General features: G+C 56.1%; 1 protein-coding gene across 11 annotated transcripts; it reads left to right on the forward strand.

Annotated features, from left to right (window-relative positions):
• Positions 1–7,206: 7,206 nt before the first annotated feature.
• PTPRF (protein tyrosine phosphatase receptor type F) lies at positions 7,207–92,192 on the forward strand. Of its 11 annotated transcripts, XM_032877524.1 has the most exons (36): positions 7,207–7,291; positions 14,188–14,264; positions 21,239–21,374; positions 29,558–29,703; positions 29,871–30,012; positions 43,380–43,568; positions 49,428–49,445; positions 52,284–52,394; positions 61,649–61,918; positions 63,382–63,963; positions 64,200–64,336; positions 64,813–64,957; positions 68,369–68,674; positions 69,283–69,476; positions 72,315–72,341; positions 73,610–73,727; positions 73,807–74,385; positions 75,023–75,120; positions 75,303–75,556; positions 75,674–75,767; positions 76,356–76,571; positions 76,889–77,043; positions 79,728–79,843; positions 83,743–83,775; positions 84,535–84,632; positions 87,365–87,488; positions 87,646–87,821; positions 88,545–88,664; positions 88,946–89,100; positions 89,181–89,466; positions 89,560–89,738; positions 89,956–90,082; positions 90,293–90,418; positions 90,672–90,826; positions 90,921–91,056; positions 91,490–92,192. In XM_032877524.1, exons 3-36 carry the CDS (start codon positions 21,314–21,316, stop codon positions 91,556–91,558), a joined length of 5,742 nt encoding a protein of 1,913 aa, XP_032733415.1. In that variant the 5' UTR covers positions 7,207–7,291; positions 14,188–14,264; positions 21,239–21,313; the 3' UTR covers positions 91,559–92,192. The 11 variants fall into 11 exon arrangements, with proteins under 11 accessions (XP_032733415.1, XP_032733418.1, XP_032733425.1 ...); XM_032877527.1 differs by lacking the exon at positions 83,743–83,775; XM_032877534.1 differs by lacking the exon at positions 73,807–74,385.
• The last annotated feature ends 18,822 nt before the right edge of the window (positions 92,193–111,014 follow it).

Raw genomic sequence — 111,014 nt, forward strand, 5'->3', positions numbered from 1 at the left:
GGGGAGAGGGCAGATGTAGGGAGATGTGGGCTGTGCCGGTGGGAGATGGGGGCGTTCCAGTCTGGTGGATTTAATCCTCTCTGTAAAGGAGCAGCAAGGTCACCTCTGTCATTGAGGAGGAAATGGGCTGGTGGGAGACTTAAAGAGAAAGGGGAAGGTTGGAAATAGCCATTGCAGGGAGCGGGTGGAGACACATGTCGAGGGCCCATATGCTGTCAGGGGCTCTGATTTATGGGAACATCAAGCTGACCTGTGGAGTCACTTGGCTGCTTGAGCACACAAGATGGGAGATAGGAGGGGCGCCTGGCTGGCTCAGTTGGTAGAACATGCGACTCCTGATCTCGGAGGTGAAAGTTTGAGTAGAGATTACTTAAAAATAAAATCTTAAGGGACCCCCTGGCTGGCTCAGTTGGTAGAACATGCGACTCCTGATCTCGGAGGTGAAAGTTTGAGTAGAGATTACTTAAAAATAAAATCTTAAGGGACCCCCTGGGTGGCTCAGTCAGTTGAGCTTCTGCCTTCGGCTCAGGTCATGATCCCAGGGTTCCTGGGATGGAACCCCCCATTGCATGGAGCTCTCTGCTCAGCGGGGAGCCTGCTTCGCCCTCTGCCTGCCACTCCCCCTGCTTGTACTTACACTCTCTCACTCTGACAAATAAAGAAAATATTTTAAAATAAATAAATAAATAAAATATTAAAGAAAAGGCAGATAGGAGGGCTCATTGGGGCTGGAGGTGTACAAGACAGATATGATCAAAAGGCAGAGAGGCAAAGGGTTTGGGGTATTGGCAAGTGTTATCAAAATGCATGGTGTTGGCGGGCACCTGGGTAGCTCAGTTGATTAAGCGACTGCCTTCAGCTCAGGTCATGATCCTGGAGTCCCAGGATCGAGTCCCATATTGGGCTCCCTGCTCAGCAGGGAGTCTGCTTTTCCCTCTGACCTTCTCCCCTCTCATGCTCTCTCTCTCTCTCATTTTCTCTCTCACATAAATAAAGAAAATCTTAAAAAAAAAAAAAAAGTGGGGCGTTGGCATCTAAGTTGGCCCATAAGAAAAGGGAAACAAGGAGAAAGCTGATATGTTAGGAGAAGCCCAAGAGATGAACAGGGTGGGGTTCTGAGGAGAACCAATAGCTATCTTGAGGTCACATGGGCAAGGTGGGAGCAGTGAAGGTTGTGGTCAGAGATGCGGCCAGGGCCCAGGAGGGATGGGTGGCCTGGGGCGCCTAGCTGGTTCAGTCAGTGGAGCATGAGGCTCCTGATCTTGGGGTTGCGGGTTTGAGCCCCACAATGGGTGTAGAGATTACTTAAAAAAACAAACAAACAAACACCTTAAAAAAAAGCATGGGTGGCCTAAATGGTCTGTGGAAGATGGACATTGTGATGACGTCAAGGAGCTGGCCTATCTGAGCTTGGATGGAAGTGACCCAGACAGGTGGCAGGAAGCAGCAAAGGCCGCTGGGAAGTCCACTAAGCTGAAAACAGAGTTTGGCCATTGGGTTTTGCAAAATGGAGGTGAACGGTCATTATGTCAAGAGCAGTTGCCTTGGAGTGTTGGTGCAAGAGCGAGGTTCTCACATCCAGGGAAGCTGACTGTGAGCATGAGATGGGAGAGTGGAGAGTTCATGGGCTCTTGGGTTTGCTGCGTAGGAGAGCAGAAAAATGCTCAATATTTCCCACTCTGAGGGGAGTGTGGGGTCAAGGCAAGGAACTTCCCGTAGGATGGGAGAGATCTAAACATGCAATCTGGTGGGAATGATACAGTAAAAAAGATGGGGTGGGTGGTGGGGGAGGGGGAGAAGCAAAATCCCGAGGGAGGGGGAGCTGAAGCTTCCTGCACCCAGGTGGGGATCAGCCCCTGCTGTGGTGGTAACCAGGAGGGAGTGGGGAGGCGGGGGAACAGAGGGAGGATGGACTGTGGATTTGGTAGTGGTGGGGGGACAACGGAGTCCTCTGGTGGCTTCTGTTTCCTCGGAGAGGCTTAAGGCCAAGTCATATCCCCCCCCACACTCCAGTGTTCTGTTGAGAAATTAACCACTGGCTCATTTTCCCCCTTACAGTGACTCATCAGGTAGGAATGAGAGGCATTAACCGGGGCTTTTGTGTTTGAGTCCTGAGGCCCCACACCTGAGAAGGTAAACACATTGCTTTGCAGTTCTGGATTCCCAGCTCTTTCTGGTGGGCTAAGAGGTAGAACACCAAGTATCCCAGGTGTTCATTGGCCAAAATGGAAGAAGAGGGGCCCAGGGGTCAGGCATTTGCCATCCCCCTGGGATGCGGCCTCCAGGAAAGTAGCTGTGTAACACCAAAAATGCCAAGATCTCAAGGCTGCCACTTTGTGCGTCTAGGGGGAAAGGTCCCCTTGAAAGGGCCTGGAGGGAGGGAGAGGGGGGCCCCTTACCAAAGCCCATGCTGGACAAGGGAGGCCCTGCAGATGAGAGCACGCAGTGGAGGCCCTAAGGCTGGGACGGCTGATGGCTGCAACAGTGCAGTGGCCTGAAAAAGACTTCAGCCCTTCCTGGCAAAGCTGTGGAGCCCACGGGGCACCTGGGTGGCTCAGTCAGTTAAGCATCTGCCTTCAGCTCAGGTCATGATCCTGGGGTCCTGGGATGGAGTCCTGCCTCAGGTTCCTTGCTCGACGGAGAACCTGCTTCTCCCTCTGCCTGCCACTCTGCCTACTTGTGCTCCCTATCCCTCTGTCAAATAAAAAAGCTGTGGAGCACAGACTGACCATTTGGGGGTTAGGCAGCCCCTGGAGTTTTCAGACAATTGGAGGGAGATGGAGGAGTGTTGTGAGTGGTATGGAATTCTTGCAGATCTGCTGGGTAGGGACTCAAGCTGAGGTTAATCTGATTTAGACGGACTAAGAGATGTATTTACGACATGAGTTTGAGGAGTGCGTCCGGTGGGCCCAGGCCCTGGACAAAGGGTGAGCAGTGAGTGGGAGCTGACATCTGGCTCTCCCCTCACCCTGCACCCTGGGGCTGGAACACAGCAGACACAGAACTACCACGTGGTACTGCTCGGCCTTCACAGATGAGCACAAGGACGTCCCTCCCCGCCAGGCCTGGGAGCAGGGAGGCAGGTCAGTCCCACATGGACCCAGTGCTCAGAGTCTGGCAATCTGGACAGAGCCTTGGCTCCTCTCCTTCCGTAGCTGTCACGCACTCACAGGCCTGGCCACCCTGGGGCCTGGGACTCCCGTTTTTCCACCTTGGCCTGGCGTCCAGTCGCATGCGAGGCCCCAGGCAGGCTGCACACAGCTATCCTCGTGCCCTGGCTCAGCCCACACTTGACCGCAGGGGGTACTGAAAGATGGGTGAGCAGGAGACCAGAGCCCAGAGGGCTGTTTCCAAAACCACTGTGTCCTTGTGGAGGCTGAAGAAGAGCCTGGGTAGCACAGCAGAGAGTGGGGTCTGCTAGCTTCCACCACAGGCCTGCAAAGGCCCTTGCCCGCCCCATAAAGGCCCTTGCCCACCCCTCCTCCAAGTGATGTATTCATAGACCAGGCTGGGCTGGGTGGGAAGGAACTCAACAGCCGGAACTTCAGACCTCGTGAGGTCCGGGCTAGCTGGCATGTGGGTCAGCAGACATCACAAGCCTCTCTTGAACCTATGCTGGGCCTACTGAGGGCCCAGGTAGGGGCGAGCTCTGAGGCTTGATCAGGGAGCTTTTCCCTCCCTAGTCATTATGTCTGATGGATCCCTGAGCACAGAAGAGGAAAACTGACCTTTCCACTCCTTTAACAAATACCTATGGAACCTACTGTGAGTTAGGCCTTCATGTTGGCCACAGGGATATGGCAGTGGACAACACAGTCTCATCCCTCCCGCCCTCAAGGAACCCACACTTTGTGGGGTGTTGGTACCTAGCACTTAGCTTTTAGGCGGGGGAAGCCCTCAACCCAGCTGGGGATTAAGAATGGCCTCCTGGGGTGCCTGGGTGGTTCAGTGGGTTAAGCCTCTGCCTTTGGCTTAGGTCATGATCTCAGGGTCCTGGGATCGAGCCCCACATCGGGCTCTCTGCACAGTAGAGAGCCTGCTTCCCCCCACTCCCTCTGCCTGACTCTCTGCCTACTTGTGATCTCTCTCACTCTGTCAAATAAATAAATAAAATCTTAAAAAAAAAAAAGAATGTCTTCCTGGAGGAAGCAATGGCTATAAACAGGTTCCAAGTTACCCACTTATGGGCACCTAGGTAGCTCAGTCGGTTAAGCATCTGCCTTCGGCTGAGGTCATGATCCCAGGGTCCTGGGATGGAACCCTGGCCTGGCATTGGGCTCCTTGCTCAGCTGGGAATCTGCTTCTCCCTCTGGCTGCTGCCGCCCCACAACCTCCCCCACCGGGCTTGTGCTCTCTCTCTCTCTGTCATTAATAAATAAATAAATAAATAAAATCCAAGGTACCCCTTAAGGAAGAGCAAATCTTTTTTTTTTTTTTTTAACATTTTATTTATTTATTTACTTGTCACAGAGAGAGAGAAAGCACAAGCAGGCAGAGGGAGAAGTAGGCTCCCAACCAAGCAGGGAGCCTGATATGGGACTCTATCCCAGGACCCCAGGATCATGACCTGAGCCGAAGGCAGATGCCCAACCTACCGAGCCACCCAGGCATCCCAGGAAGAGCAGATCTAAAGGGGGGTTCCTTAATGACTGTGTGCAAGAGATTTTATGACCAACTGGTTTTGTATGGACTGAAACCCCCAAATCAGAAACTCTCTCCAACCCCCCCACCCCTTTCCTTGTCTTTCCCCCTACCTCCCACCCTTTATGTCCCTCTCAGAGGCCCGTGGTCTCTAGTCCCTTTTGATTTTTCAAGATTTGCAGGACTGATAACTGATTGGATGGGGGTGCAGGAGAAAAAGAGTCTGTGTTTCTGGCCCTGTGACAGGATGAATGAGGATGCCATGGCCTGAGATGGGGACTCCTGACGGCCAGCAGATCTGGGGTGGGAGAGATAGTGAATTCAGTTTACCCAATGAACATCTAGGAAGTGGTATGGAAAAGGTTCTTGGTTAGATGAGAACTGAAAAAGAAGAGAAGAAGAACTGGGCCAGAAGAGAGGCCCAGACTGGAGACAGATTGGAAGTCAACAGCATACAGTTGACGGTGGCCAGGATGGTCCAGGAGTAGGAGCGGAAGGGGAAAAGCCACGTCCTAGGATAGACCCTGGGAGGAGCAGGAGATGGTAAAAGAAATTGAGAAAGGGTAGCCAGTGTGGAAAGTATAGGCCATTGAAGCCAAAGGGAAGTCAGCAAAGAACAGGCGTAATTGGCTAAAAAGTACATGTTTTTAAATTTGGAAATCAAAACCAAGAAACTAAACGGGATCCAAACTCAGAAAACCAAGCAAAATGTCTAAAGATACATAAAACTTACAATTCCTCCCCCGCAGTACACCAAAATTACCAATGGGTAAAAAACCACTGACTGGGAATACTCATTTTTGATCTATTTGTCATGAGGATCTAATTGTTTGCCCAGAACCACCGGAGCCAGTCCATCCCCTTCTCACACACCAGGGGGCGCACATGCACTGCTTCTGAATCCAAGTGCTGGGCAAAAGCAGGCCGTGAATTAGGTGAGAACCAGAACTTGACCCCTCAGCCCAGATCCCTAACCACCACCTCCAGCCCTACCCTGCACATTAACCCCTGGATCCAGAAGCCTCAACAATCCCAAGCTTTATTTATTTCTCACCTGACCTCCAAATTCACAAAGGTATTAGGGAGACCCATACCCGATTAGAGACCCTAAAGGGGTCTACTGACTGAGGGCAGTAGGGGCAGGTTCCCATCTTTCCCAGGGAGGAGGTGGTTCTGTGGCTGATTCTTAAATGGTGGTGATATGGACTGGGAGAGTGAGCCTGGAGCAGATGAGGAGGGGTTTGTTTTCGTGCCAATGGGTGTGGCTTTTGGTTTGGAGCTCACCAAGTCTCCCTCTGAGTTCAGACTTGGAATAAATCTTCAGATAAGTTGTAGGTTTAGCCCAGAAATTAATAAGGACAGCATTTGAGTTTGTTAGGAGAAGTCATAAACTCGGTACCAAGGGTGTTTTTTTGTGTGTGTGTTTTGAAATCAGGTTTGGGGGACCAGTGAAAGACTTGATTCAGATTCACCGTTGGAACTGGTGTAAGTATTAGGGTATCGGCCCGCCTCTGGTTGGGGTTGATATCAGGTCAGATAAGTAGAGGGTGAGCATGGGGATGATTTGTGTGGAGTTTCCGCAAAGCCAGTCTCATTAATCTCACGTTCTAAGATTATTATTAAAGTTGGGGTAAGTTAGGGTCTTAAATTGCCCCAAGGATTTGTGGGGTTTAAGGTCAGTATCTGTGGTAAGGTCCTTTTCTGATGACCCAATTCAGTTGTGGAATCGGGAATCCCAAGGCAGAAAGTATTGGTGTTGACCTGGGACTCAGAGTTTTATGTAGGTATGTAAGTTTTGTGTAAGTCTTGGGGTTCAGAAGAGACTACTGGGGTTTTATGTAAGTCTTGGGTGCAGAAGAGAGTACTGGGGTCCATAGCAAGGTAGCTGTTGCACTTTAAGGTCCATGTAGGGATCTGGGGATCAGCATTAGTGCTGGGGTCCATTTAAAGGCCAGAGTTGGTGTTGGTGTCACAATCAAGTTTAGGTGGGTAGAGATGATAAAGGGGTTTAAGACTCAGAACTCGTATTTGGGGTCAATATGGGGTGCAAATTAAAATGACCACTTGTGCCACTGCGGGGGCAGATTTAGGAGTTTGGACTCCATATTGTGTTGGAGATCGGTCTAGGCTCACTATCAGGTGCAAATTTGTAGACGGAGGAAATGTGGTCCTAGAGTAGTTATGAGGTTCGGATTATGAGTGGGAGCCACTAATAGGAGCTGGACTTCTTGTGGGAGTTTGGATCTGTCCATGCTCGTTACTGGGGTTCTGGTCCAATATTGGAGCTCCAGTCGGTTTAGACTCAGGGCTGGGTTGTGGCCTCGCTGGGCCTACGCGGCTCCCCCGCTCGGCAAGTGAGAGTGCACGAGGGGAGGGGCGGCGCCGGGGACGCGCACGGCAGGGGCAGGGGCGCGGGCGCGGGCGCGAGCGGGGGCGCGCGGCTGGAGCTGGCGCGGGAGCGGCGGGAGCGGTGGCGGCGGCGGCAGAGGCGGCGGCTCCGGCTCTGGCTCCGGCTAGGGCTCCGGCTCCGGCTTGGGTGGCGGTGGCGGGAGTGGGACCCGGCGGCGGCGGCGGCGGCAGAAGAGCGGCGGGAGCAGCGGCCCCAGCGGCTTGGGGGGGGACATGCGGACCGACGGCCCCTGGATAGGCGGTGAGTGACCCCCGGGCCCCCCTCCAGTCCCCTCCGCGTCGGTTCCTTCCCGGCTCTGGCCGCCCCCTCCCCGCGTCCTCCGAGCCCGGCTAGAGGCGCCGCTAAGGCCGGGCCGCGCCCCCACCTGCCGCGCCCGCAGCCTCGGCTGGGCCCCCCCCCCCCCGCCTGGCGGCTCCCCCCCCCGCTTCCCCCCCGGCACACCCCCCCCCCCCCCCCGCCACCGCCGCCGGCTGGCTAGCTCCTCGCCGCCCCTCGCCGCCCCCCTTCTCCCCGCCCTCCGCGCCGCACCTGAGCCGCAGCCCGCGCCCCCCAGTGCAAAGTTTCCCTTTGCATTTGTGCTCGGCGTCCTCGGGCCCGCCTCGTCTCCCCCCTGCGGCGCGGCGGCGCTCCGGGGGCGGCCCTCCACCTCCCACCGCCACCCCAGCCCGGGGCGGGTCCAGGCCGCGCCCCCGCCCCCGCCGCACAGGCGCCCCCTCCCAGCCGGCGGGGGAGCCGCAGCAGACGCGCCCCCGTCTCGCTCGCGGCCCCGGCGCACGTGCGGGCCCGGGGTGCGCCGGGAGCGAGTTTGGAGCCCCCCACCTGCCTCGGTCGCCCGCGCGGTTAAGGGAGGGGCCCGGGCGGGCTGTGCCCACCCCCACCCCGGCGCGAAGACCTGAAGGCCCCAGAGCGACCTGTCCCGTGAGGACGTGTCCACTCGGACCCGCTCCGGAAAGTTCACTCAGTCGCCGCCCCGCGTCCCGTCCCGTCCCGTCCCGTCCCGTCTCGTCCCGGTGTGCCCCGGTCCTCATCGCTGTGCCCACGTTTCAGGCTCAGCTTCTGCTTTCCTCGGTGTCTCGGCCTCGGTGCCCTTCAGTGTCTCTGTATCTCTGTCTCCCTGTGTCACTGCCTCCCAGACTCACCCCCCGCAGCCCCAGGGTTTCTCCCGCTGTGTGTGGCTCCCTCCCCGCGTCTCTGTACTCCCGTCCCCATCTCTGAGCCTGTCTCTCTCTCTCGTCTCATACTGGCTTTTTGATGTCTCTGTCTCCCACTGACCAGGATCTCTGCCCGCGCTCTGCTAGGCCCCCTCCTCATTTCTCTGGAATGCCGCCTCTCTGGTTCTTCCACCCCGGGGTGGGGGAGGGGCTAGCCTTTCTCCCCATTTCAACAACCCCCCCCCAACCGCGCAGTGCAGGGCCCCCCAAGGTGGAGCAGATTGGGCGGTAGGAGCCCGGTACCTGAGCTGCGAACTGGAAGGCAGGGGATTCTCTGGATTCCCCTGAGGGCAGCCAGGCAGAGCCTGGGAGGCTGGACTGCTGGGTGTTGGTGATGAAGGCTCCACTTTGGTTCCTGAAGAGACAAGGGCAGGGATCCAGAGTGACCTGGTGCACAATCCGGCCAGAAAATCCAGGAAAGTGCACTGGGGTGGAAGGCCTAGGAAAGGATCCAGGAGGATCTTTCCGGGGGATCCTCAATGGTGAGGGATCCCCTGGGAAGGGATCTGCTGAGAGATCCTTTAGAAGGCATGAGAGATCTGATGGGATCCAGAGGAGGGTTCTGAGAGGAAATCTCAGAAAATTCTATGCTTGGCGCCTTATTAACTCTTGCTTCAGGGAGCAAGAAAATCCCTGTTTTTCACTGATTATATGAATGAGCCTAGGGCTTCAAGAAGGAGCAGGTGTAACTCCCTAAGCACACCCTCCAACATCCGCAGCCCCAGGCACAGGCCACACAGTCACACACACTCTCTCTCTCTCTCTCTCTCTCTCTCTCACACACACACACACATACACACCACCCCTTCATTCCCGCACTCAGCTTCCCTCCCCACCCCTTGCCTTCTTGCCCTCACTCTTGCACACTGGGGCCTGCCCAGCCGCTGCAGCTCAGGTATCTCGCATGCCCATGCTCCGCTCGGTGTGCTCGCTTGTGCCCTCACAGCACCCCTTCGCACAGCCCGGGGAAGGGTGTGTGCACACTCACAGTCTAGTCTAGCACACTCCCCTGCACATACTTTCTTGTTTCCCTCTTATGATCTGAAATGTGTCTGCAGATTTGTTTTTCTCTCCAGTTGTTCTTTCACTTTCCTGTTTCTTTTCTTTAACAAGGAAATAGTTTTAATATTATTGCTTCCTTCCTCCTTGTCCTTCCTCCTGCAGCTCCTGGCCTCCTCTGTTCTCCCTTGTTCACACTGTGAGCATGGAGGTGGTGTCTGGGGCATTGATTTGGGGGCTGTTGAAGCAGTTGGAGGGGAATGGCTACACTAAGAGTAGATGGGCTGGAAAGCTTTTCTGGGGAATTGGGTTAATATGCAGCAAAATGCTGGCCCTGGCAGTTTGTGATCTCTCCACTCTCTCCCATCGGCCCTGACTAATAGGAGTTCAGTGTGGGGGACCAGGCCTCTTTGATGGAGACTGTGACACATGTCCTAGCTTCTCCACTTTCCAGCTTGTTCCTCCCTGCACCTCAGTTTCACCCCCTGGGAAATGGGACAGCTAATCCGACCCTGACCGGGTCCCCAGGCCATTGTGAGAATCCAAGGGACTGTGTGGCAGTGCATAATCAGCAATGGCAGGCCCGCCTGGTGTGACTGACACTGTTGTGTGCTTGGGCCAAGCTTGCAGCTAGGGCCCTGCCCTTGAGAAGCTCATGGTCCCTGGGGGAACAGATTGCATCATGGGAATGCAGAGCAATTCACTAACCTCTTATTGATTGCCGACTGTGTGCCAGACACTGGGCTAGGCACTTTCAGCCAGGCTGCCCTGCTTCCTAGGGGACTAGCCGCTGTGTGGAAGAGGCAGCCCTCCCCGCAGGAACTGCCGAGGTTGAGCTCAGCATCAGCTCATCTGAAGCAGCTGCGGTCCCGAGCTGAAGTCACAAGGCTGGGGAGTTTAAGGGTCAAAGTCAGATGAGTTCCAGAAGAGACTGAGAAGGGGCTATCTGAAGTGGGTTTTGAGGAATGAACAGGAGTTTTCCAGCTGGACATAGAGCACTCCAGGCAGAGAATATAGTGTGAGTGAAGACTCAGAGGTCTTGAGGAATTCTAAGGTATAGCAGATCCCAGAGCGCCTTTAATGTCTTGTAAGTAGCTGTAACTTTATTCTGAGAACATAGAAGGGAGACGCCGAAAACGTGAAGCTTGGGCTGGGGCCATGGAATGTGCTAGGATCATACTGATGTTTCCAGAAGAGGATTCCGTGGCTATGGGAAGTGGATGGACCCAGAATGCCCGGTGAGGAGGGTGCGGGTGAGAAGTGATGGTGGCTTGGATAGGGCAGTAGCATGGAGCCATCAAGAAGGCACATTGATCAGGACAGAATGATCTATTGGACGTGGAGGTAGAAGAGAGGAAGGAAGAGGTAGGGGTCCAGGTTCCTAAGAGTGACTGGGTGGGGCCTTTATGCCCTGCAACATCACTGAGCTGGGGATGGGAAGGAGAGGTAGATTGGGGGGTGGGGGGAGATAATGAACTTGAGGTCATGGTTGGACACGATGTCTTTGACATCTTTGGGACGTTTGAGTTCCTTTGTGGGCAGGGGAGACATCCAGGAGGGGGCTGGGTATGAGGCTCTGGAGTTTGGGAGAGAAACCTGGGCAGAGGAAGGGCAGAGATGTCTCTCAGAGAGTGCTGGGCTGTGCTTGTCAGTGGCTAGTGCAGGTTCTGCTTCCAGACTGCTGAGGCACCCCTCCGCTGACTAGCAATGTGACCCCAAGCAAGTTGCTTAAGTCTCTGAGTCCATTTTCTCCTTTGTCAGGTGGGGTATGAGACAGTTCCGAGCTCAGTGGGGTTGTGGTGAGGATTAAGGTTGGGTATGCAGGAGGTGCTTAGAACAGGGCCCGGCCTCTAGCGAACACGATAACTCAATGGTATTAGCAGGCAGTCCTTCTGGTAACCATCAGCGAGGGTGGTGCAGACCCACTCTCCTCAGACTCATGGGGTGAGGGCTGGCAAGGGGGTGCCTTTAAATCAATACCATGTTAAGGTGAGGAGGGCACCTGCTCTCCTAAAGTATTTGCCATCCTGAAGTGAGGTTCGTGGGTTGGGGGAGCTCAACCAGGAGAGCGTCTGGCCCCCAGCCGCCTGCCTTCGTTGTTGTCCATGGGAGCGTGTGTATTGCTAGGGTTTGTTTGTCCTTCTGATGGGCTGGAGTGAGACTGGAGGCCTCAGTGTGCTCCATCCCCTCTTTCCCCCTCCCCGCCGAGGCGCTGGGTGTCTGATGAGGTTGTGCGTCTGAGGTCCGGATGCGCAGGTCTCTACGTGTCCCTCACCTCCAGATCTGAGAGCAGTGGTTTTTGCTGCTCAGCAGTGTTTTGGCTGCTGCTTCTGGGGACCGTCCCTGGCGTAGCCGCAGGATCTGCCTGGGCGCTGCTCAGGAGGGGCCACGGCATTTCTGGTCCTGCTGCCAGGCAGGCCTCCAGGTGTGGCACATGCCCGAGAGCCCTCCTGGGGGCCAGCTGTGGATGGGTGCCAAGGCCTCTTACCTGATCCTGATCATCGCCGCCCACCTCCGCACTTCCAAGGCCTTTCTGGGGGCCAACGAGGGATTCCAGACTTGGGTTCGGTACCAGTTAGGCTCTTTCTGAGTAGCTCTCCAGTTGGCCTTCTGGGTGTATCTGGTGGTCCTGATTGTTCTGGGTTCGTCCCAGGGTAAGTGTAGAGTGGTTCTGGGAGCTGCTGCAGGTGACTGTGAAGGGTGATTCTGATTGCCTGTCCAGGCTGTTTTGGGGCCCGTTTGATCCTGGACTGGTGTGGTACCAGGTACTGTTCTGGCTGTTCCAGGATCCTGCCCTTGTGCTGTTCTATGTACTTTAATGCAAAGTTTTATCTGTTCTCTGACCCACCCACCTCTGGGCCATTTTGAACATAACACCTCTCCCAGGTGTGACTCCTGGTCAGTTTAGGTCCATGCCCCTAGTGTCAACTGGCTTAGGGGACCCTCCCCATTCCCTGCCTCAGACTCTGTCCCTCTGCCCCTGGGTCCCTGAGCAATGGAGGAGCCAACAGCCCACATCTGGCAGCATGAGGCCCTGGCGGGCGTCCCCAGACAAACTGGCCTTTGAGTCTAAGACGTGGAAGCTGGTTTGTCTGGCCAGACCTGCCTAGCAGCCTATGCGCTGGGAGCAGCGGCCACAGGGAACGCTGTAGAAACTCAGTGGACCTGGGGAGGGAGGTGCACAGCCCTTCTGAGGGCCAGGGCTATTGGTTCGGGCAGGGGCAGGGGCCAGCAGCGGCCCAAGAGGGGGTGAGCTGCAGGGTCAGCCCTGGACGGTGGTGGGTTGGTGAGGCCTGTTGTGGTCCTTTATGATGGCCTTTCCATCCGTGAGGACATCCTCCGTAGTGGCAAAGGTGGTCAGTCTCAAGGGAGGACAGTTCCCAGGTGCGGGAGGCTGGCTAGGTGTTGGCGAGGGCATCCTCTGACCCCCATCCCTGAGTGTCTGTTTTAGGAGGAGGCGTGGGGCAATTGCTGTGTTCCAAGTGGGCCCCGTGGCGTCAAGTCACTGAGCGGTGGCGAGGTGGTGACAAGACTGTGTGGGCATGTCCGACCCCCCACCCCAACCTGGGCTGGCGCCCACACTTCCGGAGGGAAGAGCCGGGCTGTGTGGCTGTGTGTGTGCCAACGGAGGAGGCATCCAGGGGCACACCTTCATTTTAAAAAATTATAGAGAAGCAGAAAGTCAAAACTAAATATTGCTGCTGAAGCTTCTTTGAGGGCTGCGCGTATGCTGCTGTGGTTCTTCTGAGCTGGGGTATTCTCTGTGCGCTCATTCATGTGTTCATCTGCTCATTCGGCATATCCTGGGGGAGCACCTACTACGTGCCTGCTCTCTGCTGGGGGCTGGGGACACGGAACTGAGCCGGGCACATGCGCGGCTTATGGTCGTGACTGGGCCACCACTCAGCAATTGTATTAAAAAAAAAAAATTGCAGGGCGCCTGGGCGGCTCAGTCAGTTAAGCATCTGCCTAACAGGTCATGATCCTGAGGTCCTGGGATCAAAACCCCCGTCAGGCTCCCTGCTTGGCGGGGTGCCTGCTTCTCCCTCTCCCTCTGCTGCTGCCCCAACTTGTGTGCTCTCTGTTTTTCTTTCTGTCAAATAAATAAAAATATATTTTTTTAAGATTTTGTTTATTTGACAGAGAGAGAGAGAGATCACAAGTAAGCAGAGAGGCAGGCAGAGATGCAGGCTCCCTGCCGAGCAGAGAGCCTGATGAGGGACTGAGTCCCAGGACCCTGAGATCATGACCTGAGCCAAAGGCAGAGGCCCAACCCACTGAGCCACCTGGGCACCCTTAAAATCTTTTTTATAAGTTAAAAAAATATATTGGTGACATTTGTGGCCACTACTCCTAGGCAAAGTCCAAGCATGTAGTCTGGGACACCATGGAAGGTCTCCCTGAGAAAGTGCCATCGGCTCCGCAATCCAAGGGGTGCTTGGCAGAGGTGTCCGGGTAGCGTGTTTCGGGCACTGACAGGGCTGGAGACTGCACAAAATGGGGCACATTTGAGGATCAGAAGAGGAGGTTCTTGTGGTTGGCTGGCAGGCCAGAACTGGGGGTGGGGCGCAAGGGTGGAGGGGCCTCTGCTCCGCTGGGGGGGTCCCAGAGCGGTCTAACTGGCGGGGGTCGTGGGGGGGCTAGCTGCAGGGTTGGCGGGGGCTTAGTCTGCGTGTTGCTCGCAGCATACTTGGGTACCTGGAAGAAAGCCCAGCACATAGTAGATGCTCAGGAGTCCTGAAAAGAGTGAGTGAGCAAGTAGAGACGATGGGCATTTTTACTGAATGGGGAATGTCCTGCATGAATAGTTTCAAAACCTATTTTTTTTCCCCCATAAACAGCAGATTTTGAATGTCTTTCTGTGTCACTATCTACTCTGCTGTGCTGACATTCTTGGTGTTTTCTCATGCTTTCCTCTCTCTCCAGGAAGGAGCGGAGACCCCGGTGCCCTCCCCTCAGTACTGGTTGTCCAAGAGTGACTGACGTGAGCAAGCAGAGACCTGGTGAGTGTGCCCCAAAAGGTGGCAGGAGCCGGGCCGCAGAGGGGTCCTATGGCCAGGCTGAGTGGCTGGGACTGTGATGCAGGCTGGCGGGGAGCCGTGGAAGAGTTGCCACTGGGCACATGACACAGTCCGGGGTGCACACGGCTGAGGGATGCTGAAGGACCAGGGAGGTGGTGATGGAGGTGGAGAGAAGGGACATGAGTGCCATATAGGGACATGGAGGAGATGGGACACGGCGAAGGGCTGAATGTGGCACATGAGCGGGGAGGGGAGGTGTGAAGGGTGATGCCTGGGTTTCTGGACAGAATGCTTGATGGAGGTGGGTGGGGAGTGATATCCAGCTCGTCAGCTGCTGTAGGTGTGAAATAGGCTTCTGGGTGATGTTCTGGGACTTACACTGGTATCTGTCTGCTTCTCCATTTGTTCCCGTCTCCTGGGGGCTGTGGTAGAGAGAGCAAGGCACTCCCGAGATCCGGGCACTTCCTTCCCTGTCTCTTCACTTCTCTCACTGCCTTTCTTCGGGAAGCACAGAGCAGGTGGGTTGGGGTTGGAGATAGAACGTGGTGAGCCTTGGGTGTCCAGCTAAATAAAGACTCTATTGACTTTTTCCTGTGGGTGGTACGGAGACATTGAAGGTCCGTGCGCGGAGAAGCATCAGCCGTGCGTCCGTCTCTCCGCTTGCCCACCCATTCAGTCCTGAAACACTGTCCATGCGTCTGCTAAGGAATCAAGCAGTAGAATGCACCGGAGGGCCATGATTGCCTTCATGTTCTTATAAGCTGGGGTGGGGGCGGGTGGCATTGTTTGTGGGCAGGGTGGATGGGAGCAAGCTGAGGCAGGAAGCACCCTGAAGAGGTCCACGCTCCTGGGGTCTCACTGGCATGGCATGTAGTGGTTGGAGAAGAGCAGTGCAGATTCTTTTTTTTTTTTTTTTTGCTTTAAAGATTTTATTTATTTATTTGACAGAAAGAGACACAGCATGAGAGGGAGCACAAGCAGGGGGAGTAGGAGAGGGAGAAGCAGGCTTCCCGCTGAGCAGGGAGCCCAATGTGGGGCACAATCCCAGGACCCTGGGATCATGACCTGAGCCGAAGGCAGGCACCTAACCAACTGAGCCACCCAGGTGCCCCAGGCAGTGCAAATTCTGACTTACTGCCCGGTTGGTTGTGTGGGGAGAGGAAGAAGGAGAATTTGAGGAGGACTGACTGGCTTGGGGGACCAGGTCCGTGGTAGTGCTTGTCACTAAGATGGGGACCAGGGGTTGGGGATGGTTCTGGGGAGGATGAGTTCTGGTTGGGCCATTTTCCCTAAGCTCCTGGAAGGCCCAGCCCTTGGCTGTCTTGTTCATCTCCCTGCCCCTTGGCTCAGCGCCCAGTAGGGCCCACTGAATAGTTCTGCACGGTCAGCTGATGAGAGGGGTCATAAGAGATGGGTTCGGCCTAAGCAGAGAAAGGGAATGAGCATGTATTGGGGATCTGTTAGGGGCCAGGTCCTATGCATGACTAAGTGGGCATTGGGATAAGGTGGAGGGTGCAGCAGGAAGGCTGTGTCACAGGTGGGAAAGGCTGGATGGGGAGGCATGTGTCCCTTCATCTGTCCATCCTCAGATGTTGGGTCTGACCTACCTGGGAGCCCATTTGCAGCAAAAAAGGTGCCTGAGAGCAGAGTTCTCTGTCTTGTAGGCAGGCCATTGCTGATGGCCTATGTGAAGGGGTGTGGAAGATGTCCTGTAAGTCCTGGCTTCCAGAGGCAAGGCTGACTTCGAGGGGGAGTGGGAGATGCTCTACAATCCTGAGGCCTGGGGACAACGGATAGAAGAGTTAAGCCAGGCTGGGATGTCTTTGGGTGGAGGGCCCAAGGTGCTCACTGGCTTCTGGACTAGGCCCTGGCCTACGTCAGCAAAGGATCTTGCTGTCTATAGCAGCGTTTTTCAACCTCAATAGTATCAACATTTTGGACCAGATAATCCTTTGTTGCAGGGGTCTGGCCTATTACCGTAGGATATCTAGCAGCATGCCTTGTTTCTTCCTGCTAGTTGCTGGTAGCACTTGCCCCTCACCTCCAGTCTCGGTGGTAAAATATGTCTCCACACGTTGCCCATTAGTCACACAGGAGTTGGGGGCAGCTACAGAATCACCCTGGATTAAGAACCCCCGTTCTGGGGTGCCTGGGTGGCTCAGTCGTTTAGCTGAGGTCATGATCTCAGGGTCCTGGGATCGAGCCCCACATCGGGCTCCTTGCTCAGCAGAGAGCCTGCTTCTCCCTCTCCCTGCCTCTTCCCCTGCTTGTGCTCTCTCTCTCTGTCAATAAATAAATAAAATCTTAAAAGGAAAAGAATCCCTGGTCAACACCACCACTTGCTGCCTTCACTAAACTGGGGAGGGTCACTCAGGGGCGATTCACAGGGATGCGGCATTCGAGCTGAGTTCTGAGGGGTAAGTGCACGGCTGGGGGCAGGAGAAGGGTGTTCCTCCCGGTAGGGGGATCAGCAGGTGCTGAGGCCTGGAGGTGCTGGGGAGCATTCACCACAGGGAGGTTCTGCTGCCGGAGGGAGGGCGCCGGAGGGCTGGTGGCTTAGTGGGGCTATAGCTGTAGGCAGGTGCCTCTGCTGGACCTCATGCCGCCTGGAGAGACTCTGGGTTGTGCTTCCTAAGTTCCCCCTCCATTCCCCGGGGAGCCCAAGGAGCCCAGGGCTGTAAGAGAGTAGGGGGCCCACTGTGGGAGAGTGGGCCGGCTGTTACAAGCTATGCTTACAGGCTCTGGCCACCTGGCCGGCTGAGGGAAGCTGCCTCCTGCTGCCTGCCGCCTTCCCCAGGGCTGGGGTCGAGGCTGAGGCTGATTTATTCCCGTCATAATTCCGCGGTCGGTTTGGTGAGAGTTGGAAACATGTTGGTTTTCCTTCCCAAGTGTAACAAGGCCTGTTTCCGCCTCCACGGCCGCTGCTGCAATGCCACGCGGTGAACTGTCCAGGACATGACAAAAGGGCTCGGTTAGCTGCCCGCGGCTTTGAACGTGAGCGGCTCCGGCTCTCCCTGCCCTCCCTGCCCTCGGGCTTCTCTTACCCAAGCATTGGTCTCTCCTCTTGGGGGCCCTGGGGACCCCTCCTCCTGTTGATGTCCATTTTGGGGCCCCAGCCTCCAGGGAGCCAGGGTCCTGCTCTGGGGGTAGGGAGCTGTAGGAACAGGTGGTATTTGGAGACTAATTAATATTTGTGAATAATAACACGTGCCCAAGGGAAACAAATCAATCTGTGTTTGCATATTCATGAAGAGGACTCAGAATGATCCCAGCTGTTCTCCAGCCAGGGATACCCCCCAACACCGCTGTCTCTGGCGTAACATGGTCTCTCAGGGCTGGGGGGACCCATTGAGGCTTGATAGGGGTGCTTAGGTCGGGCTGCCTGGAGGTGACATGGCCTCTGTGTTACATACATTTCCAGGACATTCTTATTTGAGTCTTGTGGCTTGGTGTGGTGCCTGCCCCTTCCTTTTTCCTCAGAGCAGTGATTCGCAGGCTCTTTGATTTTGCAAACCAGTACACTTTCCAGAAGTACTTGGGGCTCAGACACGGGAATGGCAATTTTTTATTTGGCCAGGTAAGGATGTTATAGAAAATACTGCTATCGGCTACCACCCTTATTGCACACCAGAAAGGACATTTTAACACCAAAACACAATTTGAGAATAAAGGACAGTTCTTTCCAAGAAAGGGCGTTTGCCAGCCTTACACTGACGTAGCAAAGGAAGGATGTATCCAAACCATTCTGAATGTAGAAAAATCACACCCAGCTATATTCCTATAATGTCATACGGTATGGAGTTGTTTACCTGCTCCAGTATGTCAGTTGGTAGGACCAATGGGCCACAGTGCATTTCAGAGACAAGCCTTCGTTAATGTCAAGAGCTCAGGCCTTGTTCTCGCCTCAGTTGTTAGAAACACAGACTCACCCAGCCATGCTGGGGGGAGTGGACACTTGGCTCTTAACACTGTCGCACTGGATTCAGAGGGTACTCGGCGACCCCATCAGGGTTAGCATCAGCTTCACCTCCCAGCTCCTTTCCCACCTTCTCCCCCCAGGTGACCTGGAGCACTCTGGGGTGGGGACAGGGCCAAGGTCTAAACTAAGGTGAGGCCCAGGCATCTAGGACTCGGAGGAGGGGGCCCCGGGGCTGGGGGCAGGTTGTGTTTCCAGAGTCGGAGGCAGGCAGCAGCTTGCTCTCGCTAGGAACTGGTGACCTGAGAACCCCTGGCTTAGACGGCAGTATGATTGCTGGAGCAGTCCCCTGAGAATGTGTCTTTGCCCGTGTGTTCCCAGTGTTTCCAGTCTCTGGGTAGCTGTGTCCCTGTGTCCACGGACCTCTGGGAGAAGCTCTTTGGAGAGGGAATATCTTTGTTTTCAACTTCTCTACCTTTGTCTGTCCTGCTTTGTGTATCTGGATAGCGTGATAATATCCCCAACTTAGATACACAGGGGGCCCTTGGAGTCCCCAGGTCAGTGTCACTTGTCTTTCTCACACTGGGGAGGGGCTTATCGGGGCCCCAATTCTCCTGACACCCACGGCCAGAATCATATCCTAGACTGCACCACAGGACCTCTGTTCTGGAGTTAGGCCCCCTCGACGGCTGTCCTGGGGACTCCCACCCCACGATGTCTGTGTCGGGGTTGGGGTATGTCCCATAATAATGTACTGGCAAGTTATGCCCCTGTAATGTCTGTCAGGTAGCTCCACCCCCAGGATGTCTGCACCTTCTGTCTACTCTTCTGTGATGTCTGGATTGGACGGCCGCACCTCCACGATGTGCCCACCCAAGAGTTTAGGGATCTGATTCCCATAGCCAGACAGGGATACGCCGCCATGAGACGCGTGCTGGGGCGTTCCATGTCCTGCTTGCCGGGCTGTGCGCTTGTGCCTCCATGATCTCCCTTCTTTGTACCTTTATCACCTTTAGTTCATACCAGGGAGATCTACCCCCATGCTGTGAGTTCCTCCCCATGCTGTGGGGTCTGCCCCGGGGAGGAGGCTCCAAGCCTCTCTGTGAATATGCTATCGTTGCACACCGTGATACTGGGACTAGCCCCCCTGCCCCGTCTTTGGTGCAACAACCCACCCCTGAGCTGTAAACCCACGGTGTCTGTACCAGGGGCGACAGGATGACTGTGTCAGGGGGCTGCAGCCTGGCCAGTTCACTGCCGGATGTCTGCCTTAGAACTTGAATTCTATGGTTGGTGCCATGGCTTCACCTCAGCGCCGTGGCACCCAAGCTCAGTGGGACCTCTGTCCCAGACCGGCTGAACCAGGCATCATGGTGGGGACCCCCTCTCTCCTGGTCTCAGCCACCAGAACTTTGTGATCCCTGAGGGGAACCCCAGGCATGGTGTAAATGGGGCCGGATGCCCACTGTGCCCCTTCGGCTCTCTTGCCTTTGCTTCTTAGTTGCTGTCTAAGGCTTGTAGCCAGCTCTTGGGACAAAGGACATCTCCCGCACTTTGCCCTCTGTGCTCAGCCCCCGCCCCACTTCTCAGCCCTGCCTGTTTTGTCTTAGCACCTCTGCTTACCTACCGCCCTCCAGTCTTCTGACCTCTGACTGTCCCCGTTGAGACAAGAGTTCGAGTTCCAGGCAGGAGCAGAGCCGTCTTCGAGCCCGGCCCCGGCACTTCCTTGCGAATCCTCCTACCACTGTGGGCCAGCTGGGACCTGAGTCTAACCTAGACTCTCCCCCCAGAGTCCCTGGGACCACTGCGGGGTGCCCGGGGGTGTTCGTCATCACCCCGGCCCCTCTGCATCCTGCTGTGCTTCCAGAGCATTAGCAAGGGGCTTCTTATGTGCCAGCCGCCTGCTCAGAGTGAAGTGTGAGCAGAGCTGGTGGGAGCTGTTGGGGATTCCCTGAAGCCCCCTGCAGGGACATCATCAGGGCCGTGGAGTAACAGCGGTGCAGTCGGTGCAGTCGGTGTGCTGAGGCTTCACACAGGTGCCTGGCAGACTGGGAGGGCACACCTGCCGGAGGAACCCTAGGAGCAAAGGCCTGGGAGACGTTCCACCAGTCCCAAACACAGCCTTCCCTGTGCACAGGTGCCTGGCTCAGGCTGGCAGGTGGTTCTGAGCAAGCAGCTCCCAGAAGCTGGATCCGCCCTGGGCCACTAGGGCAGGGGCAGAGGAGGTGCAGGTGGAATCTGAGGGTCCAGCACCCCTATCCCTGGCCACACCAGGGCCTCCCTGGGGTTTCCTCTTGGAGTGGGAAGATGCCATGGGAATTGGGTAGGACGAGGGTGGCCAGGCAGGGCAGCTACGACTTGTCAAGAGCATGTCCTGGCGAGCCTGGACGGGCTGGGCTGTGGCTTTGGTTTCAAGCCACTGATACCTGGATCCTGTCTGCTGCTAACAAGTCTGTGCTCTGGGGCCTGTCCTCAGCGTGCGGGGTCTGGCCCACTGCCTCCTCCCTCCCTGCGACGGCGAGAAGAGACAATGGATCCCCCTGGCTGGATGGGTCTGCTACCTTCTCACTGTCCCTATCTCTGTCTTATTTTGTTTGGTCTGTATGTCTCTGTGTCTTCTGACCCTGTTTCCCCATTCGAGTCTCCTAATGGAGGCAGGTTGGAAACTCACAGTCTGGGACAGAACAGCCCTGTCCATCCTCTGGTCTCAGTGGCCCCCTGCCCTTCTACTCAGGTTTAGAGAATGACCTGAAGGCCTCTTGTGCTGTCTCCCTATGGTGTGACTGTTGGGTTGTCCTTGGGGTCACTGAGGTGGGGGGATCCATGAGGAGCCTGGGTGGTCACAGGGCTCTGTGGGTCTGGGTGGTCATCGCACAGTCCAAGGTCGAGGAGGGGGCTGTGTCTGTGGAACCGGGCTTTGGATGGTCAGTGAGGATGAGCGGGGTCTGGGTGTTGAGTGGGGGCTAGGAGGTGGCACAGGTGGGCGGTAGGGACCTTGCTGGATACAGGCTAACTGGCTGTGCCCTTCTCTCCATCACAGGTTGATTGTTCTGGGCTGTGGCCGGCCCTGGTGCTGGGGCCCTGGACGGCCCCTGAGCCAGCTCCAGGGAAGACGATGATGCCCCTTGTGCCCGCGCTTGTGATGCTTGGTTTGGTGGCAGGTGCCCATGGTGACAGTAAGTCTGACCCATCAAGCTGCACATTCCTCCTAGCAGGATCCTAGGGTGGGGAATACGGGCAGCTAGGGCAGCTACTACAGGAAGCAGGATCCTTAGACAACCCCCTAGAACCCCTACTGTTAGAGAACCTCCCCCAAGAAGTACTCCAGCACCGTGCTTCCTAGGAATGGCCTGTGGAATGCCTGCATGTCCCTTAAGGCACTCTAGGGTGGGGCATGGCTAAGTGTGACCCCGTTTTATGGAACGGGGGTGAGACATGTCCAGGATTCATGTGGTCATCGGGTGACGTGCTTAGGCGTGTACTGTGTCTGCCACTGCAGATCTGTCCAGAAGACGCAGTGTGAGCTGTGTCAGAGTTGAGTGGGAATGGGAGGGGTGGCACACAAGCGATGTGCACAGGTGTGTGAATGGGACACCGGCGGAGTCTACAGGTCCACGGAGTGATCAGAAGCCAGAGCCCCCGTAGCCCTTTCCCTGGGCCGGACCCTGGGGTTCAGATGTGGGGACACTGAGCCCCTCCTTCCCCTTCCCCACTGCCTTCTAGGCCAAGGGGCAGGAGCCCCCTTCCCCCAGCCTCTCGGCGTAGGGAATGGGGGGAAGATTGCACCTGGTCAGTAGGAAGCTGGGCCGTGTGTGGTGTGTGTGTGTGTGTGTGTGTGTGTGTGTGTAAGTGAGATTGTCCCCTGCCCAAATCCAACTCCGAACTTTCATCCCTTTCCTGCTGCCCTTCCCCCTGCCTGGCACTATGAGACTGGCCGCAGCCCGCCCCGTCACCATGGTTACCACTGCTTGGTTACTGGTGGGAGGCGGAGCACAGGGCAGATTTAGCCAATCTGCACGCCGACTGGGAGGGGTGAGGTCGGAGCCAAGGTCCCTGGGGGAAGGGGCTGTTCCCAGCCTGTCCAGAGCCCAGAGGTGGCCAAGGGCCAACCTGGGGGTCAGCAGGCCATAGGGCTTCCCTCACCCCCCACTCCCAAGTATCTCGGCGCAGATCTCTCTCCTTGCCCCACCCAGGAGGTCTTTTCTTCTAACGGCTCATTAATTATTCAGGACCAGATCCTGGAGAGGGGTGGGACCAGGGCACCCCGCCCTTTGTCCTCTGAGGCTGGGCCCTGGTGGGGCTAGTAGGGCTTGGGAAGGGGAGCCTGTTCCCCCTGGGGGTTGGGGGAGGGGGTGGTGAAGGGCAGTGGGAGTTCTGAGGTGCAGGCCCACGTCGGGGTGGGGGAGATCTCCAGGCCTGGCTGGGGCTGCTAGGGAGAGCTTGTGCCCACATGGGCAGGTTGGGGTGGAAGTCACTGGGTGTGGCTCTGACGTTGGCTGGGAGGCAAAGGCTTGTCAACAATCAGGTGTGGTCAGTCGCCCTTGGACACTGAAGTACTGTCCTGCTCCCCGACCTCACCCTGGACAGTCTCGTGGCCTTTGGACAGGAGATCGAGGGCCAAGGGAGGAACGCCCAGCTGGCCTTGCAGACAGCACATCCTGGGAGACTAACTGCTTTCCCTTCTTGCTGCAGACCAAACGTGCCCTGGCGCGTCCCCTCATCCCCCCAGACCTGTTCCTCTTTCTGGGCTCACTCTCCTGGCCAAGGCATCACCACCCGCCCCACCGAGTCAGAACCCCGGGGCCTCCTCCCTATCTCATCCCCTATGTCCAATCCATCATCAGCTTCTGTTTCTCACTTCTGAACATCTTTGGAATGCATCCCCCTTCCCCTCCACTGCCTTCACCCAAGCCACCCTCTGCTCTTGTTTGGGTTTTTACACGAAGTTGCCTCCCCATGGCTTCCCTGCCTCAGTTCCCCCATAAGCCATTCTTCTTTCCAGAGTAAGTCTGGTTGAAAACGAAAGCCTATGTTGCCCCTCAGTTTAAAATCCCTCACTCTCCTTCCCTGTTGCCTCCAGTATCAAGCTTAGGGGTCTCAGTGCTTCTCAAGGCCCTGCATTTTCCAGCCTCTGCCAGCCTCATCCTTCACCCTGCGCCCCACCCCGCGCCCTGCCGTGCTGACGTCTCTGTTGCCCATGCACTCCCCAGGCTCCTGTTCCTCCTGATGCCTCTGCTGGGAATACTCTTCCCTGACCAGTTCCTGTACACTTCCTCCAGCAGTCTGGGTCATGGGCCACTTGGGGGGCAGAGTGGAACAATATTTGGAGCAGAGTCCCAGAACCTCCATGCTGGTCCCCTGAGACCGAGAACCCAAAGCCCAGGGTCTGGAAGGTAGGAACCAGCTGGAGATGCTGAAGTAGGGTGAGTGAGGCTCTGTTCCCAGGCAGAGAGCCATGTGAGAGTGGCCTGGGCTGGGAGCTATGGGGACCTGGCCCCTGTCTTACAGACCTCCCTATGCCATGTACGCTTTTGGAGCTGTACCCTTCCCACCGTGGTCAGGCTTAGGGGCTTGGGAGCTTTCTAGGCGGGGGTGACTGGGCAAACGTGGACGGAGCTGCCGCAAAACGTAGGGCAGGCACCCCCAGAGGATTGACGACCGGAGTAGTGAAGCGCGGAGCGGACAAATGTGTTTCTATAGGCCTCTTAACGAGACAAATGAATGGGAGCCCTGGCCTCTGAAGGGAGTGGAGGGAAGGGGGGTGGAGAAGCAGCTGCCAGGAGTGAGCCCAGAGGCCCCAGCGTTGCCGCCGAGTCAGCACCGTTGGAGACCGAGGCACGCGGGGCTTGGGCAGTTCCCCGAGCGCAGGGCTTTGTGGTTTCTCAGGGAAGCGGCTTGTGGGGCTAGAGGCAGTCCTGAGCAGGAAGAGGTTTCTCTACTGCCCTAATGTGCAAGTCAGGTGCCAGGTGGCTGCACGGGCCTGCCTTTGGACCCCGCAGTGTGAGGTACTCTGGCCTGTGCTCTGTTGGGGGGCAGCACCGCACAGAGGTCGTGACGTAAGCCCCTGGTGGGGGCACTATGAGGCTTCCTGGAAGAAGGGAACCCTAAAGGGTGACTGGACATTTGCTAACGGGGGGTGGCGCATAATGGGGTGAGATGTCAGGGTTGCGGAAAGGAACGGCCCTGGGCTTCTCCATGGAGCTCAGGAGAGAGCCACAGGGTGAAAACCTTTTGTCCCCAGACAGTGTGGGACAGAGGCAGGGATGCAGCACAGGTGATCAGCTTTGAGCGGGGTCCCTGGTTACAGCCCAGGGACTTGGAATCCTAAGAGCACGGAGCAGGATGCCTCACTTCGGGAGGGGTGGGGGTAGGGTGGGGGCAAGGGCCCGTGTAGCTGAGGGGGTGTGTGTCCTGTTCTATCCCTGCCCTGCCAGCCTTGTGGTAGACAGGGCCACCAGGTGGGTAGGGCCTGCTGGCCTGCCTAGACTCTGCCCTCTGTGGCACTTCCAGCAGATTGCTTGCTCTCTCTAGGCCTGTTTCCCTGTTGCACAATGAGAGTAATCATTCCTACCTGGAAAGGTTAACTGAGGTCCCATGTTCAAGGCACCTGGTACCTGGTGTGTGGTCCCTCGATCCAAGGCCATGACCCAGGGCGCCCTGTGTGTCCCCTGGGAACCCAGGGCTGTCTCTGAGCATGGTCCCCTCTGGAGAGCACCGGGAGCAGTCATAGGAGCCAGAGTTAATGAGTCCCCAGCTTATTAGACCGTTCAGGGCCTGGGAACTCCACCTCCAGGAGTTCCCTCCCCTGCTTCGCTGTCCCTCACTCCCTTGTGGCTCTGTGTCTGTTCTCTGCTTCCGTGTATACCCATGTGCACGTGTGTGTACATACTCCACAGGGAAGGCACGAGATAGCAGTCTGTCTCCCGGTGGAGGAGCCTTCAAGGGGGCCCACTTTGGCTGGCTGAGCACCCGTCACCCGGAGGCATGCCCACCTTCTCCCCAAGCCAGCCCACTGATTTCCTTTATGAGGCCACTCATTCCCACTGTGCGTGGGCTCAGTGGCCTGCTTGCACAGAGAGTGTCCCTGGGCATACTCTGGGAGCTCTACCCAAAGAGATGTGTGGCCCCCCCAACCTCCATGCAGTGAGGAAGGGGTCAGGAGGGGTACAGAAAGTCAGAAGTTCTTCAGACCCTCTCTGAACACCAGCTGGGAGTCAATAGGAGGCCAAATGGTCAAGTGGCCTGACGTTGATGGCATGCCGGTTGCGGTCGTCAGTCAGTGTAGCTGTGATCAGTGCTGGAATGGGAACCCCAAGTGCTGCTGGACGCAGGGCAGGCTCCCACAGGGGGTGGGGTACAGGAGAGGGGCAGGGCACACAAAGGCAAGGAGATGCCCATCGGCCTGGCCTGTCAGGGCAAGTCCCCCAGGGCTAAACTGTGTGCAAGGCACAGTACTCAGCCCATGGTAGGTGTTCGGTTTGGAAAGAGTCAAGAAAGGTGAGCCTGGAGAGGTTAGCAGGAACGCGTGTGGGGGACGGCAGCAGGGAGACTGCAGTCAGCACAGAGATTATAGCTGGGGAGAGACCTGGTCAGATGTGTGCTCCCCAGAAGTTGGCCTGTGGAACCAAAAGGGCAAGGGCTCGGCAGGGCTTTGGGACAAGGACAAGCTGGGCTTTGGCTGCAGGGTGGGTGAGGAGACACTGGATGGGAGTGGGAGTGGGTTTGGTAAGCTGAGACTGGAGGGAGGGGAAGAGTCTGCCCCCTGGGCAACAGGCTTGGGAGGCGCTGCCAGTCTGGCCAGTGGGTGGGCTGGGCGGGGCGCTGGCTCCTCTCCAGCCTCCAAGGGGGTTCTGCCTACTCGGTGGCCCCAGGCCTTGGGCCCCGTCCAGCTTCCATACAGTGCTCAGGCCTTTTCCCTTCTCTCTGCTCTCTCCTCTCTTGTGACCCGGACCTGGCTCTCCTCCCCAGCTTCTGGCTCTTTGTTTGGCGGGGAGGCCCCGCCCCCAGGCGCGCTCTCCCGGCCATTCCAGTTCAGCAGGTTCTAGCCTCTGGTTTCTGCACGTCCAGGCAAGAGCTGAAGAGGGTTTGGTTTCTACCCTGCGCTGCTTTCCCTGATGGAACGGGCATCCCCCTGGTGTGGAAGGGACTGCAGTCTCCATCTTCCTTAAGCATATCCCTTGTCGGGTCACTCCTTCATTTGTTCCACACCCCTGTGTGCCAGGTGCGGGATCGGGCACCTGGGACAGGGCCAAAACAAAGCAGGCATGGTGTCTGTTCTGCCCTGGGGTATTGTTCTAGGTGGGGAACCAGCTGTGAGCCACATACTAGCCCCAAACATAGAAAAAATAATAACCTCACACACGGACTATGTAATAAGCTGGAGCAGTGCTATTACAGAGGCAGAGGGAGTGACCAGAGAGCTTCAAACCAGGAACCGAGCTAATGGAGCAGGAGACAATGACAGGGAGACCAAGGAAGGTTTTCTGAGGAAATGATGCTTAAGCTGGAAAGGGGAAGGCAAAGAGGATGTCTAAGAGGTTTGTGACAGCAGGAACAGCTTATGCAAAGGCCCTGAGGCCCCAGGGAACATTGTTTATCCAGGGGATGGGAAGCCAGGGCTGGGGCGGGGTTGGGGGGGCATGATGGACAGTGGCTGGGGTCAGACCTGGCAGGGCTCTGACCACCATGAAAAGGAAAAGACTTGAAATTTTGTTTTGATAGCAGTGGGAGGCCCTCCCAGGGTTTTAATCAGGAGTGAAGCAGTTCACTCTGGCTGCTGAACGGAGACTAGACTGGAGGGGGCAAGACTAGAGACAGGAACACAGCTTGTTGGGCTGGTGGAGTGTCCAGTCAAGGGAAGGTGGTATCTGGACTAAGGTGATGGCATTGCAGGATGAGATCCACAAAGCTGCTGGTGTGTAGGTCCTCAAGTGTGGGGGAGGGTTGCACAGGGTGTGGGGGAAGTGCACGTGCATGGAGCCTGAGTGGGCAGAGTCCTATGCGAGAGGACCCATCTGAAAGGACCAGTAAACAGCGACAGGTTCTGCAGAACACCATAGAATGGGAGAGTCTGGAGCCTCCTTCAGAGTGCAGAGGAAATATGAAGAAAACTGAAGTTTCTAGAGGCTCTGTTATCCCCAGGCCACTCTGGCTCCCACCAAGGCTGCCCCTGGCTTTTCTGGCCCAGCTGCTTCCTGCCCTCTGTTCCAAGGGCAGTCAGGTGGGGCCGAGTTTCCATCCTCCATGGAGCCTTGGGTGCTAGTGCTAGAAGATGAGCTTAGGATTTAGAACACCAGTTAAACCCTAGCACCCGCCCCCCCCCACGTCACTGACTTGTCCGTTACTTAGCCTTCTGAGCCACCGGCTCTCCATCTCAGTCAAAGATGCTAAGACAACCCACGTTGTTGTTTCAAGACTAACGATATGAGTGAGAGTCTGCACAGACCCTTGGGTCACTAGCACCATTTTGCAGATGAGAAAATGGAGGCTCAGAGATGACGAGTGACTTGCTTAAAAATTACATAAAACCCTCCCTGGGCCCCAGGGTGCTCAGTAAGGTGGCTCCCTTCCTGTTCTCTGTACCTGCAGCTGTAACTGTTGACCCGGTGGTCCTCCGACCCGTCCGCTCCTCGGGGACTGCGCCTGGCTCTTTCCACTGGACCCTGGGTTGGCACCCTTTCTCTCTCTGCTGCCTCCTTCCCATCAGGACGTAAAGGTTGTCCCTCATGTCTTAGGAATCCAAAAAAGAAACTAAGATGTAAACCTCCCTTGGCCCCTCATCCCCTCTAGGCACCATCTTTTCTGTACCTTCCTGTTGTAGCCAGTGTCCTGTACACAGTCCCTGCACTCTTCCCTCCCCTTCCTCACTTCCCACTCACTCCTCCACCTTCTTTGGTCCAGCTCCCCACAGCATGCCACACACCCTGCCACAAGGCCCCTCTCTTCTGCCCCAGGTGTCTTGGAGTCGTACAGGCTTGAAGTCAAGTCTCAGATATGCTCCTCATTGGCTGGGTGACTTTGGGCAAGTGACTTAACCTCTCTGAGCCTGTAAACTGGGAATAACAATAGCGAAGGACTAAATGAGATGAAGTTCTTGGTGCAGCGTGGGTGCTTAGGGAGAGAGTGTCATCACGGCACACATACCCAGTTCTGTGCCAGGGATAGGGTCAGGTCGGGCCGGGGCTCATCGGCACTGAGCAGGTGGTCTGAAAGGTCATTTCTCACGGTATTAGCCTTCCTCGAGCTGTTCATTGGCCTGATCAATAGGAAATGGATCCTCTGTCAAGATAAACGAGGCATTGCTATGTCTTAATGAAAGCAGGTTTCTCTGGTCTTGTGACCCTGGGAGTGGGGCTCACAGGGACAGGTGTGCCCATTCAGACCCGGTGGGCATACAGAGATGACGTGAGCAGGGCAGTACAGTGTCTGGGGCCCTTCCTCCTTCCCCTCCCCCGCCTCCTGGTGGCCACCTTGCAGGAGATGTACAGGCCAGCTGTATCAGAAGGCAATAGCCAAGCTAGTGGGGGCGGGTGTGGGTGCAGATTTACAGGAAAGCATTCACCTGGGAAGACGTCCAGAGACACTTAAGAGGTGGAGTGTCTAGGCCTTTCGGGACGGCTGATTATGTGGGGGCCGAGAGAGAGGAGGAGTCACAGTATCTGGCTTGAGCTGTGGGGTAGATGGAGGTACCATCACCCAGAATGAGAGCAGTGGGGGAGGGACAAGTCTGGGAGAGACGCTGGGGCTCTTCCAGGCAGCTCTCTGCATGCCTTTGTCCTGGAGCTTGGAATTGATGGGGGGATGGGAGACAGAGTGTAGCCATTAAAGCCTGGACTCTAGACTCAGAACTCCCGGGTTCAAATCTCAGCTCTGCCACAAACCAGCTGTGTCATGTTGGATAAATCCCTTAACCTCTCTCTGCCTGGATTTTCTTCTTTACAAGCAGACGTAATTATAGCCCCCACTGCATATGCTACAGCTCTTTGAATAGTGCCTGGAACGTAGTAAACACTTTATAAGGGTCAGGTGTCACTATGAGTATTTTCTTTCTCTCTTTCTCTTTCTTCCTCTCTCTCTTCTTTTTTGAAGATTTATTTATTTTAGAGAGAGCGCGGGGGGTGGAGAGAGAGAGAGAATATCTCAGACTCCTCGCTGAGTGCAGAGCCCGATGAGGGGCTCGATCTCACAACCCTGAGATCATGACCTGAGCTGAAACCAAGATTCAGACCGACTGAGCCACCCAGCTGCCCTTTATATTTTCTTTATAGATCTTCTTGCCACCACCTCCCCCCATGACTGTGGAGTGTTGGCCTTCTCTGTAGGACTGTACCGTGGTGACTCGGTGTCTCCGTTTCTCCAGGCAAACCTGTCTTCATTAAGGTCCCTGAGGACCAGACTGGGCTGTCAGGAGGAGTGGCCTCCTTCGTGTGCCAAGCCACAGGGGAGCCCAAGCCACGCATCACATGGATGAAGAAGGGGAAGAAAGTTAGCTCCCAGCGCTTTGAGGTATAGCCTTGGGTGGGAAGGGGCAGGCGGGGCTCATGGTCTGCCTGTCCTCTTCCAGGGCCTGGCCCTGCATTCCCTCTCCTTCATCTCTCTGCTCGGGGGCCTTTTGGATGTGGGAGGATGTCTGAGCCGGAGAGGGCTGTGACCCTGTGTCCGTCCTCTGGCAGGTCATCGAGTTTGATGACGGGGCAGGGTCTGTGCTGCGGATCCAGCCATTGCGGGTGCAACGGGACGAAGCCATCTACGAGTGCACAGCCACCAACAGTCTGGGGGAGATCAACACTAGTGCCAAACTCTCCGTTCTCGAAGGTACGTGCTGGGGAGCCACGTGGCATGGTGGGTGGGTAGAGTGGCGCGTAGGAAGAGCCGGTCAGCCAGCCCTGTCCCTGCTGTGAGCTGGCGTGTGTTTGGCAGAAAGGAGAGCTGGCCATCTTGGCATCGGCAAAGGTCAGATGTGGACGGGGATGGTCATGGCCTGCGGCAGTATTGTCTAGCGTGCGCCTGGTGTCTCTGTATCCTCCTACGGAGCCGTGCCATTGCTCTGGTAGGGTCTGAGGTCTGACTTGATGTGTGGGGCTGCAGTTGTCCATCATTTGAGTTATGTGGCTCGTGGCCGTGGATGTGATTTTTCTGTGGAGCCTGGCAGGGGGCTTCAGAGAGGTGTGTTCCCTGTAGCCTTTAGGAGCAAGGGCCCCAGGCTGGGGACTAGGACTCTATGGATTTTAGTGTCTTCTCATCTCCTGGCTCCTGCCTTCATTCACAAATACTCCCTATTGCTGCTGTGAAGTCCAGAGGGTCATCTGACCTGGGCCCTGCCCTTGAGACAGTCTCCAGTAAGTTTTATGGGGGCAGTTAGGGGAGCACAGAGGAGAGGAAACTGCTGTCTGAGCTGAGCCCGGAGGGTAAATGGGAGTCAGGGTTGGGGCCTAAGCAGCATGTGCCAAGGCCCAGAAGCCAGAGAGAAGGGAGCTTTCAGGGAGCTCAGTTGTTCAGTTCTGCTTGGGGGGAGTGGGTGAGTTTGAAGGCACAGAGAGAAGGCAGGGCGATCTGGAGAGGCTGGAGGGCAGATCACATAGGCCAGGGCTGAGAAATGAACACTTTCCTGGGGGAGCAGGAAACCGTGGGATGGGGAGTGACACACTCAGCCCCCAGCCACAATGGAGTCATCAGCCTGAGTATGTCTGTGTGTATTTTCAAAACATAGCCTTGATTGTTGCCTTTTTTAGAAAAAAAAAATTGCAGTAACAATACCTGTTCATTGTTGAAGATTTGAGAAATATAAAGTAGCACATAGGAAAAAGTAAAAATCACCTGTTATCCTGCCTCTACCAGTGACACTTGGTTATTTCCTTAGGGTCCATTTTCTGGGCGGGCATTGTGTATGTAGTTGACCCTTGAACAGCATAGGGGTTAGGTGTGTTGAACAGCCCCCCACACACCCCTCACTGCCAAGCTCTGGAAAATCTGCATATGACTTTTGACTCTCCCAAAACTTAACTACCAAGAGCCTGCTATCTACTGGAAGCCTTACCAATAACATGAAGTCAATCAGGATTGCCTGGATGGCTCGGTCATTTAAGCATCTCCCTTTGGCTCAGGTCATGATCTCAGGTTCCTGGGGAGGAGCCCCATGTTGGCCTGCCTACTCAGCGAGGAGTCTGCTTCTCCTTTTGCCTCTGCCGTTGCTCATGCTCCCTCTCCCCATGCTCAAATAATATAAAATCTTTGATTAAGACATCTCTCATGTATGTATTATATACTGTATTCTTATGTTAAAGTAAGCTAAAGAAAAGATCTTACTAAGAAAGTCATGGAAAGGGCGCCGGGGTGGCTCAGCGGGTCAAGCCTCTGCCTTCGGCTCAGGTCATGATCCTGGGGTCCTGGGATCGAGCCCTGCATTGGGCTCTCTGCTCAGTGGGGAGCCTGCTTCCCCCTCTCTCTCTGCCTACTTGTGATCTCTCTGTCAAATAAGTAAATAAAATCTTAAAAAAAAAAAAATGAAAGGAAAAGAAAATCATGGGGGGAAAAAAAAAGAAAATCATGGGAGGGACGCCTGGCTGGCTCAGTCAGGAGAATATGTGACTCTTGACCTTGGGGTTGTGAGTTCAAGCTCCACGTTGTGTGTAGAGATTACTAAAAAAAAAAAAAATGAAAAGAAAATGATGAGAGGTCATACATTTGTATAGTACTACACTGTATTTATCAGGAAAAGTCCACATATAAATGAACCTGTGCAGTTCAAACCCATGTTGTTCAAGGGTCCGTTGTATAAGAAAAATGGGATCACGTCCTGCCCAATGATCTGTAGACTGCTTTTTTTTTTTTCCCTAAGATTTTGTTTTTAAGTAATCTCTATACCCAGTAGGGGGCTTGAACTTACAACCCCGAGATCAAGAGTTGCATGCATGCTCCAGCAACATAGCCAGCTGGGCGCCCCTCATTTGTAGACTGCTTTTCAAGATAACATATCAGGAACATTTTCCTCACCATTAAGTATTCTATATCATTGTTTTTAATGTCTGTAGGTGTCACGCAAGGTGCCTTCATTTATTTAGCCATTCCTTTATTGTCGGACACATATGTTGTTCCCATTTTCTTGCTCTTATAAATAAAGTGCTATGCCCTTCCTTACAGATAAGATGTGATCACCTTCCTGATTATTTCCTTATTCTAGATTCCTGGAAGTGGAATTGCTAGGTCAAAGGGCACATGAATTTTTAAGCCTTTCAGTATTTCCAGAAGATTGTGTCAGTTTACACTCCCACCAAGCAGGGCACGAGAGGGCCTCTTTTCTGCACATCCTCACCAGCAGTGGGAATTATCATTAAAAAAAAAAATCTTTGCCAAGTTAATAGGCAAAAAATGGCATCTCAATTTAATTTGCATTTCTTTGATTACAAGAACAGTTGAACATCTTTTCACATTGGCCATTTTTACGCTATGGCTTTACGTGCTCACGGGCATCTGTTCAGTAACTCCTTGGCGCCTGTGTGTCTCCTGCGCTTATGTGGCCGAGGTCCAGTTTAGAGGGACAGTGGTTACAAGCAGGGCTCCTGACCCCTTCCTCTCTTACCCAGTGACCTGGACAGGTAGTGGTGCCGCCGAGCCTCATTTGCTCCATCTGTAAACGGGGAGGTGATGCCTATTGCCTGAGCTGGTTTGGAGGATGGAATATGACGTCAAGTAGTTCTCGGAATTCCGGTGGGAACGGTAGTGGCTGGCTGCTGGGCTGGGAGCTGCCAGTACCTGGCTTCCATGGCATCATCTAGATGGTGTAGCCCCTCTGTCCATTCCCATGGGGAGTACTGACCTGTAGAGCAGGGAACCAGAGGACAGGCCCTGGGCCAGGACCTCAGTTTCTTTTTTTTTTCTTTTTTTTTTTTTTAGATTTTTTTTTTTAAATTTATTTATTTGCCAGAGAGAGAGAGAGCGCGCGAGCACAGGCAGGCCGAGTGGCAACAGAGGCAGAGGGAGAAGCAGGCTCCCCGCCAAGCAAGGAGCCCGATGTGGGACTCGATCCCAGGACGCTGGGATCATGACCTGAGCTGAAGGCAGCTGCTTAACCAACTGAGCCACCCAGGCGTCCCAGGACCTCAGTTTCTATAGCTACAACCAGGGGACAGAGTAGTTCAGCCCTGCCCCCACCCCCCCCCCCCCCCTCCCCCCCCCCCCCCCCGCTGCCCAGCTGTAGGCCCCAGCATGGAGCCGTCTGTCCTACCCTGGCATTTGGGAGGAGGCTCCTGCCCCAGAGGGCATCTGGTCAGACTCTCTGAGGAAAGAGGACCTCCGTGCTAGTGTTGAAAGAAAAGCACCCCCACACCCCGGTTCCTTTGTGGGCACTTCTCCCCCTCCCCCCCCCACACTGTCCTGGGCAGCCTTATCTTTTAAAGGATCCAGGAGGATGTGGATGGTCTTTTAGGCCCTGAGGTGAGGAGGATTCAGACTTGGTGAGGGGACCCCTCCATCCTGGGGGGCATTCTTGAGTGAAGGTTCCTCTAGCAGGGGCCTGGGGGATGTCTGGGCTGTGGGGGGTGTCTGATGAGGTTGGGGTCAGTGTGGGGCAGGTCCCTGCCCTGCTAGTGCCTCGTCCCTGTGGGGGTGGGACTGTGGGCCTCAGCGAGATCCCCTCCTCCTCCTTTTCCTCCTCCGCCTCCTCCTCCTCCTCTTGAAACGCAGCACCCGGAAGACGAAACGCTGACTTACCAGGTTGGTCTGTGTAACCTTGACCAGGCTCCTGGCTTGGCAGCAAGCAGTGGAGTGAGAGGCCTCAAAGGTGCCAGGAGGTGGGACCCAGAGGAAGCAGCCCAGACTGTGACCATCCCCCCCCCACTCCTCCCGGGCCCCCAGGAAAGGTGTGTGCGGAACAGGATTGAAGGATGGTCTGACTGGGGCTGTGGGCTGGAGCCAGAGGAGAGCCAGGGCCGCTCCTGGGAGGCCTCTACAGGTTCTAAGGAGGCCTGGGGAGAGGAGGAGGCCGGTTTGAGGGCTGGGAATAGGAGTAAGTCCCTTAGGGGTGTCACACACTGCACGTACGCCCAAAAGCACACGCACGTGTATACATGCTTACTACGCACTGGGCTGATCATGGGAGTGGCTGAGGGCTGCCTGCGGCGACCTGGCTCGGGGTCTAAGGAGTCAGCATGCCCCGAAAAGGGAGCCCAGGCTGACGGTTCTGGTCCTGTGCCCCATGTTCTGTGTGGTTCCCCACCAGGCCCAGCCTCCTGATACAGGGCTCTGGTGAGCCTCACAGGAGCACCCCCTGCTGCTGGAGGCCCTCCACTCCGTGGTCCCTCATTCCAGTCTCTGCCCCCCAGGGCTCCACTGACGCGACTGGCACTCCCCGCATGTCCATGTGTGGCCCATTGTGGCCCCACAGTGCTCTGCGGGCTGCCTCGGCGGTGCCCGGCACCAGTGGGCCGGGGGCGAGCCCGTCCGGGCTGTGACGCGCGGGGCCTACCGCCCAGTGTTCCTGTCTGAGTGGTAATTGAAGCCATTAGCGCGCCAGCCTCTCCCTCGCCCGGTAATGGCAGGAAAAGCTCTTCTCACTCCGCACTCCTGAGGCAGTGGCTGAATCACTCCCCCTCCAACCCGCCCGCTGCCGCCACTGAGACAGAGAATCTGACATTTTCCCTCTCGAGGGAGGGGGAGGGGAAGCAGGCTTTAATTCTTGGCCTTTCCTCCGGGAGTTGGGGGGGGGGGGCAGTGAGGGGCTCGGAGCTCCTTCTGGACAGTATGATCTGCCTGAGCCAGTGGGCTCCAGGCCAGGCAGGACAGTGGTCAGCAAAGCCCCAGAGGAGGCCAGACAGCAGAGATGTGGGCAGGGCCCCGGTGACTTGGGTAGGTTCTGGGAGGGCTGCGGAAGGGGAGGGGGAGAGGTGGAGGGCTGAGGGGGGAGCCCAGGAGCAGGAGGGAGCTGTTTCTGACTCTGTCCTGGAGGGACCTGGCTCTGAGGGCTCCACGTGCCACTGGTGGCAGCACTCCCTTTGTGATCAGGGACACAGCAGCTGACCTGCACCCCGTGTGTGCTGCGGGTGCCCCGTGTGCCCTGGGTACGGCAGTGTGTGGAATATGTGGCATGTGCTGCATGTACAGCAGGGGGTGTATGGCAGGTGTGTGCGTTTGCACGCACGTGCTCCCATCCAGCCCCACGGGGAGGTGTGATAAATCCAGCAGGCAGTGTACATCAGGTAGTGCCTGTGGGTATGCGCACATCGGGGTGTTTGTGGGGTGTGGTATGGCGTGTGTGGCAAGCAGCCAGAGCTGAATGTGTGGGAGTCAATCTGACCCTGGGGGGGATGGTCAGAGAGACTGTCTAGCCTCATTGTCTCGGGGACCCATGGGTTCCCTGCTCAGAGCTGTAGGTCATCGGGACAGCTGGACAGATGAATGTGGGACAGAGCGGTCAGGCTGACCCGTTCTCCAGTACAGTGGCTCCCCAGCAAGTCCTCTGCAGCCAGGCCAGGAGGGAGGGTACAGAGGGATCCTGCTCAGATTTTGGGAGCCCTCCTTTTCCTCCCCTCCTCCTACCAAGGCTAGGCTCCCTTTCCCTAGGTTCCACCCGGCCTCAAAGCCTGCTGATGGACTAGGACCATACCGTCCTTGGATGCCAAATGGGCTCAGGAATCCAGCTGCCCACCTGGAGTGTGTCTGGTCTTCCTCCTTTGTGGCAGGCTCTGGGGGGTGCCAGCTGATAGGCGTGTGGGATAGAGACTGGGGCAGCGGGGCAGTCAGTGCTGGGCCTGGACCCATGAGTTCTGCAGTGGCTCTGACCCTGGCTGGCTTTGGGACATGTGGGATGATGAAGGACCTCTCGGGAACCCCCACCACTCCTCACCCCCATACTCAGTCCCTTTGGAAATAGCCCCAGGGACAGGAGGGCTGATGAGCAGCCTGTGACCCTGTCCTGAGATCCTGGGCTAGGCCGCACCTGGAGCAGAGTTGGTAAGGGAACTTGCTTTCAGGTTGGGTGGGAGTTTTTCCAGGGAGTTGGCACTCCTTACTCTCCCTTTCTCTCTGCCGCTGGCCCAGGTCTGACTGGGGTTGGGGCGTTTGGAAAAAGGGCTACTACAGGCAGAGGATGACTTCCCAGATGGCAGACTGTGCCCTCTCCCTGTTGCCTGTGTATGTGTCTGGACTTGTCACCTCCCTGATTTGCAGTCACAGAAGACCTACAACCCAGGCCAGCTCCCACCTCTCCCCTCACAGCTGAGGCATGACCTACATGCTTCTGGTCCAGTGACTATGGTCTCTGTGACCTAGCCTTCCACCTCCCCCCACCCCCTGTCATGACTGCTATAGCACTGGGGACCACACAGACATGAGGTTCTGCAACCATTTCCTGGAGAGTTCTGGGCCCTAGGCATAGGGCTGGGAGAGGTAGGTGGGCAGTGCCAGGTGGGCCTTCAAGTTCAGACTCTGGGTTTCTTCGTACATAAAATCCTGCATTTTCTCTAGTTTTGATCCTTCTCCAAGGGCCCAAATGGACTTCCTTCTGAATGGCCCTCCTGTGGTGTAGGCAGTATGTTTGTGTCTTCTATTAGCCGGACGGTAGTTACCTCCCCTGTGCCCAGCCTGCCCCCGCAGACCCTGCGGTCACAGGTACTGACCAGGCCCTGCTGTGTGTTTGGCCCGCTCGCTGTCTCCCTTCTCCCCGAGCCTCATGACCACAGAGTGGAGCCAGCAGCTCTGGGAACAGCTCACCAAGTCGGAGGCTCTCAATGCCCCTGTCTGTGCACATTCTCTGTCCTTGGTAAGGTGCTCCCTCTGGTTGCCAGGGGAGAGAAGATTTTAATCAGAGGAATGACATGATCAAATATATGCTTCAGAAAGGTCTCTGAGGGTACATAGTGGGGCAGCAGAAGACCAGTGAGGGTCTGGGGCAGCCCTGCAGCCCAGGCAGTAGGTCGCAATGGCCCAAACCCAGGCAGCAGGCAGGGGAGGAAGGGAGAATGGGTGGCCAGCGGTGGAGAGAGAGTGGTGAGCTGCCTGGCCACAGTGGGGCTGGGGAGATGGGAGACTCTGGGTTATGGCTCTGGGGCCAGGTAGATGGCAGGACCATTTTCTGAGGCTCAGGACCCGGTCTGAAGGGGCAGATTGACGAGGCCAGCTAGAAATCTGTTGTAGTACGCATGTGCAGGCATCCAGGGGGAGGTATCCAGGAGGCCTTGTTCAGATTCGCCTGGCGCTCCAAGGGACATCTGGAAATGGAGTTTTGAAGGCTGAGAAATGGCACATCTCAGGGAGCCAGAGCCAAGAAAGGAGGAAGAGGGCCCGGATGGAACCCCAGCTGGCTAGTACTTCATGTTGGGGGGTGGGGGGTTTCCATAGGAATCTGGTGAGGAGAGGCCTGAAAGGGAGGAGGGAAACCCAGAGGGAGGCTGTGGAAGTGGAGAGAAGAGAGGTATGTGAAGGAGGAGGGAGTGGTCAGTGGGGCGGGGTGCCGTCAAGAGGTCAGGCAACATGGGCACTCAGAAGTGTCCTTTGGACTTAGCCCTGTGGGGTCACGGTTGACTTTGATGAACTGGCCAGAAGCTGTAGAGGTGGCAGGGGTCTGAGGAGTGAGTGGGAGGCCATCGGAGGTCTGGAGGGACTGGGCCTGAACCTAGGGTTATCAGTAGATAAAAAGAATCGTCCTGGCATAGGGCCAGGGTGGGGGAACCCCAGGAGGAAAGTCCAGCCTGGGCCCGGGCCCGCAAGCCAGAGGGTGGGTAGGGTGTACGGCTGGGGAGAGCACCAGGATTCACTTGGGGCGGTGTGGTGGGGAGGCCTCCCCAAGCAGGTTGAGGAGGGCAGTGTGAGGTGCCAGGGAAGCCCTGGGGGAGGGGGAGGCCATGGCTGCTCTCCACTCTCACCGCCAGTCTCGGGCTCTCGCTGCCGCTGCCGACAGGCCCCAAACAGCTCAGATTCAAAAACAAAACAGGCTTTTAAGATGCCAAGTTTGATGAAATCTGAGTGCTGGAAGAGGTGGGAGTTTTCTCTTAGAAAAAGCTGAAAATCGAGACTGAAAGCTGAGAAAGAAGATGGGCCCAAGGTTCCCTGGGCCCCCCCTTACTGCCTGGAAGCGGGGTGGGGGTGCTCTCTGGGAGAGCAGGAGCCTCCAGGGCTGGGGAGGGCCTCCGGGTTGATAGCTGGTGTCTTGGCCCCAACCCTGCTGAGGATGGAGCTGCCTCAGGGATGAGACTCGGAGACTCGAGGTGGCCTTGGTTTCCTTAGAGCGCACGGGGGTGGGGAAACCGCCCGTGCACTCCCTTCGCACATCTCCACACATGTCTGCGTCTCCCGTGTCTCTGGGTACCCGTGCCCCAGCATCTTTGCAGCTCTGACTGCAGGTCTCCCCGTGTGTGTGCAGTGCCCATGCGCTCAGCCTCTGGATCTGCTTGCAGGAGTCTGTCTCCACAGGTGCCATCACTGCAGGTGCCCCTCCACACACGCATGGACATTTCTATTTCTGCACCTGTCTCTCTCTCCCATGTACCTCTGTGGCTGCCTGGCCGTGCATGTTTCTAGGTGTCTGTGTTCAGAGACAGGGTGAGGCCAGGCCCAACACTCAGGCACAGGGGAGGAGGTCAGGCGTCCAGATGGTGCCGCCCCAGGGAGCCTGCGGATGTGTGTGCCGGTGTGTGCCTGCGCGTGCATGGAGACGCCACGAAGCTGGGTAAACATGGGTGAGAAGGTCGTGCCGACAGACGGTGCCGCCCGCCCCAGGACCCTGCAAGGCGTCTCCATCTGTCGGCTTCCCGGGTGCAGCCCCCTCCCTCTGGCCCAGACTCATCCCCAGGCATCCCAGGCTGAGCTGGACAAAGAAACCTATGTGTGCTTTGTATGGGGCCTCACCAGCCTCTCTCCCCGCAGCCATTGCAGCCAGCCTCAGCTCATCCCCTATCTGCCCCTACCCTAGCCTCATCTGCCAGTACCCCAACATTTGCCTTAGCTCCAAGCAGACTTGCCTTCCCACTGGCCCCCCAGTCTCCCATAGCCTTCACTCAGGCAGTCCCACCTCACCCCTCCAGAGCTCTCCCTGTGTCCCATGTTCAAGGGTTTAGTACCCTTGCATCTCTCTCCTCCTCCAGGAAGCCACCAAGATAGCAAGTGAATCATGGAGGTGAAGCAGCTTCACCACTGCTGTGGGGCCTCAGCCAAGTTTCTTCCCCTCTCTGAGCCTTCGTCTGGCAACATCCTCCTCCCGCGCGCACACACACACCCTGTCATGTTCCTCTGCCCAGTGGGGACAGCAGGGGAGGAATTTAGATCTCCTGTTGCAGTATCTAAAGCCCAGTGCAGTTTGCTGCAGGAGCCGTTAAAGTACACGTGTGCACCTAGCACGGTGTGCAGAGATCCGTGGGGGCAGACCCCTGGGAACGAGTGTGCACCCTACTGTGCGTGCTGGCGGAATCCACAGACAGCTGTAGAGACTCACGCTTCCTGATTCCTCTGTAGTCCCTTACAGGCCTCACAGGCTTCTCTTTCCCTCCCAAGGACCCCCTTGTCATAGAACGGAGGGGCCTCCGCCCTGCAGGCGCAGACTCCGGGATTGCCCTGCTGAGGCTTTGAGGCAGGTGTGGGGAGCCCCTGCTACTCGTTGAGCCATTGAGAAGGAAGGAAGCCCAAGGGGGAGGGGAGCAGAGAGTTGGGGAGTTGGAATGGGGGAGCAAGGTCCCAGGAGGGGAGGGCCCCACCCTGCCCAGGTGGGGGCCAGGGGCGGCAGCTGCTTGGACCAATGGCAGAGGCGCACTAGCTGGGACACGGGCGGGCGCGCGCAGCCTTCCTCCGCGAGCCCGAGCCCGCCTCTCTGCCGTTGCCATAGTTACCGGGTGGCCTGGAGGGGGAGGGGCCCCTCCTCCCTTCCACCCGCAGCCTGCGGGACAGGTTTTAAGGGGACTCAATAAGCATACACTGGGGTGTGGGGATGTGGGTGCATGCCCGCAGGTGGCCACGTGTGGGGTACAGTCGGGTTTGTCTTGCCGCTTGTGTGCAGGGGCTTTCCGCGGAGCAGCTGAGCCCTGAAGCTGGAGGAGGGCGAGGTATGGCAGGATGGTGGTACCATTCCCCAGGGGCACCCCTCCCAGGAGCCCAAGGTGTGGGGCCCACCCTGCCAGGTGTGGGGCCCACCCCTCAGGATCATCCCAGCCCCCCCTTCTCATTTACCTGGGTGACCTTGGCCAGGTCTCTAAGCCCTGGGTCACTCTTCTACTGCCTAGGGTTTTGGCAAGAGTAAATCATTTTTTAAAGCATTTTAACTCTCTACTTGGAACACACTAAATGCTCCCTAACAGTAACCTTCTATGCCTCCTATCTGGGCCTCAGTTTTCCTGACTGTTGATGGGTTTGCCGTCATCATGTGATGTCAGACTGAGGGATTTCCCCATGTCCGTGGTCCCCCGTGGTTGAGACTGTAGTGGACCTGGTCTCTGTGGGTCCTGCAGGGTGTGCAGGGGATAAATGTGCAGACTCGTGGATGGGTCAGTTTCCACTAGTGTGCCCAGTGCCCAAGTTGGCCAGACACACAACAGGCATCAGTAAGCAGCTGCTGACCTTGGCTACGTTTGAATGTGCTGGAGGCCTCCCGGGGAGCAGAGAAGGAGGAGACAGCAAGCGGGTCACTCCTGAGGGGCCGGTGTCCTCCTGGGAGACACGCTTACCCTGCTGGAGGTGCAGGACGGCAGCCTTCCGAGTTCTGCCTAGAAGCCGAGTTGGCACAAGGGACCAGGTTTTGGGTCCCGCTGTTTTATGGACAGCTCTTCACACATGCCGATTTTAGGCTCTGGCGGCAGTGCCTGAGGCATGATCTGAGCCAAGGACGGAGCCATTGAGGGCACAATAATTGAGGGAGGAAAATTAATTGTCCTTAATTTGGCGTAAATCCCCAAGACCTTCCCCGTGTCAGGAATTCAGAGTAGATTCCAGGACACGGGGGCCGCAGGTGTTTGTACTTCTTCCCTTCTCCTTGATCTCCCTTGCCAGTGGAGATGGGGGCTGGCTGACTCCTGGGCCCGGACTCTGGCAGACTCTGTCCCCTGTGCACCCATTTGCTCAGCAGGGCTGTGCAGGTAGGATTGAGGACTGTCACCCTGGTGTGCTAGGGTGGCTCTGACTGTCCTGAGTGTCCCCCAGCTGCTGAGGAGGGCAAAGAGGGTGGACAGGGGCCCTGGGCCTCAGGCCCTGCCTGGCCCTTCCTGTTAAAGCAAACCTCAGCAGTCCCAAAGGCAGCCACCTCCTGCTTGGTGTACCCTGAGTCCTGCTTCCTTGCCACATTTTCCTTTTAAAAATCAGAGCTGGAAGTCAGGACACTGTGGGATCATATTTACAGCCAAGGAGATGCTGGGTTCACATCTGGAGTTTATAGGGCTGCCTGCAGGTGGGGAAGTAAGCATAGCGCCAGCTGCTGGGAGAGGCTGGGGAGGCAAGGCTGTGCTCGGAGTCCTTCTGCTCTCCAGCGCAAGACCCCATCTCTTCATGCGGCCACGGTCCCTTTGGGATGCCACTGGCAGCTAGAGCCTTGGCAGAGCCCCTGTCCCACCCGCCCAGGATCTGGCAGCAGAGAGAGGGATGTTTTGCCCCTGCCTACTGCGGCTCCTCCAGCTTCCTCTCCTGCCTGCCGCCCCAGTCAGTCCCCCTGGGTCTCCAAGAGTCTATAGGGAGTATCAGCCCTGCCAGTCTTTATTTTCTAGAATCGCTTCTGAGGATGCCATATGCCTTCTCCCTGGCACAGGAGTCTAACCTCAGCTAGTGTCCCCACATACCCATCTTGTGCTGGGCCCAAGGGAGGAAGGTCTAGGCAGTGCTGTCTCCTGGTCTCTGCCACCACAGAGTCTTGCTCTCCCACTGGAAGACTGACAGCGTTCCTTAGCCTCCACTGGGCATGTCTGGTGTCCACACTGACAGGCTCTGCCAGGTTCTCGAACGCAGGCAGAGGCGCCAGCCCCAGGCCCTGGGCTTGGTACCTGACTGCCCTGGTGGCTCAGCGGGTGCTCCTTATAATGGTAATGTCCACTAATCCTTGTTGGTGCAGATTCTCTGTCACACTCTCCAGCACCTTGTGTGTCATTAGATGTGCTCGTTGCAATGGCTGTACGAGCTGGGCGCTTGAACCTGGTTTACAGATAAACGGAGGTGTGGAGAGGATGAGTAATGCACCCCGGTCACAGAGCTAGTTGGTGATGGAGGTCAAAACCCCACTCCACCTGCTCTAGTTCAGAGCCTGTGCTCCTAGCCCCTTGTGCTTCCAGGGGTGGCGAGTGGCCAGCCCTGCTCCCCCAGCCTCAGGGGCCGTGTGTCGGAGTGTCTGTGCAGTGGGTGTGGGGTTGTGCCGATGTCTGTTTTTTCCGCACAACGACTTGTGAGCCGCCAGCCCCTGGTGAGGTGGGAAAGGCAGTCAGGGAGGAGTTTCGCTTCCCTCCATCAAATTTGGTGTCCTCATAGAGCTTTTTTCTCTCCTTAGCCTCCACATGCTCCAACATGATTCTTCAGGCTTCAGAAGGCCGGACCACAGACCTGACCACATCCCCCAGGGAGTGAGGGAAGAGGGTCAGGGTCAAGGCTATAGTAGAGAATGGGCCAGGGTCAGGACCGGGAGATGCAGGCGGTCACTTGTAGGGCAGGGGTACCAGAGTCAGGTCCAGAATCCAGGCTGTGATGTAGGGTTCTGCCATGCTGTGGGGCTCAAGGCCAGAGGCAAGCAGTGGAAGGGACACGACATGCAGAAAAGGGAGTGGGAACTAGGCAGCACCGGGGGGGGGCCTTTGGGCTGCGTTGTGGCCCTGGGTGCTGCCATATGAGCTGTGCCCCCACCCCCAACAGCCCAGCATCCGTGTAGCACTTTCTGCTGTGGCCAGCAGAGCATCAGTCCTCGTTTTTCACAGGGCCCGGAGAGAGAAGTGCTGACGTCTCCAGTCTGAGGCATTGTTTCTCAGACCTGGAAACTCCCTGCCAGGGCCGGGTGTGCCCCATGGTCAACTGTACCCCCCACCCCAGCCCTGCAAAGGTCAGGCCTAGGAAGTGGGACTCAGGAGTCTGGGTCCTCACACGGAGCAGGCTGCACCCTTAGAAGTCAGAAATTGGGAGACAAGGGTCTCGAGGGTCCCGGCCAACCTGGGAGTTGGGAACAGCTACCCACGGCCGAGGGTTCTAGTGGGCAGGCAGTGCCAGCCCTGACTTGCCCTTCTGTTCTTTGTCTACAGAGGAACAGCTACCCCCGGGGTTCCCCTCCATTGACATGGGGCCTCAGCTGAAGGTGGTGGAGAAGGCACGTACAGCCACCATGCTTTGCGCAGCAGGCGGGAATCCCGACCCTGAGATCTCTTGGTTCAAGGACTTCCTCCCGGTGGACCCTGCCACGAGCAATGGCCGCATCAAGCAGCTGCGTTCAGGTGAGCAGAGGGCGAGGGGCAGGGGGCCGCATAGACTTCAGGAAGGATGTCCTCCTGGCGCCCAGCGTAGCCTTCCCTCTCCGTTCTGGGAGCCTGGGGCCGGCCCTCTATGGCTGCGCGGACGGCATCTGGTGGGCGAGTCTCATCTCGGTACAGGCCCTCCTGGCCCAGGGAAGGGAGCTTGACAGCGAGGGCTCGTTGTCAGGGATTCTTCTCCCTTCCTGGGATCGCCAGAGTCTAGACTTCGGTGTAGCCCGGCTCCTCGCAGCATGAGTGGAGCGCCCGGCGTGGCATTGGGCTCTGCAGAGGTGCTCCATGGCTGTTCGTCCTCCATCCTGCCTGGAGTCTGGCCTGGGAGGACGCCTACTCCATGCTTCTCTTTACTTCCCCAGATAGCAGGGCTTAGCCAGGAAAAGAGGCCAGAGATGCCTGATTTGTCAGGCTTCAGAAGGCCGGACCTCAGGAGCTTCGAGCCAGGAGGACTTACTGCCATCCCTTGGCCACCAGGGCCACCTGTCTCCTCTGGATATCTCAGTCGAGCCAGCCGGGAGCCCTTGGCAGCAAGGATGCCATCATGACCAGGCAGGAGGTGTCGCCCCGTTGATCGATCTGCCTCCAAGGCTCCCGCCAGGATAATTGATTCAGTTTTTGTGGGAACGGTGCAGGCGGGAAAGGAGGCTTCACATCAGTTTAGCTGCGCTCTGCCTTTGCCGCCAGCGAAGGCTGAGCCGATAGACCTTGGTTCAGAAACTCAGCTGCGAGCTGTGGGGTGGTAGGCTCGGGCAAGACGGCCAGTGCCACCCAGAGCCCCTGCTGCCCATTGGCTGTGAGGTCAGCACTGCAAAGGAGGACGCGACTCTGCCTGTCAGGGCTGTGCAGGCGTCAGAGGTGCCCCTGCCACTCCCTGGGGTGCCAGCCCCTCCCCCCTGCCTCCCACCAGGGAGCTGCCCCAGCAGCACCAAGGGGAGGAAGGAGAGGTGAGCCGCCCGGGGGTGGCCGGGTTCAGGCCTAAGCCAGAGCCGCCTGAGACAGCCTACAAAGTGTTAGCTCATTTAATTTAATTAAAACTCAACAAGATGGAGGCAGCTGTAACGCAGTTAATTAAAACAGCCGTAATCAAGGCAGGAAATGGTCCGGCAGCGTTTGCAGCCACTGCCCAGCACTGCCCAGCGGCCTGGTTCGGCTCCTCTGCGCTTGCCTGCAGTCCCCTGGGCAGGCGCCCCAAACGGCCAGATGGTCCTCCCCGCAGGCCTGGCCTCCGCCCCAGCACGGCCTTGGCCAGCCCCATGACAGCAGTTCTGGGAAGGCTCGCTGTCTTGCACGCTGGTCCGTCAACTATTTATGTGGTCCTTACTGTGGGCCAGGCCCTGTGCCCCCCATTCGCTGCCTGTCACGCCATTGGCAGCCGCTCCTCCCCCCTCCCTGGCTTTCCCCTCACATCTGTCTCCCTGAGGCCTCCTCGTCCTCTGCTCCTTCCGCCAGCCAGGGAGCCCCCGTCCCCAGCGCTTGCTCCGTGAGTGGAGCCTTCCCCCAGCAGGCCAACTCCACCCCTCCTGTAGCTTCAGGTGCCCTCTCCACACCCACACGCCTGGTTCTGTCTCCCAACACCACACAGCTTGCCCGAGTTTGAGACTGAAAAAATCTAACTGCCTTCTGAGTGTCACCCTGACTCACCACTCAGGAGTGGTGACTTCCTTCCCAAACAGCCGCGGCCTTCTCCCACTGACCACCTCCTTGCAGGTGGCCGTCCCCTCGGCCTGAACGCAGGGACACGCCTCAACTCCTGCTCCGATAAGGAAGCATCACATCCTCTTGTCACCCACCTAGCTCCCACGCCAGACCCCCTCCCTCCTTCCGCTGCCTTGGCGGGAGCCGGGTCCGTAAGCACTGTGCTCCCTGCCTCCAGGTTCTCCCTGAGAATCCAGCCCCCGCAGCTGCTGGGTTTCTGCTCGTGCCCCTCTGTGCTTGGACAACCTCAGTAGCCCCTCACTGCCGGCGAGCCTAGGCTCCTGCTCCTGAACGAGGCACACAGAAGTCTCCTGATCTTCCCAGCTCAGGCCAGCAGCTTTACCTCCTCGGGTCTCAGCTACGCCACTTACCAGCTCTGCGGCCTCCGTGAGGTTCTTTAACTTCTTTGAGCTTCTGTTCTCCCACCTTTAAAAAGGACTAAGGGAGACAACAGTAGTCGATGCTTTAGTTCACTGCCTGGTGCACGGGGAAGGCTCTGGCCACCCCACACTTGCACAGAGCCACCCTGACCCCATCCTTGCTGTCTGCTCTGCTTCACCAAATCAGGAAGCTTCTCCCTTCTGTTCCTAAGTAAGGCCTCCTCCTTCAGGACCCACCCCACTCGATGCTGTTACTGCCTGGCCCCATCTCTGCTCACCTAGGCTGGGCCCTCCTTACAGGAAGGGCATGGGTCTGGCTCCCCAGTGTGAGGTCCCCCTCCCCCCACCTCCCAGCACAAGCCAGCTATAGGACTGGTGGCTCTCAGGGACGAGACCTTTGGGCCCTGCTCCTGCAGACAGATGTCCACTCCCCCTGCTGCTTAGGCCCAAGGAAGACCTTGTTTCACCTTTGCCGCCACCTGGGAGCTGCAACCTGAGGGTTATGGACCCAGGATCCAGTTCCTGAGGTGGCACCTGAGGGGTTTTCATCATCCTGTCTCTAGTAACACACAGGACTCTCTCCCCTCACTGCTGCCTGGCTTTGGCACCAGGCCCTCAGCTCCAGGAGCTGCTGCCCCTGTCCTGTTACTGTGTGAAAGGGTGTCGACGCCCATCTGACAGGGAGATCCATCCCTTCATGCAGTGGATTCAGGCCCCCAAGTGCTTGGCTGTTTACAGGGACCTTTGCAGTTTACGCGTCACTGACGGATCACAAAGTATTTCCCTGCCTTTTGTTGCACTTGATTCTCCTGCAACCCTGATAAGTAGGACAGGCTGTGATTATCATGCCCACTTCACAGCTGAATTAAGGGAGTCACCTGGGGTCACACGTGGAGATCTAGGGCCAGGGAGCTCCCCCGTGCAGTCACCCAGAGGCCTTCTGGCATCACAAATGCCAAGCCTGGGGCCTGGGGGATAGTTGGGCCCCGTGAGCACAGCAGAGTGCCACAGTCCTGTCCTCTCCCGACCTCACACCCTCCCTGACCCGTCCCCAGCACCTGTCAGGCACCTGCAGGCTGAGCTACAGCCCACGGCACAGGGCACGGCCCCCGGAACAGGAGCTGGAAAGAAGGGCCGCTGGTGTGAGCGCCGCCCAGGCCTGAGCTCTGCTCCATGGGTGTTTTCCTCACTAAAGTGACATGACATACTGTTACAGAGCTTCTTGGGAATTTGAACTTGAGGCCCAGGGTGGGCGCAGAGGACTGGAGACAAACTCAGGGAGAGTGGAAGTCAAGTCAGCAGCAGGCGGTGTCACCGGAGCAGCAAGGGGGGGCTCATCTCCAAGTGGGGCTCAGAGCCACTTCCAGGTCTTGAAAGGAGCTGGTGGCCCACACTCTCGGCCAAGCCCAGACGGGGTGCTGAGGAAACCTCTGGTGCTGCGCTCATCCCCATGGCCTAAACATGCAAGCCGCCATCCCTTTGCCGTTGAGGACAGCCTGACCACATCCATGCTCTCCCCCAGAGTGCAATCTCCTTGCACACCCTCTGACACCTGAGCTGAGACTCCAGGGCCTGAGCAGAGGTGCCCGCATCTGGCTGCAGTGGGGGGAGCCCTCTGCCATGGCAGATGGGACCCAGAGCCAAGCGCAGAGCAGACTCCGGGGGGGTCTAAAGGCTGCTGTCCCTGACCCCGCTGGCTGGACGGCCCAGCTCTGACCAGAAGAGCATGTCCCCCACTCGCCCCACCTCTCTACTGGGTCTGCAGGAGGGCACGCGGGCGGTGCGTGGTCAGGGTTTCCCTTTGGCCCGAGCACACTGGCCCTTCTCAGGAGCAGCACTGACTCCTGCTGACTCCTGGGTCCCTCCAGTCTCCCACACCCACCCTCTGCATGGTGAGGTGAATTCTTCTTTCAGTCTGGTGGAGAAGTGACTCTTCAGAGAGGTTCAGAGACTCGTCGCACAGCAGGTTAGGTTTTGGGAGAGCAGAGGCCAGAAGCTAGGGGGCCCAGTCCTGGACTGTTTACCCCGCCACCCCCTCCCAGGCCGGGCCTACACTGTAGAAGCAGATCAGCGAGCGGTTGTTGACTTTTTTGGTCTGAGGACCTCTGATCGTAAATATTAGAAGACCTCAAAGAGCTTCTGTTGACGTAGGTTTTATCCATCAGTATTTACCATATTAGATGTTGAGAAAAGTTTTAGATATTGAAATTTTCAAATAATTTAAAAACCTATTACATGTTAAATAGCATTTTTAAATGAAAAATAATTATGTTTTCTATCTCGTGAGGAGAGTGGCATTATTTTATATTTTCACAAATCTCTTTAACTGGGGGCTTGATAGAAGACTGTTGGATTCTCATGTCTGCTTCTACATTTGGTCTATTGCAATATCACATTTCGTGGAACGTCTGGAAAACTCCGCTGTATATTCATGAGAGAGCTAGAGTGAAAAAGGCAAATGACTTCTTAGTGTCATGAAAATAGCTTCAACCTTGTGGACCCTCTGAAAGGGTCTTGGGGATAGTCACGGTCCCTGGAGGATCACGCCTGGGGGATCACTGTGATAATGGTTCTTCCCAGTCTCTCTGCAGCCCCTCCACACCCAGCCCAGGTCCCAGCACCTGTCTTTGCCTCCCCTCCAACTTCTGTGTCTGCACGAGGCAGCCTGATCCAGTGGGAAGGCTGTGCACCAGACCTGGTTAGTTCCTGCCACGTCACTCACAGGCCATATGACCTTGGGCTTTGGGGAAGCCACTTACTGTTCCTCAGCTTGTTTCATCATTCTTGTGTGGGCATGGATACTGCCTCCTAGGCAGGTGTCATCAGGGTCGATGAGGGAGTGATCAGTGTTTGTCCCTTGACATACTTCCCTCCCCTGCAATAGGCAGAGAGGGGAGAGGGGCAGGGTGGAGAGCACGGGGCTCAGGCCCACCCATAGGCTCGTCGCTCCTGCGGATGAGGCCGTGGTAGAAGATGGGGCCTGAGCACAGCCTCAGAGGAGGCCCCTGTTTGGACCTCATAGCAGCCCTGCGCTGGGCATTTGGAGACGGTGCATCTGGCCCTCTGGGCTTGTAGCCCTGACCAGGTGACGGGGAGGCCCTGGCCTCTGGCTCTCACCAGTCAGGTTGGGGGGAAGCTTAGTAGTCACTCACTTTTTATCTGGGTTGAGTGGGCTCTGCGGGGCATCTGTCCCTGGGTTGTGAGTTCTCCCCAAGTCCCCCGGTGGGGCTGGGCTGGTGTGTCTGCTTGAAGGAGACCTGGCCTGGTAGTGGCCTACGGCAAGCCTTGCCTTTAGCCCCTACTGTGTGCTTAACTTGGTTTGTTTTGGTAAGTGCTTTGTTTTGAAATCGTGCCCACCTGGGACATTGGGGTGCCCCTGAGGAGTAGAGTTGCTCCCTCTTTTGTTCACTTTCCCCTCATTGACCTCAGCCAGCACAGTCTGCAGGAGCCCTGGCTCCATCTTCCTGATCCCAGTTACCTCTGGCCCCACGACCCCAGCCTCACCTCTCGCCCCTGCCCGCCTCCGAGCAGTGCCTGTGACCCCAGGGACACCGCTTCACCTGCACTCAGCCTGGCTCAGCCTGGCGCTTGTGCACCTAACCTGTGTTGGTCTAACTCAGGCCTCGATTTCTCCGTGTATTTAAGGCCCTTTCTCATGTTTTATTTGATCTGATTTGGCTTTTTGTGGCTTTCCTTCCTTTTGTACTAATGCTTCTCTCTGATCTTATTTGCATTCAAATTACCTCGCCAGGTGGTTCACCAATCAGAGGTAAGAATGCTGTCCGTGCATCTCGCCACGCCACGCCACGCCACTGCCGTCACCACCACTCCATCCCGTCTAGTCCGTCACCTCCCCCATCCCCATCCTGACCTCTCCAGCCTCCTCATCTCCAACTCCGGTCCCCTCAGCACCACCGGCCACCACACACCTCCACTCTCAGTCATTCCCTCCTGTGGACTCATCCATTGCAAGTCTGGACTGTAGGACTGTAGAAAAACTCCGCTGAGCCCTGTGTTGGGGATGGCAAGCCCTGCTTCCCCAGCCTTTCAGGCCAACTCCACAGAAGGGACCCTGTCCGCTCCCACGGGGAAGCCAAGTGCTGAGCCCCAAGCCCAGCCATAGAGAGTCTTCCCAGGAGGTGGGGCAGTATGACCAGGCCTCGCCTTTCCTCCCAAGAAGCCCCTATTTCTTGGGGCCCTCAGTGATTGCTTGACTTCCCTTAACATCCTGGCACTAGAGCAGGGTGAGGACTGCCCCATAAATCCCTGTGGCCCAGCATACGCGAGGAGGAGCACTCAGGGAAGACTCCAGTGTAGGTGTTGCAGTGACACAGGGAATAGCCAGGGTCCACCGTGACTAGCTCAGACACCCTGCCCGCCCTGGCTGCTTTCATACCCCAGAGCCCTGTGGCCCCAGGCTTCAGAAATCACACTCTGGACACTCAAAGATCCGGGTTCAAGTTTGACTTGCTGGCGTGGCCTTCAGAGAAGCAATCCCTCTCTCAGAAGTCTGCTTCCTCCTCTTTAAATCAGGGCGAGGGCCCACCTCACTAGTCACGAGGTTTAGAGGAGGGAACAAGGGTCCGGGCAGTGTCTGGCTCAGAGCAGGCCCACTGGAAGACAGTCGCTTCTGGACTGATCGTATTCACCTCATTTCTTCACGCCTCTCTCAGCATCCTTGGGCACATCTAGTCCGTCAGTCCAGGGCCAGGGTGGTCTCAGGGCTGAGAGGAGCCGCTGCCTCCCTGCAGGATGTCTGGTCTGTTACCCTCCAAGGAGGGACTCGCCCTCCAGCCTCCCCACCCATCCTGTCAGCCTGCACTAGCTCTTTGTGTCCCCACCACTGGGTTGTGGTGTTGGTTCCAGATGTTGGGGTTTCTGTGTGCATCCAGGCTCAGGGGCTGTGTTGGGTCCCCCACCAGGTCCAGTTCTCTGCAACAGGGGAGCCTCCTCCCCCGGCAGGGGTCTCACCCCGCCACTACTTGTCCCTGCCTGTGGCGTTGGCCACCAGGTCTCCCCTCCCTCCCCAACTGAGCTGACCTAGTGCAACACCCCCCACACACCAGCCAGGGGCCCAACCCCACCTGCTTGAAGGAACATTTTCTGTAACAACGTCCATCCATCCCATACACGTGACCTGTTGGGTGCCCATCGGGGCTGTTCTTGCAGAAGATGGGTATTTGGCCTGTGCCCTGGGCCCTCATGCTCCCTGATGGCTGAAGCTGGGACCACGGAGCAAGCCAGCCCTTCGTCCTGCATCGAGGTTAAGCCTTGGCAGGCCCTTCCTCTACCCCCAGGCCCCAGCCCCCTGTGTGTTCAGAGCCCCTCCTGCTGCCCTGGGTCTGGGTGTGGAAGAGGGTGTCAGGAAGTGAAGGCTGCAGCTGGGAGCCATGGTGCACCTCCCCTGGGGCGTGGGCCATGAGAGTGCGACTTGGAACTCTTCCTGTGGCTCTTATCCAGGCCAGTCCGGTGGGGTCCAACAGGTTCTGTCTCTGTCCTTTGTGGGTGTGGTGACCGTCAGCCAGTCTGAGGCCTGGGAAGGGGCTGTTAGGGTCACTCTGGCTGTTCTGTGCAGGTGGCGGTTTTCTGTCAGGCCATGTGCTGTGGGGTGATTCAATGTCCGTTGGACTGTCCTGTGTGGGTTTGTCTGTCGGCTTGTTCCAGGGAGGGGGTATTGCCTGTGGCTCGGGGTGTTACTGTCTTAGACGGCTTGCCTGGTGTGCTCTCAAGAACGGTGTTTTCAGGTGTTTATTGCCAGGGCTGGGGGTGGCCAGGTCGAGTGGTTTCACCCCCACCCACCCCCTGCTGCCTTGGGCTCCCCTACCTGGATCTGCCAGAGGGTCCTTTTCAGCTGCCCACCGCCCCCCCCCGCCAATCCTGGCTCCTGTCTGTCCGTCTGCGGCCAGAGCAGCCCCTCAGGGCACTGGCCCGAGTGGGAGCTGCAGCCTCCATTAGCCTCCTGAATTATGCAGCAGCCGCGGTGGGTCGAAGCACTTTAGCAGGACCAGGCTAAGGAGAGGAGCCGGAATGGGCGGGGCCCGAGGGATAGGGGTGGGTTGGGAGGAGAGGGTGGGTGCTGTGAGTGGAGGCTGCCAGGCACCAGCCCCCCAGAGCAAGCTCCTTCCTTCCTGTAGAATTCTGGTGGGCGGCCGATTCCCAGGCTCTTGCCCGGTGAGCCCCATCGTGTGCTTGCAGCTCCCAGGCCAGCGGGGATCCAGGCTGCTCCCACCCACGCCTGGCTCCACGTTGCCTGGCAGGGCCGGTAGGTCTGGGAGCACCCATGGGCATGCTGACTGGCCAGTGGGCTCCAGGATGGGGAGTCCAGGACTGGACACTCCGCGGAGCTGGGGGGGGATGGGACGGAGCCCCTGGCCCAGCCGACAAGCTCTGCGAAACCGCAGGGGTTAGGACGGGCAGTTTGTGCTCCCAATTGCAGCGCCTGCTTCCGGCCACGAGGCCGCGGGCTCATCAGGGAGAGCTTCCTGGAGGCAACACTGGTGCCCAGGTGTGGCCCCGACATCTTCAACCTCTGGTCAACACAAGCCCAAATGCCATCGAGACGCCTCCCCACAATCCAGGCCTGATCTCCGTTACTGTGTCCCCGCAGGTGCCCTGCAGATTGAGAGCAGCGAGGAGTCAGACCAAGGCAAGTACGAGTGTGTGGCCACCAACTCTGCAGGCACTCGCTACTCGGCCCCCGCCAACCTGTATGTGCGAGGTAAGGACGCGGGCAGCGCCCAGCCCTGTCTCCGTGGAGCGGAACTGGCTCTGCTGGGCATGCGGTCTGGAGCCCTCGGTGTAGGCAGTGGGGGCTGCCCTCCGCCCAGGCTCTCCTTTCCCCGCCTCTCTCTGCCTCAGGAAGGACAGCCAGGACTGCTCCCACTGGGCACACTCCCGATGTCTGCTGCCACTTTGCCTTCCTCCCCCGCAGGCCCTGTGGGATGCAGCGGCTCTTGGGAGCATTTGTATCTCTTATAGGTCCTGCCCCGTGGGCCCAGAGCCCCATGGGAGTCTAGAGCCTTCCAAGCTGACTTTTCACTGTGTATGTATGTGTGTCTATGTATGTGTGTGTGTGTGTGTGTATGCGCGTGCGCACGCACAAGCAAACACACTTGTTTGTATGTAAACATGGGCAGACCTCCCTGGCATTCCTCGAGTCTGCCCACCCCAGCAAGGGGGGTACTCCAGGCCAAGTGAACCTGCCCTCTGGCCAGGTCTGCCCAGAGCCTTCCTGGAGGAGGAGGCAGCTGTGCTCTGTCACCAGCCAGGTTCCTTATAGAGAAGGCCAGTCCGAGACTGCTGTGAGCCCCTACAGGTGAGCGCCTACCGTGTTTCAGGTGTTTCTCCCTGAGACTTGGAGGATCCTGCGTCTTCACAAGTCCAGGGACCCACCAGAGAGGGCCTGGGGGCTGTTTTGGACTGTCTAGTGTCTGCTAGGCTCACGGCCCAAGGGTGACCAAAGCTGGCCACTCGCCCCTTCCTGAGAACATGCTGGGTCTGGTGTGCACAGTGCATGGGAGGGGCCCAGAGCCCCTCCTACCCCCACATCCCTGTCACTTAGCCCTCCTGCACATATGGACTTCATTACGAGTGAAACTGTCTCCTCTCAGGGGATTTGAAGAGGAAAGTGGACGTGGCTTTTTTGCAGCGATGACTTCATCACGCTGAGTGCTTAGTGCAGCTTCTCGAGGGGACCGTCTGCCCGTCCAGCCAGCAGTGTCCACAGCCTGTCCTGCTCTTTAGGGCCACCTAGTCAGACAGGGTGGAGAGAATTAGGCATCAACTGTGTAGTTGGTGAGGAACTGCTCCATGTCAGGGCACAGGTTCCCAAGAGGCCAAGGCTGCCAGCTCCTTGGGTGATGGGCACATGGTGTCTCAGAGACCAGGGATGACACTTCATTGGAGTTGGGGGTGCAGGGTGGGAGGCTCCCACTGGCCCTCTTGTGAGGTATCCTGCCCATCCAGGCTCGCTTAAGTGGCCCCAGGGCCTGTCTTAAGGAACAGAGTCAGAGCAGAGAGTCCAGGGGGAGCCTGAGAGCCCCTACAGATGGTCGAGATGAGGGGAGCTGTGACGTGCACGGCCTTCCCCCCACTGCTCCACGCAGAGCTTCTGACAGGCGCACGGGGCTGACAAGCCCCATCCTAGAGAGGAGCCATCGGGACAGCCCTTCTCAAAGACCTGCCTCCTTCCACCCAGACCGTTCCAAATGCCATGCAGATGCAGTCCTAACCGAACACTTCTTTTAAAAGATCATAGGGTCAAAAGAGTTGAGGTCCCAAGAAAGCCTTTCGCCGTGTGTGACTGCACTAGGGAGAGGAGTGGCCCAGCAGAGCCACTGAGAAACCCACGCAAGCTGCGTGGACATGGTCTGATGGGCACGTTTCCCAGGGCACAGCTTCGGGAGAAGGCCCAGACATAGAGGAAGGACCCCATGCTGTTATCCTGGCTGAGTAGCATTCTCTGAAGTTACTTCGCACCGGCCGCAGCCCTGAGGCAAGGTGGCTGGTCTCTCTGGAGATGAGCGGAGCTCAGCTGCCATAGCTGGCAGCTCGGGCACAAACCAGAGAGCTCTCACCTCCAGCCCCACCAGGTGGGCTCAGGTCCTGACGTGGCCCATCCCCCACTCCCACCTAGCCTCCCTAAATCCCCTTTCCTGCCCACACCCACAGGCCTTTTGGGCAGCAAGTATGGGGCTTTCTTTAGTTCTAGCCCCACTTGCCAGGTACCCCGACGCAGGCTGTCCCAGTGCAGCTTTGCTTATCTTTCCCTCTCTCACACGTGTTCCTGTGGACCCTGACGTCCACGGGCCAGTCCTAAGTCTCTGAGCCTGAGACCTGCCTGATAGCCAGGCTTTACCTGCACCTGTCCCTGCCCTGTTTTGTCAAGAACGACTTGCCAGGAGCTTCACACGTGCTGTCCCGTAGCCCCAGCACAAGCCCTACTAACGAGACTTGGAGACACCTAGAAAGCCAGTTGCTAGGAATTTTGCCTCTGGTGTCCCCACCGCTCCTCATCTCAGTCCTGGCAAAGCCCATGCGTTCCACCCCCAGCGGTGCTCAGGGCCCATCAGCCCCAGCAACTCTTGAGACGGCCTCTCCCCTGCTGGCCACCGGCTCTGTCCCGAAGGCTGCTTATGAGTGGACCACCTGTGGTGAAGTCCCCCAGTGCCCGCCCACCTGCTGCCAGCAGAGCAGCTCTGAGACCTTCCAGAGCAGGCAGGCACCTGTTGTCCTCCGGTGGGCACCAGCTGTCAGGAGCCTCAACATCCAGGCCCCTGTGGCCTCCAGCCCTGGTTTCTCAGCCTCAGCACCATTGACCCTTGGGGCCTGATGACTCTTAGTTGTGTGGGGCTCTCCTGGGGGTCGTGTGATGTGTAGCGGCTCCTCTGGCCCCCAATGGCAGCAGCACCCCTAGGCATGAGAACCCACAACATCTCCATCCCTTGCCTGGTGTCATCTGGGAGGCTCTCTCCTCACCCCCACATTGGGAACCGGTGCTCTAGATGGACAGCTTCCCACCAGCATTCATCTCTCTCCATCTCCCTCTTCTCTTGCTGTGTTCACTGGGCTCAAGGCCACATCTCCTCCTGGGATTTGTCTTCAGTTTCTCACATCCTTCCTCTGTCCCCCCTGCAACTGCCGCATGTAACAGGACAGCGCGTGTGAAGCTCCCGGCACCGTGGCGGGCGCACGGGAAGCACGTGGGGGCCAGTGACCGCTGCTGCTGGCAGGACAGCCATTGGGGGATACGCCATCCAGTTACATCTGCCTTTGTTCGGTTGCCTGCAGCTCCACCCGCAGTCCAGCAGGCCCAGGCAGGCTGGGCGGACCAGCCCCTCTGTGTCACCATCCATCTCCCTCTCCGAGTGATTCACCCTCTCCTTCCCTCCACAGCGTCTCTCTCCTCCAGCTCTCAGGACGCAGAGCTGCCAGGGGCCAGGGCGTGGCCGTGCCCTACCTGCCCCCAACCATCCCTCTTCTCTGCAGGGAGCTGGCCTCTGGCCACAGCTGTCTCTAAACGGGGCGGTGTCTCCACAGCCTTTCTCCACATAGGTGCCCTGACCGGCTCTTCACGCTGGTGCCGTGCAGTGTGCGGCTTCCTCAAGGTGGTGGGAATCTAGCCGCCCGTTTGCCTTGGTGGGTTTGCGGGCTGCAGGGGCCCCGACCCTACAGCCCAGCTCACTGGGTCTGTCAAGCCGTGGGGTGTGTGTGAGGCATGGGTGCCCACCTGTGCTCCCTTTCCAGCCCTCCCTGTCCCGCCCTTGGCATCCTGGCACCTGCCAGTGGGACCCAGCCCTGTCCACCGTGTCCTCCATGAGTCCTGAGTCTTTCGTGAGCTGCGTGGTCCGCGCGCACCTGCGTGCACGTGCGTGTGCGTGGGGCACAAGAGTCTTGTCTCGTGTCCGTGCTGTGTGGGCAGATGAAGGTTGGCCTGTTTTTACTCTCTCTGTGTTTCTCCTTGTCTTTTTTTTATTCCCTCCTCATCCTCATCGCACTCTGCCATCAACCCAAACTCTCATCTCTCAGATCAGCGAGAAGGTTGGTCCTTTTCACTTCTTATCCATCTACAGTCCGCCCGTCGATGGGATGCTCCTGTCAGTAGGGACCAGCGGGCTCGGTCAGCTCCCTTGGGCTCGCTCCAGCCAGGCCTGCCCGCCAGTCAGGCTCTGCTCTGCGTTGTTTGGGCCGGCAGGCCTGCAGGACTAGGGGTGGGTGGGCAGGCCCCCCGTCCTGCATGCCTCCGCTGCTTGGGTCCCTGATGTGCCACGTGTCTGCATGTCCCCTTAGCTGGGCTCCCCTGCCAGGGCGGTCAGGCGGGCATGGTGCATGACATGACATGGTACTCCGCCGTTACGCCTGGGCTGGGCCAGCTGTCTGTTCCCGGTGGAGCTCAACCTTGAGAGTGGTAGTGCGTCACACGTGCCTGTGGGGCCTTCCTTCCACAACCTGGTCCCCTAAACTCCGCCTTTGCCTGAGCTCACCTGCAGCTGCTGGGAAGACTAAGGGAAAAGCCTAATCTAGAATGAGCTCATACCTCAAGGTCCTGCAGCACAGGACAAGAGTCCCACAGGTCTGCCCTGACCTTGAGGTCCCCACCAAGCTCAATGGGAGTGGCCAGCGCCAGTCTGCCTCGTGAAGTTTGGTGTCCATGGCACAACTGGGTGGCGTTACCTTAGGCATGGAGGAAATCTACATTCTTGTCTGTTCCCTCCCTAAGCGGAGCCAAGCAAAGATCTGCCCACCTGCCCCAGCCGTCCCCCCTGCCCCCCCACCTCCCCGCCCAGCCAGCTCCTGTTTTCTCAGGCCTGTACTGGGTGCTGAGCGTCACATTCAGGGAGCTCGTACCAGACTGGACAGTTGATTGCAACTTAGGCCCACATGGGAGCCCAGAGGAGGTCCCAGCCCAGCCATAGGTTGGGAAGGGCCCCCAGAGACCCTGCTTTATCTAGGTCAGTTCTCAGCTCCACCCTCAGAGCCAGACTGCAACCCCTAGTCTTGGGGCTGGCAGCCGGGGCCAGCGGTCATTCCTGTGTCACGTGGTCCAAGTGGTCAGAAGAGACGCACCTGTCCACTGGACTTTGGGCTGAGCCCCAGGGAGCAGACTTCGGCCACCTGCTCTTCTCTGCATCATATCTCCGTGGCTTGGGTTTCCTCCAGAAGGGGGAAGGGAGCCAGTCGGGGGGAGGGCTGTGGCCTTAGCTCCGTATCAGCCCTGAGCATCCATCCATACGCACTCCTGTGCTCTGGGGCATTTCGGTTATACCATTTCGCTGACCAGGCGGATCTGCTGGGGCGCTCAGAAAGCAGTCATCAGCAGAGACAGCCCAGCCCTCAGCCACCTCCCCCTGCCTCCCTTCCCCCACCACCCTGGTCCCTGGTCCCTTCCTCTTCTCCCCCTCTTTGGTCCCACCAAAAATAAAGCACGTACACAAATATTTAACGGGAAGGCAGAAATGAGTTTCTAAATATTCCAGGGGGATTTGCCGGGCTGGTAATTTGTTTGGCGCTGATAATTACATCTTACATTTTTCCAGCTTTACTTAAAACTGTGTGCCGAGTGCGCCGGCATTTAATTACTGCTCTGCGGCAGCCACAAGGTTATTTATTAAAGAGTTATTTTATCTTGATACAGTGGATCCTGCTCCTCATCCCCTCCTTAATGTTGTGTTATTTTCATCAGAGAAATTCCTGCGAGCGAATGCAGATTGCTGGGCCTCCCTCCCACTGCGATTAGGCTGTCACTCCACTGAATGCCTATGCCTCCCGGCGCCACACCGCCCTATTATACGGGCTTGTCAGCGCAAATAATTAGACTTAAAAGTTACAGCTGAAATATAATCCAGAAATGGCAGAGCCCTGTTTTAGAAATTGTCTATAAAACGTCAGCACCGAGGATGCACGGAGAACAGTAGTAGACCAGCCTTGCTGGAGCCCAAGATGAGACCTTAAGTGCGTTTTTCCCTGGCCCTGGATCTTTCTTCCCTGCTGTTGCTTCTGTCAATAGACCGGGTCCAGGGCAAGTCCTGCCCCTTTCAGCGGCCTGGTGTCTGGGACAGCGGGAGGGGTGGCGGTGGGGCTGCTGTGGGGAGGCGGCAGCCACACCCGGCTGTTGGGGTGGGGGTGGCTGTCCAGGCAGGTCCGGGATGCAGGGCCCCACTGGCACTCAGGATCTCCTGCCCCCACCCTCCCTTTGTGGACCTACTCTAACCTCACTCACACTGCAGGGAGTGTGAGCCTGAGCTGCAGGAGGTCTCGCTCCAGAATGCCTCGCCTGTGCCTGGAGCCTAGTGTTCTAGCGAATGCATCTGGGGTGCCATCCCCAGCAGTCTCCAGGCTGGAGGCCCCTAAGGGTAGCTTCTAGCTGCTCAAACTCATCCTTCGCTCCCGGGGTTCTCTCTTCACCCTGAATGTAGGAGAGGAAACATAAAACTAAAAACAAAGCATTCCCAGCGCTTGTTCTGAAAGGCCTCCATTTCCAGGCCATGGAACAGAAAACTTACCCTCCCGGGACCACTTGGGGTACGGTCCTATCAGCTTTCTACACTGCTTAGGTTGGGACCCGAGGTTTATTGGCCAAGAACCTACTTCCTTTCCCTGGGGCTCTTTGTTTTGCTGTCCAGGTACTAATCAGGCCCCAAGATTCTGCCACTGACCAGGGTCAAACTTGCAGCCATGACCTTTCCTGGCACAGGCTCTCTAAGCCCCATCCTTCTGCCAGCTGGAGAATATCTTCTGCCAGCCTTGGCTACCCAGAAGCCCAGGAGCTTCTCCATAGAGCCTTCTGTGTGTCTTTTTTCCATCCCATCAGCCAGGCCTCAAAAGGGCGTGAGCTTTTCATCCCACTGACGCCCTCCTGATAATACATGAACTCAGGCATGTCACTTAAAAGTATCAGTCTTAAAAGTCTGTTCCCTTGTCTATAGTCTGGAGGTGATGGGATCTATAGCAAGGAAACCTTCCTCACATGGTAGGAGCTCAAGAGTGGTTTCCCTTCGCTGAGCCTGTTCTGATGCCCATGAACAAAGAGCACACGGGCCACTCCTGGCTGAGATTAAAGACCTGATCAGTTAAGGCTGTGCCCCTGTGCCTTTGTGCTCCAGCCAGGGCTATGCTGGACCCCTCCCTTCATTGGCAGGCCTGGGCCTGGTCAGCAGACAGACTTGCCTGCCTGGGCCTCTCCTCCCATGACCCGCCAGCCCACGCCCAGCTCCAGAGCTCAAGGACGGCACCCAGCACCAGGCTGGGTGATATTAGTGTCCATGCCTCCTGGTCTCACTCTTGTGCCATCTGAGGGATGCTCAAAGGGTGCCCTTTGTCATGGGTCCCTCCTGCCAGCCATGCCCGGTATCTACCTGTTGTCTGCCATGCAGATGTCTCTATGGGTGACATGCTGTCATTGTTCCGGGACTCTCAGCATTGGGCCAAGTGACAGAAACTGACTTAATCAGCTTGACAAAACAAGCAGATTCTTGTCTTACCAAACTAAAATCTGTAGAAGTAGATTTGGCATCAGGCAGGGCTGGATCCAGATATTTAAACAGTTTGATCAGGCTTTTGGGTTTGTCTCTTAGCTCTGCTCTCCACAATTGATGTCTTTGTTCTCCAGCGTGTTCTCCCTTGTGTTATGAAAGGTGGCCCTTAGTTCCTCTAAGGCTCTAAGGTTGGCTGCTGCAGTACAGAGAGAAAGTTGTTCTCGTGGTTTTTGCCAAAGTCCAAAGGCTGTATCTTGCTAGCCAGATCTGGGTCACATACCGCACATAGCAAGAGTGGCGGGGAGAGGTTCCTCTAAAGAAAATGAGGAGGCCAGTTCTACAAGGTAGAGCACCAGGTGTCCATGAGACACACTGGGACCCCAGTGGGCTTGGTGGCACAGAGGGAACTCGGCCCATGATGCCAGGAACAGATGGCTTCCTTGGTGGTTCTGTCCGGAGGCCTCCTGGGACACAGTTGAGGTGGGAGCCAAGTGGGGGGTCCAGTCATGCGGCCTGTGGACTCACTGAGGGGATCAGGCAGGGGTTTTTAACAGAAAGCTGATGTGAACAGACTGGTGCTAGCTGTTAGTGGAGGACCGGTCCTGGAAGAAAGCAGTGAATACAGCAGTGCCACAGAAGAGGGAGGTGGAAGAGGCACTGGTGGGAGCAGAAGCCTCTGGGTTTGAAGAGAAGTTAGTGGGTTTGAAAGATACTTTGGGTTAACGGGACCTAGATGTCTAGTCTCCGGGCCACAGCCTGACCCCCGTGCAGGGAGGTCAGAGGTTGGACCGGGTGGCTTCTGGAGTTACTTCCGGCTCTACTTTGGTGGGCTGAGGCTGTCGGAGCAGCAGACTCTGGAACCTACAGTGGAGGTGCCCCTGTTGTGACGGCACGGGTCCTCTGCATGCCAGGCTCCCCGGCGCGGGTCCTCGGAGACCTACACGCACTTCCAGAGATGCCTTTCGGTCGTGTAGCCTCACTGCCTGCCTCCCACTGCCCTGTCTATAGGGGTGCCTGTGGAGGACACACCTCGGCCACGGCCCCCCAGCTGCATGACCCGTCAGCACGCCCAGCATGCCTGCCCACTGCTAGGTTGCACCCGACTGCCCTCCCTCTGCATGTTCCAGATGTTTGTGTCAAGCTTGCAACTTTGAGGGGTTCCAGGCTGCACGCTGGCCTGGGAAGCTCAGCACGGCTTCTGGCCTGGGAAGTCCAAGGCCGGAGGTCCTGGCCAGGTACAGCCAGCCTCCCCCTTGAGACCTTCGTTCATTGGCACAGAAAGCCATCTGTTCGGCGCCCTCATCATGTTACTGCCATCGTCATGCCCATCCTGCCCGCGGACCACGTCCCTGGCCTGCCCTGGTCCCTTGCCCTGCCCAGCCCCTTCCAGGGGGCGGCCCTTTCCCTTGGGTTCCCAGCCTGTGCCTTGAGCATGGCTGAGATCATCTCTTCCCTCTGGTTGCAGCTGGGTCGTGGAGGCAGTGACTCCAGAGAAGGTGGCCACGCCCCTCCCGGCCTGCCCCTCTGCCCTGCCCCAGGCACACTCTGAGGTCCTCCACCCTCCAGTGCCTGGACTTCTCTCACTGGTGCCCCAGTTAGCCCTTCTGGAGACCCATGGCGGGTGGGGGGCAACACTGGAAGACGACCTGGAATGTGGCCCTGACGAGCCCTCAATGTAGACCTGAGGCCTGAACCTTGCACAGAGTCCCTGTGTGACCCTGGGCAGACAGCAGGACTTTGCTGGACCTCAGTTTCCTAGGCTGTAAAACGGGAGCTTGTTTATGGAATCTCTCGTGTTCCAGTCTCTGAGCGTGGGGGCTACTCCTAGCCCAAAAGTGGAATGGGAGGGTGTAAGCCGGGGCCTAGGGACTCTGCCCCACCTGCCTCTGAGGTGGGTCTGGCTCTGACGAGGGGGGCTTCCTGGATGAGGGGCCCCTGCCCTTGCATCCTCTTGAGTGTCTTGCCCGGCCGGTGAGTGCCTCTCTCCCTCCTCCCGCAGTGCGCCGTGTGGCTCCTCGTTTCTCCATCCCTCCCAGCAGCCAGGAGGTGATGCCGGGTGGCAGCGTGAACCTGACCTGTGTCGCGGTGGGCGCGCCCATGCCCTACGTGAAGTGGATGATGGGGGCCGAGGAGCTTACCAAGGAGGATGAGATGCCGGTGGGCCGCAACGTGCTGGAGCTGAGCAACGTCGTGCGCTCTGCCAACTACACCTGTGTGGCCATCTCCTCGCTGGGCATGATCGAGGCCACGGCCCAGGTTACCGTGAAAGGTGAGTACCACATGTGAGCCGGCTGGGGCCTGGGGCCTGCCCCGTCGCAGAGGGCAACAGGAGGTCCCAGCATCCGCGGCAGGGGCATATGGCCGTTGTGGGGATGCATGGGGTCGAGGGGTCACTGTCCTCTCCTGGGTGCACCCTGGAGTCCCACCGGCCCTCAGTGGCAGAAAGAGGGGTTTCTCTGATTCTTGGTGTTCGTAATAATAGCCAACAGGTACTGAGGTCCTGAGGGCAGTTACCGCGGTGGCAAGCACAGATTGCCCTGTTTAGTCTCTTACACTGGGAGGTAGGCATTCTCGTTCCCCTTGTACAGATGAGGAAACTGAGGCACAGGGTCATGTGGGAGTGAATGACAGAGCAGGGACTTGGACCCTTGGGGTCTGATGCCACAGCACGGCCCCATAGCCACCACACGCCACACCCTCAGGCTCACCAGCCCCCTGACAAGGATGCGATGAAAGAGTGGCCAAGGAGACATGGGCTCTCTGCCTGAGCCCTGGGACGGGCACACACAGCCCTCCAGACTCACTGCTTCCATTCCCCCCTCAGAGCCATCCTCTGTTCTGCAGCTAGAATGGTCTCTTGAAATATAAAGCAGGATCTCACCACCCTGAAAGAAACAGCCCTCCAGTGACTTCGCATTACTTTTAGGGTTAAAACCGGAATCCTCACTCACCTGGCTCAGCTTAGTTCCGCGCACCCTCTCCATGCTGGTCCTCTCCCTGCCCGGGTCTCGGGTCTGTGAGCCCTTCATGGGTTTTCTCTGGCTCAGCACCCTCTCCCCGCTGTCCTTTCATGTCCCAGAGTCATGATTATGGACTCGGCGCTTTCCACTTGCCCTAGAACGTAAACTCCACGAGAGCAGGGCTGTGACCCAGCTGTGTGACCCTGTGTCCTCGGCCCCAGCGCAGTGCCCAACACCCAGTAGGCGCTTGGTAATTATTTGTTGAGTGGTTGGCCGTAGATCTGGGACTGCTCCATGTTCCCTCGGAGCCAACCCATAGGGGTATAGGGCCAGCAGCCTCATCACTCTTTCTAAAATCTGGGCTGTTCTTTTGGGTACCTCTCTCTCAGGCACCAGCCCCAGTTACACATGAGTGGCCACAGGTGAGTGTAGTCTACCCCAGAAGCAGACCTGCGCCTTCCAGCCTGTGCGCCTCCCACCTGCGCAAGACCCGGTCAGGCCGCACCACCTCTGGGTCTTGTTGGGGGTGGAGGGAATCCATTGAGTTCTGGAAACAGTGTGGGCAGACACTAGATGACTGAAGGCCCCTGGGCGCACTGGCAAGTGTCACCCTTCTCCACTAGGTGGGGCCCTTAGAGGTCACCTTGAGCTTTCCAGGCCATTCTTCAAGGTGGGCTACAGGGGTTGACCACACTCTGGATAATACCAAAGGCAGGGTTGGTTTCTGGGGTCATGACCTCAGGCAGCTCTGAGCCTCCCACTTTGTTCCCAGCTCTGCCAAAACCTCCGATTGACCTTGTGGTGACAGAGACCACCGCCACCAGCGTCACCCTGACCTGGGACTCTGGGAACTCGGAGCCTGTGTCCTACTATGGCATCCAGTACCGCGCGGCAGGCACGGAGGGGCCCTTCCAGGAGGTGGACGGCGTGGCCACCACCCGCTACAGCATCGGTGGCCTCAGCCCCTTCTCGGAGTATGCCTTCCGCGTGCTGGCGGTGAACAGCATTGGCCGGGGACCTCCTAGCGAGGCGGTGCGGGCCCGCACGGGGGAGCAGGCGCCCTCCAGCCCCCCACGCCGAGTGCAGGCCCGCATGCTGAGCGCCAGCACCATGCTGGTACAGTGGGAGCCGCCTGAGGAGCCCAACGGCCTGGTGCGGGGCTACCGCGTCTACTACAGCCCCGACTCCCGCCGCCCGCTGAGCGCCTGGCACAAGCACAACACAGACGCGGGACTGCTCACCACCGTGGGCAGCCTGCTGCCCGGGATCACCTACAGCCTGCGTGTGCTGGCCTTCACTGCTGTGGGCGACGGCCCCCCCAGCCCCACCATCCAGGTCAAGACGCAGCAGGGAGGTAAGCGTGGGCAGCGCGTCGGCTGGGCGTCAGCAGCGGGGCCGGGGAGGCCAAGCCTGTGGCGGGGGCCCCTGCCCTCCAGCCAGGGGTCTGGGGGCCTGCGTTCCACATGTGTGTGGTCGCTGGGGATGTAGTACAGGGGTCCAGGGGTGTCTTCCCCTGCCTCCTTTCTCTGGGCACCCCTGCCATTGAGGGGAACAGGTGGGCTCACAGCGCGTGGCATGGGGGTGTTGCAGTGCCTGCCCAACCAGCGGACTTCCAGGCAGAGGCAGAATCGGACACCAGGATCCAGCTGTCATGGCTGCTGCCCCCGCAGGAGCGGATCGTCAAGTATGAGCTGGTGTACTGGGCGGCAGACGATGAAGGCCAGCAGGTGAGTGCTGGGTGGGGACAAGAGAGGGGAGGAGGGCTGCTCTGTCCGTGGGGGGCTCACGCACACAGGCTTTCTGGATTCTATAGTTGTACGGACACAGGACCCCTGCCTCCTCCCTGGGGCCCTGGGGCTTACGTGACCCATATGATCCACAGTCTTTGTCACGCCTGTGCTGGGGGCAGGGTCCCCAGGTCTCTCCTTGGGTCTCTTGGGGCCTGTGGCTTAGGTGGCAATGGCAGAGCCCTAAAATTCCCCACCAGAGGCCCTTGTATCAGGCGTTCGTGGCCGTGTAGTCGGCGAGGTATCTGTGGCATGGGCTGCGCCAAGTCCCCTGTGTGGTCCAGGTGGCCTTGTGACCTGGAGCCAGCCCTGGAGCCACAGTGGGTCCAGAGGGGTCAGCTATAGCCCGTGCTGGGTACAGCCTCTGAGGGACCTTTGAGGTCTGAGCGGTCAGTGAGTGCTCCCTGCTCTTCCAGCACAAGGTGACCTTCGACCCCACCTCCTCCTACACTCTAGAGGACCTGAAGCCTGACACACTGTACCACTTCCAGCTGGCCGCCCGTTCCGAGATGGGGGTGGGCGTCTTCACCCCCACCACTGAGGCCCGCACAGCACAGTCCAGTAAGTGTCTCCGGAGGCCACTGCCTGCTACAGCTGGGCTGGGACACAGACACACACACACGTCCCCCTTGACCAGGGGGGTGGTCTGGTCTGCTGGGCCCCAGACCAGACTCCAGTCTGGGCTCTGGGTCTGGACCCTGAGAGAGGGACAGGTAAGTTCCCGCCAGTCTGCATCCAGGCAGCAGCTGCCCGCGCTGCTCCCCACCCGACTCCTGCCCCTCCCCACCCCCGGCCCCCACCCCCGCCAGCCAGGTAAGTTCTGTGTCTGTGATTCATCCACCCCCGCCCCCCCCATCTGTGCTGGTCACACTAGCTGACTAGGCCATTCTCAGTGGTAGGACGGCCACGCTGGCCACATCTCGGACATGTCCCCGCTTTGGCAGCTATCCTCCCTCTCCATATCCCCACATCTCATCTCCCTTATCACCTGCATTCCCTGCCTCATGACCCCCACCATGAGAGGAGCATGTGAGCTCGTCCTCTCACGCTGAGCCAGCCGCACGTAGGGACATGTCTATGAGAATGAGCCTGTGTGACTGAGAATGTCTACGTGCCTGCCTTGGGACCACACGGCCTTCTGTGTGGGAGACAGTCTGCGAGACCGTTTGCGTGACAGCCTTGTGGCTCTGTGTGTTGACCATGTTCCTTTGTACCTGAGACAAATGCTGTGAGGCCACGTGGGGCCCCGTCTGACCACGTGGCTGTGCTGTACCTGTAGGAGCACGTGTCTGGTGTGCCCCAGTGACTGAATGGCCATGAGGCTCCATGTCTTCACAGTGGGGGCCACAGATGTGTGCCTGGATGGGACCATGGCACTGACACAGGTAGCACATGTGACAGCCTTCAACACAGCAATGTCTGTGAGGCGGCTCAGGTGATATGGGACTATGTGTGAATGTGCCAGTGATCGGGAGGCCACGCGTGACCTTGTGTGGACGGATTCATCCTACCAGCACCTGCGGGAGCCCGTGCACAGTGTGGGCCGGAAAGCATGACCCGGACATGGCCAATGCCTGCAGGGATGCTCATCTGGTGGGGCATATAGTTGTTAGACCTGCAATTACCCAAATGAGCTTTTAATTATATTCGTTTGAAGTACTGTGGAGGAGATAGACAGTGGAGTGATGACGGGATGGGAGCTTCATCTGGTCTGAGGGGGCCGAGTGACATGGGCCCCAGGCAGGAGGTCAGCAGGTGCAAAGGCCCTAAAAAGGGAAGGCACTTAGCTGAGGTCAGGGGCGAGCAGGGGGCCAGCGTGGCTGAAGCAGCTGGCCGGCTGCTGGCCGAGAATGCCTAGGACAGCCCAGCAGCGTGCCAGATACTGGGTAGGAGACCGTACGGCCATCTAAGCAAAAGATAGCAACTCAGACACAGTGGTGGTGGTGGTGGTGGTGGTGGGTTAGAGAGCCATCTGGGGGTGCCAGCTGCCCAGGACTAGGTGATGGACTAGCTTTGGGATGCTCAGGGCAAGGGGCACGTCAGGCGAATTCTGTGCCTCTGGTGTATAGACCTGGGAAGAGGGAAGTAAGTGGGACCAAACCAGGCACCCCAGCCAGGGAGGCCTTATGCCATGCGAGTGGCGATGCTGGGCTAGAGGTGGGGGACTTGAGAGGGGATGACCAGAGACAGCAGGAAATCCCGAAGAGGAAAGTGTCTCAGAGGTTGAAAGAAGAGGGTTCAAAGGAGCATTCCAGGTGCTACTGCTGAGCCCTCAAGTCCAGAGGAACACAGGAGCGACTGGCCACTGCACTGGGTACCTGGAGGAGAAGGGTCCTGGGGCGAGGGTTGTGAGGACAGCTGGAGGGAGGGGACCACTGCAGCTGGAGGAGGGGTGCTGTAGGCCCAAGCATGGGATTTATCTTTTAAAGTAGGAAAATTTGAGCGTGTTTAAGTGTTACTAGGAATGACTCCATACGGAGAAGTCGAAAATTCGGGAAAGAGAATTTTGGAGACTCGGGAGTTGGGAGAAGGGGAAGGAGCATGGAGGGAAGAGTGCCACCTTAGACAGGCAGGGCACGCCTCCCTCCTCGTGGGAAGCAGGGGTGGCTTGAGGAGACTGCATTTGTTTGGTGGGTTTGGTAAAGATGAAGGGAGCTGCCGGTGGGAGGCTTCGGATTTCTCTGCAAAGTGGGAGACGGTTGTGTGCTGAGAGCTGGAGGTTAGCAGAGCGTGGAGGAGGTTGAAAGCGTTCTGTGTACAGCGGCGGAGAGAGCTGGGCAGAGAACAGAGGCCGCAGGCTGCAGGCAAGGCTCAGGTGAGGCCACTGGGGACGTGCTCATAGGATCCCAGCCTTCCAGGGCAGGCAACATTTTTCCACCTGCCCCAGGGTCAGCTTCAAGAGGGCAGAGGATTGGGTCCAAGGCTTGGCACAGGCGGACAGGAGGTGGGAGAAGTAGGTGAGGGAGTTGTGGGTTTGTGGAGTGTTGAGGTGCAGGACCTCGGGGTCAAAGCCCAATACCAAGGCAGTAAGGATGGCAGGTCCATGGCCCGTGGTCTGGGTGGGGGTGAAGAGCCAGCACAGTTCTGGGGACTTTGAGCAGCCACGCTGGGACAAGGTGATGGTCTGCAAGGGGATGTTGGAGGCCACAGTTTGAGGAGTAGGGCCATTCTGAGTTGCGGCAATACCTAGAGCGTGGCCACAGCAGTGCAGGAGCGGGGAAAGCCCTGGAGACGAGGGGCTGCTGGAGGGAGACTGCTGAAGTGCCCGGGGCAGGAGGTGGGGGCAGAGGAAGCCACGTAATAGCACCAGGCTCCTCCATGTGGATAAGGCCTGGGAACGGGGCGGGGGGACGGGAGGGGGGCCTAGACCTGCCTCCTAACCCTAAGGAGCTCCCTGAGTGAGAGCACCTCCACAGGGTGCATTTTCTCCAGATTAGCCTGGGCCATTGGCCTCTTTCCTATCTGGCATCTAGTCTCTGTGGCTGCTTGTGGCTCAGGCACAGGCATCCTGTCCAAGTAGGCCCAGGTCACAACGACCTTGTGCCAGAAGAGTCACTGGGGCTGTTAGTCCTGCCAGGGGCCACGGGCACAGCAGCAGGAGTCACGGCCCACGCCTATGTGTATTTGGCAGGTGTGTGTTTTATGCGAGACAGCGTACATGTGGGAGAGACCTTATGTGTGTGTGAGGTGCTGTTAGAGCCCCATATGTGTGAAAGACACCATATGTATGTGTGGGAGACACCGTGTGTGTGTGTGTGTGTGTGTGTGTGTGTGTGTGTGTAGCCTGTGGTCCAGAGGGAGCTGGGCTGTCTGGCAGCAGTGGTGGCAGCTTGCCTAGGAGGGGCCCTGGGATAGCCATTCTGCATTCAGGGAGTAGCCTGCTTGGGTGAGTGTCCCATCCTCTGTGACCAGTTACCGTGCCTGCGACCCCCACCCTCCATCTGCCTGCTTCCCCCCATTTGTCTTCCCCAGCCCCCTCTGCCCCTCCCCAGAAGGTGACCTGTGTGAGCACGGGCTCCACCACAGTCCGGGTAAGTTGGGTCCCGCCACCGGCCGCCAGCCGCAACGGCGTCATCACCCAGTACTCGGTGGCCTACGAGGCAGTGGACGGCGAGGACCGAGGGCGGCATGTGGTGGACAGCATCAGTCGCGAGCACTCCAGCTGGGACCTGGTGGGCCTGGAGAAGTGGACGGAGTACCGGGTGTGGGTGCGGGCGCACACAGACGTGGGCCCCGGCCCTGAGAGCAGCCCGGTTCTAGTGCGCACAGATGAGGACGGTAGGCGGCCGCGCCAAGGGGCGGGGCGGGGGGAGGGGAGACAGCCCTCCCAGATACCACCCACCTTGCATCCCCAGGGCCTTTGCCTCACACAAGCCAGGAAGGCCTTCCCGGTACAGGCTGAAGAGCCCACACTGGGGAACTGTAACTAACTGATGGGCTAGCCTGGGCCCAGATCCCTGCCTTCAGGGTGAGCTCCGAGGCAGCTGAAGCCTGGCAAGGCTAAGACAGAAGGAGCAGCCCCGCCTCAGATTTGGGAGGTGGAGACTGGCAAGACGGGTGCAAGAGACACTCAGAGTAGAATCAATAAGACTCTGTCTTGGCCAGACATTGGAGTGATGTGGGTGGGGGCCCAGAAGAAGTTGGGATGGCTTGTGCTGACTTTAGGGTGGCCTGGTGCCTAACCCCTACCCTACCCCCCCAAGTGAGGTAGCTCAGGGCCTGAGGGGTCGGCAGGCCTTCCTTCTCGGCAGGGACAGTCTACAGAAACTCTATCAGAGCCTTCCCGGGGCCGTGGAATGCAAAGGCAAGGCCCTGGAATGTGCTGTGCACCCCTGAACCGAGGTCCATACCCCCAGGCCTGACTGTCTTCTCTTCCCGGTCCCCAGTGCCCAGTGGGCCACCACGGAAGGTGGAGGTGGGGCCGCTGAATTCCACTGCTGTACACGTCTCCTGGAAGCTGCCTGTCCCCAGCAAGCAGCATGGCCAGATCCGCGGCTACCAGGTCACCTATGTGCGGCTAGAGAATGGCGAGCCCCGTGGCCCACCCATCATCCAGGACGTCATGCTGGCGGAGGCCCAGGTGCGCCGCTGGGAGGTGGCGGGGTGGGAAGGTGGACAAGGCCAGCACGCCTCTCTGCGTCTGTGGAGCCCAGGTTTGCCCCCTTCCCTGCCTGCCTTCAGAGGATTCAGACGCCGAGATGTCCTGCTGTGTGTCAGGCTTGGATGGTGCTCAGACCGGGAAGTTAGGGCTGGGTTTCAGGAACACTCCCTCTTCCGTCTTGGGTCTGCCTGAGCTATGCCAGCCCCATCTGCCTTGGTGACTGTCCCAGCGTGGCAGTCAACCTCTGTGGCTCAGATACCAGCACTGGCAGTCAGGAGCACAGACCCCCGCTTCCATTTTCTGCTCCTGCCTAGGCTTCGGCACCCCCAAGCCCTGCTTTGTGTTTTGCAGGAAGCATGTTCACTGTCAGTTGGGCTGGGATTTAAGATTTGCCTTCCTCCTCAACTGTGCTGAGCTAGGTGACTGTTCCTCTCCCAGCCAGGGCAGGGACAGCGCTCCTGCCACCATCTGCCCCCCTCGGCCTTTGGCCGTGGCAGATTTTTGTGAATGGCTGAGCTGGGGTGTTGCTCTGGGCCTGGAAGCCAGGCTCATGTCTTCCTCCGTGCACTTCTGTTCTCCAGGGGATAATGATTTCTCCTGTGAGCTTGGGGTAAGGTCCCCCAGGGTATCCTGAGCGCTGGTTTGCTATTCCGGGAAAGGGGAGGGGATGTGCATGGCCCAGAACTTCCCAGGTAGTCAGTGGCTGAGCTCAGACAAGAAACCCAGGCTCTGGATTCCTGGAAAGAGCGGTAATAGCTATGGCAAGTTTTCTCCCCAGATACTCTGCCGACAAGTCCTGACACTGGGTGTGGTGTGCTTTCAGGGTCTCCCAGCAAGAATTGGGACCTTGGGAGGGGATCCACAGTGGGCTGCACTGAGCCAGCCCTTGGAAAAGGAGCCCAGATTCCCTTCAGAGCCCACGTGCCCTCCCTGTCCTGCTTTTCCCCCCTCTCTGGGCCGGGTCCAGAGGTGCAGGGAAAGACCCCCGTGTTCTCCATGCTGTGCTCAGGATGGGCTAAGCACTTGGGCAAAATTCCTCTCTGGCCTGAGGGTGCTCTCTTCTTCCTCTTAGCCTGCCCCGCACAAAGAGAATGGGGGTGGAGGAGGCAGACATGTGCCCCCGCCTGCATTCCTGGGGCAGGTTGGGGGCTCCTCCTGGAGTCTCCACAGACACACCCACCCAGAAACATCCCGGGAATGGGCTCCCTCCCGCCCCTCCCATCCTTGGGGGCCAGCGGCACAGCTGCAGCCAGTGGGGTTCAGAGCCTCCCTTTCAGGTGCCCCCTTCTGGTTCCAAGTGGTTAGAAGGGAGCTGGGCCACAGGAGGAGGGACGCTGTCCTTGGGGCCTCAGACATGCCATGACAGCAGGCAGACATGAGCCCAGGCTCCAGGAAAGCCAACTGAAGTTGGAGGGCCTCGTTCCCAGCTGGCCGCAGGGCCTAGCTGTCCCCTGACCACTGTGTCAAGGATACTACAGCCTGTCCTCCTTCATCCAGCTTATCTGGTCAGCTGAGGGACCCCTGTCAGTTCTGGAAGAACCATCGGGTCCCCCTCGAGTGTGCAGCCAGACCTGTCACCTTTTACGTATGTCTCCATCTCAGGTGTAGCTGCTGCTTACAGTATGTTTTTCCTTCCTCTCTCTGGAGGCCTCTTCTTGCCTCTCCTTCCCACTGCTCCACTCTGTCCTCTCTCCCTCCATTTTGCTTCATCCACTTTATGTCTTTCCTTCTCCCTCACTTTGCCTCTGACACAAGAGAGGTGCTCCTGTGTGGACCTTCATGCCCAGGCCTGGCTTGGACAGTAAGAGTCTTACCCCTCCTCCCCAAGACAAGGGACCTAGAGTGGAGATGGGTCCAGCCACATCCTTGAAAGTGGCCACAGCCAGTAGGGATCCACAGATGGCCTCCTGCCATATTCTGTCCCATGTTCCTCACAAGTCCTTTCCAGCAAAGCTTCCCAGAAGAGGGGGAATTGGGGTCAGCAGGCAGAGGCCAGACCAGCACTTTGAGGGTGGTTGGGCCAGAGGACCTCATGGTACCTCTCGCCTGGGAGGGCCATCTCCCCGTGCTGTGCTGGACACCGGCCAACTTCAGCCCTCCGGTGCCACAGGACCACAGAAGGGACACCTCACTCCCTCTGTCCAACTAGTGCACCTACACGCACTGTGGCCTAAGGAAGAGCGTACTAGGAAACAGCAAAGTTGCCAGCCCTGAAGTGTACCTTCCTACTGCAGTGAGATCTCAGGCACCCCCAGGAAGGAACAGCAGCCTTCCCCTGTGCCTTTGGGGAAGGGCCCAGGCTCCAAGCTTGGCATTCACACTCTCAACATCTTGCTGGCCAGCCTGCCCCTAGCCTCCCGGCCCCGGTGCAGCTCTCACCGTTCTTGGGATACGCTCCTGCCTGGGCCAGCTGTGTAATCTGTCTCCCAACTGGGAGATTTTAGAAAGTGAAAAGAGAATAATCATACCATGACAACAGGCATAGGCCAGGACTGCCCAGGCCAGACTCTCGCAGGCCCCATGTCTAGCAGCCTCTCCCTCAAAGCACCTGTACGTGGCACTCTCTGCTCCCTGCATGTCCTGGAGCTGGGAGCACTCCCCCATCAGGCTGGGTGCCCTCCTGGTCTCCCTCCCCTCCTCAGTCCTGGCACACAGCACGGGCTGCTGGGATCTGCGGATGGGGAGTGGGCCTGAGGTGCTACCCCCATGGGCAGGCCCTTTGGATGCCCGCGCCCTCCCTCTGCCCTGCCAGGGCCAGGCCCACTCCACTCAGAGTCCTTCACATCCTGTCTCCCTTTCTCTCCCTCCCGCGGTCAGTGGCGGCCAGAGGAGTCCGAGGACTATGTAAGTAACAGGTGTGCGAGCGCGGGCGAGACCTGGGTCAGGCTGGGCTCATGGGATGCTCCCCTCCACCGCCTTCCCCCCCAGCCTGAGCCGCCAAGATCCTCAGGGCACCAGCCACATCCAGAGAAAATTGGCGTTTAGACGCAGGCGGCGAGCTGAGCAGTGATTGGCGTTTCCTCTAATCCTCACTTCTCGCCTGTCGAGCAGCAATTTCAGGCCAGTGTTTGTGATCGACCAGGGCCTGGCCCCTGCTCTGGCCAGAGGGGGATGGAGTTAAATCCGATCCTGATCATTAGGCCTTATTGATCCCGGGAGTGAAAAATCACCGGCTCCGAGGCCCAGGCTGGGAGGGAAACCCGGGGAGCCGGTTCCGGCATTGGTGTCTTCTGGAGCCGCAGCCCTGGGACACTCTCCAGCTGGGGCAGGAGGGTCTCTGCAAGGAGTCGGGGGTGGCTGCAGTGGCCCTACCTGAGACTCAGAGCTGGAGGGGCGCCAGGGTTGGTGGTGACAGCTCTGTTCCCACTGCACGGTGGCCCCCTCCCTTCTTCCCACTCCCCGCTCCGTGTGGCGTGGCTTGGCCTCCTGTGGGGTTTCTCCGCATGTCTGGAAATGATGCCTCGGCTGGAGATGGGCATAGGCAGGGTCTGCCAAGGCTGGGAGACGCTGCCCTGGCTGACTTCGTGGGCATCACCCGGGACAGTGGGGACGTAATGTTCCCCGCGGGGGGGGGCGTCCCATCCTCGTCTTTCCTCCCTGTCACATGAGGTATCATGAGGCCTCCGGTGTTCACAGAGCCCATTCCCACATGAGGTCGGGTGGGGCCCTGGCCTGGTCCTGCAGGATAGCACCTTGGCCCATTCCATCTTGCTTGTGGGTATGGGTGTGGGTGTGGATGGGTGTGGGGGGGGTGTGTGCGTGCCAAGAGCCGTGCAAGTGCTATGTGCGTGCAAAGCTCTTTGCTGTGTGTCCTCTGTGCACAGACCTCGTGATGTGGCATTTGTGGTACAGTGGAGTAGAGGAATGGGGTAGCCTTCTGTTCTTACCTGAAAGGAAGGGGGAGCTGTGTGCTCCAGGTGTGCAGCTCCTGGGATGGGCGGGGTCCTTCCAGGCCCACATCCCACCTGCCTGCCCCATATCCGGCAGAGTCCAGCATTGCACGGCGCCATGTGTGCCCCAGAGCCTCCCTGCCGGCTGAGGTCCCAGGGCACCTGGCACCGTCTGGTCTCCTTGCTCCTCGGTGATGGCAATGGGCCCCTCCTCCTCCTTAGGAAACCACCATCAGCGGCCTAACTCCAGAGACCACCTACTCCATTACCGTAGCCGCCTACACCACCAAGGGGGATGGTGCCCGCAGCAAGCCCAAGATTGTCACAACGACTGGGGCAGGTGAGCAAGGGATCAGGGATGGAGCCGAGGGTGGGGCGGCCGGGCAGGCAGCACCGGAGCCCAGCGCGTGGTTGTTCAGTCCCAGGCCGGCCCACCATGATGGTCAGCACCACAGCCATGAACACGGCGCTGCTGCAGTGGCAGCCCCCCAAGGAGCTCCCCGGAGAACTGCTGGGCTACCGGCTGCGGTACCGCCGGGCCGATGAGGCGGAGCCCAACATCATGGATTTCGGCAAGGACAAACAGCACTTCACAGTCATTGGCCTGCACAAGGGAGCCACCTACATTTTCCAGCTGGCCGCTAAGAACCGGGCTGGCCTGGGTGAGGAGTTCGAGAAGGAGATCACGACGCCCGAGGATGTGCCCAGCGGCTTCCCCCAAAACCTGCGTGTGATAGGGCTGACCACCTCCACCACGGAGCTGACCTGGGACCCCCCGGTACTGGCAGAGAGGAACGGGCGCATCACCAACTACACAGTGGTGTTCCGTGACATCAACAGCCAGCAGGAGCTGCAGAACCTCACAGCCGACACCCGCCTCACACTCTCCGGCCTCAAGCCGGACACCACCTACGACATCAAGGTCCGCGCACGGACCAGCAAAGGCGCCGGCCCACTCAGCCCCAGTATCCAGTCCCGGACCATGCCCGTGGAGCAAGGTGTGTGCTGCGGGCATGTGGCCGCGCCTGGGGAACTCTGCTCTCCTTGACCCACTGCCCTCTGGCGACTGTGATCCACCAGCCTCTGCTGTGTAACCCTCCAGTCTCTCATGACTGTGACCACTAACCTCTAGCCAACAGGCGTCACGTTCTCAGTGTGCCACCCTTGACCTCTGCTCTCCTTGACCTACTGACCTCTGCTGTGTGACTCCAATCTCTCGTGACCTTGACCCACTGATCTCTTTTGACTGCATCACCATTCTTGGGTGCGGGACACTAATCTCTCGGGGTCATGGCCCACTGACTTCTAATGAACGCGCTCCACTGTGCTTTGGTGTGGGGTCACATGCTGCTCATGACCAAATCCCACTGACATCTGGTCACTGACCAGCACCTCTGGAGATCCCGACCACGGGTCCTGTGGCATCTGCCCGGCTCGGTATTCACTGTGAAGAGTTTGGGCGGAGAACTGAGCTGTGTGATTGGAAGCTGGCTAGGAGTGGGGTACCCGGCCTCTGCAGCCATTCCTGACCCCCCATCCCTGACCGGCATCTCCTCCTAGCAGGGAATCCTTTGCCCCAACCCAGTTACACAGCCAGAGCTGACTCCCCTCCCCACCCCCCATTGTGTTCCACAGTTTTTGCCAAGAACTTCCGTGTGGCCGCTGCAATGAAGACGTCTGTGCTGCTCAGCTGGGAGGTCCCCGACTCCTACAAGTCGGCTGTCCCCTTCAAGGTGGGTGAGGCTGTTGCCAGCCAAGCCTAGCACACACTCAGGCCTGCCGTGGGCCGTCCCTCCAGTCCCACGTGTGGGCGTTGGTGACACAGCTTCCTGGCTGGGCGTGCACACCTGCTCGGCCCATGGGCCTGTGATAGGGAGGCTCATCTGCATGCACTGCCTGTCCCTGTCTCTGCCAGATTCTGTACAACGGGCAGAGCGTGGAAGTGGATGGGCACTCCATGCGGAAACTGATCGCAGACCTGCAGCCCAACACAGAGTACTCGTTCGTGCTCATGAACCGTGGCAGCAGCGCGGGGGGCCTGCAGCACCTTGTGTCCATCCGCACCGCCCCGGACCTCCTGCCACACAAGCCGCTTCCCGCCTCCGCCTACATAGAGGACGGCCGCTTCACCCTCTCCATGCCGCAAGTGCAGGATAGCTCCCTCATCAGGTGTGCAGGGGAGGCCAGGCTGGGGCCGGGTGGGGCCAGGCTGGGGCCGGGTGGGGCCAGGGGCCCAGGGCCTGCGCAGGCGCGATGACCACCCCGATTCCCACTCTGCCCACCCAGGTGGTTCTACATCGTGGTGGTGCCCATCGACCGCGTGGGCGGGAGCGTGCTGGCCCCAAGATGGACCACACCCGAGGAGCTTGAGCTGGATGAGGTGCCTGGGCGGACAGGACACCCCTCGTGATGGCCCCCATCACGCCGGTTGGCTGTGGCCCCGGTGACACCCCCAAATTGGAATCCCTCTTTGGCTGCTCTGGCTGGCAGCCTGGGCCTCTATGGGACTCTGAAGCGGCCCCCTGGGAGTTCTCTGAAAGCTCCTGGGAGGCTGACAGAGACTCCCTAGAGGGTTTGGCTGAGGATCCCCCAGGATGGAAAGAAGCAGGGAACACTCTGCGGGTCTATAGACGTGAGGCAGTCCTGGGGGGCTGGAGTAGAACCCCCCCCCGCATACCGGGACTCCCCTGTCCCCCTCTGGCAGAGGTGTGGAGCCAGCCTTGTCTGGTTAGGGTGAGGAGTAGGTGACCCGGAGGCCCTCCTCTGGCTGGGGTAACTGAGGGAGTGCGAGGCAGGGAGTGGCATCGGTGTGTGGTGTTATTCTGCAAGGATAGTGGGCCAGGCCAGGCTGGAGCCCCTTATACAGAAGGTGAACCTTGGCCTCAGTCCTGGGGAAAAGACTCTGAGGCCACAGGCTCAGGGGCACATGTCTGAGGTCAGGCATGACTCCCGTGCTCTGCTCTGTCAGCTTCTAGAGGCCATCGAGCAGGGTGGTGGGGAGCGGCGACGTCGGCGTCAGGCAGAGCGGCTGAAGCCCTACGTGGCTGCTCAGGTGGATGTGCTCCCCGAGACCTTTACCCTGGGGGATAAGAAGAGCTACCGGGGCTTCTACAACCGGCCCCTGTCTCCCGACCTGAGCTATCAGTGCTTCGTGCTCGCCTCCCTGAAGGAACCCATGGACCAGGTCAGCCTTAGCCACCTGGGCTCTCCACACCCTGAGAGGGAGCCAGACTCAAACACCACGAGATTCCAGATCTAGGGCTGCCCCAAACACTCTGGACCTGCACTAGGTTATCTCAAAAGCCATCAGACTCGAGGACCCAGGAGGCCAGACCTGATATAGCCCTGGGAACTCGGTCAGCTGGCCAGGCTCAGTTGAGCCGCTCGGGATCCAACCCTGTACAGCCCAGCCCTAGAGCCCTTCCTCCAGGTTGGGTGGGCAGAGGGTGGGGGAACTCACACTGAGCTCATGACCTGTGCTTTTCCTCTGCTGTGCCACAGAAGCGCTATGCCTCCAGCCCCTACTCCGATGAGATCGTGGTCCAAGTGACGCCAGCCCAGCAGCAGGAGGAGCCTGAGATGCTGTGGGTGACAGGCCCCGTCCTGGCAGTCATCCTCATCATCCTCATTGTCATCGCCATCCTCCTGTTCAAGAGGTGAGTGCTACACTCAAGGCTCCAGGGGACAGCCACCTGCCCCTGGACTCGGAGGGCCTTCCTGGCATGGCTCATGCAGGTACAGGGCAGCCCCGCTCCTGGGCTCAGTGGGAGGCCTGGAACAGCAGAAGCAGCGTGTGTACACGTGTGTGTGTTAACCTAGGTGTGACGAGGAGCCAAAGCTTCACAGCGGGCTGGTTCACTTGCTTCCCTGGGCACGTCTGTCCATGTGTCTCTTCGTTTCGGTGGATGTGAGCATGTCTGTCTTTAAGCTTCAGGACACTGCCCTCCCTGGTCTCCTACCTTCAGCACTCGCTCTGCCACCATCCCTAGGTGGCTCCCCAGCCTGGCTCTCCCACTTAGGCCTCGGGAGGTCCTGACCCACCAACAGGCCCCCACGCCCGCCCATGTTCACCTGGTACACATGGTGATCGAGCTCCTGGTGTAACCACAGCAGCCATGACTGTCCCAGATTCAGTGTGTCTCGACCCTTCCTCCCTTGCAGTTCGTATCACAAGGGACTGGTCCCTCCACCTATTAGCAGCTGGAAACGTGGGTGCCAGCCTCACCTCTCCTCTTCCCCCTCGCTCCGCCCGGTCCCCTGTGAGTTCTGTCCTGAGGATGGCAGCATCTGCCCCCCCGCCCACCCAGTAGGCTCCCCATATGGCAACACATGTGCAGCCGTACTTGGGCACCTAGCCCGCAGTGCTCCTTGGTCCTCCTGGGTGGCAGTAGCTACCTGCTCTTGGAACCGCCCCTTCTGTCCATCCACCTGGATGTTGCAAAGGTAATTCCCAAAGATTTGTCACTCTCCGTCTGAACTTTTGGGGGGCTCCCAAGATAAAACACTATCTCTGTCAGCTGACGACCAAACGTCTGGCTAGTCTGGCCCCTCGGCTGTTTCTGATGTTATCACTGAGCTAATGGGCTATGCCCCTGCCATACTAGAACCCTCTGGCTCAGGCCCACCCGCCTGTAGCCATCGCAGCCTTCTTGACTCCCTTCCAGGGTGCCTGGCTGGCTCAGTCAGCAGTGTGTAACTCCTGATCTTGGGGTTGTGAGTTCAAGCCCCACATTGGGCATAGAACTTAATTTTTTTAAAAAAGAAAAAGAAAAAAGACTCCCTTCCAGACTCTGGTACCCATGAGACTCTCCTGGGTCCCTGCTCCTTCCCCACATTGTCCCCCATCTACCCCAGTGGGTACATCATGAGGCCTGTGTTTCTAGCACCCACCACACTGCTCAGCCTGTGGGCTATGTTCATGAACACTTGTAGTTGAGCACATGCTGGTCTGTATATCTGAACACATAGGCTTTCCTTGCCCTGTGCCCCATCTCTCCCCTACCCCTGACCCCTGACCCGGACCGAGGGCCCCTTCTTGAAGAATTCATTCCTTTCCTCCTAGCATGAATAAGGGATAGGCTTTCCTGGTCCGGGGCACAGGAATGGGCGGGGTGGGGCGGTGGAGGGCAGCCCGAGGAGTGTCCCACACACCCACTCATCCTCCTTCCCACCCCATCTGGGTCCTGGAGTCTGTCAGGAGAGGTAACCCTTGCCTGTGAGTGCCACATAAGTGCCATAAATAGGTCCCTCAGTGTCCCCCTGGTCATAAGAGGGCCTGAGTGCTTGGCGGAAACAATGACCATTCCTTTCTTCTGTCCTTGCCTGTCTTTCGGAACCTAGTAAACAAGAAAGGTAGGAGTCATTCCTTCTCTCTTCACACGCTTCCCCCTTCACTTCTTATCCCTGTGCACATGTCGGGCCCAGCAGGGAGGGACGGGGCTTTGACCAGAAGCCTCCTGGCCTGTGCTTGTCTGGTCAGCTTAGCAGGCTCCCGGGTGGGCTCTGTGACTCTCTCGACTTGTACCCTGCACAGGGGATGCCCCTTCCCCAGGGTGCAAGCATAGTGCAGACTTCAGTACACTCCTTGAGCACACAGACCCACTCTGAGCTCACCAGAGCCTTCTTCCAGGCTCCAGTTCTTTAAGATGACCTGCTAAGCGCTGCAGGAGATAAAAGTGCAAAGAAGCACTGGCTGCAAGGCAGGGGGAGGTGTGTGTTTTTACACACTCGTGCACACTTATGCACACACCCGTGTCCACATAGCAGGAGCGGCTCCTGGATGCTCGTCAGCAGCTAGACCCCACAGTCTGTCTCTGACCCTGTCCTTCTAGACAGGGGAACTGAGGCCAATGCGGGACTCTGCCCAGCTAGGGTGACACCTTCCCTGGCCCTGCCCTGCTGCTCTGGACGTGGACCCTGATTCCGAGAGACAGACAACTGGGGCCCAGCTCTCTGTGATGTTTGCGTATCTTATGTGTCGTTTGCATGTTTATTCCTGGCGGCCTTGGGGACAGCAGCCACTGCCCAGCAGTAACCTGCCCTCTATTGGAAGGCACCGCCAGCCTCTGCCACCGCTCCCCCCGCCGCGCTCCTCCCTGCACTGGCCCTGCGTCCGCTCCCCAGTCCTGCTGTCTCCATCCCCCCAACCCCACCCTGTGTTCTCCATGTGTCTGAGCTGCTGTGCCACTGGTTCCCCCGTGCTCAGGGACCCCAGGATGAGGGGGGAAAGGGGAGGGCCCGAGCTGTAGACACAGGGTCTCTGTCACAGCCAGCCGTGCCACCCCATTCTGTCTTCCGCCTGGACCTCAAGTCCTCACCAGCCACCCTTCTGCCTGTCTAGGAAGAGGACCCAGTCCCCGTCATCCAAGGACGAGCAGTCAGTCGGGCTCAAGGACTCCTTGCTGGCGCATTCCTCTGACCCTGTGGAGATGCGGAGGCTCAACTACCAGACGCCAGGTAGGGTGGCTCCCCAGCCTACCTGCCCCCAGCCCAGCCCACTGGTCCCAGAGTCAGTCCTAAGAGCCCCTGGCCTCGTGCCCCCATTTCCTACTCCTGTTTCTTCCTGCTGCTCACTCCCTGGACCCTGTGACAGAAGCGCCGATATGCAGCAGCTGCGTGGAAGCCCTGGCACCCCAGAGCCTCTTGGGGCAGTGGGAGGCGGGCTGCTTAGGCCCTGCTTCATCTTGGGTCAAGGCCTCTGAGTACAGGCTAAGGACCTTGCAGAGCCCACATCCCAGCCACAGGGTGGCCAGCGTCTGCACCTGCACTTTGTCCCCTCCACACAAAAGGGGGTTTCTATTGGTGGGAAACACCCCATCAGACACTTGTAGTAGGTGAGGGTGCCCAGACTTCACTGTGTGAGCATAGGGACCCCACATGGGACGTTATACCTGCCCTTCCTTCTCCAGCCACTCTCCCATGGCTCTCTGGCTGGCCCTTCTTCCCAAAGTGTCACTCCATCCCCATGCCCCAGGAGACACAGCTCAGACCCCTCCCAAGGTGAAGTCTTCCAGCCCACCTCAGTGCCCACACAGGCCCGGGGGTCTCCCCTGCCTTCCAGAAGCTCTCTGCTCCTTCCAAAATGACACCTCTCACCCTGGGCTAGAATGGCCTCAATGACAATCCAAGTTCTGTGGAGCCAAGAACTGTGTCTTGTTCATCACCATCCCTTGTACTGTGCACACTGTGGACTCTAAGGGGATACCTGTGAAATGGACACCCAGACAGTTGAGTTGAGGGAGTGAACTAACATACATACAGGGCATATGTATACGTGAGCCAGTTAAATTAGTGCATGTTAAATGACTGCAAAACTTAATGGCTTGAAACAACAATAGGTACGTGTTACCCCTTACAGTTTTTGTGGATTAGAAATTCAGACAGGAATATAGTAGGAATAGCTTGTCTCTATTCCCAAATGTCTGGGCCTTCACCTGGAAGCCCAAGATCTAGAATCATTTATTTTTTAAGATCTTATTTATTCATTTGAGACAGAGAAATAGAAAATGAGCAGGGAGAGGCAGAGGGAAAGGGAAAAGCAGGCTCCCCATGAGCCAGGAGCCTGACACAGGGCTCGATCCCAGGAGCCTGAGATCATGATCTGAGCTGAAGGCAGATGCTTAACTGACTCAGCCACCTAGGTGCCCCTGAGAGCTAGAATCATTTAAAGCAGCACTCAGCAAACTTTGGCTCATGGCCAAACATGGCCCACCACCTGTGTTTGCAAATAAATTTTGTTGGAACACAGGTATGTCCATTCATTGATATATAATCTATGGCTACTTTTATGCTACAGAGGCAAAGTTAAGTAGCATCTACCATATGTCCACAAACCCAAGAACATTTACTATTTGGTCTTTATGGAAAAGTTTTCTGTCCTCTGAATTTTGATGACTCATTCATTTGTACGCCTGGTGTTGACGCTAGAGTCAGCTATGAGCCCACCTGTTGGTGTCAGCTTGTGACAGCCACATGAGGCCTTGTCACATGGCCTAGGCTCCCCCACAGCATAGTGACTGGGTTCCAAAGGTATGCATCCTGAGAGCACGTGAGCTGGGCGACCTAGCAGGCTGCTGCAACCCAGCATGACCATATCTGTGAGGCATCCACTCTCTAGACTGCTGGGGGCCTCGAGGGCAGAGAAGCCCTCCTATGAGAGGGGATGCCAAGCCCTGTGGGCATGAGTCAAGCGAACAGGGGATGATGGGAGAGGGCTCCCTTCAGTGGAAATAGCACTGAGGAGGGCGCCTACAGACGCTGGCTATCCTGCAGCATTGGAGTTGGGGTACTGAGAGCCCCCAGACGAGAGGGTAGACAAAGGTCCACCACAGGGGAACCTGAGCGCCAGGCTAAGGGGTTTGGACTTCATCATGAGGGTACCAAAGAACCATTAAAAGTTTTCAGCAGGGCGGGGTGCCTGGGTGGCTCAGGTCGTGATCCCAGAGTCCCAGGGTCCAGCCGAATGTGGGGCTTCCTCCTCAATGCGGGGGAGGGGGCATCTGTTGCTCCCCTTCTCCCTCTGCTGCTCCCTCTGCTCCTGCTCCCAGTCTCTCAAATAAATAAAATCTTCTAAAACGTTTTCAGCAGGGGACAGACAGGGTCAGAACTGTGTTTTGGGGATCTAGCTCTGGCTGCCGTGTGGAAGTCAGATTGGAGGAGAGAAATTGGGAGACTAGAGAGCCACGGAGTGAGTGCAAGGTGCCGAGGCCTTGGCCGAGCAGGGTGGCCATGAGGGCGGAGAGCAGTCTCAGGCAGCGTGAGGAGCCAGCAGGGCTTAGGCTTAGGGCTAAGCAACGGGCAGGGGTTTCCAAGTGGCACCCGGTCTGCGGGTCTGTACCTCTGCACTGCCTCTCGCCTGAAACTACGGGCGTGGGAGGTGGCGAGCAGTGTGTGATCGTCCAAGCCAGAGAACAGAAGGGGGGGCAACCAAGAAGGAGGTAGTGAAGAATAGCCAGGGAGGCTAAGAAGGAGCAGCCAAGGAGGAAGAGTATGGGAAGAATGGGGTGTCCCCGAAGCCAAGGCCGGGAATGGCTGTGCACCAGGAGGACCGTTGGCTTTGGCAGTGGTGACCATGGAGAGAGTGTGGTGGCCGAGTCCTGGGGGCAGAAGCTTCTCAGTGGGTTGAGGGGCGGTGAGTGGGGAGTGAGCAGGTGGAGAGACCCCTTTCAGAGGCCACGGTGTGACGGATAGGATGGACAGAACCGTAGCAAGAGAGGTCAGGGGTGTGGGCTTGAGAAAGGACTTTTCTTTTTACCAGTATGGAAATTGTTTACAGATGGTTGTCGTTCATGTGAGCATTTGAGATGGCAGGGGCGGCGATGCTCACCTGTGGGACAAGAACCCGGAAGCCTGCTCTAGGCCCCAGCCTGCATGTGGGGGTGTGACAGAGCCCAGGGGAGCAGTGTGGGGATGCCTCCCTGAGCTCTAGGCCCGAAGAGAATGGGAGTTGGGGGAAGCTGGTGTAAGGGAACATGCTGCTGGAGCTCTGGGCTGGTGGCCCCGATTTTCTCCAAAAGGAAAAGTGGTTAAGGCGCCAGGGAAGGTATGGCCTGGCTGTGGGCACTAAGCAGGCATGTCTGGGAGGGTTGCCAAGCCGCCAAGGGCCCAGGGTTGGCTACAGGGGCTAGAGGGAAATCTCAGGGATCTGAGAGCAAAGGAGCGATGAAGAGGGGTGCACAGATGTGGTAAAGGTGGAGTGCAGATGGATGGGGGTGTCCAAAAGGGGCTGTGGGCTGGGGCCAGCCATGGGGCCAGAGGTGCAGAGCTCAAGAACTGGGGCTGCCAATGGGGAGAGACAACCCTGTGGACATGGCAGTCCCCAGCCTGTTGAAGAAACCAGGGACCAGAAGGGACATGGGGAGGGATCAGAGGCATAGCAACTTTTCTTTCTATTTTTTTAGTTCAGTAAAGTGGTTTGTTTGGGGTTTTTTTGTCCTATCATTTAATCTTTATTCCGAAAAATTTTCAAACCCACAGAAAATACAGGTGTCATCTGCGTACCTTGGTACAAATTGACCCTGTCATTTCTGGCCTTACTTACCTCATTACTCTATGTGAAGGCGCACTCCCCTTTTGCCTGATCATCTGAGTATAGCCAAGGTCAGATTTTGATACCAGAGGGGATGAGGGTTGGTTCAGATCTAGAATTTCATCTTAGAAAGAGGCCCCCAAGGCTGCCTAGGGGGTTGGGAGCGCTGTGCTCTGGGTGGGAGATGAGGCTGTGTTCCTCAGGGTTGGGGGGCCTGTGGTGGGGCTCACCGCGCTCCCTCGGTCCCTCTATGTGTCCCTGCAGCTGGAGGCAGTGGACAGCCTCTCTCCTCCTGCCCCGCTATTTTTTGTGTTTTCTTTCTCTGCAGGTTCCGGTGTCCCCAGTTGCCCGAATATCTCAAGTTAGTTTTCCGAGTTCTGGGGCTACCCTGGCTTCTGTGTCCATTTCCTCCAACTTTTTCTCACCCCATCAACTCCTTCCTTTCTTGACTCTTCTTTCCCTTCCCTCCTTTCTCCTCCCCAGCTCCACCCTCCCCTCCCCCCATCTTCCTCCAGTCTTGTCTTCCCTCCTACTGTCCCCTGGCCCTGTCTCTCTGCCTCTGTCCCCTCCATTCCCCATCTGACACCCTGCCAGGTGCCTCCCCTGTCTCCTATCTCCCCGTCTCCCTCCTTACTTCTTCTCTCTCTGGATTCTTCCGTGTCGCTCTGTCATGCCTACTCCATCCACACGCTCAGTGTAGAGACCACATGACTGAGTCTTCCACAGTGACTGGCGCCAGCGAGGAGCAGGAGGGCTGTCCACAGGCTGGGCCCGTGGGGCGGGTGTGTAGCTGCCCCCGACCTGGGCTTCCAGCCTCAGCCGGGAGGAAGGAAGCCTGGTGTCCCTTTTGCAAACCTGCCAGGCGGGGCCCTGGTGCCCCCTGACTCCATGCTCACACGTGCCCCCAGCACACACACTCCCCTCTGTCCTCTCTTGCCCTCCAGCCGCTGTGTGCCCCACCATCCCTGTCGCCGCATGTGCTGCTGTCCCCATGCCACCAGTGCCGACTGCTCCATGGTCACACATGTTCACATGTGCTCATCACATGCATCGGGGCTGTCTCTACCGCCCGGCGCCAGCCTCAAGCTGACTCCGCCTTGATGTGCTCCCCTTCCCCCAGGTATGCGAGACCACCCACCCATCCCCATCACCGACCTGGCTGACAACATCGAGCGCCTCAAAGCCAATGATGGCCTCAAGTTTTCCCAGGAGTATGAGGTAAGATGTCTTCACCCCCTGCCTTGGGCAGGGCTGAGGCCTAGCCCATGCCCGCTCTTGCCCTGCCTCGGGCCCCAGCTGGGGCTGAGGGGCTCCAGGCTGTGGCAGCTGGGGAACTCAGCTTCTCAGGTACTAGGCCTGGCTGAGGCCCTTTCAAGCACCCCAATTCTGGACACTCGGATGCCTGCCCACATGCTAACAGAGGCAGACGAAAGGTCACCCCTACACACACATGGATCAGTAGGAACGGCTTCTTTATCAAGAACTTACTGCAGGCAAGAACAGACTAGGCCATTTGCACGCATCCCTTCATTGTGTCCTCCTCGCAGTACGAAGTGGTACAGTTATTATCCCATCTTACAGATGAGGAAACAGAGGCTCAGAGAGGGGAAGTGACTTGCCCAAGGTCAAACAGCCAGTGCGTAGTGGAACCAGGAGTCAGACCCAGGCCTGCCTGACAGCGTGTGGCCTATACTCACATAGCCTCACATGCGTTCTCAGAGCCACACGGGCCACAGAGTGGGGAGTCGGGGGACTCAAGGCCCGCTGCTCAGGCTGCACAAGCCTTCCTGCTCTCAGCCCTCCATGCACTGTCTGCACTCTGGTCTTGACTCCTACCTGCTCCCTACTGGGGGCCCCCCGCGTTCCAGCTCCGGGGGTCTGAGGGCTTCCAGGCCACCCAGCTGGGGAGGGCTCTGCTGGAGAAGGAGGTGATAAAGGAGAACCCCGGCTTCTGTAAGGAGCACCCCCAGAGGTGGTGTTCTGCCCCAGCTCCTCTCCTGCAGCCCCCTGCTCCCATCCAGGCCTGGCCCAGCACTCACTGTCAATCAATAATGGATAGATAGGTGATTGATGAGCTCGCACAGCCCAACTTGTGAGTCTGCTCCCTCTAGTCGGATGTCCGCTGCTGGCGGTACTTGGTACCCTGGGGTCCCAGGATTCCCCTTCCAAGGGCTGTGGGCCAGGTAGGTTCTGAGGGCTGTGGGCCAGGTTTCTGCAGAGGAAATTGAGCTTGGCAGGCAAATTGATGAATGTCTGTCATGAGGAAAGCATGCCGCCTCTACCTGTAGAACCTCACGGGGGCCTACTTTGCCGTAAGACCCTGCTGTGAAGGTTAACAAAGTTTGTGAATTACACTTGCTGCTTTCAGTTCTCTCGCAGGCCCGGAGGGCCTTCCGTGGTCTCTGCCCACACCCACCCAGTCCCACGTCCTGCATCTTCCCACGGGACCCTGCACCTCTGTCCAGGCTCATGGTGCTCCCCCTCTCACGTTCTGCCCACTCCTCTCCCCCAGCGTGAACTTTCCCTCCTCTTCCAAGAAGCCTTCTCTGCCTGCCAGGGCCTGCTGTGGGCTTTCTCTCAACCAGGATCCCACAGCTCTGTCACCTTTAACAGTCAGTCGGTTGTCACACTATGGAGCACACACCGTGCTGAATGCTGGGGACCTGGCAACGTCAGGTCATTCTTCTGGTGGGGAGGCCGGCTCAGACAGATAACCAACACTGAATCCGACAGTATACCCTTGCATTAGATATGACAGAACGTGCAGAGAGAGCAGGCCGCAGCACCACGGCAGGCTGGGGGGTGGGGTGTGCTGGAGGGTCTCACAGAAGCAGAGCCTGCCATCCTGTGGAGAGTAACAGGCTGGTGTCAAAGTACGGAGGCATTGGGTTCTGTCCTTCTGTAAAAGGAGGTAGTAACATAGCCTGCTTCTTCGGAGGCTGAGGTGAGGGAATATGTGCGAAGTGCTTAGAACGGTGCCACGCACACAGCGGGTCTGCATGGAGACTCCGCTGTTATGACCTGGGGCCCTGAGGACCCCTGGAAGTCATTGAAGCAGGAGAATGACAATCAGATCTCTCTTATCTGAGGATTGCTCTGGCTACAGGACAGAGAGCGTCAGAGTGGGGCGAAAGTAGAGAGACGGGGAGATGGCCAAGTCCAAGATGGGGCAGCTTGGCCAAGGGAGTGGGGAAGCACCAGGACATGGTGACCGAGGGGACAGGAACATAGAGGGGTTTTTGAAGATGACTTGAGGGTTCTGGCTGGGGTTTGGAGGTAAATGGGTGAAGGTACCTTTGACCAAGACAGTCTTCCCGTGGCAAAGCCCAGCTGGTGGGAATCGGATGATCTCTGCTTGGCAAGGATTGAGATTGCAGGGCCCATGGGGCCCCCCATATGGGGTTGCCCAGGAGGTGGCTGGCCATTCAGCTTCGGAGCTCAGGGAGGCCGGGCTGCAGCTGGAGTTGTGGGCAGCTCCAGCAAGTGAGTGCAAGATTCTACAAGGAAATGAGGCCCCAGAAAGGTTGTAGAGTGCAAAGAAGGCCCAGGAAAGAACCCCAGAGGAGTGCTGTGCTCTGCCTGTGGGAGGTGCAGGGGGAAGAAGAGGAGACAGAGAGGGAATGACCAGGGAGGTAGGAGGAAAGCTGGACAGGGTGATGCAGCAGGTGCCCAGAGCCCTCAGTGGTTTCAGGTGCGGCACGGCTGGCGGCCATGGCTCCATCTTGGTCTGTTCTCATGTCATTAGTTGGGGGCAGGGCTGGAGGGACTGGTACATCACCTCCCCAGCAGGAGCTGATAAGGCAGCCTCAGCTCCACAGCTGGGGGTTGGAGCTGGTGGTGACCCAGGCATAAAGGCAGCATGTGGACACCGCCTGGCAGGCTGGGTCTTGGGGGCAGGAGGGAGACCCCAGCTCTTACCTTGCTCTATCTGCCTCCTCCATTTCCTATAGTCCATTGACCCTGGACAGCAGTTCACATGGGAGAATTCCAACCTGGAAGTGAACAAGCCCAAGAACCGCTACGCAAATGTCATTGCCTACGACCACTCCCGAGTCATTCTTACCTCCATCGACGGTGAGCCAAGGACCATGCACCCTCCCATCCCTTGCTCTCCTCCTTGCTGGCGGGGGTGACATTTCATCCCAGGAAACCCAGGGGTGCTCCAAGGTGTGGTGGGCTGGGGGGGGGGGGGCTTGGGTATAAGCTCTCCTGTGTTCCTTCCTGTTCACAGGTGTTCCAGGGAGTGACTATATCAATGCCAACTACATCGACGGCTACCGCAAGCAGAATGCCTACATTGCCACGCAGGGCCCTCTGCCCGAGACCATGGGCGATTTCTGGCGGATGGTGTGGGAACAGCGCACAGCCACTGTGGTCATGATGACACGGCTGGAGGAGAAGTCCCGGGTAGGACAGTGCGGGGGCCTTCCAGCCGGGAGGTGGAGTGGGAGAGACTCAGTCACCGTCACCAGGTGACTTCCAGGCCCCCTTTCCTGTGTCTGTCACAAGTTCCCCCAAGGGATGCTCTTGTCTTCTTGGGGTGTTCTCATGCTCCCCGGCTGCTGGGTATTCCTGGGATGTGACCCATTCTCTAGATGCTGGCACATTCTTCCGATATTAATATGTTGTACCAGATGCTGTCATTTTCCGGGAATGTTAATATGTTTCCCAGTTGCTAGCATGTTCCCGGGATGTTCACATGTTCCCCAGATGCTGGAGTGTTCCTGGGGCATTAGCACATCTCCAAAGTTAATTAGTGGAAAGAGCTCCCGTTATCCACTTTTGCACCGCAGAGCATCGACTGAAACGTAAAATTTACAGAGCTTGAAAATGGCGCATAAACGTTATGGGTAAATTTGGCAGAAAATGTGCCTGGTGCGATCTGGTCATGAATAAATAATTTTCAATTATGGCCCTCGTTCTCGCAGCTAGGGCAGGGATGGAAACGTAGCATGAGAACCTGTGTGGTTTGGTGAGGGGGTGGCATCACCGATCTGAGGGTTCAGGGCTGGGAGCCTTGCAGCCAGGTAAGCTAGACCTTCGGCCTTCTTCTGCCCCAGTGCCCCCGCCTATCTGAGCGTTTGAGTACTTCTAAGCACCCTTACACCTGCCTCCCTTGTCGCCCTGTAGGTGAAGTGTGATCAGTACTGGCCGGCCCGGGGCACTGAGACATATGGCCTCATTCAGGTGACGCTGCTGGACACAGTGGAGCTAGCCACGTACACCGTGCGCACCTTTGCACTCCACAAGGTACAGCCCCCCCGGAGCTTGTCCCCCACCCGGGCCCTACCCAGAAGCGATCTGAGCACAGTGCACTGGGGATGGATGAGCGATTGGTGCCAGAACTTGGGGCTCAGAGGCATGTGAGCACCTTCTGGCAACCAGTGCCATGGGCGGGATGACTGGAAACGGTGCCTCCAGCTCCTTCAGGCCACCTCCCATGGCTTCTGAGTTGGGTCAGGCGTCCCCTCCCAGAGCCTCTAGCAGACACGCTTCCCTGTTGCATCATGTCTCCCCATGCTTCTCCCCAGAGTGGCTCCAGCGAGAAGCGAGAGCTGCGTCAGTTCCAGTTCATGGCTTGGCCAGACCATGGGGTTCCCGAGTACCCCACACCCATCCTGGCCTTCCTGCGGCGGGTCAAGGCCTGCAACCCGCCGGATGCGGGACCTATGGTGGTGCACTGCAGGTGAGCAGGGGATGCGGTGCCAGCAAGGGGGATTGGGGGTGGGCTGGAGCTCTGCGCCAAGCCATGCCCATATCATGCAGCGCGGGCGTGGGCCGCACCGGCTGTTTCATCGTCATCGAGGCCATGCTGGAGCGGATGAAGCACGAGAAGACGGTCGACGTCTACGGGCACGTGACGTGCATGCGCTCGCAGCGGAACTATATGGTGCAGACAGAGGACCAGTACGTGTTCATCCACGAGGCCCTGCTGGAGGCCGCCACGTGTGGACACACAGAGGTGCCTGCCCGCAGCCTCTATGCCCACATCCAGAAGCTGGGCCAAGTGCCTCCTGGGGAGAGTGTGACTGCCATGGAACTCGAGTTCAAGGTGGGCTCAGGGGCTTGGACTGGGTCATGGGGATGATACCCCACCCCCCACCCGCCGAGAAGCCAGGTCTGACCAGCCCATCCCTCTGTCTAGTTGCTGGCCAGCTCTAAGGCCCACACATCCCGCTTCATTAGCGCCAACCTGCCCTGCAACAAGTTCAAGAACCGCCTGGTGAACATCATGCCCTATGAGTTGACCCGCGTGTGTCTGCAGCCCATCCGTGGCGTGGAGGGCTCGGACTACATCAATGCCAGCTTCCTGGACGGCTATAGGTCAGCATGCCTGTGACTGCCCAGCACACTCTACGGGGCCCTAGGCCTGCAGCTGGCTAGCCGGGGGCCCGGCAGAGTAGGGCCAGCCCAGAAGATCAGAGTGGGCTTTCCCGGAGGAGGGGTAGGCGATCTGAGCGGGACTCCAAGGAACTAGGCGGTCTTGGGGAGACTCGGGCCAGTGGCACCTCCAGCATGTCCAGTCTTCTGTCCACCCCAGACAACAGAAGGCCTACATAGCCACACAGGGGCCTCTGGCAGAGAGCACCGAGGACTTCTGGCGCATGTTATGGGAGCACAACTCTACCATCATCGTCATGCTGACCAGGCTCCGGGAGATGGGCAGGGTGAGCCCACCACCCCCCCAGGGCCCCTCCCATACCTGGGAGCGCACCCAGTGCCTCTGTACTGCTCTCTCCTTTCATACCCAGACTCCCCTCAGCAGAGCCTCAGACCCCCTCCTCAGCACCTGAAGCGTCCCAGCACTCCTCTGAATCCTGGAGCTCTCCTCCCCCATCCCTCCCTACCTGCTCATGGGGCGGGGCCTTTGTCCACAGGAGAAATGCCACCAGTACTGGCCAGCAGAGCGCTCTGCTCGCTACCAGTACTTTGTCGTTGACCCGATGGCCGAGTACAACATGCCCCAGTACATCCTGCGTGAGTTCAAGGTCACGGACGCCCGGGTGAGTACAGAGTGCATGTGCCCGCGTGAAAGCGTGTCTCTAGTCGCCTGAGTACGCATGGGATGGGGCCCTGGCTCGGACTGCAGGAGTCTGATGTGAGGGTGCTGGTGTGGGGGCGTGAGCACCTCTCCCAGGGGCCTCGGGGGTCAGCATCTCATGGGTGTGGACGGGGGCACTGTATTGCCCGTCCAGCCCGGCAGGGCTGTGGGGTGAGGCATGGGTGCTGACCCTGTTCCCCACCCACCTCTCCCAGGACGGGCAGTCGAGGACGATCCGGCAGTTCCAGTTCACAGACTGGCCTGAGCAGGGCGTGCCCAAGACGGGCGAGGGCTTCATCGACTTCATTGGGCAGGTGCACAAGACCAAGGAGCAGTTCGGGCAGGATGGGCCCATCACGGTGCACTGCAGGTAGGGCTGACCCCATGGAGGGCTGGGGCAGGGCAGGGTGGGGGGCTGTGGGCCTGGTGGGCGGGACCCCTGATCCAGTGCTGTCCCTGAGTAGTGCCGGCGTGGGCCGCACTGGCGTGTTCATCACCCTGAGTATCGTCCTGGAGCGGATGCGCTACGAGGGAGTGGTCGACATGTTCCAGACCGTGAAGACCCTTCGCACGCAGCGCCCAGCCATGGTGCAGACGGAGGTACGCGGGCCCGCTGGCTGGGGCAACAGGGCAGCCCCTCACCTGCACGCGCGGCTTATTGATCCCTGCCCTGCCTGAGGCACTAGGCCAGGGTGAGTAGAAAGGGCTCCACCTCCTGCAGCTCTATGCTGAGCGCCAGCAGTGTGCCTGGTGCCCGGCTAGGGCTGGATAGCAGCCGTCATGGGGTGCTGGGTCTAGGAGCAGAGAGACGTGATAGGAGTGGTGGGAGAGAGGCAGGTAGGTGCAGGGCAGCGGGAAAGGGGGAGAGCTGAGCCTTCAGAGGCCCCTCCAGGCTCCTGGACACCCCCCACAGCAGACATCTGGGGCTCACACCTGCTCGGGGCCCACCAGCTGCAGGGGGAGTGCCCTTGGCCAGTGCGGTGGGAGAACCCACTCCCCCTGCCTGCAGCTGACCAGCCTCCTGTCCCGGCAGGACCAGTACCAGCTGTGCTATCGTGCGGCCCTGGAGTACCTGGGCAGCTTTGACCACTATGCAACGTAACTACCGCTCCCCTCTCCTCCGCTGCCCCTGCCTGGGGCTCCGGAGGGGACCCAGCTCCTCTGAGCCATACCGACCGTCGTCTAGCCCTCCTGCACGGATGCTGTTGCTGGCAGAGCACAGCCCACTGGGCTCACAGCGTTTCAGGAACATTGCCACACCAAATGGAGAGCCCAGAACACCCCTGGGCGAGTGGGTGGGCTGGCAGGCCAGTGCCGTGGCCCATCTCTGTCCACCAGGCCCGCCCAGAGCCTGCTTCGAGCTCTCTGTTTCGCTGCCGCGTTTCTCATGCTTCTTCTCATGGGGTGGGGATGGGGACAAAGTCTCCTTTTTTATACATTAAGTGGGGTAGACTGAGAGATTCTAGCCTCTTCCTCTGATTTTCCTTTTGCAAATCCTTAACTGCAGAATGGGCCTCTGTGGGGGTTGGGTTCAGTTGTTTTCTTTTTTGAGTTCACTTTGGATCCTTTTTTTGTATGACTTTTGCTGCTGAAGGACAGAACCTGCCTTCCTCTGTGTGGAGCTGGGGCCACCAGGCTGAGTGGAGGCCCAGCCGTGGGCCCGGGAGGCACCCCTGATCTAGCTGCTCTTCCAGCCCTGTAGACGAGATCCTGTTTCAGCCAAGTGTGGGGAAACGACTCTTTTTTTGTTTGTTTGTTTGTTTGTTTTTTGTTTTGGTTTGGTTTTTTTGAGTTTAGTTTTGTTTTTCCTTCAGAGCCTTATTTGAGGCCCCACAGACAGTGGTGGGCGGGGAGGAGATAGGAAACACTCATCTCCAGTTGTCTATTCCCGTGTGTGTGTGTGTGTGTGTGAACATTCACAGCCCAGAACCACAGACGTGTCCCGGGGAGCCTGGCAAGGCATTCCTCATCACCATCGTGTTTGCAAAGGTTAAAAAAAAACGCAAAGACAAAAAACAAAAAAACAAAAAAAAAATCCAAAAAAACACAAAAACCACCAAGAAAAAACAGAGTCATCCCCCTGGCCTCTGCTTCCAACCCCCAAGAGGGGGGGTGGCCCCTTGTGCCTGGGCTTCCCAGGGAAGCTGCCAGGCTGACCTCTGGGCCCACAGAGCCTCACTTTTGTCCCCGGCATTGCGGTTTGGCGTGGTGTTGGTAAGCTGTGGATCCGGCCGTGTGGCCTTGGTGACTGACACAGGTCAGGGTGTGTATCATACCCCGAACACCTCAGGGCCAAGCAAGGGCACAGCTGGCCCTTCAGGTTCAGGTCAGTGGGCCTGGGAGCACACATCTGTCCTCAGAGCCGGGGCCGGGTGATTTCCCTCCCTGGTTTGCAGCTGTCTTCAAAGCCCCTGAGAATTGCTCTTTTCCACTCCTTCAGGATGCCCTCACAAACCAATGTGGCAAGACTACTGGACTTCTCTCAATGGTACTATAATCAATCCTTACTCTCTCGGCTCGCTGAGGGGCAGGGAGAGGGCCTCTGGGCAGCACTATCTAGGTAGGTAAGTGGGGGCGGGGAAGGGTGCATAGCTGTTTTAGCTGAGGGACGCGGAGCAGGCGTCCCCAGATCTAGCTAGGCTCAGTCAAGATCAACAATCCAGGGTTGGTAATGTTGGATGAAACATTCATTTTTACCTTGTGGATGCTAGTGCTGTAGAGTCCACTGTTGTACACAGTCTGTTTTCTATTTGTTAAGAGAACTACAGCATCGTTGCATAATTCTTGATGGTAATAAATTTGAATAATCAGATTTCTTACAAACTGGGCCTCTGTCTCAGCTCTTTCTGGAACCAGAGAGGGGGCTCTGTCAGTTCAGTATGTAGGGGTAGATTCTGGAGATTTCCTGCTCCGAGGGAGACAGTGAGGATGGCCTGAGTGTGGTATGTGGGGCTCCCAGCGTGGCTGCTGACTTTCAGAAAGGCGCATCACCACGAACCCTGAAAGCCAGCTGCCAGCGCGTGTCAAGAGCAACCCACCAGGGACCCCGGCTCCCCAGGCAAAGAGCAGACGCTTTGCCTCTCCTCACACCACCCTCCCCTCCTTTTCCCTCTTCACATCCCCCACGCTGTGAGGACAGAGATGGCACACGCTGGTGGAGGCTGGTAGGGGTGGAAATCAGTGAGTGAGGACTCCTGTAATCCCTGCAATGTGGCTCCCGGACTCCCAGACACGCAGCAGCGTGGGCTCGTGGAGCCTGACAGCCTCTCCACCAGTGATCCGACCGGTCCTGCCAGCCTGTTGAGCCGTGGAACTTCCCTGGGGCACAGGACAAGCAGGAGAGAGCAATAAGTCAGCAGTGACCAGGCTGTTAGTGCCCTGACATGTCACCCCCCCCCCCCCAGGAGCGGTGGGTACACAGGCAGCACCGGATCCCCACAGTGGAGTTGATGCAGGCCTCCCCGAGAAGGGGATATCAGCAGGATTCTGAGCGTTTCATGGGGGTGAGCAGGGATCACTTAAAAAGTGGGGAAAGCATTTCCAACAGAGAGAACAGCTTGTGCAAAGGCTTGGAATTGTGAGACAGACGGACAAATGCGAGGAGAGCAGTTTTGGGGGAAGAGAGATGCAGCAAGGAAGGCGAGCTAGAAGCCGCCAGACGCACAGCTGAGGGGCTCCAGGTGATATGGAAGGGATGCAGTCCCTGGGAGGTGAAGTCCCTCTGTCACATCCTGCCACCCCCACCTCGGGCCTCGCCACGCTCCACTGTTGGCAGCAGTCTCCTTGGGGGCCGTAAGTGACCAAGGCCTGGGATTTGGGCTCCCCAGCACCTCGGTCAGTGCCTGGCCCTAATTCTACCTGTTTAGAAAAATGACATCATCATCGCATTGCTCTTGATAGTGTTAAATTTGAGTGATTGTTTACTAAATAAAAGAAGGAACCGGCAAACATCTCCAAGTGAGGGATAAATATCAGATTGTCACTTGAACAAGAGCATGGGTCCTGCAGGGCAGGCTTTGCACGGAGTACTTTTAGGTCCTGATCACTAGGCCTCAGAACCAGCCGGCTGAGCAGACCCTCTCGCCTGCACAGACGGGACTGAGGCTGACATGGATTCATTTGACCGAGACCTCAGGGCAGGTAAGCACCAGAGCAGGGACCCACACGTGGTTACGCCCACGCCAGTCTGCCCTTCCCCTCTTCCCTCCTCCCCTCCCCTGCCCCCCATCCTCCGGGCCCTGCAGCATAGTGTGCAGCACCCCATCCGCTCAGCTTCCTCCCTCATCCCACACTTAGCTGATCGGCAAACCCCGAGCATTGGGCCTTCCTCACCCGTTGGATTCTCTGCATTTCCCCTGCTGGTGTCCCCTCACCACCCTCTTGCCTCGACGGCTGCCACGCTTTCTACTTGGTCTGCCTGTGCCTAACCCTGTCCTGGCCAACCCATTCTCAGCACAGCAGCCAGAAGGATTCTTCCTGGGGGCAGATGTGACCATGTCACTGTCTTGACCAGACCCTGCCAAGCCCTCACGGTCGGCCCAAACTGCATGGGTTTTCAAGGTGGCAAAACCTGGCCTCTGCAGCCTCCTTGCGCCTCCCCCCTTACCCCCTGCCCTCTAGCCACGACGCGGTCCACTCTGTCAGCTTTGTACCTGCCTCACCATTCTACCTCTCCGCTCCGTACCTTCCCATAAGCTGTTCTGGAACATTCTCCCCCACCTCTCTAGCTGGCTAAATCCTGCTCATTATGTCTCCACTGAAATATTTCCTTCAGAAGCTATCCTTAATCATCCTAAATGAGGCTTAAGTGGCCCTCCTCTGCAAGTAATTTGAAATTTTTTCCATGTAATCCTCACAATACATACAGTGTGGGTCCTATTACGCCCATTTTGTAGATGAGAAAATTAGGTTTCATCCACTTAATTCAACACATACTTAATGAGCATTGCCTATGTGCTAGTTACACCATTGACCTGAACAAAGACTTCTGCCCTTGTAGTATTTATACCATAGGAGAAAACATGGAACCTATGAAAAATGACAAATGTCTATGTAGTCTGTTACTGATAAGTGCCGTGGGAGGAGATTAGAAAAGGAGGGACCAGGCACATGGGGAACTGTGGTAGACGAAGCCTCACTGAAAAGATGGAATGTCAAGAAGACAAGCTGGTGAGGGGGTTTTGCCTCCACCAAACACGAGCATCCAGGCAGAAAGAACAGCCAGGGCAAAGGTCCTGGGCAGGAATGTGCCTGATTGTTGAGGCTGGTGCGGTTGTGACACTGTGAGCCAGGGGTGGGAGAGTAGTGGACGATGAGGTCAGAGAGGAAATGGGAGCCAGGTCTAGGCCCTTGGCAGAACCCCAAGTGTGGTGAGAAGGGACCAGATACTGGTTCATCTTGGAGGTGGCATTAAGACAATTTGCTTATGGACCAGACGAAAAAGTCAGGTTGACCCCTTAGCCTTGCCTTGAGCCACTGGAAGGATGAAGTTGTTGTTTATTGAGATGGGGAAGGCTGAACATAAGTGTTGAAAAACCACCCCGAGGGACCCCAACTGGAACATGGTGGAGTTGACAGCACTGCCGGGTCCGCCTGACTCCAGGGCTCTTTCCACACTGCTACCTGGCCATAGCTAGGAACATAGACACAGTGGGAAAGAAATATCTGGAAGGATACCAAGAGTTGTGAGGTTAGGTAATGTTCTTCATAATTTTTCAAATTTACTGGAAAGAATTACTATTGCTTTAATTTTTAAGAAATTTTATTCATTTGATAGAGAGCAAGAGAGCATAGGGGAGAATGGGCAGTTTAGGCAGAGGGAGAAGCAGGCTCCCTGCTGAGCAAGGAGCCCAATGAGGGGCTGGATCCCAGGACTCTGGGATCACGACCCCAGCTGAAGGCAGACACTTAACCAACTGAGCCACCCAGGCACCCAATATCTCTTTCTTTTTTTTTAAAAGATTTTATTTATTTATTTGACAGAGAGAGAGCTCACAAGTAGGCAGAGAAGCAGGCAGAGGGAGAGGGGGAAGCAGGTTCCCTGCTGAGCAGAGAGCCCAATGCGGGGCTTGATCCCAGGACCCTGAGATCATGACCTGAGCTGAAGGCAGAGGCTTAACACACTGAGCCACACTTGGGCCCCTTTCTTTAATTTTTTAAAAGACAAACTTAAAATTGTATAATGAATTCTTCCTTGTTTAAAAAAACATCTTCTAAATTGGATAGAATCAGAAAATGTTAAAGTCCCCATTCTTTTCCCTGCCCCTGAAATCCCCAGAGGGAGTCACGATTTAGTCTACATCCTTCCGGGCATTTTCTATGAATATACAAACATGTATATAAACTCTTTTTTAATAAAACTAGAATCCTAGTCCTATCTTTCTGCAGATTGCGCTTTTTCATTTAAATACATTGTGGACCTCTTTCCATCTCAGTTCTTCATCTTTTTTTTTTTTTTAAGATTTTGTTTATTTATTTGACAGACAGAGATCACAAGTAGGCAGAGAGGCAGGCAGAGAGAGGGGGGGGAGCCAGGCTCCCTGCTGAGTAGAGAGCCCAATGCAGGGCTGGATCCCAGGACCCTGAGATCATGACCTGAGCGGAAGGCAGAGGCTTTAACCCACTGAGCCACCCAGGCGCCCCCAGGGTTGGGAGTTTAATCAATTATATGACCTTCCACTTATACCTCCTGATTTGGTTAGCTATATTATTATTTTTCATTTTTCTGGAACTCCCTTATTAAACATCTATGTCTTGATTTATCGTCTTCAGCAGTGCCTATTGATCGCCCTCTACGAAGAATGAGGACAGGGGCTCACTTCCCTGAACTCCTCCCTCCTCCCCCTACCATTTTTCGTTACTTCACGTTGTCAAGATTTACAATTCTATTCTATTAGTACAATTAAGCCTTCCATTCTAGAAAGTGAAAACCGATAAACATTTAAATCGTATGTTTACCAAAAAATCTTTCAAGCACCAATTTCCAATAAGTCTTTTCCTGCCTTTTTTTTTTTTTTTCTTTATTTCCTCCACTTGTGGGTCACACTTCGCTGCCACTGTTTCTCGTAGAATGCGTTAATCTTTTTCTTTGGTGAGTACTCCCTTGTGAGGTGTTCGCACACAGGGTTAGACACTTTCTGATTCTTGTCTGTCTGAAACTATCTTTCTTTTACACTCACTCGCAGTTTTAACTTTGCCTGGCATAGTCTTCTTTATCAAAAAAATTGTTTTCTGCAGAAACCTGAAGATATTTTTCCTAGTTCTGTATTAACCAGTTGTTGAAGGAGGAGGGGTTGTAGGGTGACTGTGGACGCTTTGCTAATGGGTTTCCTTAAATTACCTCAAATTACCCTGATATTTAAATTACCTCAAATTACCCTGATATTTGCCCTGTAGACCACTTTGATTTTTATTTGTCAACTCTGAACTTAAGACCTATCCAAGCTTCTCATAGGAAGAACAACCTTTGACTCAAGTATTTTGGCTTTAAGGGGGCGCCTGGGTGGCTCAGTGGGTTAAGCCTCTGCCTTCGGCTCAGGTCATGGTCTCAGGGTCCTGGAATCGAGCCCGGGCATCAGGCTCTCTGCCCAGCAGGGAGCCTGCTTCCTCCCCTGTCTCTCTGCCTGCCTCCCTGCCTACTTGTGATCTCTGTCTGTCAAATAAATAAGTAAATAATCTTTTAAAAGAAAAGAAGTGGCGGTTTTTTGTTTTGCGTTTAAGAAAACATGGTTTTCTCGGCTCCCATTTCTCCATCAGTCGGCTTACTATTTTTTGGAACTCTTTCTCTCTCTCTCTTTTTTAAGATTTTGTTTATTTGTTTGTCAGAGAGAGAGCCCTCTCAAGCACAAGCAGGGGGAGCAACAAGCAGAGGGAGAAACAGACTCTCCACTAAGCAAGGAGCCCCAATTCGAAACTCCAGGATCCTGGGACTATGGCCTGAGCCACCCAGGCGTCCCTGGAATTCTTACTTTTAAAAATACTCTGGTGGAGGTACCTGGTTGGCTCAGCCTGTAGAATGTGAGATTTCTGATCTCAGGATCCTGAGGTCAAGCCCCATAGTAGAGGGTAGAGTTTACTTTAAAAAAAAAAAAAGGTACTTTGGTGTATGGTTTTTTTGTTTGTTTGTTTTTTTTTAAGATTTTATTTATGTAATTTGACAGAGATCACAAGCAGGCAGAGAAGCAGGCAGAGAGAGAGAGAGGAGGAAGCAGGCTCCCTGCTGAGCAGAGAGCCCGGCTAGATCCTAGGACCCTGAGACCATGACCCCAGCCGAAGGCAGAGGCTTTAACTCACTGAGCCACCCAGGTGCCCCTTGGTGTATGGTTAATGAGAGTTGGGTTCCTCCCCCAAATTGTTTTTTTTCACCCAAATAATTATTTATTAGATCACCTTTCTCTCTGCTCTGATTTGTAATGTCTCCTTTTTATCACCCATGAAATCATTATAAATACAGTGTCTACTTCTAAGTCTCAAGTCTTTCATTCATCTATCTAGTCAAAGCCAAAACTACTCATTTAACTGTTGTAGCTTTGTTTTGTTACCTGACACAGCTGGTCCCCTCCATCATTATCTTTTCTTTTCTTTTTTTTTTTTTTTCAAAAGTAGAGCTATTCCCCTGTTTTTCTTCCAACCGGATTCCAGATTATTTTTGGAAAATTCCCCTCCCTCAGTGTTGGTTGCAGATTTGATTCTACCTCAGTGAATGAAATTGACAGCAACACATCTGAAGAGTGTGTTAAAATAAAACAAAGAAAAGCTGAAGTCTCAATGAAACCTAGAACTTGGGGTCAAAAGCAAGCTGTGCGCCTCCAGCACTAATGAAAGGGAGGGAACGCTGTATGGTATCCGCAGTCATCCCAGTTTCTAGAAAAAGTGCTGTAATGTGGCTCCAGAATGCTGCAGCCTGGGGGTGGGGGAGGGCTCAGTCATAAAGCATCTGCCTTCCTTTGGCTCAGGTGGTGATCCCAGGGTTGTGATCCCAGGGTCCCAGCCTGTGAGTCCTACATTGGGTTCCCTGCTCAGTGGGGATCCTGCTTCTCTCTCTGCCTGCCGCTCCCCCTTGCTTGTGCTTGCTCGCTCTGTGACAAATAAATAAATAAAATCTTTAAAATATACAAATATATTTTTTAAATCTCTGGGCAAAGATTCAACACAGCTTCATTTGTAACAGTAAAAAGTTAGAAATAAGCCAAAATACACACACCCACACCCACACCCACACCTACATGGTCTTCAATCTTGCTCAAATGAATTTGGAGACCACCAGTATCCGTATCATCTGGGGATGTTTTAGAAACAATCTCAGGTCCAACCGCAGACCTACTGAAACAGTTTTCGTTCTGACAGTTTCTTAGGGTATCTGTATGAGTACTAAGATTAGAGGAAGCTCTGGCAAGAACATACACCACAATGTTTGTGGTGATTTTCTGGGTAGTGATGTTCCTTGTTTTAAATGCATTTGTGGGGTGCCTCGGTGGCTCAGTGGGTTAAAGCCTCTGCCTTCGGCTGAGGTCATGGTCTCAGGGTCCTGGGATCAAGCCCCACATCGGGCTCTCTGCTCAGCGGGGAGCCTACTTCCTCCTCTCTCTCTGCCTGTCTCTCTGCCTACTTGTGATCTCTGTCAAATAAATAAATAAAATCTTAAATAAATAAATAAATAAATAAATGCATTTGCTAGTTTGTCTACCTCTGACCTGCACCATTTCCATAAGAATGTGTCAATCGTAGGACACTCCACGCTGTGGCTGAACATGCCTGGACACCCTTCCTGGCACACTTCAGCCAAGACCCAGGAAATCTCCTCGGCAAAATCCCAGTCATAGCCCCTTCCTCCTCCTCCCTCACCCAGACAGCCTCCCATCCAGCTGTGTTGTTGGTCCAGTAACCATAGCACTGGGCCGAAATTATTATTCTTGCTTCTTCAGCTGTTCACAAACTAAAATAAGAAAAAAAATACCAAAGAAATTATCCAGGCTGCAGTGCAGAAAGGAAATGCAAATTGACATTATAATTATGGTTTGATTCATCTGTCTCCTCCAGTGGACTGTGAACTTCAGAGGACCAGGTCTCACTTGCCTCCCAGCTTCGACCAGCCCAAAGCAAGGACTCAATAGATGTTTGCAAAGTGGATGAAAGAGAAGGGTTTTTTTGCCCAGGCCCTGAGGCAAAATCTGATTTGTCAGGAAGAATTCTGGTGGGGGCTGTCAGCATGCTAAGCCCTCCTCTCCCACCTCCTCTGAGGCCTTCCCTTTGCTTCCACCCTGAGCACACGCCCTAGGGGGGCTCTTAGAGGGACATCTCATCCCCCAACCACCTCAGCTGAGAGAAGACCTGCACCCCCCACACCAGACTCTCCCCCCCACCCCCCGCCATGAGCTGCTTTTCTTCCCTTCCCCCACATCAATGGCAGGAATGGCTCAGAGAGTCACCAAGCAACAGTATATATTTTTTAAGATTAATTTATTTATTTTTAGAAAGAGAGAGAGAGAGAGCACATGCGCAGAGGGAGGGGCAGAGGGAGAGGGAGAGAACCTCACATGGACTTTTCCCTGAGTGCGGAGCCCAACGGCAGGCTCTATCTCAAGACCCTGAGATCATGACGTAAACCAGTATCAGGTCAGACGCTTAACCAACTGAGCCACCCAGGGACCCCAACAGTATTTTTTTTTTCCATTTATTTATTTGTCAGAGAGAGAAAGAGAGTGCGTGTCTGCACAAGCAGGGGAAGCAGCAGGCAGAGGCAGAGGGAGAAGCAGGCATCCTGCAGCCGAAGCCTGATTCGGGGCTCGATCCCAGGACCCAGAGACCAGATCTGAACCAAAGGCAGGTGCTTAACCAACTGAGCCACCCAGGCGCCCCCAGTATTTTCTTTTTTAATAAATAAATAAGGGTCACCTAGAACCTGGACTGGACTTTGACCTGCTGAGAGGGTTTTGGCTCCAGTACTGGGGTCCCTCTCAATCACCTTGTGGCCCAAACTCCTTTGTTGGGATGGCCTTTTCCAGCCTCATTTCAGGGCAGTCTCAGCAGAGACTCCTATCTGAGCTTCTGTGTGGTCCTGAAGTCTTCAATCCAGCAAACATGGAACACCCTTATTACATGCTTTCGTGATACCTGCTACTTTGCTAATCACTTAAATTGAAAAGCATTCTAAATGGGCTGTTAACATTTACGTTTTTGTTTATTTTTTCAAGTAGGCTCCATGCCCAACATGGGGCTTGAGCTCACAACCCTGAGATGAAGCGTTGTCCATGCTCCACCGACTGAGCCAGCCAGCCAACCTATGTGTTGCTAAAATTTAATTCCCCCAACAGCCCTGTGTAGGTGGTTGCATAAGATCTCCTTTTGCAGCTGAAGACTAAGATCCAGAGAGGTTGAGCAACTCACCCTAAGTCACACAGGAAGGGAGCAGAACCTAGATGCAAACCTAGAACTGTGTGACTCCAAAGCCCGAATGCTTAACTACTACTATACACACTGCAATCCGTGTGGCTTCGTTTATCCCTTCCTTCCACCATTAATATTCCAGGAGTGTTACCTGAGACAGTCCTTGCACAAAGTGATGGGATTCAATGGTAGAAAATTTAGAAGCATAGTCTGGTGTCCCGGAAATCTTAGAGGCATAGTCTGGTGTCCCGGAAACCTCATGTACACACATAATTACAAGCTTTCCTGGATGCTCTGTGGGCAAAGCACCAAAGGCAATGAGAGCAGCACAGGACTGGCGTGGGATTCGGAAAGGCTTCTATGACAAAGTGGTCTTCAGTAAAGGCCCAGAGCTGGGAGGGAACACAGCTCCTTGAAGGAATGAGTTAGAAAAACAGGACAAAGGCCAGCATGTCTGGATCCCAGAGAGCATCAGAAAGTGGTGCAGGATTGGGGGAGAGAGGGTCAAGGCCAAATCCCTCAGGGCCTGGCCGGTCAAAGCAAGGGAGTTGGAAAGATTTAAAGGGGTTTCTATAGAGTGGTGAATTCACACTTGCTTTCTGGAAAGATCACTCTGGCTGCTGTTTGGAGAACAGATTGGAAGGGGCAATGGTTACAGCGGTCCAGGGAAATGGTGATGTGGCTTGATGTGGGCTGTTAGTGACAAGCGAGGGAAGAAGAAGGGGTATGTGGGATAGGGTTTTGAAAGGAAGTCCAGTAAGATTGAACGTGTATTTCAAGAGAAAGTTCTAGAGCACCTGGACACTTAGATGAATATAGTGGCTTTTCTGAAATGGAGAACACTGAGAGAGAAGCAGGTTGAGGGGAGAACCAAGAGTTTACTTTGGTTGCCTTTGAGATGCCTGGAATAGTCCGACTGGGCAATTAGAGTTGTCTTCATTTTTGGGTCCCTGGAATCAGCACAGTATTGATGCTTATTTAAAACATCTATAAATAGGGACTCCTGGGTGGCTCAGTGGGTTAAAGCCTCTGCCTTCGACTCAGGTCATAATCCCGGGGTCCTGAGATCGAGTCCCGCATCGGGCTCTCTACTCCGTGGGGAGCCTGCTTCCTCCCCTCTCTCTCGGCCTGCCTGACTACTTGTGATCTCTGTCTGTCAAATAAATAAATAAAATCTTAAAAAAAAAATCTAAAAAATCTATAGGGGCGCCTAAGTGGCTCAGTGGGTTAAGCCTCTGCCTTTGTCTCAGGTCATGATATCAGGGTCCTGGGATCAAGCCCCGCATCGGGCTCTCTGCTAAGCAGGGAGCTTCCTCCTCTCTCTCTCTGCCTGCCTCTCTACTTGTGCTCTCTCTCTGTGTGTCAAATAAATAAATAAAATCTTAAAAAAAAAAAAGATTAAAAAAAATCTATAAATAAAAGAATGCCCAAATGGGTGGAATTTGAGTTACATCTTGAAGAACGGATGGGATTTGGCTTTGAGACAAAGACATGTTGGTGCCTGATACCAAAACCAAACCAAACCAAACCAAACCCCAGTAGAACAGCTGGTGGAAGCAAAGACTTAAAGGGCTGAATGTGATGGAGAAACGGTCCACGGAGCATCCATTGCTGCCGCTCACCAAGGCTTTTTGTGCCTTTGCTCCTGACCCTGATCCATCCTCTACAGAGGTGGAAAATAAATCAAGGCGAGGAAGAAAAATTACGTTTTTATTAAGGGAGGGATCCAGGGTGTATTTCATGTTTGTATTTTTATATTTCATAGGCTAGAAGGCCCTGGTCTTTCCAACTTGACCTTGTCTGCAAGGCCGAATTCTCTTTCTATTTGCATGGACTGACCTGGCTGCAGGACCTCAAGCCCTGCCCTCAGCGGACTGGCCATGCAGGTCAGGCGGAGTCCCTGCGAGTTCCTGTTGCTTGCGGAGCTCGGCTGCCTTTTGGAGTAGCTGGTGTCAGGTGCTTTCCCGGAGCCTCCAAAGCTCCAGAGAGAAATATTTAACTTTAGTAGATAGTGCCCACTGGCAAAGGTTAGAATAAGACCGACCCATGGGGCGCCTGGGTGGCTCGGTGGGTTAAGCCTCTGCCTTCGACTCAGGTCATAATCCAGGGGTCCTGGGATCGAGCCCCGCATCCCATCAGGCTTTCTGCTCAACAGGGAGCCTGCTTCCCCCTCTCTCTCTCTGCCTGCTGCTCTGCCTACTTGTGATCTCTCTGTCAAATAAAGAAATAAAATCTTTAAAAAAAAGAAAAAAAGACCGACCCAGAGGTGAAGACCAAAAGCATCGTTAGCATACAAACAGCTCTTCCTGCTTGTTTACTCATTCAGGTCATCACTCAAACCTAATCCCTCCGCTATAAAATGGGGACAGTCATAATGCCTTCTTCAAAAGTTCATTAAGACAATGAAATTAGGGAATATCATTCATTCACTCAACAAATATTTAGCACAAAGGGCTAGGGGTGTCTTGAGTGTTCAGGATAGTGATGAACAAAACACAGATCCTTGCTCTCATGGAACAGAAACAGACATTCTAATGGGGAGAGTTGATAGAAAAATAAAGCACACAGTGGTGGTCAGGGAAGCCTTCACTGAGGAGGTGACAGGTCAGCAAGGCTCTGAAGGAAGTGAAGGAGCAAGTCATTAACACCTGGGAGAATGGATAAGTGGACGAATGAGCTGGGACAGTTAGTCAGGAATGGGGGTAGGGGAAGGTTTTAGGCCATCAGAGGACTTGGCTTCTCTCCAGAATGAGACAGTCTATCGTTTGATGTTTTTAAGAGAAAGAGCAACATGATTTGGCTTCTAGTATTAAAGAATCACTCAGCTGGCTGTGCTGGGGAGACTGTAACGGGCACGGGCAGTAGCAGAGAGAGGTATCCTGATCATGCTAAAGGTGATGGTAGCTTGGCCCAGAAGTGGAAGGAAGTGCTGGATTCAGGATGTATTTTGCAAGCAGAGCAGAACTATATACATGTTCATGTCAATGCACAATTCATTAAAAATTTTTTTTCAATAAATTAGATTTTGTCAAAATTAAAAACGTTTGTGTTTCAGGACACTATTAGGGGCGCCTGGGTGGCTCAGTCATTGTCTGCCTTCAGCTCAGGTCCTGATCCCAGAGTTCTGGGATCTGGCCCTGCATTGGGCTCCCTGCTCGGTGGGAGGCCTTCTTCTCCCTCCCCCATTCCCCCTGCTTGTGTACCCTCTCTTGCTCTGTCTCTCTCTGTCAAATAAATGCATAAAATCTTAAAAAAAAAAGGACACTATTAAAACGAAAAGACAGGCCACAGAATGAGAGAAAATATTTACAAAGCCAATATCTGATAAAGAACTTGTATCCAGAATATATAAAGAACTCTTGCAACTCAATGTTAAGACAATTCAATTAAAAAATGGACAAAAGATTTAAATGGATATTTCACCAGAGAAGATGTATGAATGGCTAATAAGCATATGAAAAGATGTTCAACATCATTAATCATTAGAGAAATGCAAATCAAATCCCTAATGGATACCACTTAACATTCATTAGAATGGCTATAATCAGAAAGACAGACAATAACAAATGTTGACAAGGATGTGAGAAATGGGGACCCTTGTCTATTATTCATGGAAATGTGAAGTGGTACAACCATTTTGGAAAACAGTTTGGTGGTTTCTTAAAAGATAAACATAGATTTACTTTGCAACCAGAAATTCCACCCTTAATTATCTACCCAAGAGAAATGAAAACACATGGTCAACACAAAGATTTTCACATAAATGTTTATAGAAGCTCTATTCAGAATAGCCAAAAAGTGGAAACCGCCCAAATGTCAATCAGTACTGTAACCTAACTCAGAGGGTTTGCCCCTTGGAGAGCTTATCAAATTGAACACAACCCAAGAAACTGTTGAAAGCAAATAACTTTTTATTACTTGCTACAAGTATGGAGAGGGAGAGATAGTGCTTAAAGCACCGTCTCCCCATTGGGCTGGCAGAGGACATTTTTATTCAGTTTAATAGGGGGCGGGGTCTGGGAGATTGTACAAGCATTTTTTTTTTTAAAGATTTTATTTATTTGACAGAGATCACAAGCAGGCAGAGAGGCAGGTAGAGAGAGAGGAAGGGAAGCAGGCTCCCCGCTGAGGAGAGAGCCCGATGTGGGGCTTGATCCCAGGACCCTGAGATCATGACCTGAGCCAAAGGCAGCGGCTTAACCCACTGAGTCACCCAGGCGCCCTGTACAAGCATTTTCAATTGTGCAATTCAATTCCGTTCAATTGTGCCTTCCTAGCATGTCAACACACTGGTGCATCCATCTTATGTTAGAAAAATGGAGGAAAACAGGGGTGCCTGGATGGCTTAGTTGGTTAAGCGTCTGCCTTCATTCAGTTCAGGACACGATCCTAGGGCTCTGGGATCCAGTCCCACACTAGGGCGGGGGGGGGGGGGGGGGTTTCTCTGCTCAGCGGGGAGCCTGCTTTTTCCTCTGCCTGTCATTCCCTCTGCTTGCACTCTCTCTCTGTCTGACAAATAAATAAAATCTTTAAAAAAAAATGGAGGAAAACAAAACAAAAAAATGGCAAAAAACTCCACACAAAGGAGAAGATCTTAGTATTAAGAAGACCTAAAGGCGGGACGCCTGAGTGGCTCAGTGGGTTAAGCATCTGCCTTTAGCTTGAGTCCTGACCCCAGGGTTCTGGATTGAGTCCCGCATTGGGCTCCCTGCTCAGCGGGAGCTTGCTTCTCCCTCTGCCTGCAGCTCCCCCTGCTTGTGCGCGTTCACTCTCTCTCTCTGACAAATAAATAAATAATATCTTCAATAATAATAATAATGAACTAAAGGTAACTTCAGGACAACGAGGGCGGGACGGGGAGAGGGGGTGATTCTCTGTAGGTCTGGAGCTCCAATCCATCTCAAACTGGCTCATGTAAGGGGTGATCAGGTGAAAAACCGAGTTGGGTGTCTCCTTGGCTGAAACTGTTGGTTTTGCAAAACAAAACACATTCCTTCCCCGCTTTTGTCCCTTCCCCTCCTCCTTTCTGCTGAGTAACTTCCCATGGCACCCTAGCCAATAATGGTACAACAGGAGGGCACCTGTTTGGCATAGTAGATAGAGCATGGGGCTCTTGTTCTCAGGGTTGTGAGCTCAAGCCACAGGTTGGGTGCAGAGATTACTTAAAAAAAAAAAAAAAAGCCTGTTACAAACACTGCATATTGTATAGTTCTATTTGTATAATTCTATTTATATGTCTAAAAAAATGCAGATTTATACAGACAGGAAGTACATGAATGGTTGCCTGGGGCTGGTAGTAAGGACAGTGATTGTAACTGGGCACAAGGGTCTTACTGAGGTGATGGAAATGTACTAAAACTGGACTGGTTGGTGGTGGCACAACTTAATTAATTTAATTAAAAATCATTCAATTATACCCTTAAAATGGGCAGATTTTATGTTATATAAATTATACCTCAGTAAAGTTGTTTTTATAAAAAGAAAAATGTCAATGAGAGTGTAAACAATTTGTGTATATATAAAGCACTTAACATAGTGCCTGGAACATAATAAGTGCTCAATAAATGTACTTAATTTTAGGGGCACGTGGGTGGCACAGTCAGTTAAGCATCCAGCTCTTGGTCTTGGCTTAGGTCCCAAGCTAGCCCTGCATGAGATTGAGCCTGCATGGGCTTGGCGCTCAGTGTGAAGTCCACTTACACCATTTCTCTCCCTCTGCCCCTCTCCTCTGCATGCTCACACACTCTCTCAAATACCTAAGTAAATCTTAAATAAATGTAGTTAAATTTTTTTTTTCTCTTAAAATAAACTCTATACCCAACATGGGTCTTGATCTCATGGCTCCACCAGCTAAGCCAGTCAGGTGCCCCATTTCAGGAGACTTTTTGCTGGGTCTGATAGGAGGCGTAGTTGCTGCTGACACCGTCCCCTTCCTCCTTATCCCCATGAATGAGGATGGGATGTCTGGAGCTTCAGCAGTCCCCTGACCACCATGAGGAGCACACCTCTGAGGGCCAAAACCAGGTTGTGAAATATAGACAAAGGTGAAAGCAGGCTTTTTCTTTGGTGACTTTGTTGAGCATTGAGCCAATACCATTAAATACCTCCCTTCAGACTTCTTACTGCACATGAGGAAAAAACCCTTGTATTTATTTAAGGCACTGTTGCTAGGGTTTTTTATTTCTGGTAATAGAACACATTCCTCAATGATAGTATCAATAAGACTGAAGTGAGACCCTTGAGAGATTTTTCTAATGGAGGAGGATGGACATGTAAACAAATCCAGGCACTTGTGGAACATTTGTTTGTGGACCTCTGTATGGGGTGAGGTCATGGACTGCAGCAAGGAGTCCTTAGTTACACACGGGCCTCTGGCTCAGGCGACCGACCGGGTAGATGACCTCCCCAGGAATTCAGATGCAAAACCTAAGAGGTGGAGCTCATTTGTGGGGCAAATACATTCATTCTCTATTGGGCACGTGGGTGGGTTTTAGGTGCTCATAGGAATCCAGGGGGAGGGATCCAGAGATGGGTGGATGTTTGGGTCTGAACACAGGGGAGAAGATTATGCTGGAGTACAGAATGGGTGTCATCATGTGCACATGAGTGAAGCTTGAGAGTGTAAGTGTTTTGAGCTCTTGTTTCAGGCTTTATGTTAAGTGCTTTGTATTCTTACCACCACCATCATCATCCATTCCGAAGCTAACATTTACGGAGCACTTAATACGTGCCAATTTGACTTCGTAGTACTTTACCTGCATTATCTCATTCAGCTCTCACAACCAAGAAAGGGAAGTACTGTTCCAATTTTAGTTATAATCGAGGATTAGAGAAGTTAAGTAACTTGCCCCAGGTCATACTGCTAGTGACTTGTGAAATCAGAAACCCCTAAGGAGAGTTTGTAAAGGAGACAAGAGCCCAAAAGACAGAGCACCATGAGGACAGCAGGAATTTTCAGTTCTTTAAATATTTTTTAAGTTAAAAATTAATTTTGGGGACACCTGGGTGGCTCAGTTGGTTGAGCGTCTGCCTTGGACTCAGATCATGATCCCAGAGGGCTGGGATCCAGTTGGGCTCCCTGCTCACTGGGGAGTCTGCTTCTCAACCTCTGCCCCACCCCCTTGCTCATGCTCTCTCTCTCGCTCTCTTACTTGCTCTGTGTACCTCTCTCAAATAAAATCTTTTAAAAATTAATTTTGTAATTTTTAGAAAAATGTTTAAAGATTCTATTTATTTATTTGACAGACAGAGATCAGAAGTAGGCAGAGAGGCAGGCGGGGGGCGGGGAAGCTGGCTCCCCACTGAGCAGAGAACCTGATGTGGGGCTCGATCCCCAGACCCTGGGATCATGACCTGAGCCAAAGGCAGAGGCTTAACCCACTGAGCCACCCAGGTGCCCCAATATTTGTAATTTAAAAAAAAAATTTTTTTTTAATGATTTTATTTATTTATTTGAGAGAGAGCGAGCGAGCATGAGAGGAGAGAGATCAGCGGGAGAAGCAGACTCCCTGCCGAGCAGGGAGTCTGATGTGGGACTCGATCCCAGGACTCCAGGATCATGACCTGAGCCGAAGGCAGTCGCTTAACCAACTGAGCCACCCAGGCGCCCTTGTAATTTTTAAAAAAGATTTTATTTATTTATTTGAGAGAGAGAGAGCTAGCACAAATAGGAAGAGCAGCAGGCAGAGGGTGAGGGAGAAGCAGGCTCCCCAACAAGCAGGGAGCCTGATGTGGGTCTTGATCCCAGGACCCTGGGACCATGACCCTAGCTGAAGGTAGACACCTATCGACTGAACCACCCAGGAGTCCCTTAATTTTGTGATTTAAAAATTTAAGGTATCATGGGGCACCTGGGTGGCTCTGTCGGTTACACACATCTGACTCTTGGTTCCAGCTCAGGTCATGATCTCAGGGGTGTGGGATCAAGCCCTAAGTTGGGCTCTGCATTCAGTGTGGAGTCTGCTTGGGACTCTCATTCACTCCCCCCCAGAATAAATAAGTCAATCTTTTTTTTTTTTTAATATTTATTTATTTGACAGAGATCACAAGTAGACAGAGAGGCAGGCAGAGAGAGAGGGGGAAGCAGGCTACCTGCTGAGCAGAGATCCTGATGCGGGGCTCGATCCCAGGACCCTGGGATCATGACCTGAGCCGAAGGCAGAGGCTTTAACCCACTGAGCCACCCAGGCACCCCAGTAAGTCAATCTTTTAGAAAATTAAGGTATCATGTACGTTGAATGTTATGGACAACTTATAAGTGTACAGTTCAATGAAAATTTTAAATGTGAACACACCAGTGTAATAATCACCATCCAGATCAAGAAACAGAACACTAGTAAAATGGGTGCCTGGGTGGCTCAATCGTTAAGTGTCTGCCTTTGACTCAGGTCATGATCCCAGGGTCCTGGGACCCTGTGGGCCTCCCTGCTCAGCAGGAAACCTGCTTCTCCCTCTCCCACTCTCCCCACTTATGCTCCCTCTCTCTCTGTGTCTCTGTCAAATAAATTAAAAATTTTTAAAGATTTTATTTATTTATCTGACAGAGATCACAAGTAGGCAGAGGCAGGCAGAGAGAGAGGAGGAAACAGGCTCCCTGCTGAGCAGAGAGCCGGACATGGTGCTCAATCCCAGGACCCCAGGATCATGACCTAAGCCGAAGGCGGAGGCTTTAACCCACTGAGCCACCCAGGTGCCCCAATAAATTAATAATCTTAAAAAAAAAATACTAAAATAAACAAAACAAACACCCAAAAACAAACAAAAAACCCTCCCACATTATTAATACCCAAACACCCCGGAAGCATTTTTTAGGCTTCTCTCCCATCATTCCCTGTCCCACATCCAAAGGTAATCCCATCTTTGGCTTTGTTCACTATGATTAATTTTGTTATGAATTAAGGGGTGGGACAGGAAAGATGAGCTTTAAAAGGTCACTAAGATAAACTGATCAGGGAAATGAGAAAATGTCAAGAGAGCCTGACTTAGGCTTCAACTATCATGTGCTCACACCAACTGGAAGCTTGTGATACAAAGTAGCAGCGATCCTGGAAAATCCTCTTTGGCAGTGCTGGGAAATGTAGCAAGATCGAATTCAGAATAGTTGGTAGTCACAGCAGTACTAGCAACTGTATCCATGTCCAGGTCAATGGGGTCAAAAGGCATGCTGTAGCATG

The sequence above is a fragment of the Lontra canadensis genome, unplaced genomic scaffold (assembly GCF_010015895.1).
Source record: "Lontra canadensis isolate GAN:19392208 unplaced genomic scaffold, GSC_riverotter_1.0 scaffold60, whole genome shotgun sequence".
Classification (NCBI taxonomy): domain Eukaryota; kingdom Metazoa; phylum Chordata; class Mammalia; order Carnivora; family Mustelidae; genus Lontra; species Lontra canadensis.

Excerpts from the sequence above, each read along its gene's own strand:
- PTPRF (XM_032877524.1), top strand. The coding sequence starts at position 21,314 with ATGATGCCCCTTGTGCCCGCGCTTGTGATGCTTGGTTTGGTGGCAGGT. Across the intron at positions 68,675-69,282 it reads AGTGCGCACAGATGAGGACG|TGCCCAGTGGGCCACCACGG; the intron begins GTAGGCGGCCGC and ends CCCGGTCCCCAG. Across the intron at positions 79,844-83,742 it reads GCTCAACTACCAGACGCCAG|GTTCCGGTGTCCCCAGTTGC; the intron begins GTAGGGTGGCTC and ends CTTTCTCTGCAG.